Genomic DNA, 136646 nt, shown 5'->3' with positions numbered 1-136646 from the left:
GGCTTTCATGCTGTGGTGGAAAACAAAATACAATGCTACTGCATTTTTCCAGGAGCTGAACAACTTCAGGAACAGCTTTAATTCCATCTTTTACCACCATGTTTAAGGTGTGGGCGAAACAGGGGTAGTGCTTCCACCCAGCCTTGTGCACTGCAGAAACCATATTTGCACCATTGTCTGTAACAACTGATACCACCTTCTGAGTTATGCCCCATTCATCTGTTATTCTTTTTAGCTCTAAACTAATGTTGTCAGCTGTATGCTGTCCACAGAAACTACAGGTTTCTAAAACAAACTCCTGCATTTGCCAGTTGTCAATGAAATGACAGGACACAGTCAAATATGCCTCTGTGGACCTTGAAGTCCGCATGTCTGTTGTGAGAACCACACTGTGTGCACGTTGACAATTTGCCCTTACTTTGTCTTGACAGTCTTTATACATGTCAGCAATTGTATCCTCCATCAAGCGTTTGCGGTTTGGGATTTTATAGCTCGGATCAAGGGTCTTGACAAATGCATTAAAACCTCTATCCTCAACAATTGAGATTGGCTTAACATTTAAAGTGTGTAATTTAATTAATGTATGAAGAGTTTCATTCCAAAATGCATTATCCACCATTTGTTAAAAATGACACCTTTGTGATAAAATGATGGCTGGCATAAGAGTTATATTCCCCAGATCATTCCTGAAGGTATTAGCAACCTGAGATCTTTACTTACATTTTATAAGATATCATCTATGTTTTAGAAATCCTGAGCAATGCATATCAGTTTTTCCACAAAATTGATATAATGCATTCAGATATTGTTTGAAATCTAGCAGCCTATTGAGTGCATTTACATGCACAACAAAACACAGAGTGGAAAAAATCAGGTTGTGGCAATAATTCGACTGAAGTGTTTACATGCACAGCAATACCGCGATTACACAAAAACCTTGTTTCCATGGGATCGGTGAAATAGTGGGGTTTCTCTTTATAAAGGACCTGGCGCCGGTTACGTAGTCAGACATGAACGCATTTAAAAAACAGATAGAAATCTGACAAAGCTGATAACATGTCCAGATTAATCAAAGTGTTGGGCACAAATCTTGATGTGTTACTGCTATTAAGACCCCGATTAAAGATATCAGATAAAGGTGTTTACATTACTTTTTACATGCCGGATATTAACCTTAGTTGCGGTATCGGAGTATTAGTGTATATGTACATGCACCCACTGTAATATTATACTCCTCAAGAAATAAAAAGTATTAACTGATTTCTGTTCAAGTTATTAAAATAACCTAATATTATCACTTAGATACGTGGATAATGCCTGCCTCTCTGAAAGGCTTCTGTCAGAGAACTCTGCCTCACTCTGTCACTAGACGTGGCGGTATTTGTCTGTGGTCTCTCCGCCTCCTCTAATCGCCTCCGCTGCAACTCGTCATGCTCTCGTTTGTGACTGATTTTTATGTGTTTTAGAAGGTTTGTGGTATTGCCACAATATCTTACACACTTTTGACATATGTCACATTTTGCTGCATTGCTGTTTATTGGAGTGAAATGACTCCAAACTATACTTCGTTTTCTTTCGGCCATGAAAGCAGAGCAGCACCGGTAATCGCACTCACCCTCGTTTATCTGACTGACTGTGACTGAGTGGCTGCGTGTGTCTCGGTGTGCCTGTGCAGAGGCCATATGAGGAGCGGAGGGAGAGGGCGGAAGGAGAAGTAGTTCCTATCCTAAACAACAATGTGCTACATTTCATTTTATTTTATTTTCACTTTTCAATATCTGATACACATTTAGTTTCATTAAAAAAAAAAAAAAAATCACTTGCTAAAGAAAGCACCTGGTATCGATATTTTTATGTGAGGATCGATTCTCAAAAATAAAACGTCAGGATCGGAAGTATCGATACATTGGATCGATCTGCCCATCCCTAGTACAAAGGGGCAGCTTGCACGCTACTATGGGCTGTGTTGTTGTTCGCTGACCCTTGCTGAATAATGTGTGCTGCTTAACGAACGAACGAACGAACGATCTCTAATAGTGTTAAGTCTTTGTTGTTTGTTTAAAAAAAAAAAAAAAAAAAAAAAAAAAAAAAAGCGCCGATATGGCGTATAGTTCGGGGGAGGGGGGGTATTGTCTCGCCGGCATGGCTGCCGCTGTGTGCCTGATATCGGGGTGTCGGTGGAGGATTGCCTGGTGGCAGTAGGAGAGGTTGTGGGCTTTGACAAAATAAAGTCAGCTTCAAGGATGAATAAAGCTCTAGTTATTTTTTTAAGTGATGCGGATTTGGTCAATAAACTGGTGGAGGAGGGGTTTAGTGTGCAGGGGTCATTTATTGAAGTTTCACCTTTATTAACACCCGTAAACAAAGTAATACTGTCTAATGTCCCTCCCTTCTTAAGAAACGAGTTACTGGAAAGAGAGTTATCAAGATATGGAAAATTAATGTATCCCATTAAGACAATCCCTCTAGGTTGTAGAAATTCCAATGTGAAACATGTTTTGTCTTTTAGAAGGCAAGCGTTTATTTTACTAAATGACCCTAATTTAGTTATTGAGTAGCGTGGAATTTTAACATAGAGGGGACGAATTGCGTTGTTTTCGCCAGCTCTGATACAATGAGGTGTTTTAAACGTGGAGCTCAGGGACATCAAAGAAAACAGTGCCCGAGAAACAGAGATCGAGCTGAAGCAGAGCAGGATAAGGGAGCTGCTGGCGGGTAGGAGGTTGGGGGTGATCGGGGTGAGCGGGAGGACGAGCAGCCCCCGGAACCAGCGCAGCCCGAGTCAGCTGTGCCTGAAGTCGAGCCAACATCGCAACAAAAGAGACACAGCCACAGCCAAGCGCCAGCAGCCTCAGGAGAAGAGGCTGGACAAAACGAGGAGTTTGAAATGGCAGCGAAAAAAAAGAAAAATAAAAGCAAACGGCCTGAAGAAGGAGAAATAAAGCGGGACTCTGAGTTAGTGTCTGTGGGCAGCGGAGAGAAGACTCAGTCTCCCGGCGTGAAAGTTGCGGAGAGCGGAGGCGAACCCCAACTGATGCCAGAAGAGGAGCTGACGTCTTTCCCGGCGGCTGTGCCATCTTGACCGGAGGAACAAAGCAGTACAGAACTGCCCCAGTCTGACTACGAGACCGGTAGTAAGACAGGGGACAATGAGGCTGAGGCTGAAGCTGTGGCTGTGGAGAGCGGCGAGGCCGCTGAAAAAGACGGAGCAGACGGCGAGGAAATTGACGCCATGTACGAGTCGGATGACGAGGGGCTCACTGATTCCTCGTTAATCTCGGACGTCCCTGATAGCCAACCCGTCAGGAAAAAACTATATACATTACAGTATATTAATAACTTTCTTGACAGTACCAAAGGTAAGAGGGGAGTGGACATTAAAAGTTTTTTCCCTGATTTTAAATTGTTTTTACATTCTGCGCATGTAGTCTCCAGGAAGTCCATGCTCGAGGCGCTAGATCAGCAGAAGAGATACCGTTTAAAAAAAGTTGTACAGACAGTAAAGAAGTTGCTACGATCGAAAACATCATTTTAAAATGGATTTTTATAATACGACATTTTTATTTTTTAGTGTTTGTTTTAACTTGATGGTCTTAAATATTTTAGTTGCCATGGAGAAGTCTATTTTTATTTCTTTTAACGTTAATGGTTGTAGACAGTCTTTTAAAAGAGCACAGTTATTTTATTTTTTTAAAGCAGAAAAGGGCTGGGGTTGCGATGCTGCAGGAGACGCACGTTGAGCAGGAGAATGAGGCGGTCTGGCTGTCAGAGTCGGGAGGGCAGGGTGTGTTCAGTCACGGCTTCAGCACCAGCGCGGGAGTAGCGGTGCTTTTTAAACCAGACCTGGGTGTCAGTATAAAGCAAGTTGAAGAGATTGAGAAAGGGCGGCTTTTAAAATTAAAGACACAAATAGCTGGTTTTAACTTTACTTTTATAAATATTTATGCACCAAATACAGGAAGAGAAAGAACTGTATTGTTTAACAAGTTGAAGCAAACCATTTTAAAATGTAATAATAATGACGTATTAGTGGTTGCGGGTGATTTTAATTGCACTGTAGATTTTACAAAGGATAGGAATACTGAGGAGCCACATCCTCAATCCTCCAGAGAGCTGACTGCAGTGTTACAGTCCAGTGATCTGATTGACGTATGGAGATGTCTGCACCCTTATGCCCGACAGTACACCTGGTCCCAGTCTCGTAATAATTACACTTCTAGAGCACGACTGGACCAGTTTTATTCATTCCGTTGTCACCTCAGTTCTTTTGTAGGGGCAAGTATCATTCCCAATAGTCTGTCGGACCACCACTGCCTGATAGTCAATGTACTTATTCCATCCGAAGGACACAAATCATCTTACTGGCATTTTAACATTCAATTATTAAAAGACTGCAAATTTGGAAAAGGTTTTAAACAGTTTTGGAAAGTCTGGCAAAAACAAAAGATTTAAGGCAGTGGTGGGACATTGGGGGAAAAAACAAATTCGAATTTTTTGTCAGCAGTACACTCTGGAGGCAACCAGGTCACTGGACAAAGTAGTCAAGGAGTTAGAGAGAGACATTCTAAATTTAGAAAATAATGATCACTCTAATGAGCAAACCTTACAAAAAATAAAAGAAAAAAGAAATGTGTTGGTCAGCTTTGCTGGAGGAGAAGGAGTTGGTGCGTTCTCGCTTCATTGAGCTAAGGGATATGGACGCTCCTACTTCCTTCTTCTTTGGCCTGGAGAAGAAGAGAGCGTGCAGCCAGCAGCTGAGGTGTGTGCGGACGCCCTGCGGCAGAGAACTACACAGCAGAGAGGAGATCAGTGAGGCGGCGGTGCAGTTCTACAAGCAGCTATTCACAAAAGAACAGTGTGATCCTGATGACACAGAGACCCTGCTCCAGGATCTACCCAGCCTGAGTGAGGAGGAGCAGAGTGGACTGAATACAGAGCTCTCCTTCAAAGAACTGACTACTGCAGTGACACAACTCTCCAGAGGGAAGGCGCCTGGGATAGATGGCCTCCTCGCTGAGTTTTTCAAACATTTCTGGCCGGTGATCGGGGAGGACTTCTTCCAGGTGCTAAAGGAGAGTCTGGAGAAAAAAGAACTGCCTCTCAGCTGCCGCAGGGCAGTGATCACACTGCTGCCCAAGAAAGGAGACCTCTGCCTTTTAAAGAACTGGAGACCTGTTTCACTGTTATGTGTCGATTCGAAAATAATTTCCAAGTGTCTCGCAAATAGACTTAAAAAATGTATAAGTACAGTAATACACAAAGATCAAAGTTATTGTATCCCTGGAAGATCTATTTTTGATACCCTGTTTTTAATTAGGGATTTTTTAACTCTGAACGAAACGTGTCATTTTAATGTGGGATTGGTCTCCCTTGATCAAGAGAAGGCTTTTGATAGGGTCGACCACACCTACTTTGTGAAAGTCCTGGAAGCCTTCGGGTTTGGCCCTGTTTTTATCTCTACGTAGAGCTTTTATATTCTTAAAACACTTTTTAGTGTTTTAAAGATTAATAATGGATTGAGCAAACCTTTCTCGGTGAGCAGGGGCATTAGACAGGGCTCTTCTCTGTCTGGCATGCTGTACTCGTTGTCTATAGAGCCACTGTTGCATCTTTTGAGGGGCAGGTTGTCTGGCTGGGCTGTGCCTGCCTCACCCGTCCCTGTCTCTGTGAAAGTATCAGCTTACGCTGATGATGTGAACGTGTTTGTGTGCAGTAATGGGGACGTCCAGGCCCTGAAGGAGAGCTTGGCAGTGTTTCAGAGAGCATCGTCAGCACAGATAAACTGGGCAAAATGCAACACCTTCCTGTCAGGTGGTTGGCAGGAGAGGGGCCCCCCCACGGTGCCTCAGGCCCTGCAGTGGGACAGGACTGGGATTAAGGTGTTGGGGGTGTTCTTTGGGACAGAGCTGTTCATGCAGAGGAACTGGGAGGGCCTGGTGGATAAGGTGAGGGGGCGGCTGCACAGCTGGCAGGGGCTGTTGGCTCAGCTGTTGTTCAAAGGGAGAGTCCTGGTCATCAATAATTTGGTGGCCTCCATGTTATGGCACAAGCTGGCATGTCTGGACCCTCCACGGGGAATGGTAGAGGAGATCCAGAAAATACTGCTGGATTTCTTCTGGAGCGGGAGACACTGGCTGAGGCCAGCAGTTCTGTACCTCCCCACTGATGAAGGGGGGCAAGGCCTGGTCAGCATTGCCAGCAGAGTGGCAGCCTTCAGACTGCAGGCAGTGAAAAGGCTCCTGTACGCTGAGGAAGGTGCTCACTGGAGAGAGATAGCCTTTTATTTTTTAAGAAGAGTAGGAGGAATGGGGCTAGATCGGAACTTGTTTTTAATTGATTTTGTCAGGCTAGACAAGACAGGTCTCCCCTCTTTTTATGTTAATATCTTTAAAATGTGGCAAATAGTAAGAATGGAGAGGGAGGAAGGGTCAGTGACAGGGCAGTCATTACTAGAGGAGCCCCTATTCTTTAATCCCCTTTTTCCCATTCAGTTTATTCAGTCGGGGGTGCTGTGTGCCAGTTTTATTAAGGCTGGAGTAACCCGACTGGTTCATTTGACTGAGTTCGGCCACCCCAGTTGGATCTCGGCGGCTCAGCTGACCAGACGGCTGGGCTGGCGCTCGGAGAGGCTGGCTGAGAGAATGATAAATGAGCTGAAGAACTCTCTCACCCCGAAGCTCAAGGAGGCTTTGGGGGAGGGGCTAGCTGAGGGGTCGGATCAGGGAGGGGACCCCTTTTTCCCTACAGTTTTTTTTATCCCCAGGTTTAGATGAGGAGGAGGAGGACGGGGTTGGAGTGAGAATAGGGAAAGTGGAGAGAGTTAGAAATACAGCTCTCCACACAGCAGAGGGGAAAAAACTGTATGAGCTGCACGTTAAAACAGTCCATTCCAAACACCTAAGAGGGACTGTGGACACAAAATGGAGAAGCCATTTACAGGTAGCAGAAGAGAGTGAGCCGGTATGGAGGGTGTTGTACAAACAGCCCCTCACTAAGAGAGCAGGGGACCTGCAGTGGAGGATCCTGCACTGTGCTGTGTCTACGGGCAGGTTCCTCCACAGAGTGGACCCCAGCATCAGTGCTGAGTGCTGTTTCTGTGGGGAGGAGGAGACAGTGTTCCACACGTTCAGTGACTGTGTCAGGCTGGGGTCATTCTTTCACCTCCTGCAGGGGCTCCTGCAAGCTCTTGGAGTGACTTTCAGCAAGGAGATTTTTATTTTTGGGTTCCCTTATAGTTTTAAAACAAGGAGTAGGAGTGTTTTAATTAACTTTATTTTAGGGCAGGCAAAATTGGTCATTTTAAAATCCAGGAAAAATAAAATTTTAGAGGCAGGACTAACAGATGTTGTCAGACTTTTTGGTATTTTAGTAGTTAGCCGGATAATGGTGGATTTTAATTATTTTAAAATAGTCAGTGACCTGGAGGGCTTTCAGGAGAGGTGGTGTGTGGGAGACGCCTTGTGCTCATTGAGTGAGGAGGGAGAGCTGCTGTTTAACTAGTTTTAATTTTATTTGGTTTTATTGTTTTACAGTGTTTTTACTTTGGGTTTAATCTGTTTTTACAGGAAAAGCACTGTTTAGATTTTTTTGATATAGGGTTGTTTGTTTTTATTTACATTTATTTGGTTCAAATCTGTTTTTAAAGGAGAACATGATGTTTTTTAGGATTTTATGCTCTTGCCTGGGGAGGTTTCCCTGGAGCCAGCATGTATCTTAATTGTGTTGTGTTTTACCTTATTGTTATTTAATGGATTTTAATTGCAATGATTTAATAAAGGATCTTAAAAGTAAAAAAAAAGTCTCTCTCTCTCTCTCTCTCTCTCTCTCTCTCTCTCTCTCTCTCTCTCTCTCTCTCTCTCTCTGTGTATTTAGGGTGCCTTTGGCATGGTAAGGCGATAAATGTAAGTTGTTGTTTTCTTAAAAGACTGAACTGGCTGAAACTAGTTACCAGATTATAAAGGTGGATAATTATACTTTCCCTTTAACTGGTAGAAATGTGTTAGTGTTTAGTTAATAGGAGATATTTCACCATATTTTTGGTAGTCGCTCTTGAACCACGACTCCTATTAACTCGAGTAGACGTCGAGGCGCAGTACTGTTGTCTTTTGACACCGTAACTACTCATTTAACTAGTTTATTTGTTTATTTCTGTATTGGTAATATTTGTTAACCTATACAAAAAGGACTATGTATTGTTCTGTAGGCTTTCTTTAATAAACAGAATATCTGAGCCCTGCACAAACTGTTTGGATGAGGCTTTTTTCATGTTCTGGGCTGAGGTACGATGGGAAAGCTGCATTTGACAAGATTATACATTATAACAACGAGAAGTGACTGGGAAGGAAAAGAGCATTTTTGTGAGTCGACTGTTTATCATTTAATAAAGAATTTAGGATCACAGAACAGCAGAGTAGAGGGACACACAAGGGCTGCATTTGTTCTAAACATTTTTCCTGTTTTAAACAGTATAACTGAAACAATCCCTTGAGCCTTTGCAAAGAGCTGGTTTCACAGTATAATTGCGATTCTCCCTTGAGCTGTTGTATTAAGCCGTTTCGCAGTGTTTAAAAAGTGGCGTCTCCAGCAATCACAGGGTTAATCTCATAAGCCACCCAACCTCTTTGCTGCCGATTCATTTTTTCCACAAACACACACAATGATGATGATGTCTTTATTTGCGCATTTTCTTTTGCATGTAACGTGTAAAGAAATGATAAATCAGAGTTATTAAGCAAAGTACTGCACTGGAAAATGTAATTGCCGACACTTGGGATGTTTCCAGGGAATTCTTTTACAACCGGTTCTTTGACAGTTGCATCTGTTTGAAGAAAAGCAAACAAATCGCACAGAGCAGAGCTTTGTTGACATGGCAAAAAAAAGAAAAAAAAAAACTACCACCTTCTTTGTGTCGATGGAGGTGAGCTGAGGGAGCAGCCAGCCCCAGCTCCAGGTGCACTGTGCACACAGCAAGTCTGCTCCCAGCCCTGGTTTCAGTAAGCACAGGGCTGTAACTAGGCCTGTTCTGTTTCAATGTTTGATTTTCTGGGGCGCCGAAAGGTAGAGCAAGGTATTTCTTTTTGAACCATTTAAACACCATGAAACCCTTTAATGGGCATGTGAGACAAAATCTACTTGGGTAGCAGAGTCGACACCCGCCCGCCCCCCGCTGGGAATCTTGTTAGAGGAACCTGAGAATACTGTGGCTGTTGACAAGTGATTGCTTAACATGCTGTTGTAGTCAGAAATCAGAGAAAGTAATTCCACATAATTACTTCTATTTGAGGAATTGGTGCCTTCATCGTGCCCTCTGAATGCAAGTTCTTGCTTGCCAAGGTAAACAACAGAATCAATGACGCGTTTAATAACCTCAAGATTTTTTCTTACTTGCTCATTGTGATGTATTGTATCCCTATGCTTCTGCTCATCCAGTTGAACATCAGTCCAGGTTTGTCCAAAATTTTGGAGTGTAACAGTGACTCGCTCATGTTTTTGTGCTGACTTCGTTAGACATCCTAGATAGCCAGTGCTGTTCCATATCACCTTTTCTGTACTGAACAAAAGCAGTATAATTTTTTTAATTGACAGCTACTGCTAAGCCACGAATACCTTTCATAATTTAAATGTTGCTCCAATTTTTAGGAGAAAGTTCTTGAAAATTGATTCGTAACCTTTGACAAAAAAAATTCTATAAAAAGCAATTCAAAATATTACTTCAGAGTTCTCAATATCATTTTAAATAACGGTCTCTATAATAAGCAATATTGTGCGAAATTCAGCTGTTCTTACACCGTTTACACTATCATTTTTACGGCCCACCTCTGCTCACTAATGATTGGACAGCTGCAAAATAAGGGGGCAGATCTATGACTCCCATTGGTTAAACTTACTCAAGACCTTCAACCGAGGCAGAGAATACCTTCAACTGTTTATGTCCCGCCTCCGCTCACTTATGATTGGACTACCATGGAGAAAATGCAGATCTTCTGTTGGTTGATTGCATATCAGGCCCTTCTGGAAAACATTAGGGTACGTTCCGTAGCATATAAGTCAGCACTGTAAAACTGACTGCTATAGGCGGGTTAGTTGGTGTCTGATCAACAGACAATGCCTCGAAGCCCCTGACGGCACACCCCTACCTGTGAAAGGAGCACCAGGTTGCATGGACTTTGCTACTCAATGTGATCTTTTTCAATTTGTTCTTTGCTTCAGACCAGCAGCGGGACAGAGATTTCGAAGCTAAAAAAGTAAATCGTACTTTCGTTCTGTTCACTTTAGCTAGGTCTGCCCTACTCAATCGCAGCCCAGCTAATCAGAAACAACTGCAAAACTGAAGGTGACAAGCCCTGTTGTATAAGAGGCTTCATTATGTTCTACTGCATACTCTAAAAGGTGACAGTAATTTGTGAGCCCCAGTTATAACACCTCTACAGTGCCAACACTTCTTGCTCAATACCCTCCCATAGCTGTAGGTCTGTTTGTCTTTTATTACATCTGCAATCATTCTTATTGACATTGCTCAAATGCTGTGCTTTTTGATATGTTCTGTTCTAGTCTCCTGCCATAGACATATAATATACCCTGTTGCTGATGCGATAAAGCCAAACTATTTGTATCAGATAGTTTGCATCAGATTTAAATTGTCTAATTATTCTCATTTAACTATATATCCCAAAAAAGTAGTGTACGGTGGTGTGTAAGAGTCAAGCTGAGTTTCAGTAGATACTAGCTGGATACAGCAACTTATACAATGTTGTATGAAGAGTAATGTTTATAATGCTGAATGTATGCAAAAACAAACTGAAGTCCAGAGGAGTTCTACAGCCTTCACCCTCCCTGCTCTCTCCAGCTCTATTCCACTCACTGGCTCCACAAGATGCTGCTTTCATTTATTTCTGCATTTCATGAAAATCCTCAACCCAGAATACAATTCCATTAATTTAACTTCTACTCTATTTCTGTATTATAATTGCACGTCCCCTGTACTCTCTCTGATTTAATCCTGTTACAGAGTAAAAGGACGTCCCAATTTAGTTGTATTATTTATTAAGCCCCGCCGCCTAAGGTCACCTTCTGTCCTGAAAATCAATTCAAGAGCACCCTGAAGTGTCCTGACTCCAGGATGCTGGGATTGTCTGTACTGTGGCTTCTTTTGATTCTCTCAGACTTGCAGCAATCAACCCAACCATTGCACTAACCTGGGATTTGTATGGATTAAACATTGCAGAAATTAATAGCATTTCTGTGTTTTTTCTTCTTCACACTTACTAAACATGATTTCCACCTTCTAATCAATTCCAGATATAAATGGCACACCTGCCCTGGTTGGATTAGTTCTTGTTTCCTGTTTTGATTATTAATACATTGCACAAACGAGACCCCTGCAGTTCAGCCACAGGACTGGGAGTCAGTGTGCAGATCTATTCACAGCTGTCTCTGAACACTACCTGCGTACCTTTCAAATACCCCTTGTGCACCAATGCAGGGTCCTGTCAGGCTTCCAAGAGTTACCTGGTGTGCCATGACCTCACCTGCGTGGCCACAAACAGTATCTGTGTGAGTAACGTCACCTGGAGTCCACTCACTTCATCTAAACATGTAGCATCAAGATGCTGTGGAAATCAGATGATTTGAAAAAAAAAACAAAACAAAAAAAAACAGTACAATCTTTGGTTATGCAATTTGTAAGTTAATATGTGTGTGTACAGTGTCTCTTATAACATTTTTCAGTTTGAGCAGCTTTGCTTCCTAGTCTTCTTGTTCCCAAACTGCATCAGGTGATCTCTCTTACAAGAACTGATGTTTTACAGAAGTTTGTTTTTCATAACTTTAGTGCCTAGATTGGGTAGTATTCTTTGAGGCAGGATAGCCATGTGGGTATGCTGAATGGAATGCTAGTAAAATAGATCCGTGCCAGCAGGATTCTAGCGTGCTGCGTGCGAGAAACTTCTTCCAGCCTGTTGTTAACTAAACCAGCAGCACTCTACAACAGAGGCATAGATATCAAATGGTATGCAATCCATCACAGCATTCTCCTGAGAATAATGTTCTAGGTCTGTTACCACCTTACATGTTACACTTATTGTTATCATCTGTGACACTTGACACGATTGAACAGAAAGTGCACTGTGTGTTTGTTTCCTTAGACTCGTTATGTACACAAACATTCAATATGATAGATTGACGTGATCAAATACTCAACATCATAAGAGGGTTAAATCCTGAGATGAAGGGACCAATGTCTGAATCTGTGTGTCCACTGCCACAAGATCCATTCTGAACACCATTCTCCACAAGTGCCATACTGCTCCAGTGACTGCCCTCCTCTCCCTCTGCAAGCAGGATCGTTCAGATCTCAGTGTGGAGAATGGGTAGTGAAGCACTGTGCTGTTCCAGTGACTGCCCTCCCCTCCCCTCCCTCTGCAAGCAGGTTCATTCAGATCTCAGTGTGGAGAATGGGTAGTGAAGCACTGTGCTGTTCCAGTGACTGCCCTCCCCTCCCCTCCCTCTGCAAGCAGGTCCATTCAGATCTCAGTGTGGAGAATGGGTAGTGAAGCACTGTGCTGTTCCAGTGACTGCCCTCCCCTCCCTCTGCAAGCAGGTTCATTCAGCTCTCAGTGTCGAGAATGGGTAGAAAAGCACTGAGCTGTTCCAATGACCGCCCTCCCCTCCCTCTGCAAGCAGGTTCATTCAGATCTTGGTGTGAAGAATTGGTAAGAAGGCATTCTCAGGGCAGATTGAGAGCACACAGACAAAAAAAAAAAATACAAAAAGCTTAATTACTTAGGATCAGGTTTTGTAATTTTAAGTATGTTTTATAAATATACTTTTACCTTGTATTTGTATTTGATAATGTTTTAAACTCACACCCAAGTTTTTTTTTTTAACCTTTTTTAATTCCACCAATTCCAGTGATGTCAAAACAGACCAGCTCCCAAAATAATACACTTCAGTGATGTAAAAAAAATATATATATATTTATAAAATAAAAGCATTTTCCGGACACATCAAAGCAGACAAGTCATTTCATAGCCACAGGGTGGAAAAATAGAACTGCATTTACATCATATCGCCAGGCAACCAAGGAATCCACATCTGTTGCTATGGTGACAACACTTCAGCCCTGTCCCCACACAGGTTCGGCCCTGTTTATCTGCACCAGCAGATGCGCAAATACCAAAACAGGTTAAGATTTTAAATAGGAGCAGCACAAAAATACAATGAAAAGATGCTGTAAAATTGTACAGAGGGGACTTTCTTTAGTGAGACTCATTGAGACACAGCATTTTTAAAAAGCGGTATGTGTGACAATACCCATGCTGGTCCACACACAAGATGGATAAACAAGTTTCGGCTGTCACTTGATTAAACATTTATGGTTAAATTTATGGGTATTAGTTGATTAAAAATCGGTAGATTCGTCTGTGCACATTTTTAATAAAAGGTAACTAACTATCTTATAGCGGCTGTCCTGCACAGTAATACCGAAAAATCAAAAGAATCAAAAAAAGAAAAAAACTAAAACAAAACAATCCCAATAGGAATTTGGTCTTTTTAAAGTATTATTATTATTATTATTATTATTATTATTATTATTATTATTATTATTATTATTATTATTATTCTAGTAAATGTAACACATTTTCTCACAGAACAATGCCACTGTCAGTCACAATCTGAAAACAGAAGACAGCTGAGCTGCGTTTCCATCGTCGGTTGTTTAATCTACCACTGCCACTATGTACTTGGCTTCCTGCACTTCTGCTTTTCTTCGTTCTGAATCTTGTCAGAGGTACCTGAGAATACTGTGGCTATTGACAAATGACTGCTAACATGCTGTTGTAGTCAGAAATCATAGAAAGTAATTGCACATAATTACCTCTATTTTTTGGAATTGGTAAACAGAATTAATCAAGCGTTTAAGAACCTCACGCTTCTGCTCATCCAGCTGAACATCAATCCGGGTTTGTCCAAAAGTTTTGAGTGTAACAGTGGCTCTGGGAACACTCATGTTTTTGTGCTGAAGAAGCCAGTACTGTTCCATATAGCCCTTTTTTTTTTTTTTTTTTTTTTTTTTAATTTAGTGGCTGCCAATTATTTTTATTGTTTTCTCCTCAATTTAGTAATGACCAATTATTGTTAGGCTCAGCCCACCACCCCTACGCTGACTTGGGAGGCGCGAAGGCGAGCACACGCTGTCACCCGAAGCATGTGCTGTCAGCCGCCCGCTTCTTTACACACTGCAGACTCACCATGCAGCCACCCAGAGCTACAGTGTTGGAGGACAATGCAGCCCTGGGCAGCTTACAGGGAAGCCCACAGGTGCCTGGCCAGACTCCAGGGGTTGCTGGTGCGCGGTGAGCCGAGGACACCCTGGCCAACCTAGCCCTCCCTCCAAATTGAGCGCTGAACTCTGGGAGCTCCCGTCCTCAGTCAGCAAAGGAATAGCCTGGACTCGAACTGGCAACGTCCAGACTATAGGGCACATCCTGCACACCACGCGGAGCGCCTTTACTGGATGCGCCACTGGGGGAGCACCTTATATCATTTTTTCTGTACTGAACAAAATAGAGTTCCAGCAGTATAATTTTTTTAATTGACACCTTCCATTAAGTCAATGATACCTTTAATAATTTGAGTGTTGGAAGTATCCCTTTCTGTGTCAGTTTGGGCATTTGTGGTGAATTCCTCTCTTTTTTAACAATTGTTTCTGCGAAAGTTCTTCTTGAAAACCAAATCGACTACGACGTCTCTGTTGTCTGATGGCATTTTTATTTTTAATTTGTAAAAAGCAATTCTAAATATTACTTCGAAGTTCTCAATATTATTCTCAATAATGGTCTCTATAATATTAGCAATATTGCATGAAATTCAGCTATTCTTACACCACGCACCCTAGCATATTTATGTCCCACCTCTGCTCACTAATGATTGGACACCTGCATAACAAGGGGCAGATCTTTGACTCTCCCATTGGTTAAACATATTCAAGCCCGTCAACTGTTATGTCAGGCCTCCGCTCACTTATGATTGGACTGCTGTGAAGAAAATGCAGATCTTCTATTGTTTGATTTTATTTTATAAAAAAAGTTCTGCACGGTTAAATTATGAAAAAAAAAAAAAACATGTAATCAACTCTTTAGTAGTTTACTCTGTTGTATATAAAAGTAATCCAGAGCTGGCAATGGAGCGTGAAACAAACAAGGTTCCAGCTGTCCGTATATCAGGTGGATACGGACAGTTGGACCCTTGTCACATATTCTAAATCACAGCGCTGCCTCACAGAATTAAAAGTACCAGTTGCCATTTTGTTTATAGTTACAGATGTACAATGACTATAAAACTGATTGACCAATTACCAGATAAATTCAGTGCTGCGTAAACTTGGAGTAACTTCTAGAACTTTCTAGAACTTTCCAGTAATATAAATAGTAGTATAAATACAGGGGCCTTAAGCCCACCAGTTCAGTTTAGTTCCAGCTGCCTAATTGGATACATATCTGCATTTTTCTGAGATGGCATCAAGAGGCTGCAATGGTGGCATTCGTGATGGGTCTCCAAGGCGGTTTTACCAAGTTTCCCTGCTATCTTTGCCTTTGGGACAGCAGGGACACCAAGGTGCACTACCACAGGCGGGACTGGAAGGTGAGCGCTTCCACCAGGATATATTGAACTTTGAACGTCGCTACCAAGGACAGTATAACGAGAACATGATGGGAGACTACATTTGGGGGCTGATTCGTGAAAGTGATTTACACTATAATCGTAAATCTCGAAAAACTACTCACTTCTAAATCTTTTGTATTACTTTAGTATAAATACATGTTAATTTGGATTCATATGTTGTTTTTTTCTGACTTTATGTGAACGAAAAGACACAAATTCGCCTGTTTTCTCATTGGAAATAAAGTCCATTTCAAAATATCACTGTCCTGGTCACAAAAGCAAAGTTTGTGGGGAATAATCACCATTTCCTATACTTTTGAGGCATAAGCAATTAGGAAATAACACTTACTACCCAGGAACAAAAATTGTGTTACATAGTGTATTTAATAAAAACATTTTTTTGCCCTAAAAATTGCTGCTGCTTTTTCTTTTTTTTTAAATCCACTGTTTGATCATAAATGCAATAAGGCCCTTCAGGGTCGAATATACAGACTTCTTGTCTCTTACCTCACAATGCCCTGACTGCTAACGGGCCACGTTGGCACCAAAGCGAGCGAGCATAGGTGGGTCAAATGGTCTTTTCTTGTTCTTGAATTTCTTATCTCTTGTCTAATAAGTTTCGAGACCACTACCTTCTTGACATGAGAAGTGGAAATTGACTCCAAAGTCAGTGTTTCCCTGTGTAGGTGTTGGAATGGCTGTGTTGGGTTAGCTCAAGAGACACACCAGTTGTTGTATTATCATTGTAGTTCCTGGGCCCACTCTTCTCCAGGTACGTTAAGAACATCCACTTATCACACACACAGGCCCGCTCAACTCTTTAGACACTCCCACATCGACAAGTGATTCTGAATGTTTCTGTTGTCATTTTTTGGTTTCAGGATACCTGGGCTTCACTTGTGTGAAAGTGAAATCTGAGAAAACTAAAAGTAAAAACAATGTGGCCTGTGATGAAGCTGAGCGAAGGTGTTTGCAGATGTTTTTAAAATCCTGGCTATTCCACTATTGACTTGCCACTTGTCTGGCCCAGGTATAATATTGAATCATTAGGGCTTGGGCTTTCAATACTAACTCAAAACGCAGTTTCAAATGCTTGATGATCCAGGTGTAGTAGATAAGCTGGTAAGCTGGGAGAAATGCATATTTGAACACAAAACAGAATGTCATGCAAAATGATTTTTCTCCAAACCCATTATAATAAAGCATCACTGTATGTCAGTGTTTATTGTGGTGCAGACAGCACACAGTCTATAAAGTATAGTGTCTAATGTCTCTCAGCAGAACAGCACACAGAGCTCCAGGTACAGGGTTCTTTTGTGCACCACCCCCTACTGCCAGCACATACAGTTCTGCGTATCCCATAACTATCTCAAGAGTACTAGAGGGGGAGCTGTATAACAGGAGATTCTGCTCCACGTTAAGGTGTGTTAATTACTTTGGGGAAGAGTTCAAATGAGGAAACCAGCCACCCGAAGACTCCCACAACCCAAGACTGGATGACTGCATCGAGTGATGCACAACTGTACACAAGTTAGGTGTTGTGTGCTTTACATGTTAGGGATTCTGCTTCTTCTCAAAGATTGAAAGGTGCTGGAAAACATGGATCGAGAATTGATTAGCAGTTTGCTACGCATGTGGACTGGCAGAGCTATACTGGTGTTCTTTTCTGAAAAGAGGCTAATATTGCAGATAGCAGACTGTTTGGTTCAAATTGCATGTACTGCTAACCATTGATAGAGACATTGCGTCTACAAGCTCTTGCCCAGCATTGACTGCAAGCTAACGAGATAACAATGCTGTGGACTAGAAGGGGACAGGCTCTAAAGACTTCAGAGAGATCGAAAGAGATAATGCCACTAGGATCAAAGGGGGTCGCAAGAAGATAACAAAAGGCAGATGTATGGACCTTTTGTCTCCAGGAGTGTGAAGAATGCACTGAATTCAGAGGTTGTCACACTAGACTACACACACAGACACACACACACACACACACACTCACACAATAAATTAAATTACCTTGACCATTGGTTAAGTGTCAGAGAAAGGGAAGGTGGACCATCTATATAGAAGGGTATTTAATGACATGCAAACATTGTAATGATGAGTATTCTGTTTGTCCTGTACCTGGGACCAGACTCCCTGTATATTTCAATAAACCTGGCAACTGATTGAAGAAAAGGACTCTGTGCATTTTCTTGAATCTACTTAATCACCATCATTTTCTTTAAGTTACTTCAAAAGGTTAGAGAACACACCACAGATTAAATCTGCAAATATCTCTAGTTTGCAACCTAGACACTGTGTGGCAACACCCTTCTTACCAGAGTTATATTTGATACAGAAAAGAGTTAGGTAGTTGAGAGGGACGTTGAGTGGGTTTCCAAAGACAGCACAAGAGGTGGGCAGAGACATTACTCTGGTAGCAATACCCTAGTTTATTTAACTATCCAAGATGTACACATCACATACATGCTCAGAAGAAATCAAACTGCATTAGTAACAGAGCAAGGAGGCAGTTGCTGTAAGTAGATGGGTGTCAGCCAGGGAATTGTTAAGCCAGGCTATTGTTTCTGGGAGTAAGTTTTCAACAATGACCACAAAATAGCTAAAATCAAGATTGTTCAGATAGTGCAGCTTGAACTATTCTTAAGTTGAACATTTCTTAGAAATGTCAGCTATACCAAGTTCCTTCATGCCAGAAGGTTACATGGAATTTTAGAGGCTTTGGACTAAAGACTGGACTCCAGGGTAAAAGTGCGTTCAAAGTAATCAATCCCACCTCAAAGGGCTGCAGAATGTTCTGAGAATCCAGGAATTGTCAGAACCAGAATCTGAGGACGGCAGTAAATTACAGATTTAAAAAACTAAAACAAACGTGAATACCGGGGCCAAGCCTGGCCTGGTACACACTGGAATGGTTGTAGTGTAAGACCTGGTTCTGGCGGTAGGTCAGGGGGTTTTAGAATTCATTGAGTTTTTCAATATTCACTATCTAAAGAAGACAAACCAGAGGACAGCTCCGGGTCATAAGTATTGGAATATTGCCACCAGAAGAAGGTAGCAGACACCCAGCAAAGCTTCATGCCAGGTATTCCTGAATTGAGTTTGAAAGTAAAAAAAAAAAAAATGAAGCAGATTGACTCCGCTCTTGAAGAAATCTCAAGAGCGGAGAGGGTTTTGATTTGTCGGTTTTATTTTAATCAATGTATTTGTTGAGGCCATTTTGACTGTACATTGTAGAAGTTCTATGCATTGTCTCCTTTAGAAGGGCCCTTCACTTTTTTAAAATAAATTATAAAAATGAAACCAGACTCTAGACTCACCTGCTTCTGCTCACGATAATGCAGCTGGCCTGATTTTTCACTGTGGGTAAACTGTCCTACTGTAATGCATCTACAGTGCCGAGAAAAAGTTAATGATATTTATGGAAATTCCATTGTTTTACCATGATTGCCTTCTTGAATCAAAACATTTTCTTAAATATCCAATAGGGTTTATATTAACCAATTCCATGTCTTTTGAAACAAAATGATGTATGAATTAGGCAAACAATCAGTGATTAAGATTCAGGGTATGTGAAAAAGTAAGTGAACCCCCGTTTTTTTCAGCTCAATAAGGTGATAATCAGAATCAGGTGTTTAAATAATCAGGTAGATCTTCAGGGGCGAGTTTGGGAGGCCGCATCCTTTATAAAGATCAGAAACTTTGCAAGTTTGGTCTTCACCATACAGGTGTGTGAAAACACGTCATGCCACGATCAAAAGACATCTCTGAGGAACTCAGAAAAACAGTTATTGATGCTCATCAGTCTAGAAAGGGTTACAAAACCATTTCTAAGGATTTGGGGCTCCACCAATCCACTGTCAGACGGATAGTCTACAAATGGAGAAAGTTCAAGACGACAGTCACTCTACCCAGGAGCGGTCATCCTACCAAAATCTCTCCAAGAACAAACCAGAAAATCACCAAGGAAGTCATTAAGAACCCCAGAGTAACATCCAAGGATCTGCAGGCCACTCGCCTTGGCTAATGTGAGTGTTCATGACTCAACTATCAGAAAAAGACTGAACAAGAATGGTGTTCATGGAAGGATAGCCAGGAGGTAACCACTGCTCTCTAAAATGAACATTGCTGCCCGTCTGAAGCTTGCCAAAGAGCACATAGATAATCCACAAAACAATGTTCTCTGGACAGATGAGTCAAAGGTAGAACTTTTTGGCCTCACTGAGAAACGTTATGTTTGGCGAAAACCAAACAGTGCATTCGAACAGAAGAACCTCATCCCAACCGTAAAGAATGATGGTGGGAGTGTGATGGTTTGGGGCTGCTTTACTGCCTCAGGACCTGGGCGGCTTGCCATCATTGACACAATCATGAATTCTGCATTGTGTCAGAAGATTCTAGAGGAGAATGTCAGGCCATCCGTCCATGAGCTGAAGCTGAACCGAAAGTTTGTCATGCAGCAAGACAATGATCCTAAATATACAAGAAGATCTACAAAAGAATGGCTGCAGAAGAAGAAATTCCACGTTTTAGAATAGCCTAGTCAAAGACCGGACCTAAACCCCATTGAAATGTTGTGGCAGGACCTGAAGTAAGCTGTCCATGCAAGGAAGCCCTCAAATGTCACCAAGTTGCAGCAGTTCTGTAAGGAGGAATGGGCCAAAAGGAGTGGGCAATTTGCCTGTGATTTGCCACTGGGAAATACAGGCCAGTGTGTCTGCAAGCAGCATCCTGTACAAATGACACATGACACTTTTTTTTTTTTTTTTTTTTTAATCACAACCCCCACCCTCCACATTCTGAAAATTAAAACATTATGGGTCATATTTTAGAAGTGTTTTTTCAATCCTTCTTTGTTGAAAACTAGAATCAATATAACCCAGGCACTCTCAGTTAATCGGATTTTGTTTTTCATTTTTAACATTAACATTGATTTTTTTTTTCTTTAAGACAGGCTTTGAAAATACACCCCTATAAAACTTGCAAGAAACTAAGCATCATTTTAAATGCACCTGTTTCTTTCTATTTTTTTTTTTTTTTATTATTATTATTTTTAATATTGATGATGCCGGCGCCTATCAGGTTTTGCAGCTCCAGTCTGGCAGAAGGGTGATTGGCAACTTTTGTATGCAGAATTGGCACCCATCTCCTGGGCTGTAAACTGGAACAGGTGCTTGAACTGAGATCTGGTTGTTGTTTAACTCAACGGCTGCTAAGAGACCAGCAATGGCATATTTACACTTTAAATTGGCACAGTTTAAAACAATTAAGTTTAATCTCAGAGATTCAGCAGTGGTTTACATAAGCAGACAGTTTGCAACTTAATTGACACACACAGACTGTACAGTACAAACAAGCATGTTTAAAACAGCTTTATTTGGAGCCGGTTCTCCACCCAGCAATTGTTTTTTTCCTGAGGTTTTAAAATCTAATGCAAACAGGACTATTCGTAGCTCAAGGCTGCCAATAACGTTACGATTTTCAGTCTTGATTCTACGAAGGTAAAAGAAACATTTCAGAAACTTCATGCAATAAAAACTTTGAAGGTGGACCACCATGTGTTTGAACTGAAACAATATGTCACATGCAACAAACACAAACGTGGGTGCTTCGGAGAAGCAACACCTGAACCCCTGTTTATTATTATTATTACATTCTGCAGTGCATTTACATTGAATTTTTTACACAACTAGTTTTTTTTCTTCCACAGAATAATGCATACAATATGATCCGAAACTTTGCCATGAACCCCAGATTCACTGATACCAGCAAATCAACGCAGAGACACAAACATGTTTAACACGTCACAAATCGGAAGAACACAAGAACAACCACAAGCTGAGTGACTTGTCGCATTTAAAACATGCGATTCTAAAACAGAAGCTGCTAAAAAAATAAAATGCATTTTGCACTATTTAAAATAATGCCTTTAAAAATTCACAGCATTTCCAAAGGAGCTCCTTGGTTTTCTACAACATTCCCTCTGACTTCATAATAACATCTGTGTGCATTGTTTTAATGTGTGTTACATATTTAATATGGTGTTAGGTGATGTATGACACATGTCGATATGCACTCCAGTGGCTTTGCCACATGTGGGCTTACTGGCCTGTCTGACCTTGAGTGGGTGACAAATAGCTTGTATCTGCAATACCCCACTGTATAACATATCGTTAAATAAGAAAAACAGTACAGCTACTTCTAATGCAACACCATTTCAATCTGATACAATTACATTTCAGATGGCTGTATCACATCAATAATCACGGTCTACTATATACTACAATAATATTGTAATACACAGTAAGCCTGGCTGTTGTGGGTGTCTTCACTTTTTTGCACAGCTCTTCCAATTCATTTCAGTTCATATCATCTGTACTTTTACATGTTGGCGACATCTTTAGAGGGTTACAAAACACCAGCATATATCGCTGCCCTTTACACGGTGAACTGTACATTTCTACTTTGATTGCAATGGGATCTTAAATTAAAATCTGATGGGACAAATTAGTACAATACTGCCGCTCTACCCACCATTTCCTTTTAAACTTGGCATCCATCTATTGATCCACCTAACATACTTAAATACAGCAATGTTTAGATATAACGGCTGGTTTTCAGAGGCATGATTAATACGAGCACTTAAATGAGGGAGGTTATACTTGCTATAAAGAAAAATCACCTACTTAGTAGAAGACAGGTAAACAGGGCCATTTAAAGGAAGGAGAGGGCTGGTCAGATTCTAACTGATCTCGCTGCATTTTTCAACAACATTCAATTCTTTCTTGTGTAACCAGCATAAGACCCCATTAAGGTCTACAGCTCTGGAGGCAGGATGGCAGCAGTGTTTTTCAGAGGGAGTCTTACTGTGTGGTGGAGGATGTACAGCGAGGTCAGGACTGTGACACAGAGGGTTCCAGGGCAGAGGATTAAAGGTAGCCAAAGAGTCCTGAGACTTTAGCTTGGATATCTCCACCCTGGAAGCAATTGGTCAGCTGCTGGTCAGAAGCAAAGAAGAAACTGAAAAGTACTAAAACCTCCACACCTGTTGCAGAATTAATCATTTCCACCTGGCTGCCTAACTTATGTTTAACAGCACGCGCGAAAGCAGAACATTGAAAATGTATGCGTGCATGCATGTGTGTGTGTGCGTGTGTATGTGTATGTAAGTATGGATCGATTCCTTGTCTCCACAACACAAACCTACCACTAGCACGTTTTAAACAAAAAAAACAGAAATCTAAAAAAAAAAAAAAAAAACTAACAAAAAAACATGACAGGAAATAAACAAGCTCAGTCTGGGTCCTGCTAAACTCATGGATGGCAGCACGGGAGATGCATTCCTATTTTCACTCCTCATTCTCCTCGGAGTGCCCGGTGTAATTCTAAGCGTGGTGGAGGAGTTAACGATCTAGCAGCTGCCTCACTGCTCACCTGCGGGTACCTTTGACTAAATTGCTGTTCCCGGGAATGTCCGTTTGTCTGTTTCTGTTACGACTCCTTCTCCTCCTCCTCCTCACTTGCACTTCTTTGTCTCATTTGCTGCCGTTTCTCTGGTACTCTTCCTCCAACGGTGGCATGCCAGCTCCAGCACCTCCAGGCCCCCGACCACTCTCTCCTGAGCCAGAAAGAAGATTGTAATGAACAGGAGGTAGTAGCGCAGCAGGCTGGAGCAGTAGAGGGCCGTGAAGGAGAGCGCGATGAAGCCGGTCCAGTACACCAGCGAGACCATCTTGATGAGCATCACCCGAAACTCAGACTTGCAGGGGGGAATGCGGCTGCAGCCGGAGGTGTCGAAACAGTGCCCTCCGGTGTAGAAATCCCGCAGGCGCTGCTCCTTCTCCCGCCAGCGCTCCTGGCACCAGTCCTGCAGCTCCGCTGTGCCCTCGGGCAGAGCCTTTACCGGGTAGCGCTGCACGTGGAAGTGGATCTCGCGGGGGAAGTGCCCTGTCACCAGGTGCCGCTCTGTCTGGGGGATGTTCTGGGGGTAAGCCACTGTGATATCGTGGACAGCGTCTAGATTATCACCTGCAGGGAGGAGACATATATGTTAAACAAATACGATCAGGGGTGCCATGCCCCTTGTGTTTGAAAGGGGAAGTTTAATGGATTTAGATTGACCGTTTAAGTTACAGCAGAACCTACTGTAAGGTTTTACATAAATTCTAAATATTTATATGTGTCCTTTTAAAAGGTAAATAACAGGGGGATTATTAAAACTCTGTTTGTGTTTAAATGTGTTTGGAGTTCCAGCTAAGAATACTCTATTAGCAATACACAGTTTTCTCCGTCTTCTTTAGCTTTGACTATATATATATTTGCACCCTGATCAAATAAACATAAAGTATGTAAGCTTTGAATTAAAAGTTTATTAAACTCTTAGACAAGGTTTGCATATAACTACATGAATTCAGCATGTGCAAGAATTCAGCATGAATTCAGGACATGCCCTGGTCATCACTGGTCAAAAAATTGGGTTGTGCAGGGTTAGAAACATACACTCGCCAAAGGAGAATTAAATCTGATGAGGACTAGTTGATGTCAGTGTCTCAGTAGTCCTCTGGGCGAGTGCTTAAAACAAACGTACACACATACTCTCACGTTCACAGTTTTGCATTAAAAAAATGCTGGGTGTAGCAGTAGTGAATAAACATTCATAATGCTTACAAAACAGTCACTCATCTCCCCTGCAATGCAAAGTATTACCAACCCCACTTAATATGATGTTTACGTTTGTGTTCTCCCTCTACGTGGGATGCAAAGTTTATTGGGTTTGATTTTACTGAAACACGTTGCATCACTGAAGTAAGTGTAAAGTCATTTTACAAAAATATGGAGACTTATACCGGGTTAGTTATTAACAAAGCATTCACTGGCAACACTGACAAACCTGAAGGGGATCCTTCATATATTCAAATCCATGATACAAAGTCACCCAGCTTTCTTGAAAAAAAATCAGCGTTTCCTTCGTTTGTCTTTTGTATTTTTTATGCTCTCATTAATATCCATCCTAGTAAATTTCTACTATTTTTCTACAGATTCTACTGTACTTGCTGAAGCAGTTTTCTCTCACTGCTACTAAAAAAACCTTGCCATCTAGCTAACAACAGAGGGCTTCAGTGAAACGTACTGTCTTTAAAGTTATGTAATCACTCACAGGCTGTAAATCCCAACTCCACAAACCAGACAGCATTTTGGTAAATAGCAACACTTGTCATCCCGTCTGGTGCTGTCAGTGTCAGTGTCTCAGCACACAGTACAGTAGTCGCTTAGTAACAAGGTGCAAACAGGTGATTGATCGATCTGTAGGAGCGCTTACTGAGGCGCCTTTGTTGAAAAAAGATAAAATGATAAAATCTAAAATTTATAAGAGTGTTTATTTTTTTAGGAAAATCAAATTTAAGCCTACTATTTTTAGGGACCCCAACTGCTAGCAAGTTTCAAAAGCTACTAGGTCTGAATTTTGTTAGTTTCTAACCCTTTTTGTGTGTCTGCATCTAGACTTTACGTGCAGTTACGCTGGTATATATATATATATATATATATATATATATATATATATATATATATATATATATATATATATATATGGAGTCGCTCAGCGAAATGGTATGTCGACCACTGTGACATGTAAATTTAGTTTTCTTTGCACCAACTCACAGTGTCGTACAATGTTTTTTTTATATATATATATATTATATATATTATATATATATATATATATATATATATATATATATATATATAGATATACCAGTGACATACCATTTCGCTGAGGTCAATACATCTCTGTGCGATTGTGTCCTGTACTATCTTTGGATTTGCTTTGTTCCTGAATAAAAAACTCTTTTATTAAAACGAAGAAGACTTTTTTACCGTTTGATTATTCGAACACTCCCTCGTCCCATTAAGGTCAGAGGTTTTACTGTACGGACAGATCATGAACAGTGCAGACATCAGCAACCAATCCTTTATACTGGAGACCAATCATGATGCAGCATGATTGAGCCTCCTGGTACCCTATAAGGCCATTTCACAAGCTCATCTGTAGCTTTCTTATTAGAAAGCAGAACACATACAGCAGTCTTTTCAGTGTTGCGTTCCAGCAGGGGCGCGCAGAAACTGATACAAATGACGCAATTGTTAGTCATCAAGCAACTGGAATGCATAAGAACTGCTGGTAGCTTATATTCTGCCGTCAGCAAGCTCACCACAAACCACATTCTACTGATTGTAACATTAATCAGGAATGACAATGCAGTCAAGCCTGAGCCTGGATCCACATAAGGAATTAAGTATTCATTGCTATATAACCGCAACGCGCCTGTCAAATAACTTCTGTCTGACTGCATGTCAGTGCTTGACTCAGTTATTTGTCCTTATGAAATATAGCAAAGGCACCTTATTCAATGCAGTCACATATTCTGTCATAGGTTGCTTATCCTACGCAAAATTGTAATCAGTGTTACATAAAAGTTACTGTTGTCTGTACTAGTAAATCATACTAGGACAGTAACTTGGTAAGATACAAGGTCCCTAACACACTTGCTGAAGTAATAATGTACTGTAAATTATGTAATGATGGAGAGACAAATGGTCCTGCACATCTCTTTACATCCCTAGGTATGCTCTGACATCACTTGCTAAAGTATTTCTTTGTGATTGTGATCGTAATAAATATATCACCTAACCCACTCCTAACTCGGCATTATCCCCACAGCCTGGACTGGATGCATATTTGAGGTTCTCTTCAATACTCAGCATGAACCAAGATGCCTCATTATTATCCTAATAAAAATGGTTGCATTCTTTTAAATAAGTATTTAAAGTAGAAATCCAGATGTGCTTCACTGATCCAGAATACTTATAAAATAGTGGACATTCAATTAAACTGAAAGCTATGTTGTATTGTTTAATGAAAAAGGTGGGCAATGCTCTCTTGCTCGGCCCAGCAGAGCAACGGCACTTCTTGGGCTCAGACCATTGCAGACCGGCTTGGACAGTCCATTCTGGACCCAGTTGTGTTACTAGATCGCTTCTTTGAATTGGATCAGTTATTGGTGGAGGATGTAAATATACTACAAGCCGGTTGACAAACAAAGCCTTTTATCAACGTATTCATTAAGTTTTTTTTTTATTATTTTTTTAGTATTGCTACAGATCTTATGATTGCATGCTCTATAGATAAGGATGTGTTGGGGTTTAATAAACATTGTGAGACCGAGTGAAAAAGCAACTTACATTTTACTGTACATTCACACATAGCACCAGATATTATCAATCTTATCATTTTTTTTTAAAGTGGTGACTAGTCAGGCCTACTCAACTATTTGTACCTCAATTATTGAAATTATCAGTTGTTGGTCCCCTAGCTGCAGACCCTTTTGGATGTGAACTGCAGATAATTACATCTGAGTGATTGCCATTCACAATAATCAACCAAGCAGCACCCCCCGCAATGGAGGTTAGGAGGAAACAAACTGTAGCACTGAAAATATATCTTGATATGGGTGTAACCATACAGTAATGTCACAATACATATCATGATAAGCAGGCTGTGGTACAATATGTATCACGATACACGTGATGATCTTGATGGTTTTTTTTTTAATGATGGACTGCTTTGATAAAGGAGAAACATTAAATTACATTATGTATTCGTACCAACTATAAAATGCTCTTCATTCAGGAACCGTTTAGTGAATTATAATGATCTCGGTTGTGCTGTTGGTTATCACAACACAAACGATACACGCCTCTGCTACGATACGATTTAGCTTGTCAAGAACGCATCACGATTCATCGATACACAATCAATCATTACATATCTACATCTGCTGAACAGGAGTCTTTTAAAACCTCCTTGCGCTGCTCTGCACAGACCCGGACGGAGAAAACAGCTGTGAATGATGTTTTATGAATGTTAGATTCCTCAGATACAGTCATATGTAAGTGCTGCAGTTCACACACAAAGGACTCAGTAGCACGCAATTACAGCATGAGGTGGTGTTATTATTCACCTAGATCCACATCTGCTATAAATAGAGGTGTGAGGAGGGGGGAAGGAGGATTGTAGGAGACTGTGAATCAGACTTATGAAAGCCTACACATGCCCACCCTAGAAGATTATTGAGGAGTTAGGAAGCTGAACAGCAACACTTGAGATACTTGTGTGTGTGTGTGTGTGCGTGTGTCTGCGTATGCAAGCGTCTGTATGTGCGTCTGTGTATGCGTGCATGTGTTTTTGGAGAGGGAGGGGGGTGCAGGAATACATGATCACACGGTCCGCTGATGTTGTTTTCTTGCAGTCAGCTTGATAACCTGCTCTACTACCGTGACAGATACTGACTTGAGACGCAGCTGTTACATATTACAGAATACTTGTCAGTGATGCTAAAATTCAAATCAGCCATATGAGGGACTCACACTTACACAAAGTGTGTGTGTGTGTGTGTGTGTGTGTGACAGATGGCAGGTATTTCTACATTTATCCCGAAACCAGGGAGTTAAATATCTTTACTGTAAAAAGTGCAGAGCTAAGGACTTTGAAGTCTATTCAAAAACAGGTTTTAGAGGTTATCAATTCAATAATTAATGAACACCTGAATAGGGGTGCAATTGGTTCAATTACAGGGACGGAAATAAGACTCCTGTGGCATAGCAGTTTTAGCCATTCCTCTTTAATAAGACACACCTGAGCTTGTTACCTATACACTACAGCTAACCACTAAGTATTACTGTAGTAATACTTCATAGAATGGGTGAAACTGCTATGTAGTAGCAGTCTTATTTCCATCCTTGAATTAGGGAATTAAAGGGAATTATATCATTATAACAGGGCTAGCTGTAAGCAGTACTGTAGCTCTCAGAGCTGCCTGGCAGTAAGGTGAGGAGAGGGTTAATGTCTAGAAATCAAGTAGCCGTTCTTCTACATTGCTTCAGTCCATGTGACGCAGAAAGCAGGATCCAATCCCCCAGAGAAGCGAATACATCACCTCAAATTAAATCAGCCTTTCTCACCTAACAAAGATTCTGTGAGTCATCACCTCAGATCTATTTCCGACAGCTCGTATTGAGCGGTTTAAAAACGGTCCCTCTGCTCCAGCTGTCAGCAGGCAGGGCCTTGTCAAGTGAGCGGTGGCTTCCGAACAGAGCACTGGGAGGGATGGAGGGAAGGAAGGAGTAATCCTGCTTTGATTCAGCCTCTTGACTAATCAGAGAGATAGCAAACAGATTGACTCACACTGAGGGGGGGGTGAAGAGAGAAGGAGGGAGAGAGAGAACAAGGGGGAGAGGGGAACGGGAATAGGGAAAGGGGAGGGGGAAAGAGGATGAGAAGGAAATGGTACAATTTTAGGAGATATCGAAGAGAGAAGGGGAGAAAAAAGAAGAGGCAGAAAAGAGAGGGAAGAGGAACAAGGAGGACAGAGAGGTGTACACATCTTGGAAAAAAGAGGCAGCAGAGAGTGTTCATTTGCATAACAACACCTGAGAGAATGAATAAATTAATGAATGAATTGAGTTATTTTCACAGCGTTTTTTCGAAGCATCCTTCACAAGATCTTTGTTTTTTACTCAAATAAAATAAATGAAACTGTCCCTGTCGTTGGGTTTTTATTATAATCAATTCCGGTTAAACGGAACTCATTAGACACATTTCATGAAACAATTAAATTTTCCACATGGTCCCGTACAAATTTAGCAGTTGCTTATTGAAAATGACTTCTTATTGTACAAATTCACTTAACACCAATTTCCTATTAGAAACAATTTATTTGAGGACCCTCCTCCCAGCCCCGAGTGGGATGACTGATTCAAGCATCAATGCCATTTCAAATGTAGCAGCGCAGAAACGTGCACTATCCTTGCAGACATAAACAGAAGTGCTGAAAGCAGTGGATGATGCACCACCACACATGAAAAAGAAAGATGTTATTGCACATTTTCCCCACAAACACTTTGTCAACCAATTTGAAAAACTGTGAAACAACAATACAGGTTTATGAACAGCCAACTGGATGTAAGTCGCTGGCGTGTCCTGATGTTTGCTTTGTGGTTTAAAAATGCCAGTGATCAGAATGGGACATGCAGGCTTCAAGTGGTTCATTTGCTATGTATACTTTTAAAAATGTCACTTACAACTGTGTTTTCAATAAAATGCACAGTGCTTTTAAAATGTACAATAATTTTCATTGCTCAATAATTTAAATTTGATTTCAGTGCAACTTTAATAAAAACGGACAATGTGCATTTGTCTTAGACTCCTTATAATATGAATTACTGATAATAAAAAATTTTTTTGCTGGTTCCATGAAATTCATATTAACGAAAATTGTATATAGAAAGATAGAGGGGGAGACAGAGGGAGGAGAGAGAGGCTATTCCAATCACTTTGTTGAAGCCTCTTATCCCATCTGGGATTAGTGTATAAAAAGTACTTTTAGACATGAGAAAGAAATAGCTTGCCTACAATAAAGATGTGACACTGTACATGAGAGGGGGAGAGGGAAATAAATGGGAGAGGTGAATGAAGGGGAGAAGAGTGAACTTCGATACATTCTACAACTGAGCAACAATAAAACAAGTACAGTAACAGAATGAAAATCGGTTCCTCAGCCCAGCAGACCCAAGGGGTTGAACTGATCAGTCTGCTGCTGTACCTGTTAGGAGCTATAACACACTTTGCTATACTTCTGCAAGGGCTACAGAAAATGCGACGTGGGGTCGCCGACAAGAACACTGTTGCTATAGTGGCTTGGCGTCTCAGCATATTTAATTTTAAGGCGAGGCGAGGACTGGAGGAGAACCACAAACCATGCAATTCAAAGACGAATGCCTTACCATTCAGCTAAAGAGCAAGCTCTGTAGATTAGAGGTAAGCACGTGTCTTATGCGGACGTCAGTATTATTAACTCACCAGCCGCTAGGAGGAGATCCATTACACTATAATTCAAATCAGCATCGTGCTGCAAGCTCTGCAAAAAACAGTTCACTCCTTTGCCCAGGACAGCTGGACGGAGGAAAGTTGCTGTTGCTGCTGCATAGCAATACATGTCCACATTGTGCCTGGCTGGGGAAGCCAGTATGTCCAAAGTGCTGTGTCTTTATCAAACCTGTTTGAAGATTTCCAGCTGTTTGACTGTTTGAAGCATTTTAGTGGCTCAAGGTCTAGGATGTGCCACAGACAACCTGAACACTAAACACAAGCATTTCTGTTTGGAACTCATCCCAAGAAGACAGAGGCATTATCTGAACAGAACTGAGTATGTCTAAACAGAACTGAGTATGTTTCTATCGTTTCAAGAACAATTGGCTCACATTTCTACAGCACCTTGTGACAGGGTGAAGGAAGATAGAAGGTGGAAAAACTGGCCTCCAAACAGACATGACCTCAACGAGATAGCGCATACAATAGGTATACAATCCGGATACAGTGGCCATCTTGGGTAGGTTGGCAATACAGGTGTACTGAGTTTCTTGCTAGTTAAGACAGAGGTTTCAGCAACAGTTTTATCAAGTAGCGATTGGCTGTAGTGGATTAATGGGGTGGGGCTTGGTACATATAAGGGATGAGTCAGGAGGTTGAGCTGGAGAGGTTTTGGTGCAGGAGTGAATGCTACCAGGACAAAACAACAACAAACCACAGAGGTCTTACAATTGCCGCTTTCTTTTCCCCAAGACAACTATCAATGCCAAGGACACGGGAAGCAAGGGGGTTCGGTGTTAGGCCGAGGAGCACTACCTGGACTGGGACAGCAAAGAGAAGACAGCAAAAGACCCTGGAGTGATTGTACAAATACTTGTGGGCAAGGAGAGAAGTGATGGTTTGTGAGCACTGAATACCACGTTGTGGTGTCACCAAGTAAACATTTATGTTGCACTAAAAACCTGGTTTCAGTCTCCTCTCATTATACACCCCTCACCCCACCACAAAATGTGTCAGAAGCAGGAGCATGGATCCTGCATAGTTGTTGAAGTTTCTGCAAGAATGCTGAGGGGATGCTCAGGAGAGCCAATGCCAGATGCATTGCGCCAAGCTATTCAACCAGTTAGCTGCAAAAATGGCCTGTCTATGCAGTTACTCCCAAATTGAACAGAATGACTCTGGAGAATGAACAAGAGGCATTTTTATCACTTTCTAAAGCAGCTCAATGGCCCAAGGCATTCTAGGTTGTTAAAATAGCCCCATGCCTGACTGGGGAAGCCCTAGTGGCTTATCGGGAGATGGAAGCTGTGGAGGCCCCGGATTATGACCTAGTCAAGCAGACCATCCTCTCAGGATTAACCCCAAAACCAACCGTTTCTAATTTCGAAAAATTTCAAATGGAGGACACGATACGCCCTCCAATGGCTGCGCAAAAACTCTGTCATCTTTGCCATTGATGGCTGTAATCGGAGGTTAAGCCTGGACCCCAAGTGAAGGAGCACATCACAGAACAACTGCTGGAGGTGACGCCACTGAAGGTCAGCGCTTGGGTCAGACGGCTGCAACCTAAGACCACCGCAGAGACAACAGAACTAGCAGAGCCGTACCAGGATGTGAAGGCTGACGATCATGCCCCTGCTTCCAGGTCTTTGAGAGACAGTGCAGGGAACACCAGTACTGCTACCGAAAGGTCAGTTCAGGACCCCCTTGGGTTGCCCCCAGAAGGAGTAGAGAAAACCTCCCTAACCCACCCCTGGCTGGGGGACTGGTCAGTCATAAACCTCTCTCCCCAGTATCATCGTCTGTTCCCCTGTTTCAGATGCCATGAGCTGGGTCATAAGATTGCCATCTGCCCTCTGATGGAGTGTGACCTCGGGTGATCAGGACCCATGGTGTTGGCAAGTATTGGGGGAACTAAAGGTTAGGGGTCTTCCTATCTAGTGTCAGTACAGGTGGGACAACACAGCACCCATGCGTTACTGGACTCTGGGTGCGAGCACATTTTAATTTGACTTCTGCTTCTGGGGAGCAAGACCTGCCAGTCCAAACAGCCAGTGGCAATCTCCTGCATTCATGGAGGTCTTACCCTACCACTAAAATTAGGATGACTGCGGGTCATCATACTGCTGACTTAATCGTCGCAGTCTCCAAAAGGTTGCCACACTCTATAATTTTGGGACAAGATTGGACATTTTTCAATGAACTGGCGAGTGAGAATACAGTAAGTGTGGCCACTCGGACATAAACAGCAAGGGAGCAACTGATTAGTGAGATTTTTCCCTTACAGTCTGACCTGTTTAATCCTTGAATCGTGTGAGAAAAGCAAGAAAGAAGCGTCGGGCAGAAAGATTAGAGGGTATCAGACCTCGAATGCAAGAAGTTCAAAGGTCAGACCAACCCCAAATGTGGAAAGGGGTGGGAGTTCAGTGTGACTTTCAAGGTGTACCCAACCGAGACCTCACCGAGTGGATAACATTACCTGCCAGCCATGCATTTTGGAACCGGGATGTTGATGTGGCCATGGAGCAGGACGCGGACTGCTCCCTTGAAAGGCACAGGTGCAATGTATCGAGAGCAGGGTGGTGAATGATTTAGCCCCAATCTGTTAAGGGGTTTGCTGTAAACAACCAGTTGTGGTGTCTAGAGTGTCGGAGATAGGACAAGCGGAGCACAGTTTCTGGTTCCCTGGCCTTTTTGTTCCGAGTTGATCAGGCTTGCCCATGATATTACATTTGCGGGGCACCTTGGACGCGAAAAGACGGAGGAGAAAGTCCACTGGTTTCCTCTCCGTTTGATCGGATTGGGGTGGATATCGTGGGCCCCTTGGATGGCATAAACTTTGGGTATCAGTTCATTTTAGTAATAGTGGACTATGTGACTCTATATCCTGAAGCTGTCACGATGCGCAGCACCAACACACAGTCAGTGGCAAATGAACTGGTAACTGTGTTCTTGGGTAGGTATACCTAGGGAGATCCTGACTGACCAGGGGACAGCGTTTATGTCTCAATGCATTCAGCAACTCTGTGGGTCCCTGAAAATACGTTCCCTCAAAAGATTGACATATCATCCTTAAATGGATGGACTGGTGAAACGATTTAATAAGACACAAAAACAGATGCTGTGCCGGTTTGCAATAAAGGCATAAAGAACTGAGTAAAAATGCTTCCTTATCTTTTCTTTGCTATTCAAGAAGTACCTCGGGTCTTTAACAGGCTTTTCACCATTTCAGCTCCTCTATGGGAGACAGCCCAGGGGTATTATCGATTTAGTAAAGGAGGGCTGGGAAGCAGATCAAAGTAGAGCACAGAATATAGAAAGCATGTGCTCGAACTGAGAGATCGTCTAGCCCTTTGTAGTCCGGCCAGGTCCGACATTACACTTTTCCCTTTCCAGTTCATTGTTGGACCCTGTCTGACATCATCAAAAAGATAAAGCACAGGTCTCCAGTCTAGTTTTTTCTCCAAAAAAATCAGAGAAAAGCTTTCAATGGCCGAGTGAGACCGACAGGAGCTGAATGAAGCCAAAAAAAAGGGCGTATCTCATAGCCCCATGCACTACAGAGATAACACAGACATAAACAAAGGAGAGAGATAGTAATAAAATTATGACTTGGATCGCATTATTGAGGAGTGTGGTGATAAAACAAGTGATAAGGAGAGGATTTATAAGTATGCAAGTCTATAAAGAGGTATGTGAAAAATACAGCGAACAAGGTGTGGGGCTTGGCTGGAGATACAGTACTGAGTGTCCTTGTGACTCAATGCCTTTTAAACCTGTTTTACTCTGAAAAAAATGTATTTTAAACAACGTGTTTGTAAAATAAACAGCGCGTGTGAAAATAAACTGGACCTGACGTGCCTGACATGCGCTGAATAAATGGACTGCAATGGGCTAGAATTGGTTGGTCGATTGGTCAAGGAAAACCTGGGAGTGGCACAACATACACAGCAGCAGCATCATAATCAAAACGCTTGCATTAGAACCTTCCAACCTGGGAACCAAGTGCAATTATTCCTCCCCTTGTCAGAATGCAAACTGTTTGCAAAAAAGCAGGGGCCATTTGAAGTCATCTGAAAAAATGGGGCCATAAATTATGAAATTCAATGGCCAAGGCGGCGACATTTATCACATAAATGCGTTAAAACGCTTGAGAGAGAGGCATCATGTTTGTCTCCCTTCTACCATTGGAAGAAGACTGGGGTCCCTGTGTGTCCACTCAGCAAACAATGGACAGCAAACAATGGACATTGGGGGATAAGTCTGGAGCTGAAAAAGGATCTAACAATTGTAATAACTCAACTTGTTAACATTTCCCATCCAAACCAGGTAGCACACATTTCAGAGAGTATGCCACAATCACGAAGCCAGAGGTGAGGGTGAGAGAACGAGCAAACCGGGTACCAGAGAGAAGAAGGGAGACTGTCCGTGCCGAGGTGGAGGCAATGTTAGAGCTTGGAGTGACTGAGCCGTCAAGGAGCGAGTGGTGCAGTCCGGTAGTGTTGGTCACTATGTAGGACAGAACCAAATCGCTTGTGTCGACTTTAGAAAATTGAACCCCCATTCCAAGTTTGACACATAACCCATGAGGAAGGAAGATAACCTGTTGGATCAGCATGGCTTGGCTCGGTATCCACCCTCGATATCACCAAGGGCTAGTGGCAATTCCGGCTTACCCCAAGTTCACGTGAGAAAACAGACTTTTCCACGCCTCAAGGGATTTTCCAGTTTTGCACTATGCCATTTGGTTTGCATGGGACACCAGCAACATTCTAACGCCTCATGGACCAACTATTACAGCATCATAGGGAGTATGCGTCAGCATACGTAGATGACGTAGTCATCTATAATTCATCATGGGCAGAACACCTGTAGAGACTGGCAGCAGTCATGACGTTCATTAGGAGGGCGGGGCTTACCTCAAAATATTTGGGTTATGTGTTGGTGTGGCAAAGTGGTTTATTGTAGACAGGTGCAGGGGTGATGCAGTGCGTGAAAGAAGCAGACAGAGATAATTGTAATCCAGTTTAGAAATGTTTATTTTATTTGCAGGTCTGGTGACCAAACAATAGTTCCCCGGCAGTACATACCAATGTGTACAGTACAGGCTATATAATAAGAAGAGACAGTCCCAAACAATAAACAAATATCCATCCCACAATAATATAAACATGGTCACCAGTCCTGGGTGCATGCAGTAGTGCTCGTGGTGGGTGATACAGTTTATTTTTGTGACAAAGATGCAGTGTTGTCCAGTTTCGTGCTGGCCCCTGGCGATAGGTCGGGAACTGTGTTAACTGCCTGGTAACGTACAAGACAAGATGAGACAATTATAAGCAAACAAATCTGCAGCCGCTACACTGTTTACCTTCCGGGTCAATACATTCTTGCAACGGAGTCTCGCCTTCTTCCAGACTAACCGACTTTCCGACCAGGGGAAAGAAGTGTCAGGCCAGGCTGTCCAAAGAACTCTGTCCTTGCTTAGCGCCCTCACAGGTCGGGAGGGAGATTTAAAACCAAGATTCACTGTATTTCTGTCACAGTTGGGTAATGGCAAAACAAAACCTATTGTAACCAAGATCCTGGCGCTATTCGATGCGCCAGTACCCAAAAGAATGCACCAGATGAGGTCAGTGTTGGGACTAGCCAGTTATTATAGATGGTTCATTCCAGACTTCGCCTCTACAACAGTTCCCCTTACTGATGTAACTAAGAATAATGCCCCAGAAAAAGTAAAATGGACCACCGAATGCCAAGGGGCCTTTGATGGGTAAAAAAAAATGTCTCTGCCAATCCCCTGCAACAATAAGTCCAGTGTTTTCTGAGCCATTCAACTTACACACGGACACTTCGGACGGTGGCCTGGGGGTGGCGCTGTCCAAGGAGATAGAGGGGGCAGAGAATCCAATCATCTACATCAAAAGGAAACTACTTAACCAGGAAAGAAATTACTCGGCAATAGAGAAGGAGTGCCTGGTGGACAAGTGGGCGATGGATGCTCTTCGCTACTATCTCATGGGACGAACCTTCACCCTGGTGACAGACAACACCCTGCTCCAATGGTTAAACACAATGAAGGACACCAATGCCCAAGTGGCTCTCTGGTGACTCGGGTTCAGCATTGGCACGGTAAGCTGCACGGCAACGATGATTTCTTCTCAAGGGGAGGGTGCAGGGGAAGGACGAGTGTCTATGGGCCACTCTGGGGGGGAGGTGGCGACAGGGTAAAAGAAGATGGAGGGTGGAAAAACTGGCCTCCTAACAGATCATGGTACTAGACTGACTGACAGACATGACCTCAACAAGAAGGCACATACAGTATGCAGAGTCTGGTTTTGGCAGCCATCTTGGGGAGAACAGCTATATAGGTGTACTGAATTTCCTGCTAGTTAAGACTGAGGTTTCCGCGATTGGTGCAGCGGATTAACGGAACAGGGCTTGGTACATATAACAAAAATATGTAGCTCAGTCACTAGGTTGAGTTGGAGAGGTTTTGGTACAGGAGTGAACGCTACCAGGACAAAACAACAGCAAAGCACGGTTTTGCAATTGCTGCTTGCTTTTCCCGAGAGGACTATCACTGCCAAGGACACGGGGTTCGGCATGAGGCCAAGTAAAACTACCTGGGCTAGGCCAGCACAAAGAAGATGGCAAAAGACACCAGGGATTATATAAATACTTGTGGGCAAGGGGGCAAATGTGATTATTTGTGAGCACTGAATTATTGTAAATACAAACGTGTCACCAAGTAAACATTTGTGTTGCACTAAAAACCTGGTTTCAGTCTCCTCTCAAGATACACCCCTCACCCCACCACACACCTCTATAGTTCAAAACTTCCACTGCAATAAGTCAAACAGGAAAGTCACAGGGCTGTCTCTTAGTGTTTTAAAGTGTGCCGTCTCACATGTTCTTTGAGGCTAAGGACAGTGACGTTGAAGTATAAACATAACTTAGGAAAACATTTAAAAAACAGGCAACATGACCTACAGAATTTCGATTGAGAACTTTACGATAACTGTGTACAATCTACTGCTCCCCTTTCATCGTCTTTCATCTGCTGCTTTCATCTGTTCTTGACTGCATTTGCTAGAAGTGCAGATATCACAAGAATTACTGTAACTCAATTTCGTTTGTTTTTTTTCCCATTTAGAGTGAGGGTTTATGTACCATTTAGGAATAGTGTATTACAAATTCTGTTTACGTCTTTGTTCATGAGAAGACACTCTTAAAGAGATTTTAATTGCTACTAATAGGATATAATGGGGGTGCGACTAAAAATATCCCTTTGAAGTAGGAGAAAAATAACCCACAGAGCATGCAACAAGAGTGGCAGTACAGGCTGAAGGGGCACAGCTAGGAACTGCATCAGAGTATTACAGCACTGGAACACCACTTATAACAGTACACCACACTACATTTGCACAGTAACTCTGCAGTTTTACCCATGCTTTTCCTGTGATTATATAATGCATTAACCATCGTTTACAATGGTTTGACATCCTTTTTTGAAATATGCATTACTATACCTCTCTGTCTTTTACAGTGTTTACCTACGCTTTATCATGGTTTCATTGTGCTTTACTACACTTTGCTATGTTTTTACCACTGAAAACTAATAAGGGAGAGCGCTGCACCAGAATAGTGAGACTGGCCATGGAGAGATGACTGCAATTAAACACATGATTAGCATTCAAAAGCAGTGATTTACTGTGCTGTACTGTACATCACACAGTTTATTATGTAAAATATCAAGTCACTATATCAAGAATATCTAGTTAGATTCAGTTTAATCTCCTACATTTTAAAACATTAAACATCTTAAAATGTCTAAAGTTTAACATATCAGGAACTTTTGTGTTGTTACTTTATGATGTACTACAACACGTAGACAAGACTACTTGTATACAATATGTAATTGATACTGAAAAAACCTAGTAAATATCGAGTAAATAACCTCCCACTGCGTAAACATTAAAGATTACGTTGATATACTTCACATCGTTAAATGTTTAGGAACAACACTTGGAAAGCTCCAAGGTGTTAACATTCCTAGTCTGGGTGGCTGCACGGTACTCTTAATGATCACAAGGTTCTGTGTAATATATTATTGTATCAAGTACCAGTAGCGGCCAGTGAATTTGAAAATAGGTGGGGAGATAATCTAAAGACTAAAAATAAGTATTTTAAGAAGGAACAGTTTTGGCAGGTTACGCACAAACATCTTTCGGATTCTGCCGTTGTCATTGGTGTTGTAATAAGTAAACACGACAATGTCGCAGTCTCAGAAAATGTGTCCTGCTGGTTTTTTCGCTAAATAAACTGAAGAGTGTCACAGCCACACTAGCTGAAAGAAATTCTGGTTTTTCACAAATGACAGAACCTTTTGTTTTCTACTCTCCTCTGTCCAGCATTCGATATGCCTGTATTGTGTTGGCCAATGCTTCCACTGGAAAACATTTACAGCGCGCTTTTCAAATAATTCACTTTGCAGCAACTTGGCACTCACAAGATGTTTCATGAAAGCAAATCGTTCCCTGGCATTGACGATTATTATGTCACACACTTAGAGCTATTTTCTCAATTCCAGACATTTTTTTTGCTCGTTATCCGTCAACAACCATCGCCTTCTCAGATTGGATACTCAGTTTCCTAGGTAACGGCTAATATACCCGCGAAACCTTTCGGTTGGGCGAGAGATAATACCCGCCATTAGGCACTGAACACATGAGCATTGTTGTTCAACAAGAAGCTCAGAAACCACTGCTGAGCATGTGCTACAATCTTGCATATAATCAAGATGTGTGTAATCCAGTATCTAAATAGAACAGTTTGCAGCTATGAATGGAGGCGATTTGTTCACAAAGCTGGACCTCTCCCAGGAAATGTAGCTTAGAGCAGATTCTAGAAGATACACCACCATTAGCACACACCGTGCGTTGTACCAATACAAAAGACTGCCTTTCGGAATTGCATCATCACCAGCTTTGTTTCAGCAGACCATGGACAAAATCTCGCAGGGCCTTCCAGGTGTAATCTGTTTCCAAGAAGGCATGCTCATCACTGGAAAAGACCTCACAAGCCATCTAGACAACCTGAGCAGAGTTCTGGGGCGACTAAAACAGTGTGGCATTTTCTGCAAGCAATCAAAATGCTCATTCTTGAATCCCTCAATGGAATATCTAGGACAGGTGATTGTTAAAACTGGCCTCTCAACATGACCCAGTAAGGTGGAAGCAGTAGTCGAAGCACCACAGCCTAGAAATGTAAAAGAGCTCTGTTCATTTTTGGGACTTGTGAATTACTACAGCAAGTTTAATTCAAGATTGTCCACCCTGGCAGTGCCACTGAACAGTCCTCTGAGGAAAGAAGCAACATGGAACTGGTCTCCAGCCTGTCAGGAGAGTTTCAAGAATCTGGAAGGGACACACTGACCAGATTAGAGAAGCAAAAAATGAGAAACCAAATTTCCAGGAATCTTCAAATATTGAAGACGACTTCTGGGAAATGTCATCTACTCCAGTTGCAAGCGAGTCCCATTCTGATTCTACCCCAGAACCAGAAAAGCAACTTGAAAATCAGAACCTTCAAAAGCCAGCACTCCTTCAAAAGGCCAAGACGAAACCACAAACCTCCTGAACGATTTGTTCCTGACAAAGGGGGAGGAGATGTAATACATTGTTGAATTTAGTACTGAATTTAAATTGCTAACTATAGTTTAGTTCCAATTCAGTAAGCAGGAACAATACCTAAATTTGGCCAGTGGGTGGTGCTAAACCAGATACTTACCTGTTCTGTGGCTTAGTGAAAATAAAACAGTTGTAAATTTCCAGCTGAATTGTGCCAGTGGGTTTGCTGTGTGGTTATTGTAAAATAACAGTAAATAAATAATTAAAAGATTTAAAGAAACACTTCATTCTGTTTCATAGAAAAATTGCCCAGGGCAGGATTGAAGGATGTGGGGGCCATACACTAACCCATATTTTGGGGGTCCAATGCATATTATGGCGAATGTTGTTATTGTCATAGTGGTTAATCTGGCCCTGCATTTGGGACACAGAGTGTGAGCAAAGCGGGGAACGGGGAGTGGGGAGCGAGCCAATTGTATATGGAGCGGGGGAGCAGACATTTCCAGCCTGCTCTTTCACAGCACTGAGAAGAACTGAGCACAGTTTTAATTTTCTTAAATACATGTTCGGCCATGGTGTTTGCACATTTGTTTCCCACATAATTCATTATGGGGGGGACAAAATATATATTTTCCCCATTGTGGAGCTGCATTTGTGCCATATAAAAATGTAAGAAAAGTCATCAGTGTGTCCATTTGTCTGTGGTTATTACATTGCCCCAATACAGCGCTGTGAACACGCTTTATATTCTCTGCACTCTTAAGGATAGTTCATACACTACAGGGTGGTCCATAGCCCCATTCAGACTCACTCATATGTGTTCATGGGTTGCTTTGAGCTCCCTATGAGATATTCGGATACAAACAAGCCCAGTATAAAGCTAATTTGACAGAAATCATATGTAAAGTTTGAAATCGGTGAGTACACTGTACACGGCATTGTAGGAACCTTTTAAAAACCTGTTCATTGCAAGTTGCTATTTCCTAACTTTTACTTTATTTTCAATTTACGCATTTTTTCAGTATCAATCAATCCAACGACAATGCGTCTTCAAACTGAATTAGATAACTTATCTGAGCACTCTATGTAGGTTTTTTCTTTGCTGATCATAGCATTTTTTTTTTGTTTTACTTGGGTAAAGTTACGCGGTTAATCATAAAAAAGATTAAATTGTATTCTTTTCTGGATGTACATGCTTTTCATCTGCAATCGACAACACAGTGGGGGGAAAAACGGCTTGTTTATTTATGAGGAGGATATTAAAGCGGTGAGCGGAATTTTGTCACTGACTGCTCACATTCTCTGATTGGGGACTGTGACAGAGAGAAAAGAAATTTGACCTGTAAATCTCCCTTCCAACCAGAAAGGGCGTTATGTAAGGTGGGTGGTAAGCTTTCCCCTAGACGGGGAGGAAAAAACCGGAAGTCTGCCTTCTTGGGGGAAGCATGTAACTGCAAGTGCCCTGAGCAACTCCACTGCAATCAGCTGCCAGGCAAACATCGATTGGCGTTACCATGGTGACGGCGATTGCGAGGAGGAGTTTGGGTAGTACAAAGGGGACGCAGCCACGTGAGTACGGTCCCTTACTGCTGATGAAATAACCAAGCTGGAGTCGTTTTGCTTGTTTTGTCATTGTATGTGCAGAGGATTGAGAGTGAGGGAGCTGCAGCCACGGAGCCAGCAAAAACACCCACAGCACTAACGCACTGCACTGCACAGCATGAAAACACAGAGAGATACACTGCATAGTTTTCCGTGCATACTGTGAATCGTACAATTGCATTGCATTATTATTTGGGGACTGAAACCCGCCGTGTTGTACCCGATACCATAGTTGGTAGAGGGCTGCTTTATGATTTCATTTTTGCAAATAAACACAGATTATTTTTGGGAAGAAATATACATTCGGCCCATCTTGCTTGTTTGGTTGTTAGTAGCTTATTTATCAAGCAGCTTCTTGAAGAATGCCAGGGTGTCAGCTTGAACAACATTACTGGGGAGTTGGTTCCAGACTCCCACAATTCTCTGTGTAAAAAGTACATCCTATTTTCTGTTCTGATTTCCCTTTATCTAATCTCCATTTGTGACATATCGACATTGTCAATACCTTTTAGAATTCTGAATGCTTGAATCAGATTGCCGAATAGTCTTCTTTATTGAAGACTGAATAGATTCAATTATTTTAGCCTGTCTGCATATGACATGCTTTTTAAACCCAGAATATTTCTGGTTGCTCTTCTTTGCACTCTTTCCAGAGCAGCAATAACATTTTTGTAAGGTGACCACAACTGAACAAAATATTCTAGATGAGGTCTTATTGATGCATTGTAAAGTGTTAGCATTATTATTATATTAATTCAACACTGGTCACAATATATCCAAGTATTTTATTGGCCTTTTTTATAGCTTCCCCACATTGTGTAGATGAAGACATTTCTGCATCAACATAAACTCCTGTATGTTATTTCATAGATTCCTTCTTCAACTTCAGTATCTCCCAACTGTATTTATAATGCACATTTTTAGTACGTTACACTTTTCTATATTAAATATAATTTGCCATGTGTCTTCCCAGTTCTCAATGCTGTCTAGACCATTTTGAATGACCTTTGCTGCTCCAACGGTATTTGCCACTCCTATTTTTGTGTCGTCTTCAAATTTAACAAGTTTGCATTTTCCATTTTGGATCATCCCTCAGTTTCCATAAGTTTACATATAACAGAAGTCAGCCTTATTGGTCTGTAGTTACCTGGTTCAATTTTGTCTCCCTTTTTGTGGATAGGTATTACGTTTGCAATTCTCCAGTCTGTCGGTAAACCCTGTCAAGAGCCTGCTGCATGATCTTGGTTATCAGTTTGTAAATAACTTCTTTAATTTCTTTGAGTTCTACTGCAAAGCCTAGGGGATTTGTTTATTTTAGGAGCTCCTAGTCCCTTTAACACTTCTGCCTCTGTTATGCTAAAGTTATTTAAAACTGGATAGGAACAGTTCAACATGTAAGGCATGTTGTCCATAGCTTCCTAAGTAAAAACTTGTGAAAAGTAATAATTTCATATATTTGCTATTTTTTTTCTCTTCATCTATGATTTTGCCATTTGTATCTCTTAGACATTTTATTTCCTTCATGAGTGTTCTTTTGCTGTTATAATATTGGAAACTTTTTAGAATTGGTTTTAGCCTCCTTGGCAATGTTCATTTCTATCCTCTGTTGGGCTTTCTAACTTCCGTTTTGACTTGCGTTTGCAGTTCCAAGTGGTCTTTCTGTGTATTTTGTTCTTGGTCCCTTTTAAACACTTTGTACAGTGCCTTTTTTCTCTGAACATTTTGGCCATTTTGTTTTAGATTTAGACTACTTTTGAAATGTAATTGTTTTGGACCTCTAGTACTACATTTTTTTTTTTAAATAGCCATCCTTTTCTGTAGATATTTTCTCTATTTTACTCCAGTCTACTTCTGATAGTCTCTGTTTCATTCCTTCATAGTTTGCCTTTTTAAAATGGTAAATCTTGGCTTTAGTCTTTACTTTTGGGGTTTTAAAAAGCACTTCAAATGAGACCATGTTGTGATCTGAGTTTGCCAATAGTTCTCTGACCTTTATAGTTATTCCGTCTTTGAAAAGACGGAATCAAGGCATGCCTCCCCTCTAGCCGATGCATTGCCAAATTGCATTAGGAAGCAGTCATTTGTCATTTCTACCATTTAAATTTCAGCTGTTGTGCTCCCCACTGGGTTTTCCCATTTTATATGGGGGATGTACAAATCCCCCATTAGTATGGCTTCTCTTTTGCTACATGCATTTCGATTGTCATTGTATAACAGATTATTTTGTCCAGTATCTGAATTTTGTAGTCTATCGCATGCCCCTATTATTATGCCCTTTGAATTTGTGTTCATTATTCTGACCCATATTGATTCTGCATTTTTTTTCTTCCAAATTTAACACCTGGGCTTCAAGACTTTTTTTGATGTATGCCGCTACCCCTCTGTCTCTTCTGTCCTGCCTGTCTTTCCTATACAGTGCATACCCGCTAATATTATATTTGTCTCCGTCACTCTCAGAAAACCAAGTTTCTGTAATCACATTGTAGTTATTTGTTAGTGCAGTAGCTTCAATTTGACCCCAATATGGTACCCATAATACAGTAGGTAAAAGTTTGTTAAGATTTTTTCGGAGAAGTTTCCATAACACTGGAAATTCAAAGATGCAGCTGAAATGGTTCATGAGACATTAGCAGTAGTAAAAGCAGCAAGTTTGTACAAGCTCTCCTCAAGGGGATGAGTGAATAATGAATGAATACATAACCATAATGGTCCTGTTTCTTTGCTCAATGTTTAATCCTATTAGTCATTTGCTCTTGCCCGCCAACTAAACCCAGAGCCTACGATTGTGTTTCCTGCTCTCAAGGTAACTCTAGAAGGGCTAATTAAAGGTTTAGTTTCCATGCAGTGCAGTACAGCCAAGGGAAAAGTCAGCAGATAAATCTGTCTGAACACTTTCACTGATCTCTTCACCTCAGCAAGAGGACAAGGACTCTGTGTAGGGTAACAGATAGCGCGCACTGCTCAAACGAACATCGTAAACAAGTAATACCATAACCAATTAAATTTAACTGTAAATGTGGTTGCATTACCTATCACTGTTCACTAGGATTGGTGACCACTTTCTACTACTCAGAAAGAGGATATGTTTCTAATGGGCAGCAGGTGTCACCGGTGCCTGCACTGCACTGAGTTACATTTAGCGTTCCCTGTTTCCGGTTTTATCTTTAAATTTTTTTTTTGTTTATTTTACATATATTAAAATAGGGATCAGTTTTTTTTTTTTTTTTTTTTTTTAATTGAAACTTGGGTAAAAATCGGGGGTGGGGGGGGGATCTCAGAAAATACACTTTACATGTGGAATATGATGCGTAGCAGTTCTGGTTTCTGATTAATAATGTCTCTGCCTCATTTTCTCAAGTTAGCTGGTACTTTGCGAACGTCTGGGCATTCGCTGTGCTGACAGAAATAGTATCTACAGGAGGTATGAACGTGACATCAGCACAAAACAAGCCAGGTTTATTTGCCTTCAAATCATAAAAAGAAAAGAAAATTGCCACCGGGAAACAAGTCAAAAATCACACTGGACATTTACATCAACGTATTACATAAGTTTACCAACTAAAGAATCACCATTTTCTGTCAAATATTTACGATTAAGATTGTCAGCGTTAGACAGTGTTTTAGCTGATGGACAGACAGTACTGTCGCACAAAGTCACCAATGAATACCGGTCCCGCAAAGAACAGCGCTCTGACAAACTCATTAACACAGTCACTCTGCTTTCTTTTTATTAAAGTGTGTGTAAAAGAGGCATAAATGGAATGCTTGCCTCTCAGTTCACTTTATTTTTTTAGTTTAATGTATAGTTTGTTTTTCAGTATGTTCTTTTACTGTCAGTGTGAACATGTACCTCAATGCAGCAGTATTTGCAACGCTGTGCACCCTCTGCCTCACCTGACCCACTTCTGCTATTTTTGCTTTTTGTATACTTCAAAACATTCATTTTCTTTTAAAAATCCACAAACTGATTTATGTTTTCTCCTCATACCTCATCCACTAAAAATATGACATTTTTGTGCAAGAATTTCAATTTAGCTTTTGATCAAGCTAGAAGTTACTACAAGCAGCAATTGCCACAATAAATCAGGCTTTGGTTGGCCAACATAATCAGGTGATAATGTATTTATGAAGTGGCAGAGAACCACGTTTAACGTTATTTGATCCTCTGACGTCTAAACGTCTGCTGTATCCTAGGATACAGTGTAGGTCTGCTTATTACAATGTCAGAGTCAAAATAAAACAGCATTTTAATCAAAACACTGTATTTCCTAGAAAATAGTAGCGGGGAAATATTGAATGACAGACAAAAATTGGGTATAAATCAGTAAAAAAAACAAAGTCCTGTTAAAAAAAAAAATCTGTAATTTTTCAGTAAAATTCAGAATAAACCACAAAATGTGGAATGCTAGTTATACTGTATAAGCAACCATTTAGAAATTCAACTCCCTAACCTAGTTACTGATGCTGTGGACTTTACAGTACTGTGGGCTCAACACTGAATACAGTCCCTCTATCATCTTACTGAAGAGTTCTTCAGTCTGTTCCATACTTTGAAGCACAGGCCAAATACATTTTGCTGAAAGGAATAAAACAATTCCAACGGCCTGGTTGTCGGTTGCCATGAGAACACTGTGTTGGAGATGATGATGTATTGCAGCTGCACCTCACCTTTGCGAAGACTCTCTACGATGAAGGTGAAGCCGGTGGTCCGGGGGTGCAGCACATACTTGTACTTCTGCAGCCCATTCTTCTCTGCAAAGACATCGCTGCGCGCCCGAGTGTTAGCTGAGAGAGCCAGAGACAAAAGCATAGAAAATATTTACAAACATGAGGTGGGCATTCGGCACTTCAATATATATATATATATATATATATATATATATATATATATATATATATATATATATATATATATATAATATAACACACACCACACACACACACACACACACACACACACACACACACAGTACCAGTCAAAAGTTTGAGTACACCTGCTTGAAACAAGATTTTTCATGATTATCTATGCTTTTAACTGTATAAACTTGTCTATAAACACTTAATATTTCATTAGATGATACGTGTACTTATATAAGCTGATAATCATAAGTGAATTGCATTCAAAAATTACATTTTTAAATGAAAATGTAAATCTTGTCAATTTCAATGAAATGGTCACCCAAAGCAAGGGGATTTCAGTCTGAAGCCCAAGTCAGTTAAAAGTCTGAAATGTGTATAACACGGTGTTAGAACACTGGCCTAAGTATAAAAGTGTCTTTGTTAGATGTTCTCTGAGTTAACTAGCATGTTACCTAATTAACCTTTTGTCACCAATTATTGTTAACTATAAATATAGGTAGCATAGGCACAAGTTTGATCTTTACCAAGTCCATGGCAAGCTCAACCAGCATGGCTATCATAGCAGACTTCACAGACAAGCCATTACATCATTACGGCTAGTTGGGCAGTCCTTCATTCTTCAGCAAGATAATGACCCGAAACACACCTCAAAGTTGTACAAGAACTATCTGGCGAAGAAGAAAAGTGAAGGACAACTCAATCTAATGACCTGGCCTGCTCAGTCTCCAGACTTCAATCCCATATAACTTGTATGGGACGAACTGGACAGAAGTCAAAGCAAAGCTACCCACAAGTGCCCTACATCTCTGGGAACCGCTGCAGAAGAGCTGGGAAGACATGTTGTTAACCGAATGCCTCGTGTTTGTGAGGCTGTTATTAAGGCAAAGGGTGACTATTTTGAGGAATCCAAGATTTAGAGACAATTTTCAATTTTCTTGAACATTGCTTTGATACTCCTTATGTTTTGTTTTGTATATTGTAACATGTGTTTTCATTTTCAGGTATTTACAGAAATGTATACGACGTAAAACATTATCAATTATGAAAAAAATCTAGTTTCCAGCAAGTGTATTCAAACTTTTGACATGACCAATGATAATATATATATATATATATATATATATATTATATATATACTATATATATAATATATATATATATATATAATGTTCTCCGAGATACAAGGTGGTGTCTGAATTTCACCCACCAATGCTGAATTTATTTGAAGCACAGACCTATTGAGGATGGAAACTAAACACTATCACAGTTGCAAACCTCAGTGAATATGGCAATTAGTTTCTTATATTTTAACATTGTAATTTAAAACTCACACACGCCTACACATGTTTTTTAGCATCAACTTCTGGCCACCCTTTACTCCAGGTGACTATGAAAGAAGCATTTAAACTAGAAAGGAAGGGGGGAGAAATCAACAAAAAAACAGAAGGGAGACCGCATCAAAACAAGAACAACAACTCAGGTAAGACAACCATTAAATGTATTTATCTAAATGCTAGAAGTATCAGAAACAAAATTCTAGAACTTGAAGCTACTGCACTAACAAGTAACTATGATGTGATAGGTGTTACAGAAACTTGGTTGTCTGAGAGTGATGGGGACGAATATAATATTTGTGGGTATACACTGTATAGGAAAGACAGGCAGGACAGAAGAGGAGGAGGGGTAGCGCTATACATAAGAAACAGAAAAATAAAGAAAATAAAGCCGAATCAATATGGGTCAGAATAATGGACAAAAATTCAAAGGGCATAATAGTAGGAGCATGCTATAGACCGCCAGATTCAGACGGTGAGCAAAATAATCTGTTATACAATGACATTAGAAATGCGTGTAGCAAAGGAGAAGGAGAATGTTAAAACTGTACAATGCACTAGTAAGACCTCATCTTGAATATTGTGTGCAGTTCTGGTCACCTCGCTATAAAAAAGATATTGCTGCTCTAGAAAGAGTGCAAAGAACAGCGACCAGAATTATTCCGGGCTTAAAAGGCATGTCATATGCAGACAGGCTAAAAGAATTGAATCTGTTCAGTCTTGAACAAAGAAGACTACGTGGCGACCTAATTCAAGCATTCCAAATTCTAAAAGGTATTGACAGTGTCGACCCAAGGGACTTTTTCAGCCTGAAAAAAGAAACAAGGACCAGGAGTCACAAATGGAGATTAGACAAAGGGGCATTCAGAACAGAAAATAGGAGGCACTTTTTTACACAGAGAATTGTGAGGGTCTGGAATCAACTCCCCAGTAATGTTGTTGAAGCTGACACCCTGGGATCCTTCAAGAAGCTGCTTGATGAGATTCTGGGATCAATAAGCTACTAACAACCAAACGAGCAAGATGGGCCGAATGGCCTCCTCTCGTTTGTAAACTTTCTTATGTTCTTATGTTCTTATATTAGAATTCTGTGCCTCAGATGTTTTGGAAAATGAAAATGTGGCAGTGGTTTTGTTACACAGGGGAGGCTTAATAATAAGCACCCCACATCAGGTCCTGTGCATGCCTAATTATATTTTGATGCTTTGTCTTGACTCTTCTTATGCACAAAAATAAACTTTCATTTGTTTAAATTATATTCCTCGAGAACTGCAATACCCAATCAAGCAAAGGCTGTGAATTATATAATTGTTTTAAGAAAACCAGAATTTAAATAAATGACAAGAATCTAAAATCGAAATAGGGTCAAATTGAAACCTGAAAACCCACAGCACATCCCTAGACAGGAGCCTAAGATTCATTCTCTCCCTGTCACACATCCCACCCCTCAGAGTGGAGCAGTAGGGAAAAAAATTATCTGCATTTTGATGTTCCTTATCCACACAATGTTTCATCAGAAATATTAATAATTTATTCTGCTAGTGAATCACTCCTTGTTGTCTCGCTGTGTTTAATTTCTTCCGTTTTCCACCTGCTGCGGCAAACATAGCCAACATTTCCCTTTAACTCATGTCGATAACATTATATTATTATAGAAATAATAATAGCCCCTTGCAATGCAATCACTGGAGAACGATCAACTATCAATCAAAAAGGAATGAATGCTGCAGATGTCTTCAGACTCTGAACGCAAGCAGTTACATCACATAGCAACCCTCGCTGACTTCATTCCGGATCTGAGTTAGATTAGAATAGAATGATGGCTGAAAAACTTATTTTATTTGTTTTTGAAGAAAACTTCGCCCATCTTATATCTTATTATATTATTTGTCGGGGGGGGGGGGGGGGGGGGGGGGGGGGGGGTCAAAAAGTGTAAGGGGTAATGCCATATAGATAATCTGGTAGCGCTGTTTTTTTTTTGTTTTTTTTTTTAAAACAGCAAGTTCATTGTAATTTGTTAATTTTAAAATGTTATTATATTTGTATTTTTTTCCTCATGCAATTTAATAGTAGTTTTAACTCCTTTCCCAATCACTGTGTAGTTGATGTCTCTGAGTTCCTTCCTACCTGGCTCAAGGAGAAATGCACCTGTACTGTCATCAATAAATTATTATTTGATTTTATTATCCATCGCACAAGCAGTCCATCAGGACCACTGCATTAATTGTGATGCACATCACATCCTGATTTGCATACTGAGATACACATCGTATTACTAACCACAGCACTGTTGTTTGAAATTATTTTATTGTTATTTCACTGGAGTATGGTCTACTTAGGTCTCTCTTTGTATTAGTGGGAACACAAAGTGAATGAAATAAACCAAACAGCGCCCCCTGCTGGACCCGTGAGGTCAGTACTGCCATAGTGCCCCCGGCTCTACCTGTCAGGTCGGTGCCCTCGGGGAAGATGAGCAGTTGCAGGGGTTCTCGGATGGCACAGAAGTATTCCAGCATGGCCTCTACGTGGCGCTGGTCGTCCTCCCATTTCCTGTGAATGAAGATGAAGGAGGCGACCTGCATGGCCCAGCCTGCAAAATACAAAACACCACAACACTGTAAAACACACCTGCAACACAACACAACTAATCTCCAATTTAGACACTGAGTAAAATGTATTTTGGGTGAGTGAAATGCAACATTACCTTGAAGTCATGAGTACTTTCAATAAATACTGTACATACTTTAATGCTAACTTATGGGGTATGCATTAACTACAGACTTAGGCCTACACCTTAACTGTAATGTTAGTATGAACTACTGTACAAAAAACTTGGTCTTACAATAAGAACTTCTCTCCCAATTTTCCACCTAAAAAATTCAGCAAATGTCTTTTTCGCAGTCATTTAGACCTGTCTTAATATTAATAATATTATAATCCAGGGAGTTGCTACTCTCAATGTAGTTAGCTACCGTGTTGACCGAATCTGCTCCCACTAGTACTAGGCTGGAACAGTTTTTATAGTTGCTTTCTGTACATCTTTCTTTTTCAGTCTCTTATGCTCTCCCTTTCCAAGTAAAAAATGTTAAACAAAAGAAATTCCAAAAATATACTTTATTTTTTTATTTTTTTTATCTCATTGCAATCACAGGTAGTGATTTTGATTTATAGGACAGTAAAAACTGCAGGTAAAATTTGCAGATGATGCACATCTCTACTTTAAATACATGAGCATGCTAACCCAGCTTGACATTCAGAGTGCATTAGTGCTGCCGGTGGAGAACGTGCTCATCCTGTCCCCTGTACCTGGGTAAGAAATCCCTTCTGTTTGGGAGAAAATGCTTCTCGTCAGAATGTTGGACTGTTTCTGATGCATTCAGCTTACAACTGTTTATAAACTGAGGCTTAAATTTATAAAGGGGGAAAAACAGACCACAAAAAGCCACGTAATGTGCATGTTCAGTATGGCCGCACTCAGTATTGAAAATTGGAGTTTGCAAAACGATACGGTATTATAAACCCTAATTTACAAACTGACTTGATCAGGAGGGTTAGAAAATGTGCTCTTTTCAAAATGTTATTAAATGTTTCTTTGTCCTTGAAAACGATGTCTCCTTCTTGCTGCAGACAACTCTCCCACATCACCTTGCCTTGTATATAGCCTACTGTCTGACTGCAGGTATACAAGGTATACAAGGCAAGGTCTATCACTACTTTACCGCAGAGTTCTTAAAATAATCATGCAAATACAAGGCACGCAATTACCGACAGCTTTAATAAATTAAACAGAATATTTAATAGACCTCATTTGCAAAATCCCCTCCCAATTTTAGCGCCCCTAGAATTACATATTCATATACAGAATTACATATGCATCAAGGGCTAAAGCGCAGAGACATTGCCTTCAAATCGAGCCTTAATTGCGTATTTATGCCACTGCGTGTGTTTTAGAAATCCCATCCAAGAATTCAGAACCCTCCCCGCCTGTTTTGGGGTCATAAAACATGCACAATCCTTTTATAAATCTGGGCCTGAGTATTTCAAAGTCAAGGATGAGCATAATGAACTTCTAGTAAAGTCTGTAAATTCAAAGTTAGAGTCATTAGTATGATAAACAAGTTGATGCCAGTGATGTATATCAACAGTATGTGTACAGAACAGAATAAATGAGAAATGGCACTGAACAGTTTAATGAAAATTGCTTAAGTGGTATTTAAGACCTAGATCTCATTAGATAAGCAATTGGTAAAGTATATTAAAATGACTGATTGGGAAAACCTTGTAAATGTGACTTAAAGATTGATAAGTAGACAGACTGACAGAGCCTCATATATGCCCTAATCTAACACTCCCAATCATGTATGCTAAATAATGTTAATATCAAGTTCCATCACATTTTAGTAAGCAGTTTTCGAGATAAGAAAAAATGTAAAGTGTGTCATATGTACTTAGATATGGACGTACAACCGCATCCACTATTTCCCCTGCGGGGGTGATAATAAGAAAATGATTTATTGCCTGCAGAGCCAAACGGTGGATCCTATTCAGATAAACACAGCAAGAAAAATCTCCACTGCGATATGAGATGCCGATTGCATAGCACAGGAACACAGACAGGGTGCTACAGCCAGAAAACCGATTCACAACATTGTACCTGACAAAAACAAAAGAAACTGGAAAGGACACCACAGCAAGAGCTCCAAATAGTTTTCAATTGTGTGCCAAGTGCTAAATGATTAGAATTTTGCCAATCTAGGCGTTAGCCTTATTGTTTACATAACACAGGGAAGGCCAGTTAATTTAAAATACATGCCCTTCACGGGTCACCCGTGTAAAGGAGGTGGTTCAAATCTCACTCCCATCTGCAAGACCATCTGTTCCCAACACTGGTGATTGCAAATCTGAAAACATTAGGTTATTATCATAACCCTGGTTCCCTGAAACTGAAATGTAGCCATTACCAAACTGGCCTTTACCTTCTAAAGACCCAAATCCTGAATATTGAATACCAAAACTGCTCACCGAGCCTGTGACACCGTCATGGCCCTCTCTCAAGGGCACAAAAGGGCTGTGATCACAGATCTCTGCGTCATTCTTCCTTCAAGTCTGCTGCAATCATGGACGCAGTGACCTTAAAGGTTAACCCTTTGCAGTCCTATGTCTAACATGTAGAACATGCAGCCGAGCCCTCCTTCTAAACAGAGCAGGAACTTCTGGACTCTCTTCCGGAGCAGAGCTTGGATGAGGTTATTCCCGGGAGATCCAACCAGGATGATATCGAAGTATCAAGCCACCAACATAAAAAATACTGTACATATGAACAATACTGTATAACCCTTTCTATGACCATAATAAGACCTTTAGCTAGCAACCTGGAGGAAGGGTCCATTTAGCCATTGATTCCCAGAGGTTTCCTTTCCCCTACTATCTTGTTTAGGGTTTTTTTTTGTTTGTTTGTTTTTCCTCTCCTGACTGCTAACGGACCATGCTGGCATCAAAGCAAATGGCTTGTTGAATGGTCTTTTCTCATTCTAGATTTTCTTATGTTCTTATAACAAAGGGAATTGACATTTGGGAAAAACAGCTTTAGGTTTTGGTTTGTGAATGGCGTGCAAGTTTTCACCAGACAGCTTGATAAATCTTTACAGTGACTTGAATGCCAACGTCAACACACTGTACACGATAGGAGTACTGATTGTAGGAATTCTATTAGAGACAGTCAAGATCAATCACTGAGAATCCTTGGAGCTGTGCATACACTGTGGAAGAGGACAACAAATACTCTGGGTTGTTGTGCCTTTCTCTGAAAAATGTGGATTTATGACAGGATCTGACAGGGGTCTTTGCTACAGACTTGACTATACACCCTTCTTCACTATAAATATCAGAGGGGCCCTTGGTTAGCTGTGGCTGATCTCAAAGTGAACTGAACTTCTCTCTCAAAGTACATTTCAAGATGCAGTGCCCTATGCACAAAGGAATATGTACAGGACTGTTATGTTTTTTTAAAAGATAACTGATTTATTAAAATCAAGTTTTCAGTTCATGAAACATTTTTCTAACTTGAGAGAGGGTTTAAAAGTTCATTTTCACTTTTCAAAGCACTGTTTAATTTTTTTAAAAATCTATTTTAAAATGTACAAATAAAAAATACAGTACCTTCTCATTATAAGGCCCTTTATACTTCAGAACCAGTTAAAAAGCAGCATGGTCTTGGCTCCCATTTGCCCCATAATGCCAGCAGGATCTCTTTACTATGGCTCCCGACTACAGCTATAGCTTTCTATATTTAGCTTTCTTACTCTGGTTGCTGTTTCCAAAGGCTTTGTTAAATTTCCTCAGACAGGTCCACAGCAGAGGGGTGCCATGAGCAGTTGTTTTTGCATGTGGCAGCATGTGGTTTTCCTGCACGCTCTGCTGATTGCCAGAAAGGTAGATACCATGAGACTGGATTACTGAGACAGGCAGCAGCACTGCCATGCAAAGACATTTCACATGCCCAGTGTTAGACTGATCAGAGCATATTCCCGAGGAGAGGATTCAGGCTGGTTGTGTCACAAAGACCTGCGCCAACAGACCTGCTGATGAGGTTTTGTAAGAGGTGTTGAGGAAAGCTGTATTCAGGAGGTGAAGGAAAGCAGTTGTGCAAGTTGACCGGATGTGATAAAATATCAAATTGTGCGTGTCAGTGCTTGTGTGTGTGTGTGTGTCAGAGCGTGCTTGTGTGTGTGTGTGTGTGTGTGTGTGTGTATGTGTGTGTGTCAGTGGATATTGTGAGACCTAGCTCTGAATAACCATTCATTTCATATTTCGGTGCTGCATTTTTGTTTTTAAATTGGACCTCATTTTGGAATCTATCTTGTATTCATTTAAATCCAATGACAGAATGCACTTTTCCAAACTGTTAAGCAGATGCAGAGCTTGATCAAAAGAAAATAAATCACTTGATTTCAGCTGTAGCATACTATAGGTTGTTTTCCCTAAATTACACTTGCTAGATAAACAGAATACTGCATGAATGTTCATAGAAACCAATGGTTATTTCACTCACAAGGATAGGTGTACTATTGTACTCTGTGAATGGTATGGTAGCTTTTTCTAATGGTCTGCAAACACTGTAATATATTAAATATCACTACTTTACTATACAATACCTGTCTCTTCCTTTCGTGCCACCAGTTGAAAGGGAGCTGCACCTGTGCTTTCACAGAGGTGATGTACCAGTTTTGTGGCTGTTTTTGGTGATTAAAATTATGACCCAAAAAAAAAAAATTGACCCGCACCCGAACCGCAAACCGCGAAAAAGCACATATTCCGACCCGAACCCGACCCACAGGGAGCTGACCCGGTGCAGTACTCTATACCAAACAGTAATTTTTAGAACTTTTAATTGTCCAGAATCAAAAGACAGTATTTGGGAATCACTTTGAAGTACCACGAGTGATATGCGTACTCTAGTCGAAAACCCCAGCTTTACAGCTATGGCCAAAAGTTTCGCATCACCCTATGGAATTAACTAATTTTGCTTCACAAAGTCGAAAGAAACCTCCTGAATAATGTTCAATTAAGATATTGAATTACATACAGCTTTGTAGTTTTCAATATCACTTAATGCAGAATGTGGCATTTCAATAGCTAACATGAAATACTTCACTGCTATTATTAACTCCTGTAGATTTTTGCAATATCATTCTGTGGTTTATTTGATTACATGTTAAATAAAAATATCCAAATTATGTTCATATAGTTGTTTTTTTTTTGTTTAGTTTTTTAAATAAAAGTATGCTTCAACCTTTAAATTCTAGGTGATGCAAAATTTTTGGCCATAACTGTATATATTCCAGTGAGGATAGCTGAATGGAGTGAATGTGGTGTACTGACCAAATCCAGGGACTGCCTTGAGCGTGGCCTTGAGGCAGATCTTCTCCAGCCTCAGGTAGCTGTAGCGCAGGAGGCAGTTCCACAGGAACATCCAGTCGAGGCGCGTGCGGTGATTCATGATGATCACACTGCGCTCGCCAGGGATAAATCCATCGCCCGTGATCACCACCTTCGCACCAAACACCATCTCCAAGAGAGCCTGCGGTGAGAGGAGAGCGTCAGGGATGGAATACACTGCACACACCATGCAGAGGGAGGGAATACACTATACACACCATACACCATGCAGAGAGAGGGAATACACTGCACACACCATGCAGAGGGAGGGAATACACTATACACACCATACACCATGCAGAGAGAGGGAATACACTGCACACACCATACGCCATACAGAGAGAGGGAATTGTACACACCTTAAAGAGAGAGGGAATACACCATACACACCATACAGAGAGAGAAATACACTGCACACATCATACACCACACAGAGAGAGGGAATACACTGCACACATCATACAGAGGAAGAGAGGGAATACACTGTACACACCATACAGAGAGAGGGAATATGCTCTACACATATTACACCATACAGAGAGAGGGAATACATTGTACACATTATACAGAGAGAGGGAACACACTGCACACATCATACAGAGGAAGAGAGGGAATACACTGTACACACCATACACCATACAGAGAGAGGGAATATGCTCTACACATATTACACCATACAGAGAGAGGGAATACATTGTACACATTATACAGAGAGAGGGAATACACTGCACACATTATACAGAGAGAGGGAATACACTGCACACATCATATACCATATAGAGAGAGTGAATACACTCTACACATATTACACCATACAGAGAGAGAGAATACACTCTACACATATTACACCATACAGACAGAGGGATAGACAGAGGGGAAGAGAAAGCGAGAGACAGAGTCTTTGTGAGAGTGGATCAGCCTGGAGGGATGCTCACCACAGGGAGAGTGAGCCAGGTGGCCACGATGCGGTCTGTCAGCCAGCGGTACCAGGCAGGAGAGACCAGCATGAGAGGCAGGAAGGGGGCGAGCATGAAGACACTGCCGAAGAAACTACCCAGGAACAGGGTGGTCAGGAAGTAGATCCCCCTCAGTGATGCCATGGCAACCTGCGGGAGGGAGACAGGGTTAGTGTGAGAGGGAAAAATAAAGTGTGAGAGGGGAGTGTGAGAGAAAAGGGACGGAGGGGAAGTACCCCTCTATACATCACTGTGTCATGTCAATTCTCTGGGCTCAGGAAACAGAGCCACATGGTCAACGGACCAGATTTCTCCAAGAAAGCTCAAAGCTAGTACAGAAAAATGAATTTCAATATTGAAGTAACAGATTTCAAAACCACTGGAAATTGCAGGAGTAAACATGACAAGAATAATAACAATGATTCCAATTTAAATTTTAGCTACTGTATTTACCCCTTAAAATAGAACTTCAGAATTTTAACTGAATGCTGAGGAAGTTGAAAATGCTGGATGATTGGAAGTGCTATTCAAGGATATTTTCACACAAAAATCTAACTACAGTATAATATGCATTATTTCTGGAAGCATAGTGCTATGTAGCATAGAGTATGTATTATGAAGTCAAGAGAAGTTTACTCAGTATTGTAGCAAGGTTAAATCCCCATCCCAAAAAAGCCAGTGGGAATGTGGCTGGAGCCTTAATAAGGGAACTGTTTAACTAGGTAACTAAGGCTCCAGCCGCAGTATAAAAGACCCACTCAGGCTCAGAGCGAGAGAGGGTGTTAGAAAAATTAAGGAGAATAAGAGCAAATGCTACCAGCCAGCGAACAAGGTACTTGTGTGGTTAAAATAAGTTGAATTGTTAGTGTTTGTTTTACTTTGGCCAGAGTGCCTTTTCTTTATTTTGTTTGTTTTTTTTTTATTTTGGTGCAAACTGTTTATTTTGTTAATTATTAAATACAAGCGCAGCAGGGCCGTTTTTGTTTATGTGTTGTTGCTGTGCTTACGTTTCATTTCCTGGTCTGACACCACCCACACATCACACAAAGCCACCTGTGACAAGCATTCATACAGTACAGTTCAATTCTAATTGACTCCTCATGCCAAGGCATTGGACACTTCAAATATAAATGATCCCGAACAAGCCTATATGTAGTTCCAGTGATGAAAAAGCACCCACAAACAGATAGGTCTTGTGAAAGATTTGATTGTGCTGGCTATACTCCCTGCTGGAGTTTGTCCATTTTCTCTTTAAGTGTGGAGCTTTACTATACAGCTGCAGCCCTGTAAGTGGAACGCATTGTCTCCTGTGAAAAAGGACCTCTCCATTAGACACACACTAGTAACATGAACAACACTCAAATACTGTAAACCTCAATCAATCAGGCTCCCAGCAGAGCAGTCCCCATCCTGAGATAGAAACCTTCCGAGCAATCCAGCAAAAAAATAAATATACAGTATACTTAAAAAAATGTTCATACACACACATTGTAACCCTATGTTTACATTATTGCTCTAACCTGCTTACATAGGTATTCAATTAACATTCCGCTGGGGAAAAAGTGTTTTAGGAATACACAGTACGAATTCATGCAAAAAGAACAGGAAGATTAATATGTAGTTTTTGTTTCATTATCGATTACGTATTAAACAAGTCAAAACAAATATTGCTGTCATTTTTTTTATTGCATAGATTCCAGTTTTTTTTTTTTTTTTTTTTTTTTTTTTTTTTATTTTTTCCCCAGCTATAATTTAACTAAGCCTTTGTCAGGCAGCCCAGGTCTCTGTACGAGTGGTGTGGTCAATTATCAAACAGGTATTGCCAAGGATATTGACGCTTAATGATAACACTGTGTAACAAATATTATTTTTTTTTTTTTGTTCCTGGGTAGTAAGTGTTATTTCCTAATTGCTTATGCCTCCAAAGTATAGAAAATCGCTATTAATCCCCACAAACTTTGCTTTTGTGACCAGGACAGTGATACTTCAAAATATCACTATTTCCAATGGGGAAACGGGCAAAGCAATTAGGAAATAACACTTACTACCCAGGAACAAAACTTGTGTTACATAGTGTAATTTTCCTTGAAGGAAAGCAAATGTTGGGCATTGAGAAATACTACCATAAAAAAACATAACAATTCAAAGACAAATGTTTTGACAAGCAGTCTTTTTCAAGGTCTACAAATGTTGAAATGAGTTGAAATTTTAATAACTGCAAGATGTACACATGAAGTAACCTTGAAGAACTGTGAATGGTGCTAGATACAGCAAAAATATAAATTGGACCATTAAGAGATCCTACGCTCCACATCAGCCAGTGATTTTGTCATTGAATTACTGGGTTTCTTTTAAGATTTCTAAATGTAACACTGTTGGAGTGTTTAATAGTTACAGTGCTGGGTTAATGGACAATGAAAGCACTTTGTGCTCACCTCACCCTGACTCTTAAGATATAAAAATAAACAGGACAGAGAATAGATACAGTACACAGTGTACAATGAAGGGTGAAGCTCTGGTCTCCTGTCCTGTGTTTCTCCTCTGCTGTCTCTCTGGCACTGACCCAGCCTGGACCGGATGATTCCATAGCAGGAATAGAACCATTTCCACGGTTACAGCAAAGTGCTAACAGCTAAAAATACCAATTTCAGTTTTTGCCACAGTTTTTTTTTTTTTTTTAAAGCATTCTTGGCAAGCATAAGGAATTTAGAAAAAAAAGTAGAAAAGGAGAGAAAAATGAGTCGCTAGACAGACAGAGAGAGAGAACATGTGGTACTGTAATAACAACTGTGGAATTGTCCAGAAAGGTCATTCTGAGGGTAGTATGAATCTCGTCTCCTTATTAGGTATCATTCTGCACCGGGCCATAACCAGCAATCAGAGTCTGGTGTGGCGCGCAGAACACCTGCAGGCCAACAGCGCTTACCGTCTCTTTACTACCTGTAATGTGTAATCGCACAAACAGGCACATGAGCTTATTTATTTGGCTACATGCTGTTTTCTGTTAAGCCCACGCGCTTGTCTCTGAGTATAAGCGCCCCCCTGGTTGAAGATGAGTGTAATGCAAGGCGTGGGGGCCGAGATGTCTATAAAAACCTACAATACTTCACATGAGCACGGTATGCTGGCTAGTAAAACTGATAATTAAACCCTTGTAGATGAATTTCTAATTTTTGTTTCTGTTCTATGTATAATCTTATGAAAAAGCCCCAAAACACTCACATGCACCTATTTGGCGGTTATACAGCACCATTTACAAAACACCCGCCATAACACTGTCAAAAAGGGGGAGGCCCACCACGGGCAGCCAGAGGCAACGAGTCGGACTGGTCTGTGTGACCTCTGTTAGCAGAGAGTTTCCACTCTTGGTTGGGGGCTCGCAGGGGGGTTGCATTGGTCTTTGCACTCCCGCTGGGCTACAAATGTAAATCAGTGGAGGTGTGTTCAACTCGCCACTGTGGTTCAGACAGCGACCCCTACTGGTCAGGTGCCCTGAGAGTCCAGGCAGAAAGTTAACGAAGAATGCTCAGAACGGAGGCTACCCATCGATCTTCAGGCCTCTTGATCGGTAAGCAGGCTCAATTTGAATCTACACATTTTTGTTGTTTTATCTTTATTAAATGTTTTTTTGTTTTTTTATCCCCTGCAGTGCACAGTGCTTCCCCGGTACAACTATGTTCCCCACAGCACACGTGGTGCAGAAGTGGTTTAAAAATGTTACTCTTCTTGTTTCAGTGTTGTACCATGCAACACTTTCACAAACGTAAACCGCATTGCATCTGTAACATTGCAGCAATGCAAATTGCTTTCATCTAACTTCCAGGTATTAAAGAAACTGGCTCACTCTGCCTCCATCTTATAATACCGCATCACAGTTCTTCGTATGATGTTGTAAACCACCTGTCACTGGAAACAGGAAATGTCTTGACAGTGCCAAGAGAGCTCTGTCCTGATAATGTACACAGGTACTGCAGGAGCGGAAACAGCAGCCGAGAATAATATCCAGATACCTAGATGAGGCAAGACCGGGGGCCAGCCCAGCTCTCACTGCACTACACATTTAACCCTCTATTTCCAGCACTGTACTGCACTTCGAGCTGCCCCTTCCTGCATCAATACTAACAGTCATTATAAATCACAAATGAGAAATCTAGCAATCTCTGTTAAGGATTGGTGAAAATTCCAGTACATCTTATCCTGTGTGCAGCTACCACTGAACACACAGCATAGTTCTATAGTTAAAAACATAATTAATAAAATTTCCAGAGTGCAATCTTCATTTTTGTTAATAAGCCGGGTGTCACTTAAAATAACAGAAATCATCTCAAAAAGTTTGAGCAGTCAGAACCCCAAACTGCATGACACGACGTCTTAAAACAAAAATAGCCACTCTACCCACCTCTGTAGTTACCGGGGACAGCAGTGCTAGCTTCTCGGCTGGACAGTAAACAGGGAAGGTACAAGTACACAGGGCTCCACTCAAGTGATGCTATTTTGTATTTGGGGATTTATTGGTTAGTGTTTGTTTTCCAAAACGAAAAAGAAGGCTGTTCAATGTGTTGTTTTTTTTTTTTATGAAAAACTACAGCATTAAAAAAAAAAAAAGCACACACACACAAAAAAATGTAATTGGTATTTTCAGAAAGTCCTTATTCTTGTACTATATGAATTCCTGATAAAATCAGAAAGTTCTCTAAAGAGTGATAAGTAACAGCGCATGACAAGGCTAGTTTACAGCTACCGAGAGGTGAGAAAGGAAACGCACTTAAGAAGTAATAAAAGCGCTGTAATGCATTTCGTGTGTCATTATGAAAAGTTAGATTTTCGTTTGCACTGTAAATTGCACCTCTGCATTAAGACCTTGCTATCAAACAGAGGGGCTGTGTACGAGGTGCCTGCGTCCACACGGGCAGTGTTGTGTGATGCACTGCCATTACGGATTCTGTCTCGTCGGGGAGATTAGACAAGGTTAAAAACTCTATATTCACGAATGCAGACGAGCCCAGCTCTTTTGCATAGTGGTTCAGACACTCTCTTGCTTTGATCTGCTTAGTTACAGTAGTAAAGGCTAGTCCTACATTATTGTAAAGAATATTAAGACAAAAAATATACAGGTATGGTAACTTTTTGTCCTATAAACCAATAAGGTTTTTAAAATATGTAAAACACACATGGTAAACTAGAGGGAGGTAGAGTCAACACATTCACAGTAGAACACGATGTTAAAAAAAAAAAAAATCTAGACCATTCAGATTTATTGCAAAAACCATAAAGAGGTAGCCTTAGCAAAGACAACGATGATTTAAATGATAGGAAATGTCTTTCGTGTGACCTCTCTTTGCACTCAGAGCCATGAAGACTAAGTCATCAAGAACAGAGCAATCATCCATCACTATTAAACACCCATTAGTGCTAAATGTATACTGAACCAACAACGAAGACGATGAAATGTCTACCAATGAATTTAACTGGTTTCTTTTAATATATCTAAATAGCAGAGGAATGACAGGCCAGTCTACTCGCTGGAGCAGAGCCCATGCTTTTATGTCTCAGTGTTGTGTCTTGGTTTTTGCAGTACAGAAACTCAACAGCTGACTTCTGTAAAACATCACTGTGCTGCGTCTCTCTCTCTCTCTCTCTCTCTCATGTTAATACATTTCAGCAGGTTCAAATTCTGGGCCATTTCTGTTTCCTGACCTCTGGTCTAGATTGAGGTGTATCAAGTTGTTTCACTAGTATGCTATGAAATGAGGCAGCTGGCTAAGTATTGTGAAGGCAGCCAAATACTGTATGAACTTACTTTTTAGTGCTTTTACATACATACATACATGCATACATACATAGTACAGTTATATATTTACAATCATTTAAATATGTACTAGTAGTCTATAAGTGCTGGGACAAATATTTGAAAATTCAAATTTATGACCATCTTTATAGGACTTTATCTATTTATACTTTAAGATAATGCAACAGTAACCAATGAATAAAATGGGTCTGAAATCAATAACACATTCTACTGAACAGAAGACCATGTCTCTCCTTTCTTATGAGGTATCAGGTTTATTTTACTACCAAGAGATTTTTTGCAGTTTCTTTTTGTGTAGCTGTGTGAAGAGGGTGGCTGGTGGTGATGATGTCAGACCAGGAAGAGCTGTGTAGTGACTTGCGCTGTTGCACCGGTTTATTACAAATAAATACAAAACACACACAGGGGCACCCCGCCACAAGCTGTCATTTCATGCAGTTTGTGCAGTTTTGGGCAAGAGGACAGCGAAGCAAAACTGATAAAAGTGTGCAAAATGATGTATCCAATTACAAGAGGCACCCAACACAATACATTAGCTTATAATTCACAAAAACAAAGACTGTACTAGTAAACAAACAAGTGGTGTTGTTTTGTAGATGTTCCAGGCATCTGTCACAGGATAAACTGTGATAGGATTCTGGCAAATCCATATTGGCAATTACTCAGGCACCGTAAAAGCCACCAATCTGGTTTGGCTTGTTTAAAAGTACAGACTCTGGTCTTTCCAAAGACTTATTCAGAGTGTGTATGCAGTACTCATTTTGAGTCTATTGCTCTGTTAATGTTCATTTCATACTGAGGTTCAATGGTGCAGTGTTTTATTTTTTTTTTAGTCATCTATGATTACAATATGTAGCAGTGACCAAACATGATTAGTTTGGAAAAACATGTTTTTTTTTTGTTTGTTTTTTTAATTTTAGTCGTTGCAAATTTTTTACCCCAGTTTTTCTTTCCAGTTTTGTATGCATAATTATTATCTTTAACTGCTCACCGCTCGCAACCAGCCCGCCACCAGCCCGCCGTTTCCTGAGTTTGAAACGGCGGCTGGAGCGCGTGTCCTCCGAAACGCGCTCCTGCCAATCCATCATTTTACAAGCTGCGGATCCACAGCGAGGCCGGAAGACCTATAGTGCCGGAGGACAACACAGATCTGGCAGCTCCACTGCAGAACCACAGACGCCCTATCCGGTCATGCCGAGGGACGGGGTGTCCCCAGTCACAAGGCTATACAAATAAAAAACCTGTACAGTATTGTAATACGCATCAAAATGGCGCGTCTGCCGGTTCTAGGTAGAAGAGTTATTTTTGCAAATCTGCCACTCAGACGGCGTCAGGATATCTAATACATATACTTAGTGAAAAAAAAATATATATATATACAGTGGCTCTCAAAAGTATTCACCCCCCCCCCCCCCCCTTGGACTTTTCCACATTTTATTGTGTTACAACATGGAATCAAAATGGATTTAATTAGCTTTTGCCACTGATCAAAACAAAAAAAGTCCATAATGTCAAAGTGAAAAATAAAATCTACAAATTGTTCTAAATTAATTACAAATACAAAAAATAATTGATTGCATAAGTATTCAACCCCTTGAGTCAATATTTGGTAGAGGCACCTTTGGCAGCAATTACAGCCATGAGTCTATTTGGAGAAGACTCTACCAGAAGTCTCTGCCCATTCTTCTTTGCAAAATTGCTCAAGCTCCGTCAAGTTAGATGGGGACCTTTGGTGAACAGCAATTTTCAACTCTTTCCACATATTATCAATTGGATTGAGGTCCAGGCTTTGACTGGGCCACTCCAGGACATTGACCTTTTTGTTTTTAAGCCACTCCAGTGTGGTTTTGGCTGCATGTTTGGGGTCATTGTCCTGCTGGAAGATGAATTTTCTCCCAAGTCCCAAGTCTCTTGCAGACTTCAGCAGGTTTTCCTCCAGGATTTCTCTGTACTTGGCTGCATGCCCTCTATCTTCCCAAGCTTTCTAGGCCCTGACGCAGAGAAGCATCCCCATAGCATGATGCTGCCACCACCATGCTTCATGGTAGGGGCAGTGTTCTCAGGATGATGTGCGGTGTTAGGCTTGCACCAAACATAGCGCTTAGCATTGAGGCCAAAAAGCTCTATTTTGGTCTCATCAGACCATAGAAACTTCTTCTACTTGGTCTCAGAGTCTCCCACATGCCTTCTGGTAAACTCTAGCCGAGATTTGATGCAGTTTTTTTCAACAATGGCTTTCTTTTTGCCACTCTCCCATAAAGGCCAGTTTTGTGAAGCAACCGGGCTATTGTTGCCGTATGCAGCGTCTCCCAGCTCAGCCGTGGAAGACTGTAACTCCTTTAGAGTTGCCATAGGTCTCTTGATGGCCTCCCTCACTAGTACCCTTCCCGCCCGGATACTCAGTTTTTGAGGATGACCTGTTCTAGACAGATTCACAGTTGTGTCATATTCTCTCCATTTCTTAATAATGGGCTTTACTGTGCTCTGTGGGATATTCAATGCCTTGGAAATGTTCTTATATTCTACCCCTGACTGGTGTTTTTGAAGAACCTTATTCCGGATTTGCTCTGAATCCTTCATCTTCATAATGTAGTTTTTGTTAGGAAATATACTAACCAACTGTGAGACCTCCCAGAGACAGGTGTATTTAACCTGAAATCATGTGAAACACCTTAATTGCACACAGGTGGACTCCATTCAACTAATTATGTGTCTTCTAAAGAAAACTGGTTGCACCAGAGCTTATTTAGGTGTGTCATAGCAAAGGGGATGAATAATTTTCTGTTTTATATTGGTAATTAGTTTAGAACAATTTGTAGATTTTATTTTTCACTTTGACATTATGGACTTTTTTTGTGTTGCTCTGTGGCAAAAACTCTTAATTAAATCCATTTTGATTCCATGTTGTAACACAATAAAATGTGGAAAAGTCCACGGGGGGTGAATACTTTTGAGAGCCACCGTATACCCGAACCTCTGGTGTTTGTAGTTGTTGGTTATTATGCATGTATGCCATGTATGTAACATGTACTTCCTTATATATTTATTAAGCTTTTAAAATTATGATAGAACTCCCTAACCCTAAACAATTTGTTTATAATGAACTGTTCGGTGAATTCCTCTAATCATGCATTTTCTGTTACTTTTTGGCTCCTGCGATAAAGTCATGATTAGCCAATGAACAGTATAATAATTAAATTGTATATGCATACAAACGTGTGAAGGTGAAAGTGTACATTGTACATAAAGTGAGGGGGAGTCTGACAACGTTACAAACACGTCTAGGCAAAACCCATGTCAATGATCTCGATCACAATCCCAGTGCATCACTGTGTTCTTGATGCCTGTTCTTTGTTCTTGTGTGGAAAAGACACAGGTGTTAAAAGCAAATCTGCAATCACTTAAGGAAACTTTATTGTAATATCTAATATGCCATTTTCTATACCAAGATTCCAGTTGTATAATTAAAATAAAATCTACAGTAGATGTCAGCTGTCATATAATGTATGCAGAATGGTAGTCACTTTGGTAGTCATTGGGTGTATATAACAGTATATCATTTTAGCAATACAACAAACATTCACTTAAAAACAAGTGAAAGAATGTAATTCATAACCACAAGTATAGAAAAGGCTAAAATATTTTCATAACTACAAATATTGAATTATCAAGGTAGTCTAAGAAATTAAACCTGGTCCTGTACACACACTCTCTCTCCCTCTCTCTCTGTATCATCGGTGTCACAGAATCGGTCTGTTAAATGTCTTTTTCAAGGCAAGTTATATTCTTTTGTTAAGTAACACCCTCCTTTTCCATGTGCAAATTAACTCCTGATAAATTATGACAATTAACACGGATTTGCTAACAAATGCAAACAAAAGAAGGCCTGCTCGTTAAGATATTAACATTATTTTATAAAAAGCAACATAATTTCGCAAATCACATTAGAACGATTATTTAATAATGAAATAGGCATAATGAACACTTGAAAATGCCAAAATCAATACTACATACCAATTTCTTGATTTACACTGGAGTTACCATTTACGACTTTTTGAAAATCCTGCCCGCCGTGTGTCTTATTAAACACAGTAAATGGGAGTCTCACTTCCATCCCTGTACTGGGTTTGTTCTTTGCACTGTTAGACTGGTTGGCCTCCCAGTAACTTTAACCCTCTTGGGACTTAGAGCCACCATCCTTGGGACACTCTGTAGAACCCAGCACTACCTTATGTTCATAGGGTATTCTTTTAAAAAAGAAAATTATTTTTTAATTAACTGAATAAGATATACAATAGCCATATTACAGCAAAACATCCCAGTGCCAAATATGTTACTGGATTATAGACGAGAGAGAAACTATGTAGTTTATTTTAGACATTCTTTGAAGACTATCCTTTAATGTATAAAAATGACAATATGATTATAAACATGACCCTTATTGCCTTGAAAAACATTCACAGCATTGTTTGTTTCAGAGTGTCCCAGGACTATACTAAAGTAGGTTTCCATCAGCAGTTTGACAGCAAACTCAATCTGTTTAATACAAAGGTCATGAATGAATAAATTATATTTAGCAAAATGGTCTATGGGCCCTATTAGTAACAGTGGGGTTGCACTGTTACTCTCGGAAAACATGGGCGTCACATAGACACACAGAGCAATTATTTTTGTCCACTGCACACAGGCAAGGCCAAAATGGTCTTCAATTCAATTCACGTATAGAGGGCACCAAGGACACTGAACTTAAATCCAAAGTGTAGGATGTTGTGTAATTTTGCTAAGGATTCATATAAAAAAGATAATTATTAGCCACAGAAATAAACAGTTTAAAACTTTATAACTATTTATTTTGTTCAGAAAATTTGTTTTATTTTGGTAAAAGCTGGCTCTGTACATTTTATGAACTGTCCTGAGTGGCTACTGGCTTGCTGGTATAAGGAAGGGTGCCTTTTGTCCCCACAAGGACAGAAAATAAGTTTTTTGGCAAACTGCTTCACTGTGGAGAGGAACACAGCGGTCATCACCGAGAACACACAAAGAGCAATTCAATGCTTTAATGAGAGGGGGTAGCTGTGCACCGACAGGTGGCAACATCCCAGACTGGACAATTAAACACCCCACCCCACCACCACCCCCACCCCCCACTGGCAAGTTGCCAATTGTAATTGCGATCCTGGCTCTTTAAATGGCATGTAGTCCTAGGAACAGAGGATTCATGAGGCAGAAAAAAAATACAGTACAAAAGGAGTGCAGAGCTGTGGAGTTATCAAAAGAGCTGGCAAAGGTGAACATTTAGGGTTAAATTTAGAAATATAAAAAAAGTCTTGGAGGCTCTTACACAGAACCCAGTAGAGCTGCAACAGAAATAAACAACAATAAGCAATGCACTGAGCACTTGACTATTCAGAAAAGCCTTGGAAAAACGATTGAAAACAGCTGAGCAAACGCCATGTGTGCAAGACGGGTGTGAGACATGCCGTCAGGGGTGGTTACGAAGAATAAGACCAGAATATGTACCGACAGCACGATTTTTCAAACGCACGTGAACTGTAATAACAGCTGACGAGTGGAACATGTGAAGTGTGGGTGTTCTGAACCTGATAAAGGATAAACAACACACACAACTCTCTCCAAACACTCTGTATTGTTACAGCTACAGTAGAACATACAGTAATGCTTGGCCAAATACTGTATTTGAATAATTCAACACTGCCTGAAATGCATTCAGTGGAAAAAAGGAGCTGTTCTTATTTGTTAGAACAAAATGTATAAATGACTGTATAAATGATACAGTATGACGCAAAACAAAGAATAAGAAATACTATTCTGTAAAGAGGAGTGTTTGTCTCCCTTCTTTAATAGGTAATTTGATGGGGTGTCAACAGGGTTACTTTACTCCCTAGAGATTTTGTGGTACAAATAATTGTTTTCACTCTAATTCAAAAATGAAAAATAGTCTAACATGAAAAATCCATGTTCATCCAGGCACAAGTAGAAAGTGGAAGTTATTTTCTTACTGGATATGCTTTAGTATGGACAACAAACCCACACACATATGAAAGATCTCAAAAACCTCAGAATAATCTGCATAAAATCAACAGTTCAAGGGATTATATGCAAATGCAATGAAAAAGGTCTATCAGCTGACAGAATAAGCTTATTGGCATTATAGCTTTGTATGTATTTCTTTAAGCTCTTGCAACTCCACTGCTTGGCTAAACTCAGGATCTTGATCATAACATTTTTAAATGTCTTCCTAGCTTCTATAAAATGGAGCATGAAAACATGAAATGAAGGTTTGAGGTTTGGTTTATTTGAAGGCCTCTAAAATGCAGGTGTGCTCCAAAGTCTTTGGAAAAAATAAAAACTGTTTTTTTCACACCTGGAAAACATCAAACAGGGACAACTCAAGCACTCCGAAGAACACAGCTCAAAAACATCAGCACCACGGCACGAGCATGTTTCAAACAAAAACAGAGTCTCAAAGCGCTGGCTTTGATTTCAGTTAAAAATATATTATGGAGAATGAGTATGGAAATTTCCAGTCTCACCCTCCGCACACACACATACACCTTACTCCTTCGCCTGCGACCACAGAAACAAACACACCACACTCACATTCATGCACACATCTCGAAGCAGCAGCAGCAATACTCCCTGCCAGTGGAAAGCCAGCTGCTGAACCCTCAGACCCATAAGAGCTCCTCTACTGTACCTCTGTCTGTCTGTTCCCATCCGTTCCCTGGTCAGTAGACCAAACACCAGCTGGCAGCACCGCATCACAGCGGTCTAGCCACAGATTCCTTTCTTCTTTTTTAATTTTTTTTAAATTTTTTTACAAATATTGCACAAGGAAAATAGAGAAGTAAACACATTTCACAAATCATGCATATTTTACAATTATTAAATTGTATCATGAATCAAATTTTGCATACATGAACCCTAAGGTACAGTAACAAATTCACAATTAAATGTTGCAGAAGCCCAGTTTGGCCAGAGCTTTTGAAAGCTTATTATGAAAAGCTTGTTCAGCTTTGTACGTGTAAGCTTTTCATGTTGCAGTCCTTGCTTGCTGCACTGGACTGACAGAGTACAAGTAAGGTGCCAAACTGACAATCTACAGGAGTGAAGGTGGCAACATAACAAGGGTCACCGAAAATCCAACAAACTACAAAAAGGGCACGTTAGCAAGCAAATTATTTTGTTTTTTCAGAACAACGATGCCAGTGTGTAACTTCTGCACAGTACAGGAAACTACCAGGAGGACAACACAGGGATGCAAATAAGAAACATATTGCATAGCAGTGTAATCCATTCCTGGTTTTAATACAGCTTGATTAGCCACAGTATAAGGGTAACAAGCTCAAATGTGTCAATAAACCAGGACTGGATCAATCTTTCACGCAATGGGAGTCTTATTTCTTTCCCTGCAACATGTCAAAGATTAAGCAGTCTGCATCTGAATTTCTTATGAAAATGCTTCTGTAGTTATAATGTAAAGAGAGGGAGACATTTGCTTGGCTAGGTACACTGGGTAGCAGTGGCAGATGGCGGATCACGTGAGTAGCGGTATAACAGAGGCAAATAACACGGGTTAATAATACTGGTGCAATGTGTTTAGAGAGAACAGCATGTAGAATGCGAGGGTGGCATTATAACTTGGAGTAGGGCCTGGGTAGACTGTAGATTTTTTAATGTATTTAACTTTGTATGCATTCAAGCTATTGTAACTCCAGTACCTGACTATATTGAGGATCTGTCACTAAACGCAGGCACATCTTCTTGATACAAACAGCTTGCTGTTTGTATTCTTAGATCCAATTTTAAAATTCAAGTGCTACCCAGCTCCAAAGTCTTTGTAAAAATGAAAACTGTTTTTTTGTTTTTTTCACTCCCATGTGAAAAGGTTCAACCTACTCTTGGAAAAATATAAAACACATACCAGAATGATAATAAAAAAAAAAAAAAAAAAAAGAACATAGCTAAAAAACACCAGCAGGTAACAGCAGCACCACGGCACACACCTGTTTAAGAAGCAGTGCAGGCTATACAGTCACCCCTACCCTGTGTTGTGCTATTACAACCTTACAGCTTACTCCATGCATCGGAAACAATCTCGACTGGGCTGGGGAGCAGTGCTCAGTTGTGTTGGGCATTTTAGCTCCAAGTGGTGAAAGGGTACAATGAATTATTTAAAAGCTTAATGAGTTTGGTCTTAGCCAGCTCATTCATTTGTTCTGTTATTCATTATTGATTATTTGTAGTTACTGTACACTAAAGGTAGCAATGAAAAGCCAACTAATCGAACAGAAACTGGTAGTCGACTAATTGCAGATGGAAGGAAGCGCAGTTGCAATCCATTAAAGTCTAACGGTTTGATGAAGAAATAGTTTTTAAAAACTCCAAGATGCTATAAAAATACAGTGCACAGCAAAGTGTCTCAAAACACTACGTTCACAAATAGTGCTTCTAGACCAAATATTCAACTGTCAAACTAGAAGTCATTTGTCCCATACTGTATACAGAAACAACATGAAGCATTACACACCTGAATTCAAACACACACATTAAAATAGAAAGAAAAAGGTGGGTGGGGGGGGGGGGGGGGGGGGGGGGGTGACAATATGTGCAATATTAATACAATACATCCTGGAAATAAGTAAGACACCAAGATGCTGTGCCATGAATTATGTAAGCCTACTGTGAAGCGAACAAGAGCACCACTGTGCACTACCTTATTACTTTCAGTTTCAGAGCTGTGTGTTTTAACTGCCAGCACATTATATTCCTGCGATGGGGAAAGAGGCTACCCTTAAAAACAAACAAACAAAAAAAAAAATGCAAGGATGACATATCAGGTGGGTTACAACAAACTTTTATGTCATTTCCAGTTTCCTCTCTACCTCCAAATTGAAGAACGTCTGACTAAAATAAAATTTGACAAAACTGCAATCCCAAAACGTAGAACCTTGATGTCAACGGAGCACACAGCGAGCAAAGTACAACACTTGAACCTCATATCTGAAAGCAGCCCCTTAACGCTTTCCAATGAAAAACAAAATCATGCAGTGCAGCCTATTCACAGACTAGAAAAGGGACTTTTACTGAACCAAAAATACAATTCCAAAACAGAAAGTGGAATGAAAGACTGAACTTTGATCTTTTAGATAACACAAAATAATTTTCCCCGTTAGAAAAATGAATCTGCAGCTCTGGTAGAACAGTTCCAGACAGGGTTCTGTATTGCTCGGCAAGCACAATAACATGTTACGATCACTGTCTGTACCACAGAAAACAAGATGCAAATCTCACAACCAGGTTAAATAATCTCTGAAAAATAAATCAACCTTCAAAGTTGTGGCAACACCTGCAATGGAAACTTCCACTGACCTTTCTGTCCCCGGGTAAGACCTGACTTTCCAAGATACTGAGAGCAGCAGCTTGGGCTCACTCTCTCACATCTGTGGGCTGCTGTTATGAAGAGGGCTTCCCCGAAACAGGGAGGGAACCTCCAGTTTCAGGAGCCTCCCTCCCACGTCGGAAGGCACCCAAGTGGGTAAAACTCCACAGCACAGCTTTCCATGCACTGGCCCACACACTCTCTCCATCAGCTACCAAATGCACCACCTGAACCACAACCACACACAACAATCATGTAGTTGTATCATCAAAAACCTGTAGCTTTAAAGATTATTTAGAGAAGAATTATATCCATCCTGCCCCCGTCTCCCAAGCACTGTGATCAGTGGAGTTAGGGGTGTCAAACCACTGGCCATATTGCAATTAATATTAGACTTGCACAGAGGTTTACAGTAGAGCAATACCCTCAGTAGCATGTCAAATAAAAACATGCACTATCCAACCTGATTTACCAGGGATGGAAACCATGTCCTATTGCATATTGGTTTGATCCATTATGAGCAAGGCTGTAAATCAAAGATTCACATATTAAACCTTCTGTGTATTTAAACTCTTGTGCAAATTGTTAATTTTAAATGCATAATCTTTTTTTTTTCTTTTGCATTTATTTCCCATTTTAAAATAGCTTTCACATACAGTGGTTTACAATGCAGCAAGAGGCTGCAATTGATTCAACTTTTTTGGAAAAAAAAAATCAGTGCAACATCCCCATTAAACAGAACATGTTAGGGTACACTTAGTAAAATGCTATGCTGTTTAGGATTTTTAATTCTTTGGTTTAAACTGATACAACCCAAGACTACCCTGTATAGGCTAAGCGCAACATAAGTCATAGGCCATACACAAACCAATTACTTGATTATTTGGAAAACGTTCCCCACAAGTGAGGGTCATTAGTGTTGACTGGGTGAACTTACCATTCAAAAATAAAAACGTGAAGAAACAGCTGCTAGATTTGTGTGACTTGCTGTTTTCCACAGAGTCTAAGGAATAAAGCAATCATCACAAACCCAAGCAGCTGGTTCTTCACTGGTTTCACTCTGAATGGTAAATTAACCCAAATAACCATCCAGATTGTCAGCACTCGATTTGTGTAGTCAATCCGAATACTCAGATAATCAGTTATTTCCGCACTACATACAGAATTACTACAGTATCTGAATAACTGTGAGCCCGAGAGCAATATCTGTGCATAGCATTACTACTTTTCCTTCTGGATAAGTCTATCAAGTAAAGATACTTTTGTACCTGGTAGATGCAACAGCAGCTTGCCACATATCCTGTAACACGCGCTGCCCACTGCACATAAAGAATACTTTATCTAGTTGTGCAACTCTTTCAACACTAACATACAGTCGTACCAGCTGACACCCAGGTTGTTTATCAAGAAGTGCAGGAGTTTGAATCAGGCGAAACGGAGACGCAGGCAGTGAAAGAAGATGTTGTGAAACCCAATGACTAGCCTATACTTGGCACATCTTTATCCATATGGGTTAATGAGTTCTATCCGATGCTGAAACAAACAGATGACTAGCCTGGTACTGATATTTTATGCCAGGTTTCCCACAATCCTCGGGTGCCTTAATTTTTTCTTTTTTTTTTTTTTTTTTTTTGGGGGGGGGGGGGGGGGGGGGGGTCTTTTTGAATTGGGGACCCCCCAACTGAAAACAGAGGAAAAGGTAAATCACAAAAAGAAAAACTGCCCTGCAGTGAAAGTAGATGTTTCCTTGATATTCTGTAATCGGTACAAGGTCAAGTGAAAGACCACTTTCTTTACATTAAATACATGTTGTTTTACAAAAGAGGTTTCCTGAATATCTTGGGGTAATCTTTGCAGGCCCCCAGGGGTCCCTGGACACCAGTAGAAGAATCAGTGGACTAGTTCACCTGTATGAGAATGTCCTCCGAGAACATCTTACAGGAGTGTGACGGACAGATGAAAAGCACCATTTCAGCCTATCACCTAGCCACTGTTCGCTGCGTATAAACAGGGCGGATTGCAGCTGGACACAGCAGCGCGCAGCAGCCTCTTCTTCCTCGATGACACTGTACGACAGACGAGTCTGAAGAGAAGGAAGCCTGATGCTTCTCTGGGAATGGATGAGTGAGGTGGAGTGTGTACTGCCTTAAGACAAAATTAGTTTTCACAGCGTATCAATGGAGTAGCGACTACAGAACAAAGACTGCATCAAAAAGCAAGGCAAAATGAACTACTTCAATCTGATTATTTTATATACAGAAATACTCTTCAAGCAGTTCTTTCTTGGTATTAAGAGTAACTTACTAATGAATTGCTGAATAATCTGCTGTGATCAGGACATGCTCCCCCAGCTTTTCATTTCATTCTCCTGCAGCACTGCTTCACAGCTCTGTACTCGTCCATACCCCTCCCCATCCGTGAGAAGACTTTTCTACAGGATCCTTGAGATTAAAGTGCTTAGACAATGTGCATTGTTGACCCCTTCTCTCTCAAATCATAGCAGACCTATGCTACTACCATACATATTCCAGTACAGACGTCTAGATGTTTGTTTGTTTCCATGACTCTTCTAACATGTGAATGACTTGCTGGCTTCATGTGAAAAGCTGTATGTGCTTTGCAAAAGTGGGGGAACTTACCAAGTACACAATTACAATGAAAAAAGTGTTACCATAAAATACAGAAAACAAAAAAGTAAATCACACATTATAGTGATACTTCCTTCTAATTTCATTCACAGCTTGCCTGTATAATGCTTGTGCTTTTAGTTGGGTTCAGGGTTGTGGGGAAAAGCTACAGCTAGATTTGCATTGGAGCATTTTACCAGTCCCAGCGAATCTACCTACAGTAGATTGTATCAACGACTTATTTGTAGCGGTACAATATACAGCTTTGTTTTATCCCGGTGATTAATAGGTTGTTCATGTTTATAGCTAGTGATTATAAACCAAAGTACACATCATCATCTTGTTGTTCACAGTCACTCTGTACGGTGACCAAGAAGTGCAAAGAAGTAGCAAATCTACACACAGACAAAGCTGCATCCAGGGCAAATACATGGAGTTCTGGTGAATGTCGATACTCACAAGTCAGCGACACTTACAATATTATCAGTGCAGCAACAGTTCTGTTTTACCTTAGCATTTAATCTATTTATATCTGGGAAATGGATTCTATAAGTAAACCAGCATAAAACAGAAACAAAGGCCTTTCTGTTTATATTTTCTTTGCAATTAAGTGTAGTGCTGGGACAAACACAGGAGTTTTATGTTTGGACATTTGTTCAATTTAAATATTCGCTTGTTTTCAAAAAGTAATAAAAGCCATTATTTTGCTCGGAACGCAGGCAGAGACAGCATAGCAGCAGCGGCAATGCGTGTGGCCGTGGCCCATGTGTGTGTGCCTTTATTTTACAGCAAAACCTTACAACACATTAAAATAGAAAAATATCCCAAGAGTAAAGAATAAAGTTGTGTAGAACTTACTTTACGCCATTGAATTAACTACAAAACAATGCATGCCCAAAAGAAGTTCAACTTAAACGTTGTTTTAATTATTTCACGAAATAAATAGTACATAAAGATGACAACGCATTTTATTTGTATTTTTTTTTCACTCCTTGCCATTGCCATTTCTTCAGTGGCCATCAACCCATTTTAAAAACAAGAGGTTTACTTGTGTCTTTTTGTAACTGAACAAGCAAACTAAAACTGAAATTTAACTTTAAACAACACTTCAAATAAAACAAAACGTGGAAATGGCGTTGTAATGTGAAGGGGAAAAAAACCCACCGTTTTGGTTTTCGTTTATTACATTCCACATGACAAAGTCACAACAAAACATATATAATATATACATTTAGTTAATATAAAAATCACTACACAACATTTTCAGGAAGTTTAGTACTGTTTAAGCAAGGTATTTCAGAATGATGTGCTTGCCTTTTTTTTCTGTCCCATGAGATTCTGGCTCTAAAGCAGCACCACATATTTTTGTCCCAGATGGCTTTCCATAGAGATCACTATGCATGCGTGCATAATCTAGTTTGTTTACTTTTTGCTGTCTAAGACTTTTAAATAGAGGCTTAAGAGCTGCTGTGTTGATTGTGTATTATATATATATATATATATATATATATATATATATATATATATATATATATATATATATATATATATATATATATATATATTACATTAAATAATTGCAAGGTATTTTTGTTATTTGTAGCGAATACGAACATCTGATTTTTGTATCCAAATACATGTCAAAAAATATTTGTTTGAATATTCGGATATTTGTCCCAGCACTAACTAAGCGTCACTGGGTGACATTCACCAGGACCTTGCTTTAACCAACAAACAAACAAATTATATTAATAGTAATTTCTGGTACGAAATGTAACTCCCAGCAGATGCTCTAAATGCCTGTTTTTTTTTGGTTGTTTTCTTTTTTTAAAGATGTTACCACCCCACTTCAGTCCCGGTTGCAGCTACATCTCTGTGTAGATTTGCTATCTCACTTCTCGACCACCTTAACTTTGATACATTATTTTGCACTTCAGTCAGAACATCAATGACTTTTTAAAATTCAGTTTAAAGCACACGTGGCATCAAAGCATATCTTACAGTAACTCTAAATTCAAATGGTACAGTGGAGTGTAACATTAATCTGCCGTCCCTCACCTCTGCCCCTAGTGGGTGTTAGAAATGCATCGGGAAGGAATGTAGTATTTCATACAAACACTGGGGGTAGATGGTTAATGCTTACGCTCTGCTGTACCATCTGAATGCGTGCCTGAGACCACAGGGATCATCAAACGTTTTAAAAAGGGACTAGGGTGCGATGACTAAAAGAACAAAGTGATTTACAAAGTAGATCTAAACTGGAAGGAGAACACACGACGACTGTGATATGTCACACCCCTATCAAGTTGCTCTTTAATCCACACCACAAAAACGCCAGTAAAATGTGCAATACCCTGGCCGAGTGCATGACTGCATGAGGAACGGTAGCGTTGCGGTCAAGGCTGCCAGTGGGAATAATGTAGCAGAGGCAGGAAGCAGGAGATTGCAGTTCAAAGCGTTTGGTACCACACTTTTATTAACAAACAATTAAAGAAACAAAAAAGGTTTAAACAAACAAAAATACAAATCAACAACCGCACCCAAACAAACGCTAGCTCAATGCTGGACAGTGTCTCCCAGCTCCTCTTTTACAGCATGTGGACAGGTGTAATTGATCATCAGTTAGCCAGTTATCACCTAGCCATATTCTACACATGTTTTAGCTGGGAGGGGATTCTAACCTCAACCCTGCCCTATTTAGAACATACTTTTTCTATGCAAAAACATACAATTTACAAATGACATATGCAGGACCCCTGCCCTGCCACACTGCGAAATAAAAAAAAAAAGTTGTGGAACTAACAAAAAATGTATGTATGCCTTTGACGATTCGTCTCCCACTGCTCAAAGTACTTGTGTCTGGTTCTCCAAGATCCTGGCAACCCTCACCACATGCACCATATCACCTACAGTAAGCATAGCACTGGCAACCAAAAGACTGTCAGGGGACTCGGGTGGAGCTGCCCTGATTTTAAACAGCACAATGGAAAACACTGGGCACAGTGGGAAAGGGAGACGCTGCAACTCAGCGGAGCCCTGCAGAGTCAGCACTGCAGGAGACGTGACAGTCAAACCTTGACCCAGAGTCAAAGTCACAACCATAACACTTTATGCTACTTTCCAAAACATTGTAATGTTGTGTAACTAAACAAATTTCCACGCCGGTGACCTGTAATCTGAGCACGTTTACTGTCATTGTGCTCACTGCAAACCTTCCAAGTCTCATCCTATAGAGGCCTCAGGGCAACAGTTCTCCAGACACACTTTCAGAGACGTCACCATTGTCTCTCTCCATTCTCCTGTACAGTACCAGAGGAGAGCAGCGGAATCAACGGCTGCCTGTCTACCCAGTTGTGTAGTCGAGGGTAAATGTCACTTCTCACTTTTTTGGTTCTTGTTTATTACATTCCCTATAACAGAAAGTCGCAATCGCAAATATATATATATCTACAATCTATATAAAAATCAATACACAACATTTCCAGCAAGTTGGGCACTGTTTAAGCCAGGCATTTCAGAATGACGTGCTTGCCTTTTTCTGTCCCATGAGATTCTGACTCACTCTAAAGCAATACAACGCTTTTTTAATCCAGATGGCATTCCCTGTAGATCACTACATGCGCGCACGCATAATCTGGTTTGTTTACTTTTTGCTGTCTAAAACGTTTAAATAGAGGCTCGAAAGCTGCTGTGTGTGGGTTAAAATATATATATATATATATATATATTAGTGCCGTGAAAGTATTTGCCCTGTCTGATTTTCTGCATTTTTGCATATTTCTGACACAATGTTATCAGATCTTCAACCAAAATCTAATATTAGATAAAAGGGATCCTGAGTAAACAAATAACCCCAAATTTTTATGCTTATTTCATTTATCTATTAAAGAAAGTTATGCAACACCCAATGCCCCCGTGTGAAAAGGTAATCACCCCCTTAGACTCAATAACTGGTTAAGCCACCTTTAGCAGCAATAACTGCAACCAAACACTTCCTGTAGTTATTGATCAGTCTCTTACAGCACCGTGGAGGAATTTTGGCCCACTCCTTCATGCAGAACTTCAACTCAGTGACATTTGTGGGTTTTCGAGCATAAACTGCTTGTTTCAGCTCCTGACACAACATCTCAATGAGGTTTACATCTGGACTTTGACTAGGCCATTCCAAAATTCAAAACTTTAAATTCCTTGTTCTTCAACCATTCTGATGTAGACTTGCTTGTTTGTTTCGGATCACTGTCTTGGTGCATGACCCAGCTGCGCTTCAGCTTCAGCTCATGGACGGATGACATTCTCCTGTAGAATTCTCTGACACATAGCAGAATTCACGGTTCCTTCAAAGATGCCAAGTCGTCCAGTTCGTGATGCAGCAAAGCATCCCCAAATCATGACACTACCACCACCATGCTTGACCGTTGGTATGAGGTTCTTATTGTAGAATGCAGTGTTTGGTTTTTGCCAGACATAACGGGGCCCATGTTGGCCAAAAAGTTCCACTTTTGGTTCATCTGTCCATAGAACATTGTTCCAGAACTCTTGAGGATGATCCAGGTGCTTTTTGGCAAACTTGAGACGAGGATTCATGTTCTTCTTAGTGAGCTGTGGTTTCTGCCTTGCTACTCTGCCATGAATCCCATTTTTGCCCATTGTCTTTCTGATGGTGGAGTCATGAACACTGACCTTAGCCAAGGTAAGAGAGGCCTGCAGATCCCTGGCTGTTGTTCTAGAGTTCTTTGTAACTTCCTGGACGATTTTACTACTTGCTCTTGGAAAGATTTTGGCAGGACGGCCACTCCTGGGAAGATTCACTACTGTCCCAAACGTTCTCCATTTGGACAATATGGCTGTGACTGTGGTTTGGTGGAGCCCTAGAGCCTTAGAAATGGCTTTGTAATCTTTCCAGACTGGTAGGCATCAATAACTTTTTTCCGGAAGTCTTCAGGAATTTCTATTGATCGTGGCATGATATGCCTCTAGGGCCTGTATGCTGCCATCTTCTCTCTGATGGTAAGGGCCAAAGTTAGTCAGATTTATATTGGGCAGGGCTGGCCCAAATCAGGCCTGATTGTTAACCAAAGTATTCAAACAGTTGACCCTAATTATCCCTTTAATTGGGTTGAGTTAACTAGGGGGGCAGTAACTTTTTCACACTTGAAGATTGCATGTTTGATTACCTTTCACAGCAAACAAATGAAAAAAGCACCAAACTTCGGTGTCATTCCCTCTATATACTACTACAACCCACAAAAAGATCTGACCAAGTTTAATATGAAAAATGTACAAAAATGTAGACAATCAGACAGGGGGCAAACACTTTTCATGGCACTGTGTGTGTGTGTGTGTGTATACATATATATCACATATCACACAGAGCTCTTTTTTATTTGTCATTCTTAAAACTGTCGCGCAACTTCTGGTGAGGCGGTAAATAATTCCACGCTATTTTTGTCATTTCTAGCGAATGCGTGCAACTGATTTTTGTATCCGAATACAAGTCAAAAATATTTGTTCGAATATTCTGACATTTCTCCCTGCACTAATTAATTATATGAAATGATTTGAGTGCATTAACCTTTAACCCTACATTTTGAACTACTCCCACAAATGACATGAATGTAATCTAAAGGGCATCTCTGAACACCCTTTGTGCCAAACATGAACACAGAAAAGGTTTGTTCACCACAACACAAATCCTATAGCCAACCACTGCCCTGGCCCCTGCGTTTATATGTACTGGAGAGAGACCCACTCGGGTAACAGGTACTGCAGGTCGGAAACTAGATTCTGTTCACAGCTGCAAGCACACCAATCAAAAACCTTGACTGCACATCATAGTAACAGTAAAGTGTATAAATATTTCATTTACAACCAACTAAAGAATACAGTTGACTCAAGCATAAGCACCCGAGAATACTTAAAATGAGTTATAATGAATATATTACGGCAAAATGTATTTTACTGTGTAATACAGTTGCAACAAATACAATAAAAAACACTAGTTGAACAAGAGGACGCCATCATTTTTCTTAGAATGACTGATCTCAAAACTCTGTCAAGTGGATCAATTTCGCATAAACACTATACAGGTAACCCATTCCACACCCTCGCCACCCTGCGAGAACAAGTGTTTCATTTCGCAAAGAGAATTGCTATGCCTTTTTTTTTTTTTGGTCCAAATTTGATGACACCCATCTATCTGTTATTTAAACATATTGCCAAAAAAAAAAAAACCCCAGTAAAGAAACACTTTGAAACGAGTCGTGCTTCTACTAGGCCCTAAGGCTGACAGCAGCGATGAAAGGAGGTATGTCTCAGCTGCTAGGAGGAGTGGCCGGATTCAAATGGAAGCTAACTCTTGAATGACTTGCACGTTTTCGGTTTATACATTCATAGCAATACAGTAATATAAACTAGAGAGCTGCAAAATACTATATACACAATATCTACAGCGCGAGTTACGTTAAGACGAGATACACATAACACACAGCAAGCAGTGACAACTGAACAACACATAAAAACAAGAAACGTAAAGCAATACAGTGTTATTAGCATCGTTATTAAAATTGAAAAAAAAAAAGATTTTTTTTTTTTTTTCTCACCTGCGTGAAAAAAAAACAGCTCTGTCCTGATAAACAGCAGCAACTGTTGTAGCAAATATTAGTCAGTGACGACAACGAAAGTGAAAACACGGGTGAGGGAATGGAATTACAAATAAAATAAAATAAAAACAAAAAAATACTTGACGAATAACCCACCCCTGGATTTGACAGCTACGACATTTTCCCGGAGTTTTAGTTTAGCAGAAACGTACATTATACAAATAAAACATGCATTAACTAGTTCGAGCTTCTACTAGTACCAGCAGCTGCCATTTTAGGGATGTCAGCCCTGAACTTTCAACTTTAACCCGCTTGCCAATTTACAGGCAGCGGCGTCAGGGATGCCTGTCTTTATGTGTCTTGTGCCAAACGATGAATGAAAAAGTTGACATTGTTAGCGTGTCACTGTGTATTTTTTTTTTTTTTTTGGTATACAAATGGTACAATGTATGAAATATTAATTCTAATTCTCGCTTTTCAGATTTATTTTACCGCTAGTACCGCTGATCCCTCGCACACAGCAGGATTTGACTGAAGCTCTCCGTTTCTTTCTTCTGGGGTTTCACATTTTTCTAAGCCGGATTTTTCCCTGGCTGAGCTCTTTACTGAACCCGCTCTGCCTGGCAGTCTTACGATCTGATTAAATCCTTGTCGAGTATCCACTCTTCAGTAACACGTCTGTGGATTGGGGTTGGGGCGAATTAGTGGAGGGACAAGTAATCGAATATTGAACCAAACTCTTGTAATGTACTCGGTGCTAAAAAGGACCATGTTCACATTTGTTCCTATAACATAATTTATAAACGGCTGTAACATAACGATAATGCAGAGGAACCTAGTGTATAAATTGCATCAATAATAATAATAACACACATTCTACTGTTCTACTGTACAGAAAGGCGTTTCACGGTCCTAGATAGATAATTTGATGGGTTACCAGTTTTAACGTAGGATTTTTTTACTGTATTATGGTAGAAATTATACTTTGATTTTCCAGCTAATTCGAAATGAAAGAATAATCGAATATGCATTTAAATGTTTAAAGAATATTCCAACATGAAACCCCCATGTTTGTCCATAAGACTAATTCAAATTTAAATCTGTTAAGTCACATAGATGTGTTTTATTCTCTGTCCTATTACAGGGATGGAAATAAAACTCCCATTGCTTAGCAGTTTGGCCCACTCCTGGTTTCACTATAGCCCTTTTCACACTGGCATGATCTACCTGGGTCAGAACCTACCCGGGCCAGGACGCTGTGTCAAGCAGGGTTGACCTGGGTGATAGACACAAGTACACAATGCGATATATCAATGCCCTGGAAGCAGCTTGTTATGGAGGTTCCATACAAGCGTCTCTGTATTGAACTGTCAGTCCAAATGTTGATTACAGCAAATGTTTCTTCATCCCTGCTGCAGTCTTGCTCATGGTGTGACTCAAGCAACAGAAATATGGATAAACAGAATAAACAAAAATATTCCTAGCGGAAGTGAAGCGTTCACACAGGCGTGACTGTTATTTCTTCGGCTTAAGAACGACTGTCATGCATTTTGTCTCGCGCTACCCAGGTCAAAGCATGTCGACCCACATCCTGAGGTGGGGTCAGACCAGGTACGTGGTTTCACACTACGCAACCTGGGTAGCCAGAACCAGGATCCAGTCCTGGGTAGGAGTGCCAGTGTGAAAGGAGCTTATCAGTTTAATAAGGCAAACCTTACCTTATTACATACACACTGCGGCTAATCAAGCTTGTATTAAAACCTGGAATGGGTGAAACTGCTATGTGATAGGAGTCTTATTTCCATCTCTGCAGCAAGTCAAAACGCCACTCGGGCGTCCAGGTTTTATTATTTACACGGGTTGCAGGCAGTTGCAGTGGTTGGTGGCCGCCACTAGGGTACTAAAAATGGTACACGTGAATACATTAATGCAAAACAAACACTGTACAAAAACAACCAGAAAATAAAAGGTGGCTAAGCTTCGAGCCTTGCGCTACTCCATCTATACAGGGAGTTCCACCCAGTCTGGGTCACCGAGGTGCAGGACCCATGCATCTTGGGATTGGACTTACTCCACTACATGGGAGGGCAATTAGACCTGCAGTCCGGGACATTGTATTTAAGGAGGGGTCCGAGCTTGCCCCTTTCGACTCCAGGGGAGGGACGCCCCTCCTCAACAGGTAACAGCCCCAGGGACCTCAGCCCTCCCCAGGGCTACCCCCTCACCTGAGCTGGAGTCAGCCAACGTGCCATGAGTGAAAGCCATTACTTGACGTCCCGCATCCTCAGCCGGGGCCACCGACACAGAGGAACCATGGAGCCCCTCCCCCCCTTTGCCCGGGGCTAAGCTGACCCTGTTTCTTCTTATTCTCTTCCAGGTTTCCTTCTCCCCCTCCAGGTCCTGATTCCGCTGACTGCAGAGGACCCTATCAGGGCCATGGTGTCCATAGTCTAGCACAACAACTGTGAGGGGCTGTTATTCAAGTTTTGACATGATTTCGAAACTACTTCAGAGGACGTAGGGAGGCCACACTTAGTGCAACACCAGATTGAGACCAGCAACGCCCGACCTGTCAAGCACCGCCCTACCGCATGCTGCTAGCTCGTCAGGGGGCTGCAGACCAGATTGAGATGGACATGAGAGCCGCAGGGACTGCGAGCCAACTGATAGCCCCTGGTCATCCCCTGTGGGCATGGTGATTAAGAAGGACGGCAAGTGATGATTACAGGCAACTGAAAGACATCACTGCAAAGGACTCCTACCTCTGCGACCAGGTCGAGTCACTAGACCTGATCGCAGGGTCGAGGTGGTTCCCCTCGCTGAATCTCTGTAGCGGATATTGCTGATTACTCTCTTCTTGTCAGCTTGTCCCAGGACCGGCTTCTCCATCGGTCAAGGGTTGTGGCAGTTCACTGTGATGCCCTTTGGGACTAGGGCTGTGTACTTGGACTAAGCCGCACCGCCGTCCAGGAATCCACCCCCTGCACACCTGCCCTCCTCTTGCTCGGTTGGGAGCTTCAAACCCCGACGGAGCTGACACTCAGACACCCAGACACCCCCACTGCACCCCCAATTCCGGAGTACACCCAATGACTGCAGGAACGCATGGAGACGACACACAATTTTGAGCGGGAGTAACAGCAGGCCGCTGGAGTCCAGCAGAGGAGAAATTACAACATCCAGGCAGAGGGGCGCCACTTCATCGTCGGAGAGCAAGTGTGGGTATGCAGCCCTGTGACAAAGTGCCCGCCCCTGTGTATATTATCTGTTATGTGTTGCGTGTGGTGTGTTTAAATGTTGGTGTATAGTCATTGGTACACGGGATATAAATGGTTCTGTGTAACATGAGTGTTTAAAATGTATATGTGTATTTAGGCACGAGGATTGCACAGCACTTCACGTGCAAGTAAAATGTAATAATATGTGAGCATGGGGAATTGCACTTTATTAATTCACATGCTGGGATTCAAGTGAATAATTAATTAGTAATTGAATCCCAGCACAACAGTATATATAGATGCACATTTTCACATACTCGTGGTTGGGTGTTCGGTGAGTGGAGAACGAGAGAGTAGGAGAATTACAATTGCTATTGCGTGCTGGTGGGACCAGCATGATACTTGTGTGTTCAAAACTCACCGTGTCTGTCCGTGCACCATTTTGTTAAGTTTAGTCCGTTTTTGTTTCTGTTTATTTTGGCTACCAGTGCCGTGTCCTGTGTTTTTGTAATTGTTCCAACCGTTTATTTTCTGTCTGTCTGTTAATTCATTAAATGCTGAGCGAGACCAAGATCCAAAATTGTTTGTTTTCCTGCTTCTGGTCTGACACCACCCACTCCGGCTGTCTTTGTGACAAGCCCTCAACGAAAAAGAGGCAGTTGCCCAAAGCTGGAGAGCCACTGGATCGCCTGGGGGAGGTGGTTTACCAGATCCATCTGCTGTCTGCACCGAGACTGGCTGGCTCTCTACTTAGGGCGCCATTCCAGCCAACCTACATCTGAGGTGCCAGCCAGTGGTCCTCTGTCACCCTTACCTGCCCACACCTCGTCCCAGCCTGCCAGCCCTGTCCCCTAATCCCAGCCCTCCAGCCCTGTCCCCTTGTCACAGCCCTCTAGCCCTGTCTCCTTGTCCCAGCCTGCCAGCCCTGTCTCCTTGTCCCAGATTGCCAGCCCTGTCCCCTCGTCCCAGCCTGCCAGCCCTGTCCCCCACATCCCAGCCTACCAGCCATGTCCCCTCGTCCAATCCTGCCAACACAGTCCCCTCGTGCCAGATTGCCAGCCCTGTCCCCCCGTCCCAGCCTGCCAGCCCCGTCCCCTCTTCCAGCCAACCAGCCCTGTGTCTCTGCCCATTCCTGAGGCCGGTGGGAGCCCTCCAGGCTTTCAGGGACAGTGGCATGGAAGACAACATAGGCCACCGGGTTGCTTCTGACACTTTGTGTTCCCTCAGGGACGAAGGAACTAGGTGGTGGGGGGGGTTGCTGTGTGGCGACCCAGCCAACTGCATTGCTATACATCTTGTGTAGAAATTCAGTTATAAAGACAATAAGGTTATTTATTCACAAAAAAAGCTTTTGAAAGTAAAATATTCCACTCGGAATATCACCATGAGTCTGCATTCACTTTCAATATGAAACTATATCAAACATTGCCTAAGTGAAAATAAAAACCCTAGAGCTCTTTGACGTGATGTACTGCATTAGTTTCCTTTTGTATTTATTTCTACATTAACTTTAAACACTTAATCATGAAATGCATTCTGCGCCTATCACTGCAGTCCTGTAAAAAATAATGCTGCGCTAATTGCATGTTTTATTCAAACATGCATCTGAAATGGAAATGTCCAAGCACATTTTCCTGTTCTTACGTCATTGCCTGTGGCTTTAAAAACCTGTATTATTTTAAAAGCTTTTTTGTGTAAGATGCAAATTTAACATTCAGTAACCTAGGCCGAGGACAGATGTTGCTGTCTGGCAGGGCAGGTGAGGCTGTGTCCTTGGCCTCGAGCTAAAGGCAGCAGGTTGCAAAGATATGCAAATCTGCACCTGTCTCCCTGTGTTGTCCAGTGAATGTGTGTGAGAGAGATAAAGCCTTTGGATTACAAGCAGCTATCTCTCAACTACAAGGGGTGGTATAAGGGGTACCCATACCCATTCCACTCGCCCACCCCACCCCGAATACTTTGAGGAACCGGATGATTAATTACGGCTTCCTCCTTCTTATGTTATTTTGACTTGTAATATCCTTTAGCCTTGGGATTAGATGTTCTTTTCTGAATTTTCTCCAAATATGGTTTTCCAGTCTGGCTCAATGCAGAGGCCAGCCAGATTGTAAATAAACTGGACAGTCAGACTTATTGAAGAAAGCAGTAAAATGTCAGCTAGGAATGGTGTTTTTTACACTGCTTTGGTGTATGGAGAACCTGCAATGGATGAGTTAATAATACTGACATAAGACCTGTACTTACCACAGCGCTTGCCTCTCCAATCAGTATGAACATTGAGGATTCAGTCTGCATTTATATCGTCCATTAGAGAGATGGGATTAATGACAACCTCACAAGCCCTCTTTTAAGAGATAAGGATCATTGTCCAAGAAGTGTCTCTGTGGTTATATTACTGTATCGGTTCATCTTATGTGAGGAGACAGTCTCAGTCACAACCAAACCAACACAAAACAAAACAAGGAAATGCAAACAAGTTTAAAAAAAAAGAACCAAAATGTTCCAATAACAATCCGCACCTTCATGTTAACCCCTTTGTTGTGATTATTGAAGGCAGTTGATTTTCAAAATGTGTGTGCATACAATACTGTGTATATGTCATTTACAGTAAATATTGAGCTGTCAGGGAACCTTATACACAACAAAGAGTGCAAAGATTTGACCTGTCATGCATTTCCATTTACTGTGTAGATCTAAATGATCACTTAACGATGGAGTATTCTGTTAGAAAACAAACTATACCAACTATAAAGCATACAAATTAGTTATTCAAGTTCCATCTGGTGAACTTCAATGAGCTCTTTTGTGCTTTTGTTCCTGTATCACTTTACAAACGATACATTCCTTTAGCACGATATGATATATCATGTAAAGAGGGTATCACAAATCATTAACACGCAATAAATCATTGCACCCTGTGACAGGGCAAAAGCCCTGCTTGTTAGAATAGTGTGTGTGGGAATGTAAGGTTGGCAGGGATGGGGTTAAATCTGCCCCTGCCAACAATCACAGGTGTGGCCATTCCCTAATTAGGCAATTGAGTGCAAATTGGGGCATGGCCACCTGTATTAACAGGAGGGGAACTCCTTTGTGTGGGGAGAGGGGGTTATCTGAGTGAAACGGAGCGGTGTTTGTATCTGGACAGTGAAACGAATGCCCAGACTCACAGTATGTTTGCTTGTTTATTTGTTGTTTTGTTTAATAAACGTGCACAGAAGTGCTTGGGCTTCCTTGTTTCATTCCTGCTGGTAACGGCTTGGGCCGTGACACTAACCTGGCAGGTTGGCTGTCCCTGCCAACCTTACATTCCCACACACACAATTCAAACAAGAAGGGCTTTTGCCCTGCCACACACACCTACTGCAACTTGCAAACTGCAATTTACTGTATACCATTTCAGTGCCAGCAGGGTTGCGGCACTAAATCTTTCCCAGTTGGGAGAATGACCCCTGTCCCTGGACACTGAGCTCACCAAATGCCTCAACCTGGCTTCCTGATTTTACCTTTACCAAAATTTGTGCGAATCAGGGCCTGTGAAATATTAATATTATATTATATTAAACTGACCCCAGGGGTTCAAATAATGTAGTCTATACCAATATTGAACTTTATGTTATTCACACACGTTAAGGACTGTTTCAGAGAATGTTTTGTTCTTTTTTTTAAATTCATGCAAACTTTTCCAGAAGTTTATTTTCACTTTTCAAAGCACAGTTTAGCCTGAAAGAATGTTTTTAAACACAAAAATAAGAAAAAATAAAATTAAATAAAACAATTTCTAAAAAAAAAACAATTCCTGTGAGCTGAAAATGCACAGGGCGTTCTGATTGGTTTGGGGACTGGTAGGAAAACAACAACATGCAAAGGTCAGGGGGCAATCACCGGGTGGGTGGTTTGCAGAAGAGTTGTGAAAGCACAACATGTCCTAAAAATATATATTTAAAATGTATTTAGAAGTATATTTAAAGCTGCTAAAATACTGCATATGCACTGAATATATATTTTTGAAAAGATGCGAAATAAATGTGACTATAAAAGAATAAATTGCATTTATATATTATGGAAAAGGAACACAATATATTGCAACATACCTAAAATATTCTTTGTGCTATAATGCAGTATATTTATCTTCCAGGTGGAGTGTAAGACTGTATTGTGACTGGGAAAATAAGGAATAAGGAAAATAAGCATTGTTGCATTTCTATACACTGCACACTTTTCAGCTTCCTTGCATTTTGACACAGCTGTGTGCCCAGAGGCAACATAGCAACATTTCAGAAAAACTCAGCATCAATGTTGGTACAGATCAATGATGGTATGTGCTTTTTAAGGGCTGGAGTGCACTATTGAAAACAGTTGCAGGGGTCGATCTAGAGTTAAGATGATTTCAGAGATGAAAAAGTTCTGCTAGACTAGAGAATGTGTGAGTGTGAGTGTGTGTGTGTGTGTGTGTGTCTGTGCTTGTACGTATGTTTGTGTGTGTGTGTGTGTGTGTGTGTGTGTGTGTGTGTGTGTGTGTGTGTGTGTGTGTGTGTGTGTGTGTTTGAGCTGTGGAAAGTGACTCTAAGAATAGAATTACAAAAATGGAAAGAATCCTGAGACACTTTTTATTTTCAAACAGTCCCTGGTGGCAATAAAAATTCCTTTCTCTCTCCAACTCTCCAACTTCCCCTCTCCCGAGGAGGGGCCCCTGACCACAGCAACACAATGCAGGCTAGGGGCCCCAAAGTTGCAAGGTTAACAGATCAAAGTAAGAGTTAAAAAAGAAAAGAAATAAAAAATTCCTTTAGGCAAATAATTTCTGGTGTGCTGATATTGTGAAGTGCAATCTTTCACTTTCTCTCCATCTCCCTTTCAATCCCCCCCCCCCCCCCCCCCCCATAAACAGACTGGATTGTTTCCACTGCAGGCTCCAATCTGAAGAGGAAGGATTACACAGAGATAAGGGCCTGTCAATGTGAATGGAGTGATGCAGCTGGATTTTACAGAAGTGTGCAGCAGCCAGGAGCCTGGCACGAAACCAGCCTGGGCACAAATAAATTAATGAATCCCTGTGGCAAAGTGGTTAACAGGGTGCAGGTGCAGGATTGATGCAGTTATCAATGAAAGGCAGACAACAAGAATACAAAGTACAAGGATGTTTGTTTTTATAATCCTAGTCTGGTGACTAAATAAAGGGTTTGCAGTCCCAAATAATAAACTCGGTCAATTGCACACACAATATACAAACACAGTCCTGGGTGCGTGCTGTAGTGCTCATGGTACAAATACAACTTATATCATGATACAGATGAAGTGATGTCCGGGTTAGTGATGGCCCCAGGTGACAGCTCCAGAATGTGTTAGCTGTCTACTAATAAATAACAGGTAACAAACAAAACACTCACAATACGATATATATAAACACTGGTCCTTCCGGGTCGTTCCTTAACCACGAAGGAACAGATCACATCGCTCCATCCCCTATTTGTACCATCACTCATGACCCATTGGTAAACGATTGCAACCGCTCCTCCAATCCACGGCTGCCACATAATTTCCATTCCAGGTTGATGAGTTAGTGCACCGAAGCTCCACCTCTTTTCTAGATGACTGACTACCTTTAACCCTGGGAATGAATTGTCAGGCCATCCAGTCCAGGGTACTCTGTTCCCTTTACTTAGCGCCTTCACAGGTCGGGAGGGAGATTTACCACCAAGAATCATTCTATTTCTGTCACAATCCCCCAACACACAGTGTGAAAGGCAATGGGTTTGAGTAGCTCAGTGATGCTGGGCTGCAGTGTGGAAGGCAGTAGGGTTTGAAAGAACTTGGATTGAAAAGAATGACAGACGAACCCTCCTATCCCAGTCTGAATTTGTATATCTTTCCTGTTTAACTGTAATGTTCTTTTTCTCACTGTGACAGGTTTATAATGTGAACATTTGCATATGGAAAGCTGGTCTCACACATACCAGTGAAGCACTAAAGAATGCTGTGTCCTTTTCAAAATAAACTAGTTTGCGACATTGCTGCCTCCCGTTGTCTTTCCATTCATTTTAATAATTAATTTAATAACAAGTTTCATCACAACTGGAAAAGTGGTTTTCCAGATATATGGAAAAAACATTTGAAGTATGACATATGATCGCCTCTATTTGTATCTCCTGCTGTTGGTATGAAAAGCAGCAATCAGCACGCTTCTACCCTACAAGAACTGTAGAAGTAGAGCCAGTTCAATTGAATCTCACACTGTAATTGTAAACCATGAAAGGGCGTTGAAAGGGTTCAAGCTTTCCAACCCTCCAGACACAGTTGCCTGCCCAAAGCACCAGCACTGCACACTGACATTGACAGTGACATTGACATTGGCAGTAATGTTACAAAAAGTAAAGAAAAAATGAAATGTCAAAACAACTGTGGTTTTATTTTACAATGAAAAATACACTGCAGGAGACTGCAGTGACTAGCATGTTTACTTGAAAGAGAACACAGGACTATGGAACACTAGACAGGACTGAATCAGGGTTCAGGGGATCAGAGGGGTGTTTTTTTCTGTTAGGATAGTAGAATGGGTTAACATCCTTATTCAGGCAGATTTTTTTTTTACTTGTGTTACCAAACTATACGATTTAACACAAGCGCACGTTTATTTGGGAACCCAGTGTTACTGCTATTCTTCCTCTCTTGGTTGTTTTGTAACAATAATATCTTCCTCCCTCAGCTCTTTGAAGCTGTTTTGTGGTTCCTTATAAAAGTTTATCAAATTTGTAACTATTGTGTATAGCTATGGGAAAAAGCTTGGGAGAGCTGCCAATTTACTGTGCAAATGTGCCAGGGCAAACCTTTTTAAGGGGTATGCTGGCATTTCAGCATAATGTTTATTTTTATTTTACTTTTCCTGTATTTTTGCCTTTCTACAGATGAATTATGTGAAAGACACTACAACAAAAACAATACAATATTTTTCTCTCCTTTCAGCAGTAGAGCAGATACCTTTGAAGGGAGAGTTAAATGTCAAAGAAACACTGGGGTTATTTTCTTTCTACATTTCCCTTACCTTATTAGAATATTTGCAATCCCCTGGGGTCGGTTTTTCAAAACTTGTAATCTGGATAAAAGTAATCTGGATTTTGTAATCCTATATTATGTGAATGAGATTACTTTTATCTGGATCGTTTTGATCTGTTTTGTTTTTTTTGTTTTTCTAAAAATGCCATTGCTGGATTACATTTATAAATTCTGAAAAACCGGTCCCTGGCAATAGCTGAGCTCACTGTTTTCAATACTTCTTCATTCCTTATCTGCTAGCCTCACCTGCTCTGGTGTGGTGTAGAACACCATTGAACATGATACACATCACAACAAAGAACAGGAAGGGGAAATGAATAAATAAATAAGATCATATTTGCAACAATTGTACTTTAATAGCTTTCCAGTAAGCTGTTATTTCTAATTTTGGGGTATTAACCTGGATATTTCTTTTTACAGTAAAGACTACAGCTCAGACAGTCACGCTCACTTGATCCCAGCATACTTTACAGCATTGGAATTATAGACTTGCAGCAATTTAGTACTAATCCAGAAAATAGCTGGAATTAGAGTTAAACACACTTCCTAGAACACGTCAAGCTGTCAAGAAGGTCGAGGAGCCACGACACTTTAACAAAGCCCCTCTTTAACTAGATTACAGGTTTCAAATTGTGACCTCTGTTCCAAACAGCTGTAACTAAAACTGAATGAACTTCACAAGCTTTTCTTTTAGAGGCTGTGCTTTCATTCCCTTCCAGTTATAAACCCTCCTGTGGTGTTTCGTATCTGTGTGGGTATGACTGGGGTAGGGAGATGACATAGCCCCCTCATTTTAGATCATTTCGTAAGGGATTCAGAGGGATTGTCACCTATCAAGGCAACAAAGTGATGCCCGAGGCCCAGATTCTAGATAATGTTTCCAGGACACCAACCAGGACATTATCAGACACTTTTAAACCTTTTCCACTTGCACATCCAGGCCCTCACTCTATGGGTGGTTTTCACCTGGATATTTGTTGGGCCAAGAGAAAACCAAACCATCAAACTCTGGTCTCACAACACATCTGAAAATCTGGCTCGGAAACTAGAACAGCCAGGGACAGGGTGAATGGTTTTTGTTATTGCATTGCGCCAGACCGTACACTCGTATCTTGCTCGTCAGATCCAAATTACTGCTCTCTCCAAGAAGCACTCTTCTCCAATTTGCGTAATCAACCCATCAGTTGTATTCAGTAGTATATGAAGTACAAAAACAAAGAAAAACACCAGCATCACCTTTGGATGTGCTATTCTCAACTCAAATACAATGCCTTTTCATACTGCATAATCTACATGTGACTCAACACGTTCATTCCACGGCTCGGGCACTGCAGTGGAAAAACAACGAGGCTCCTGCTAAGCTGTGCCGGGCTGGTTTTGTGCAGTCCCGGTGTAGTGTTATTTTTAGGTACAAGGTAAAAAGTGGTACGCAGCGCACTGCGCTTGCTCGCGCATGTCTAAAAAATGCCTCAGTCTTTCACATCTTTTTAAATTGAATTCATCATATAGTTCAGTCTTTTTGCATCGTTGTTAATGTAATTTATCATATTTTTCTTCCATTAAGAAAATAGTATGCAAATATTTATCATATGCAATACACTGGGTCTTGTACATTTTTTTACTGTACTGTACAACTGTGCAGTGGACTTCTTGTGATTTTTTTCTTTTTAGAGAAATTGTTTGTCTGTTTCCAGTGTAGGTTTGCAAACAAATAATGTATAATTAATGGTAAATGTACCTCTGTTTGACAATAGCAAAACACCCATCAGATTGCAATTAATTGCATATGTACCAAAATCTGGCTGCAGTTTATTCATAACTCATAAGGTGATTTGATAATTCCATTAATGAGATTGACTATATGCTAAGTCATAAAGAAAATGAGATTAACAGGCTTTAGCTGAAATGCCCAGATCAGAATATCCATTAATTAATCTATTAATCCATTGAATAGGAGTGGTATTTTGGAATACCCCATTAAAATGCATTAGTATAATTTTCATTCTTTTAGGAATGTTGCGATTATTGCGTTTTTGTCAGCTTCAGAATGATTTGACATGATAAAGTGTATATACTGAATTTTGACCATGGGGGGGGGGGGGGCATGTTGACCTACACTTTCACAAACTGGACTCCTTTTTAAGAAGCAATATCAATATTCAATACTGTGAAAATATGGGAGGAAATCTAAGGATGTTGCTTATTTATTTGTTTTCATTAATAAACAAACATAGCTTGATCCCTAAGAAGAGATTGTGGTAAAGCAATAAACATGTTAGCGATGAAGGCAAATCATGTCCTTAAAACACTCAATTGTATACAAAACGATGTTGTCCTTCCAGTTTGGGTACACTTCCAATAATAAATATTTTTAACACAGGCATTCAAACTAAACAAGTAAAACAGGTGCTTATGAATGTCCTAAGCAAACTTTCTTATGATGTTCATTGTGAAGCAAAAAAACTTTTTTTTTCCATATTCTTCTTGTTTTATGTACTGATCAAAATGTACATGTCAATCGTAAGTAGCCTACATGATAGTACTGAAATAATTTTTACAAACCAGATTATTGATTTAAGAGCTAACAAGTATGATTTCCTGACTTCTATTTAAATGATTAGGTACCTATTTACAAACGTCAACCTTTTCCATGCATGCCATTGTATCATATATAGCACACAGCTCAACCTTTGGTGAATGTACAAATGCTGAGACAAAAACAAAGCCGGCTTTCTAATAAACTGGAATAATGTGTATCTATACAAAATTGTGTAGCCCAAACAAGGTTTATAAAGTTGCTACCACTTGAAATCGGCAAGTGTTCACAAAACCCCAGATTACACGAGACAGGTTGAAGTTGGGGTGTAGTCTTGATCTCGCTAGTCCAGGAATTTACGCCAAAAAATAGTATATACCGTATTACTTCGATTTGGCGCCGCTGCGTTTATTTCAAATTGATCAAAATGAATGCGGCCCTTAAACGAGGGCGGCGATTATACAAGGGTGGCCTTTATTAATAATACTATGCTTTACAAACGCTGCAATGTTTTATTACGTGATGTAAGGCATTTTAGAAGCGACGCTGTTTGAGGCTCCGATCTGCAGCACTGTACTCCTGTGTGTTTTTGGGGCTTGAATGTTGTACATTTACTGACAGTTACCGAGACCCCATTAGGTGGGAGTTGGGAGGTCAGGGAGTACAGTACCAGCGAATCAGGAGTGTGTATTGGTTGGTAAGGGACGGGACAATCAATGCTGGTATCGCAGTTCTGTCCAAGAGTGTGACGTAATGTTTTTCTGCACCAAAAATTACCTCAGAATATCAGCTTGATTTCTTACTCGATTATTTTTTTTCTCACTATAACTTCCTTGTTTGTAGTTCCTCTACAATAGAAATCGAAACTTAATCTTATCATAGATAGTAAGCACATTGTTTTTATTTGTAGGGCATTGAGTACGGGAATTACAATTAGACTGAAAACAAAACCACCTATAACTTCAGAAAGACTGTTGTTCTGTATGTAGTTTATGTTGGATTTTCTTTCAGAACTGTACCATAAAATGAAATGTGCTTACTATGTGTGTGCGTTAGTTTGCAATGTATGTGCTAGATTGAGGCTCCCGTCTCATCGGGGGCGTTACATGTACATAGTTAGTGTTGCGCGCTTATTTGTTTACTGTATGTGTGTGTGTGTTTTTTTTTTTTTTTTTTTTTTAGGAGGGGGAGAACAAAATATCTGAATGTAAAACAAACGCAAACAATTAGCGCTTGGTAAAATAACTTTAAGTCACTTTTCAAAGAACTAGCACAAGAAGGATTATTAGTAAAGCATTTTTACAGATGATCTCTGAATTTGGACCCAAATCCCACCTTTGATTTTGACCCACCACAGAACAAGAGAAAATGCATCAGGGCACTGTCCTTCACACTTTTTGGTGCACTCAAAACAATTCGCAAGGGGATTTAAAACAGAAAGAATAGAAACACCGGTAACACTTTATATTAAGGTGTAATAAATATGTTATAGAGTGTTGATAAAGTATTATAGATGGTTTATAACCATGTACTAGCCATATACGGAATTACGTATAAACATCCTAAAGTACAATAGGTGGCTAAAAACTGCCCTCTTTATAAAAACATAATTCTGTCTATGACTATTTCATAGTTATAAACCAAATATAATGCTTCATTAATACTTTATAACATAATTATTAAGCATCTATTATATATTTATAAAACATTAATATGCAATACCTTAATATAAAGTGTTATCGAAATACTAAATAAAATGAACTGGCATGGACACATTCATATTTTATGAATAATATATATGTAGACAAAAATGATATTAAAATTGTCTAGTGGAACTGGTGTTTTTATGGAAGGCTGGTTTCTTAGAGCACAAATGACTCTAGCCCAGGCTTCACTGCCTGACCCAGGAGTTTGTGAAATAAGAAAGCTGCTCTCTCTGTAGCACAAAGTCTGAGAATAAACATAGAGTCCAGAATGATACCACAGAAATGCAGCACAAGGGTGAACTCCCTAATGCATGGGTATTGTATCAGTACCAGGTCAGCCCCATTAACCTGAGGAATAATAACAGACACACAGCAGATCTGTGTTTAACTGGTGACTTTCTCGCTTGTTCCAGTATCCAGGAACCCAGTTTCTGGTTTCAAATGGTGTGTCAGGTTAACTGTTCAGTTTGTATTGTAAGTGAGGTGTTCATAACTTTGATGTTGTGCTGTACAGAAGACAAGCAGAGACACACACTGAGACACACGCCCAGACAAGACAAATGATTCTAGATGTGCATCTAGCTGAAGCTCTACTGCTCAGAGTGAGCGTGGTTTGGACCCTGTCCATGGGCCCACAAAGATTGCAGCATTGGCCTTTGCACTTCTGCAGGGAAAAGTTCAACTCGCCACAACAACCTTTTAGCAACTCCTATTGGACGGGGTGCCCCACGTGACTGGGCAGAGAGGGCTGGTCACTATCCTGGACTGGGAGTGGGAAGAATCTTAAGAGAGTCAGAGGACCAGGGTCAGGGAGGGTTGTCTGTAATAGGACTTGCTTTAAATTAAAGCTACTGGGATTCAATTTGTCAAGCTTGATTAGCTGTGAGCGATTCAGTGCTGCTAGTCATGATGTAAGGGTCTTCTGGGGTAATCCCTCCCTTGCGTAGCTAGACCAAGAAACAGTCACTCAAACAAGCACACACACTCACACACACATACACTCACACACACGCAGACACAGACACACACACTTGACACGTGCGCACACACATACAGACAGACAGACATGAATCTCAATTCCCTGAAATCCTTCTTTGTGGAGTTGGTTTACTCTAACAGAGGCACATACAATGGTGCCTGTGATCCAAGCCCTATTTTGGTCTGGTTTGTTTCTCATGCTCACTTTTCCAGTTCCCAAACCACTTATCCTGCCCCCCCCTTCACACACCCACGCCCTGGCTTTGGGAACTGGCAAAGCCTCGGCCGGGTGAAGGAGATTGACATCAGGTTGGCATGCCAAGCCCCTCACAGCTGTGTCTCTCTGCGTCAGCAAGGGATAAGCGGAATGCAGTGCTAAAAATAACCTTTGCGAGGGGCAGCTGAAAGTACCCCACCACCACCACCACCAGGGATGTCACCCACAACTGTCTCAGCCCCCGACCCAGTCTAGTAGACCCCCAAGCAAGCAAATAAATAAAGCTCTGAACTTTCACTGCTCCCTTGTCTCGATGCAGGGATTGTGTCAATCCGTATAAAAGTTCAGCACATTAATTAAGCAGTTATTTTTCAGTCCCCCCCCACCCCCCATACCTTTCCCACTGTTATAGAGTGAGTAATTAGCCTTGGTTTGCCTTGTTTTTTAATGTGCTTTATCATTCCTCTCTGTGCTTTATCATTCTTGCTTGTTCCTTACCATGTTTTCACTGTGCTTTGATATACTTTGCTATGGTGTTACTATGGGGCACTTAAGTGTTGTTTGTCTGCTCTTGTAAGACGTTACCTCAAGCTGCATTGCAACTCATGATTAGTTTTAGAAGCTGTTAACTAGTCTCCCAAAGTTTTGCCTTCTACTGTAGAAAAAAAGTCCAATTTGTTTCCATTCCCCAAGTGCTAGAATTACTGTGGGGAGCTACCTTGCAAATATCTGCAGCAACAGGAGGTTATAAATTACGTTGTAATTGATAACTATCAAGGGTTCCTGCAAATACATTGGAATTACTGGAGGGTCAAGTACGCCTTCACCAGTGTCTCCCCTCTGACAAAAGCAGTTTAGAAATATTGCATCTGATGATTTTCCTTGCAGATTATTATTATTATTATTATTGTTATTGTTATTTATTTATTTATTTATTTATTTATTTATTAGCAGACGCCCTTATCCAGGGTGACTTACAGTTGTATAAAAAAAAAATAATAATACATATAAATAATTACAGTACAATTAAGAGCAGTACACAAAATATAATGGCTTCAGTCCTAATAAGAGCAAATACAAAACATGATTTGATATTGGGGCAGTTCAAGAGCAGATAACAGTGTTGATAGCTGCATCAGGGTTAGATACATGTGCAAGTGAAATGCAAAATACCACAGACTGGGTTAAGTGCAGGATTAAATACAATAAAATAGGAAGCAGTTAAGTGCAAGTTAAAGTGCATTAAAGGCAGAGTGCTATATTGTCCAGAAGGGAAGAGTTGAGTTTTACAGGTGTTGTCTGAAGAGATGTGTTTTGAGGCACTGGAAGGTGGTCAGGGACTGGGCAGTCCTGATATCCGAAGGAAAGTCGTTCCACCACTGCGGGGCAAGAGTGGAGAATGAATGGGCACTGGAGGTAGGGGGGCGTAGACAAGGTTCAGCCAGTACCTGGAGGTAGCTGGGTGCAGTCTGGTCAAGGCGTTGGTAGGCAAGTGCAAGAGTCTTGAACTGGATGCCAGCGGTGATCGGGAGCCAGTGGAGTGAGCGGAGTAGTGGAGTAGCATGGGAGAAGCGAGGCAGAGAGAACACTAGACATAAGTCCTCTTTTTTTGAAACCGAGACAACATTTATTTTCATTCAGAAAAACAAAAACAAAAAAAGCAAAATGTGCTGTAGCTTTTTGTTCATGTTGAAATTTCTAATAGGTCCACAGATTTCATTTTCCTTGTCTCTGCTCCTTCGTCATCCCTGCACTGTTAATAGAATCTGTCTGGTGGATCGATACACACATGGGCATTGCAAGGCCATTGTGATGTTTTATTTTGATAAAGAAAGTGTAAAAGGGCAGAATATGATTTGACCTTTCAGCTCTGCCAGCTCACCTGTCTCTCAGTGTAGTTACTGGGTAAGATTCTTCAGTGCACTCCAGATAAACTCAAAGCAAGCTGCTGGACAGATAAATGGAGATTTAGTGAAACATTATATGAATTCAATACTGAAGCAACAGAACTCCGAACCACTCAGAATGATTACAAACACTGTTAAAAGTATACAATTTAAAAAGCCATTCAAATTACATTTGGAGCTACTAGCTCTGTGACAAGTTATACATTTAAACAAACTACATGGAGAAATGTCAAGAGGAATAAAGAGTGTAGTTTTATATGAAAGCAAGTCATTTCAAGTTGGGGTTCATCTTTTATTGTTTGTCTGATTTCATGAGAGTATAAACAGAACTGAATGTGGTTTCTTATGGAGCAGGCAGCCATGAGCTTTGCAGGATATTAGTAACACAGCCAGCTGTTTCCCACTGCCTCCCTCTGCCTCGCAGAGTTCATTACAGAGCGCTTGCTCACCTGAGATAAACACTGCAAGCCACCTTTAGCAGTGAAGCTGTGTTAGCTCTGGGTCCTGTCACACTGCCTGCCAGATACAGTGAGGAGCAGGAGAGGAGTGAGACTCTGCTATTCTGTAAGGTAATAAAGTAATGCATGCAATTAACAGTTTAGAAGATGACATGCAGGAACCAGTAGCTGTGTAGGGGAGTGACACAGAACCACGACATGTTGATGTCACACATGGCTTCATTTTAAAATGATGCTTCCTATACTATGTCAGGTAGAATAGGTGGCACATACTCTTTCATTCCCTTGTGTGGAGAAATTGAAGCGTAGGAGCAGGTGATCACACAGGGATTACTTCCATACTGCCAGCACCAGTCTTCTTCCTCTCTCTGTCTCACTGCACCCCTGCCTCTCCCTCTCTCCCTCCTCCACCACTTCCTATTTTTCTCCTTTCCTCTGCCTATCCTCTCCCCCACCTCTCACCCCTCTCCCTCTCACTCCTTTATCCCATTGTCCCACTCTTTCTCTCTCCCTCCTCATCCTCACTCTCTCTCTCTCTCTCTTCGTTGCTCTCTCTTTGCCCCTCTGTTTCTTTGCCTTCTTTTAGCTCTTCTCAGTCCTGTGGCAGTAGTATGTTTATGACAGCCATTGTTATAAATAAGCCTGAGAATTTCCGTTGAGTCCCTGGGGGGCTCCATCTCACTACTAGACCTTGGGAACCAGCCCCTCAATCCAGCACATATAGGGATGGGGCTAAAGAAAGGATAATAATCAATGAGTGAGGAGAGACATGAACTTTGTTTCAAGATGTTTATGCCTTTACTCATGAATTTCATTTTTCATGAGTTGAAAAATGAAATATGAAAAATAAATACGATCTGGAACAGCCACATGCATTATATAAAGACGCTTAACTGTACTGCACAGTAACCCGTTTGGAAGAGTCATTGCAGATTCTAATTCCACCACAGTCTCACTTTCTTTCAGAAAATTCAAGTCGCTCCTTTCAGAAACGCCACCTCTATTGCAGGACCAATGTGTGCCTTCTAGTGTTGGAGCAATGGATAGTCTGTTAGTGTAGGACTGTGCAAGGATCCATTAACCAGGACCTGAACTCACAACATTCTAGTTCCAAAGGGATCATCTCACGTATTAGGGAGGATAGGTTAGATAGAGTCAGGTTAGATATCCAGTTCCATCCCCTGCATCAAGAACCCCCAGGAGTGCAAACCTCATGCGTTACTATGTTCGTGACCCCAGGATCTGAATTGGACATTAGCCATGTCTCTGCTTTTCCACCCTTACAAGAGTTCCACAGTAAATTTATGTGAATTGTCAACAAAATTACCATGGTGTGCTCTGTTTTTATAATAATGATGATTTATCAGTTGCAGCACTGAAGGGCTGACAGTCCTACATTACAAGAGCAAGCTGTACAGTAAATACTCCCAATAACTTTTAGCTGAGGGGACTGGGAGGGAGGAAGTGTGGTCTAGTGGTTAGAACAGAGGGCCTGGGAGAGAGGCAGTGTGGGCTAGTGGTTAGAGTTGAGAGACTGGGACAGAGGCAGTGTGGGCGGTTAGGACAGAGGAACTTGGAAGGCTGCAGTCTGGTCTAGTGGTTAGAGCTAAGGAACTAGGAGGGAGCATGTGTAGTCTAGTGGTTAGCACGTAGAGACTGTGAAGGAGGGTCTGGGAGAGAGGCAGTGTGGGTTAGTGGTTAGAGCTGAGGTACTGGGAGGGAGGCAGTGGTCTTGTGGTTAAATTGGAGGGTATGGGAGAGAGGCAGTGTGTGCTTGTGGTTAGAGCTGAGGGACCTGGGGGGGAGGGAGTGTGGCCTAGTTGAATACCACAATATAAGTTATGGCATTTCAGAGAAATCATTTCTAAATCATTTCTAAAAATAAAAGCCCTGTCAGACTGCAGGGCAGAGTGACAGGGTGTTATCTCCCCCACACTCCCTCGCGCTCTCTCTGCAATCCGCATCGTTGTTGCTGACAGTAAGCGACAGTCTCAGGACATTTTTTCCATCGGAAAGAATGTCAGGAATGTTAGCGGTTCACTTCATATATTTTCTTCTCTATTTACACTAACAATAAAAGCTCTGTGCTTTTCAGGTGTCAGGTTACATACAGGCTGACAGCCTTAGTTACACAAGTATGTGTCTGTGTGCGAGTGTGTGTGTGTGTGTATGTGTGTGTGTGTGTGTGTGTGTGAGTGTGTGTGTGTGTGTGTGTGTGTGTGTGTGTGTGTGTGTGTGTGTGTGTGTGTGTGTGTGTGTGTGTGTGTGTGTGTGTGTGTGTGTGTGTGTGTGTGTGTGTGTGTGTGTGTGTGTGTGTGTGTGTCAGTGTGTGTGTGTGTGTGTGTGTGTGTCAGTGTGTGTGTGTGTGTGTGTGTGTCTGTGTGAGTGTGTGTGTGTGTGTGTGTGTGTGTGTGTGTGTGTGTCAGTGTGTGTGTGTGTGTGTGTGTGTGTGTGTGTGTGTGTGTGTGTGTGTGTGTGTGTCAGTGTGTGTGTGTGTGTGTGTGTGTGTGTGTGTGTGTGTGTGTGTGTGTGTGTGTGTGTGTGTGTGTGTGTGTGTGTGTGTGTGTGTGTGTGTGTGTGTGTGTGTGTGTGTGTGTGTGTGTGTGTGTGTGTGTGTGTGTGTGTGTGTGTGTGTGTGTGTGTGTGTGTGTGTGTGTGTGTGTGTGTGTGTGTGTGTGTGTGTGTGTGTGTGTGTGTGTGTGTGTGTGTGTGTCAGTGTGTGTGTGTGTGTGTGTGTGTGTGTGTGTGTGTGTGTGTGTGTGTGTGTGTGTGTGTGTGTGTGTCAGTGTGTCAGTGTGTCAGTGTGTGTGTGTGTGTGTGTCAGTGTGTGTGTGTGTGTGTGTGTGTGTGTGTGTGTGTGTGTGTGTGTGTGTGTTATGGCAGATACTAAGAGGGACATTCCAGGAGCAGTAGTGAATAATTACTGGCAGTGCTGTTGATGTTATTGGTGTGTTTGTTTAGACAGTTAAATATAGCTGGGTTAATGCAGCGCTAGCAGGAATTACTTAAGAAAGTTCATTTTTTTTACTGTAATTGTTCCCTTCAGAGCCTGCACCAGTAACAAAAATGTCACGAATTCTACAACAGGAGTGCTTGTCTTAATTAACCTTTATATGGGCAAGGTGATTTAGTTCTGCTATACTGTAGATATTGATGACTATAGTTCTGCTATACTGTAGATATTGATTACTTAATAGTAGTCTGCTATGCTGTTAATATTGATTACATACTGCAGTTCTGCTATACTGACAATTCAAGAGGGGTCTGTTGTAGAAGGAGCAGCATCAAACAGACTTTGCTTTGTGACTGAAAGCCTTGTGGATAATTTCGACAGGAACCTTGTCTGACTGCAGTAGTTGTGAAAACAAGCTAGACGAGAGCAAAGAGGCGTGCACAGCGATCACTCCTTTAATAAGAAAGGGCTGTGGAGATTAGCCAGAGCGTTTACAGGAACACCCTACACCAAATGCACAGATAAGAATGGGCACAACACAAATCAACCCAGAGGATCTTCTGCTGGGAATAATTTAAAGAGATGCCAATTTGTCAGCTGGGGACTGTGTTACAGTATAGAGGGGTACAGATTGAGGGAGAGCTGGGGGCTGTGTTACAGTATAGAGGGTTACAGACTGAGAGAGAGTTGGGGGCTGTGTTACAGTATAGAGGGGTACAGATTGAGAGAGAGCTGGGGGCTGTGTTACAGTATAGAGGGGTACAGATTGAGGGAGAGCTGGGGGCTGTGTTACAGTATAGAGGGTTACAGATTGAGAGAGAGCTGGGGGCTGTGTTACAGTATAGAGGGGTACAGATTGAGGGAGAGCTGGGGGCTGTGTTACAGTATAGAGGGTTACAGATTGAGGGAGAGTTGGGGGGCTCTGTTATAGTATAGAGGGGTACAGATTGGAGGAGAGTTGGGGGCTCTGTTACAGTATAGAGGGGTACAGATTGGATGGGAGCAGGGGGCTGTGTTACAGTATAGAGGGGTACAGATTGAGGGAGAGCTGGGGGCTGTGTTACAGTATAGAGGGGTACAGATTGGAGGAGAGTTGGGGGCTCTTTTACAGTATAGAGGGGTACAGATTGAAGGAGTTGCTCAGGTTCATTCATTGCTGTTTGTTTTGTTATTAAAAGATGTTACAATGTCTCCTGTCACCCCCCTACTTGCCTTTACCATAGCAATGTATTATATAACTATGGGAAAAGCATGGGAGAACTGCACAATTAAGTCAATTGGGATGTCATTCTTAATTGCTTTGTATAATAAGAGTGTTTTTATTTGTATGGTAATATAAAGAGAATATGGCTACTTTGGCACAGTACAGACTGACAATACATTTGGTTCTGAAGTAGGGAGGGTTTAAAAACAACAGTGCTTTATGCAGAGACTTAGTTGGTTGCTCGCAGGCTCAAGGCTTGGCATTTCTGGATGACGTTCTGTGTTGGATCTAGAGCCCCTCAGTTATCTGTGTCTAGCGCAGTGATACTGTAGGGTTGCAATACCTGATAAATGAGGATCTTACAGTAAGTTTCCTTGTTCCGCTCACTGTATCTGTGTGCAATAAATACATTTTGGATTGATTTCATGCCTATTCCTGTCCTCCAATACATGGACACCGACCGCAGAAGTACATGACAGTTTAGAGAGCATGGCTCCTTCAGAGCAGCACACAGGCAGACAACACATTGGAATCTAAAGCAAAGTACAGAGGGTTTGATCCTCAGTCCCTCCCTTGGAACTGTGTTTAGGACACTGACCTACTTAACTAACGTATTTCTCTCCTTGTTCAGGTTCACTTTGTACAGCTATGGCTAAAAGTTTTGATTCACCGAGAGTTTTAGGATTGAGACGCAACAATACACAGCAAAATGAAAGAAAATACAAGTCCTTAGTTATCCTTGCAAAGCCCAAGGAGATAAATTGGCCCCGAGGACTGGTTATTGTGGTTATTCCGATCAAGAGGTTATGGAGTTTATTAAAGGAAACAGGATCCAGATATTAAGGGAAGTTTTCCAGCACTGAGAGCCAGCTATTGGAAGTCCTTTGTTGCAAAGATTATTATTCTTGATGTTATTATTTTTATTTTAGTTTATATGAGGCATTGTTGCTTCTTGATGAAATTATTAGTATGCAGATTTGAACTGCTTCAGAGTTGCTACAGTCTCAATGAATTGACAGGGAAGAAATCTGATGTTAGTGCTTTAATCCCTTGTGTCCAGGATACCTCTGCATGTACACTTACATTGCTCGAACCTCGTTTCTTTCCCTTTTGATTGCCCTTTCATTAATTATAAATCAGGAAGCCACACTCAAACATGTTGACTGTGTAATGTTGCCCTATCCTCAGTGTTCAGTTGGGGCTCCCTGTATAAAATCACTTTTGAAAAAGGGGGTAACCACCCATAAAACAAGATCTAGGATGTCTGCTCCAGTTGGCTCTTCTGGAAACAACTCAAAGCAGACTTTCTTTAATTTATAGTCAGTATAAAAATAAAAAGGAAGCAACTAGTAAAGCCCCTCAACCCACATCAGAATTGTATTTATACAAACACTGAGAAAAAAGGAAATGATTTCATGATTCTTCTCCAGTAGGTCCACAGTGTGGCTTCAAGGCTACGTGGTGAGACCCAAAATAAACTGACCGTCATTTCGAATAGTCAGCGGTGCTGGACAGCAGTCTCTGTGGGTTTTAGAGGCAAACACATTAGGCAGTCTTTAATGGTGTTGTTTGTTATTCCAATGTTTACTGTATGACTTATTACCCGTAACTATCAAAACACCTAATAGTGCTGAACGTAGAAAAACTAACGAAACTTAATACATTTAATGACACACATTTCAACTAGTCTTTCTCAATCTCTTCGATGAGATCTGATTGACACACTTATATCACTGGGTGAGGTAGACTCCTCCCCCCTATTGATACAGTGTGAATGTTCTCATAGTGGTCCTATTAAGAGGGATGTGCATGACATTAACCTCTTTGAACTCAGAGGTAGTGTTTTAGGGTCCTGGCTGTTGGGGGCCTGTGTGATACGAGGTCTTGGGGTCTCAGACTATTTCCTAGTGAACAGGTGTCTTCCTCCAATTTGCATTCAATGGGAAATCTAGTGGAAACTGTCAGCAGTTCCACGAAGTGAGTGCAATAAGGATTACTGGTATTATTCAGGACACTAAGTATAAAGCTCTCTCTCTCTCTTTCTCAGCTGGGCAGGCAGGCAGGCAGCTCTACATCAGTGCAGTTAGACATGGCTGCATGTAATGGAACATTGTCTCCTTATGATAAAACAAAAACTATTCCACCTCTATGCCACTAAACATAGGCCCTGCACACACCAGGCAGCTTGTTTACCTGTACGATGGAATTGAGACACTACATCCCCACAAGTATAATAACGGGTCTGCCTGCTAAAACACTTTACAGCTCCAAAATGTATTGATTTTTGTATCCCTTTCTCATAAGAACATAACAAAATGTACGAACAAGAGGAGGCCATTTAGCCCATCTAAGCTCATTCGGTTCCTAGAAGCTAATTGATCTCAGAATATTGTCAAGTCAGGTCTTAAAGGATCCAAGTGATTCTGCCTCAACAGCATGACTACATCCATACCCTCACCACTCAATGTGAAGAAGTGACTCCTTCGCTCTGTCCTAAGTCTATCTCCACTTCATTCTTATTGCCAAATCTGCTGTGCTGACCCTATAGATCAATGCAGTGTGAGGTGATGAGGACCTTCCCAATGGGCACTGGGTTTTGTTTTTAACCAAGACTCTAGAAGCAGCATGGCTAGGAGAACAACTACAGTATTGACTACCGGCTCCTGGAGGACTAGGGCCAGCCTTGTAGGTGTCCACTTGGGCTCACCAGGTGACTGGCCTCTACAGGGTAGGCTGCTGTACAGTGGTGAGGTGACCCTGCCACTTTTGCCTCTCTAACCAGTGGGAGCGCCACAGCCAATGCAAAATTACCTGTGGAATCCCCAGCTAAGATGCAAACCTTCACTCATTAATTACCTGTGGAATCCCCAGCAAAGATGCAAGCCTTCCCTCATTGACTGTAAGACTCGCCCTGCACACCACGTACCTTTGCCTGTTGAGCCCCACAACAAGATGTTTTAATTTTTTTTTTTTTTAACTTTATTGTAAATCTATACACTAGCCTTGCTATAGGAGGCGCTATAGGCAGTGAGTGTGTTTGCTTTTCTCATTCCAGGGCACTGGGGCAAGGCTTTACCTGCTGCATTGCACTCCACTGCTGCCCCCGCTGTACCCCAGTGAAGCCGTGTGTCTGCACTGTGACTCAGCACTTTCACGTTTGCATATCTCTTGTTGTCCAGGTCATACAGGGTTTAATGGAATTTCTGAGACACAGCAGGGCAAAGTCCCTTTTATCTCTTTTCCTCTCCTCACCTGCCACCCCAGACAAAGAAACAGACCCACAATCAACCAGCAGAGACAATCATACTGAGTCAGAGATTCCAGCACTTAACTACTGTGCTCATTTCTTTTTCCACTGATACCATTCAACTGTGGAGACAAAAACAGCAATTATCCAAGTAAACAGCAGTGCTGGAGAGTAGAGAGTGGCATGTTTAGACTAGTGCTCATTATTAAGGTGCAGAGTAATAAGCTGAGAATTAAGTGGTCAGTGTGCTTTGATCACAGTCTGGTCTGGTCTGTCCTAGCTGCAGTTTACTCACATGTTTTCCCCTCTGACTCTCCACTATATCTCCTGGGTGGCAGTCTGAAAGTTGAAAATGAAACTAATTACAGTCTGTAAATCTTGTAAAGGTATGAAAACAGTGCTGTAACATTTTTACCCCCCCCCCAATTTGCGGCTTCCTTTGCTATTTATATATGCTCAGGAGGCAGCTCTGCTGAGCTCCTTCCTCTGCTCCAACCTGCAAGATGCACAGAAACACAGAGAGAGAGAGCGAGAGAGAGACACACACAAACACAAAAAACTCTCACACAGACAGACCCATAGAAAAAATACTGTTCAAAAACACTATAGTTTTCTATGATGTATTTATTGTAATTTCTGACGGTATAGTAGAGTATTGTGAAAAGTATTTTTTTATATGGAGAGACATGTAGAAGACTGCAAATACACACACATACATTGACTAGCACATGGACCCACATTCACAAAGCCTTTTTCCTGTCTTTTCTTTTATAATTTAGTGTTCAAAGGCCTTTTCGAATTTTGAAAAAATTTACTGAAGTCTATTTTAACATAAAACAAAATATATGTCTGTTTCGCTAAGCAGAGTTATGCGGAATGAGTACATTTACAAAACAACGAATTCACGAAGATAATGTATGTTTATTTAAAATTCACTACAGTACAGTTTTATAAGAATAAGGACCAGAGGCACTTTTCTGCTACAGGGTGTTACATACAACTCAAACTAGCAAGAAATAACGGCTTCTGACATCTATCTGCCCAGTTGCTTTTATACAGTAATTTAATGAAACTTGTGTTTTTTTCCTTGTAAAGACAGAAGGGAGCAGACTTCGACCTGGCTCACACAGATTGAAGACTGGGCCCAATGACAATACAAGCTTCTTCCAGAAAAACACTGCAGAGTCTCGGAGCACAGTTTCGATTCTAATCAAACACACACGCTGCTTGGAACCACAGAGATTTGCACACTGAGCAAGCAGCACATTCTGCACGTTTTAAAAATATCTCAAAGTCATAGAGGCGCACACACAGGTGAAAGAGACACAAATAGAGCAGCGTGTTTGTTAAACACTGTAAGTGCAGCTGGGCTGAGCTCACCAGCAGCACACAGAGCTCAGGCCTTTCTAGGTCACAGAGGCAAGCAGGCAGACTCGCTCGCTCGCTGTCAGTGTCGGACTGCTGATGTACAGTACAGGCACATACTCAGGCTTCACCAGCTAAGTATTTTTATGGCTGGTTTCACAGACCTGATTATCACTAATAAGGTAGTCCGAAACTAGTTCTGATTGGTGTCTGGGTAACCAGTCAATTAAGTGTGTTATTACACAGATGGAAATAAGACTCCCATTGCATGGCAGTTTAATCTATTCCTGTTGGTTTTACAATGAGTTTAATAAGACTGTGGCTGTTACCTATACACTGTGGCTAATCAAGCCTGTATTAAAATCTAGAATGGATGACTTTCTATTCAATAGGAGGCTTATTTCCATTCCTGTATTAAAGAGGATAATCAACACTGTTCTTTGAGAGCTCATGTGACCACAGGTCCAGAGTAATAATAAGGAATGTGCTAGAGGTGGCACTTGAATATAGAACACCTAGTGATGGGAAGGGTCAACCAGATTAAATAATAAATGAAAGAAATTCAGAAGTGCTTTAGAACTATGTAAAGCTGGACTGTGTTTGTAATATTAAAGTGTAAGTGCTGATGTTTGATTTGCAGGTTTTGTACTGAGAATGTGTTTGTAAGGTTTTTAGTGAGAGAAATAGAACTGGATTGCGCGTAAAACCCCTTGTAAAATGAGACGGTGCCTCTCAGGATTTCTATCATTTGAAATGAATTAATTAATAAGACCTCCAGAGCTGTAACTGGCCGCACCCAATGCACGGTTTGAGAATGCAGCTGCTCAAGACACGAATAGTTAATGCTCTGTATATGTGCATTATGTACAGCGGTGGCTAAAGGTTTTGCATCACCTAGAATTTTAGAATTGATACAATAAAAAAAACTTTATGAACACAATTTAGAAACTTTCCAGCCATGAAAACCTTTTATTTAACATCATGAAATCAAAGAAACTACACAATGATATTGCAAAAGTCTACCAGAAGCCATAATAGTAGTACAGTATTTCATGTTGGATTTTGAAAGGTAACATTTCCAATTTTGTCATTTTTTCATTAGATATATGGGAAAACTACAAAACGTAATGTTGTTCGCTATGTTAAAGTAACATTATTCAGCAGGGTTCGTTCGATGACTTGGAGCAAAATAAGTTGATTTTCTAGGGTGATGCAACACTTTTGATCATAGCTGTAAAATCAAAGCTCACCACTGGGACCAGTCAAAAGAACCAACAAAACGTGGCCTTCGTGCAGATGGGTTCTCACTAATTCAAACCAGCTGGGACCCTGATCAGAGTCCTGACCGTACTAAAAATGCCTTCTCTAGTCTTTGTTTTTTCTATGTACTCATTTGTAAATCAATAATCTCTCGTGGTCCATTGAGAATAAAACAAAAAACTAATGTTGTGGAGATCACAAGATAGTTCAGGAGATAAAGTAAGTTACCATGACAATCAGCAATAACCATTTGAACAAAACACAGAAACTGCTGTAAATGCTTTACCTCTGTTTTGGCCTCTTTACACTGGCTCCCTGTGCAGTATAGACTTGAAAGATTTTGCTGTTAACCTACAAGGCCCTGAATGGATTAGAACCTAATTCATTTGCAGGAGTTACTGACCCAGATCTTCCAAACTGCTCTGAGATCACAGAATGCGGGCTATTCCTAGGGTCACCAAAAGCAACACAGTAGGCAGGGCTTTTTCTTGTAGAGATCCTAAATTATGGAGTGCTCTGCCTCAGCTTGTTAGAGAAGCGGGGACCATTAGTTTTCAAGTCAAGACTAAATGCACTTTCATCAAATGGCTCTTATCTTAGTGGGTTTTTATGTAACTTTTCTATTGTGGATACTGTTACTTAAATGGTCTGACTGTGGCAGTTGTATGCTTGACATGCGATACAAATGTATTGTGGTTCTTTTTTTCTGCTATGTACTGTACAGTGCTTTGCAATATTTGTATAAAAAGTGCTATATAAAATGCAATAAACAAATGACGCTCCTTTAAGTATTAAAAGGAACAGCTGTTCTCCACAGAAAATAAGAGACAAATATCTGGTGTTTGTATAAAACAGAATACAGAACATTTACCAGGTAGGTGCTTGAAGCAAGAATGAGCAGGATACATGAACATGGAAAGAGTAGGAAAGAGCCCAAACACAAAACTTGGAAAGCAGTTCCAAAACATTTATTTACAAACTGTCACCATGACAGAAAAGTGGTTTGAAAAAATGCCAGCTATCTCCCTGAGCATCAAAAAAAAAATCATATATAGTACAGGGAAATGTACAGTTATTTTTTGTTCAGATAACCATCAAGATACACTGAGAACAGCAAGATCATATGATTTACATACACATTTATAGAAATAAAAAAAGAAGAAGACTGGTCACAGGAATGTGCAGGAGGATGGGTGGGACAGTGGTGATCTGGTCCTGCTTATACTGGCTGCACTCCACAGGAGAGAGGAGTACTTTGTGTGGTATCACAGAATAATAGCTACCAACTTGGGAGAACTCCATTCGCTCACTTTAGCAAGTTCAGGACAGGTACTATTCCTAATGCAATATAAAAAATATTTTAAAAAATCACCCATCTGCTCTGTCAGACTGGTAAGTTACGTTTACCAGGATAAGAGTTTTACTACATGGGATATTACCGAATTGGCCACACTGAGAACTACTGCACATTCCACCAACACATTGCTGTCCAATAAGACCCAAGCCTGCCCTCTGCAGATGCGTTTAAATACCTGAACCCCCTGATCTGCAGCAAATTTAACATTGTCTGGAGTTGAGCAAGAATCATTCAGAGCAAAATCGGTAAACCTCCTGCATCTGTCAAATCAGAGGGGCGGTAAATGTAACAGTGGTTTTAAAAGGAATGCTAGTGCAGTATTGGAAACAGACTAGTCGGGATGCAGGTTACAGTCTACCTTGACAACCTCCCACACTCCTTTCAATACTCTGATGCAAGGAGCCAGAGTGAGCAAACAGGCTCAATGACCACAATCTTATTTGCCCGTTACAGTTCTGAATGAGAAGAGGTGGAAAAAATATATATATATATATAATTTACATAGCTTCCTCTGTGTCATTGCTGAATAAAGAGAGAGAAGTTATTGCTGTTTTGGAGGTGTGAAACAAAACTCTCCACAAGGCTGCCCAGCGTACATAAAAAATAAAAAAGGTGAACAGGTTCAAGTCAGCAATGTGCTGGCTGTGCCAGGCACACTCCTTCCTGATCGAGTACATCTCAGGTCAAAGGGTTGTCAAACCTGCTTAAAACAGTTAAAGGGGCCATAGGAGAGTATGACTAAAAGGACTCCACACACACACACGACGCAAAATTGGTGAATTCATTCAGGGTACTGCGATAGTCACTGTAGAAAAGTTTAAAAAAAAAAAAAAAAAAAAAGGATTGTATAGCACTGATAGAAGAAACTTCCCAGCCATTAAAACCAGGCTGCACTAACACTACAGGAAGGTTGAACACCCGCTTTCATGGGCTTGTACAGTACTGAGCGCCCTCACAAAAGTTCTGGGTTTCCAGAATCTGCACAGCTGTGGAAGGAGGAAGGAGAGAGAGAGAGAAAAGAGCAAGCTCTCTGTAGCCCTCTAGTATTGGGGGTTCCCCATTACAGACAGCTTCTGTGTTTAACAGAGCTGATGGTAAGGCAGGCTGAAGACTAAGATGAATATAACCAGTGCATGAAAAAGCATTAAAAAAAAAAAGTGAACAGTACTCCACTCAAAAGGAGAGACTGAAAGCAATTTCTGCTGAGAAAAAAAACAAAAAAACAAATACTGCAGTGAATAGGTTCTGGGCAAGGGCATGTAACTGCCCCATCTGAATCATGGCTACACAGCAAGTATCTTTACAACAATCCCCAATCCTAGAGGTTCAACATTTTGTCTTTGCTTACCCTTCACCACCCCTACCCTTGTCTCCAAAAAAAAAAAAAAAAAAAAACCACACAACACACACACTATACCACCCACCGCTGCAGCAGCACTCAAAATACACACAAAAAAACCGACCACACAGAACGAACAAGTCCGAAAAAAGATCTCAAAACAGCAGAAAGCAACTTCCTACAACAGGAAGCGCTTCAGCTCTGGCTCGTTCACGTGTCTCGTGAGAACTGCAGTCAACAGAAGCACACTCCAACCCAGCAGGTGTGCACAGACACACGCAGCCACCAGGACGTAGCAGAGAGTGTGCAAGTGAAAAGGGGTTTATAAAAAGGTGTGTGAGCCCTCACAGAGGAGGGGAGTGGTGAAGGTAGGCAGGCAGATGTGTAGGGGTCACTGTGCAGGCTGGTTCCCTCTCCTGCCCTCTATGTCCTTTGTTCTGGTGCATCGAGGGAGCTCTAGGACTGCCTGTCCTTGCCAGGCACCTCCTCGCACATCTTCTCTTCTTCATGCTCCTCCTCTTCTCCTACCAAGTACTCTTCGGGGGGCCAGCGCAACTCCCCGCTCTCCACGTCCCCCTCTGTGGGCTCCACCACAATGGAGGGCAGGCGATCCTTCAGCTTGCAGCAGCGTTCAAAGTCAGATGGGTCTGGGAAGATCTGCACACACAAGAGAGAGAGTTTTTTAAAAAGTGGGCACAATGGCAATCCAACACACACAGGATAGAGCCTTTCATTGACATCCGATCAAGCACTGATGGGTTCTTTGATGTAAACCCCTTTATAGCCACACTCTAATTCTGAGTTTCTTTAAAGAATTAGCAGTCAAGTTAGTCCTAAATTGAGTAAGCTCGAAAACTTGCTATGGCACACGATTAAATGGGTTTGCAGTAGTTAAAGGGCCTCCTGTTCTTGAGGGCAGTTGAGGATAGTGCTAGAAAAAGGCAAGATATTCAAGTTAAATTACACATACAGCACAACATTTCCAGCAGTGGAAGGCATGGGGGGGAAAGAGGTTTGTTCTGCCCAACCACTGTCCACTACACTCGATGGAATAAATGCACAGCGCTGGGCTAGCCCTCAGTCCACACGGCTTCACTTCCTAATCATTTGAGGTTTCATATGGCAGCATTCCATCAACAATGGGTTAATGACGCCCACATGGAGTTGCAAGAACCTTGAACTAGTATGCTATTCCCCTATTACAACTGACGCACTGAAAGCCAGGATGCGAACAGTCTGCAACCGGCAAGAAAAGTTAATCAGGATAAACACTCGGATATAAAAGCTTTAAGTTTTCAGTAGAGCAGGTTACCAGTTGGAAACAAAGCAGCAGACTGGCATCAAAATGTTTCATACTGTAACAGTCAGCATTAAACTTCTTTATAAGATATGTATTGTGATGATTTCAGTGTCTGTGTGTGGCATGAAGAGAACAGGCATTGCTATTATTAGAGGTTAACTCAGATAATGTGCAAATTAAATTCTGGCACGCAGGTTAGAACGGTTTTTGCCCGTGAAATACTGGCATTACTGAAAATGCAGGTGTATGCCAATGGAAACAGTTGATCAAGGCAGCCCTTGTTCCAGTGCCAAGTTGTACCAAACAGGCTGCAGATCCTGGTTAACTGTTCACTAGCTTAGATCTGTCTCCTGTAGCCACATACAAGACAGTTACATGCTGTAGCTTTTATCACCTGTTACCAAACAAAACATTATGCCCAAATGCAAACACCACATTTCACCATCTGATGCAAGGGGACAAGGTCTGAGGAGGCAGCAGCACAAACCACTTCCTCCATACCCCAGCGACCTTAAAAAAAAAAAAAGAGAAAACAAACCTGACCTGCCCAGAATAATGGGTGCAGTCATTGACAAAACACCATATAGAAAATCGCATCTGATGTACGCTGTCCCAAACAAATCCGTGTTATCCAGAGATATGCATATTAAAATCCGACAATACAGCCCAAAGAGAAGGGACCTACCACCCGCAGCAGTACAACGTGGCAGAGTGGCTTCACAAGCAGCAATGTGTTTTATTGGCTTATGAACAGCAGAGGATATTAAGGGATCTGAGATTGTGAGCAGCACTCCAGGAATGGTTGTCCTCCCACAGTGTGAATGGTTATCGGGCACCAATTCATATCTTATCGGCAATCAGTTGTTTGCTAGCTACTGTAAGTGATTGTGAAAGGTTATCCTTTAGTAGAAGGTTTGCTGTCCACAGAGCCTAAACCCAGTATTTCTCAATCTATTTTTAGGAATAAAAATACATTTTGGACATCCATTCAATTTTGCTAGACTGTTTATTTACAAGTTTCACAGATACTAATTCGAAATCCTTCACCAGTATATAAAAAGCACAGTAAAGAATATCATCAAGAGCTAGTGTGTTCTCCCACGTATCACAGCACAAGTGCTGAAGGGACAGAATACAGCTCAGGAACAGCTAATGTCTGAAAGAATTATAAACACTAATCTCCTGCTCTTGTAGTACAATTAGGATGGATAATAAAATAAGCGCTCTACACAATGGATTTCTTAAAGTAACACAGTCAATAGATCATAAAAGACTTACTCTCACAAAACTGCAGAGATTGCTGGCCAGGCGACGCATGCCGTGCAGCCCTCCTCAAGAGAGCTTTGTATTTGGCAATCAAATCTGCTCAATTTAGCAACTACTTTCATCAGCAGGGTGAAAAAATACAAAAATCTGACTCCCAGCCACCCCCCCCTTTCTGTTTTGTACTGCACTGGGAGGGCAAGGGCACCCATCTGATGAAGCAAGATAGCTGTGAAGCACAAAGAAACCATGTCACTCTGTCATTATGAAGCGTCTCTACTGTACCATGCAGACAGGCAGCTTAAACATTAGCCCATCAACTAACAAAAAATACATTTAAAAAAGACAACACACAGTGTACGTAAAAGATTACATGTATAATACATTCTGTACTATATAAACTATACCCAGCCCTGCAGAAAGGAGCTCTGCACATACAAAACTCTAGACAGCTGGGCACAGATCTGAACTTGCAAACATACCACATAATAGGGTTTTGTGTCAGCTTTGTATTTTGTAATTAATGTTTTGATTAAGGCTGTAAATCTACTAGGATTAATGACTGGTTTCACAGACCCCTGAAGGCACTAATCACGGACTAACTAATATTAACTTTACAGCAGGCAAGGTAGTCCGACTGGTGCTAACTATCACATACACAATGGAACTTCAGTTTAAGACGCAAGATTCCTTTCATTAGATTTCATGCTAAATTAGTGTTTTGCGAAAATTGTTTTGGGCTACTACGCATTTAGGATTTCAGTTCAACATTTGAACCTTTCCAGCCTAGTTTCGCTGCAAGGATGCCAGTTACTTCAGGACAGACATGTTTTTAACACTCCCAAAGCTCTTTCAAAGAGGGGATTTCCTCTGCATCTCTGTCGTTTACTTCTTGCCATCTGTTAATCTGCTATCAGAAGAGGTTACCTGAAAAAGCCCCTCCATCTAAAACAAGAACAAGCCCTCTGGCAGATCAAAGGTCTGTGCTTTGTGCCGGAGGTACAGAAAAAGCAAGTATTTAAAAATGAAATAAAAACCCACCACAAAATGGAACATTGCATCCTTGTAGAATTACACCCAACATATTGGGGCTTTCAATACATGGCCTTAAGGTTATGGGTTTAAAATGTCACAACATTTACTTGTGTGAGGAGGGTACACTGAACTAGTGTTTGGGTTGATGTGATGAATTAAAATGGAACAAAAGAGAATTTCAGCAAACACCATTGGTTAGGTTCACACAATTTAGTGAGATGTATTGTAATATTTGTAATACGTGTAATTATACACTCATGCAACACTGTGTTCCCTCTGGTCTGCAGTGGTTAACCTCCAGATCAGTGTTGAGATGAGTGCCTTCATTAAACCATCTAAAACAATTCTATTTTACCTTTCCACCCCCAAAAACAAAGATGGATCATCATCTGACTAATCTGAGGAATTCAAGCCATTCAGTCTGTTCAAACAAACTTTGCAGGATGTGTGCACTCTGTGCTAAAGGGTGGTTGAGTCAGCATGGTGCCTCTGCTCCATTGTGAATGGCTTTCCACAGCAGAAGAAGCATAATCAGAACAGGCCAAGCAGATTTCAGGGCTGGAGCAGTCCTATATCCAACATCAATGACTTGATATGGGGTTGCTACCCAAATAAAACAGAAAACGAACTGGCTAATCCACACACTCCTCAAAAGAGCACAATTACTGTTGTGTGCACATGAAACCAAGGACTTTGGCAGACATCACCACGTTTAGCTAAAGAGCAAGCACCTTCAAATGTCATTCCGGTTTCTTCTTTACCTCCACTTACTCCTTCAGTGTTGTTCAGGGTTCTGTTGCTCCAATTTTGAGTTACCATTTCTCTAAATCTGCTTTCACCTGGTCTTAAACTTGCCTTGAGAATCCAAAGTGCTGGGACCAACAGTCTTCATTCCAAAAACGTAAACTTTTGCTAGCCCAACCTGCTCTATGTCCATATATAGTGTAGAACCAAAAGAACCACCAAGCATGATCCATAAAACAAATGGAGAGTAATAGCAAGATACTAACTCTTTAAACATTTAGTAAATGGCTTATCATTTAGTAGTACTAGTAGGAAATGAAACTGTGAATCATGGACTTGCCTACTTCCTTCATGATCTCATTCTGGATGCTGAATATTAAAGACACAGGGGATCTGTTGTAGGATGGAGTCGAACATAGTCCAAAGAGAATGTGTGAGATTTAAAAGCAATGTGCAAAAACTAGAGCACTTTTAATTAGGGAGATAAAGACTCAAGCTTAACTGAGCTTCTCCCAGAGGCTTAATAAGAACTTGAACATGAGGGTTAGCCATTCTACATCTTAAATGAACTAGCGCACTCGCTACAACACTAATATGCTTTTACTTTGTGTAAATTCAGCAGAACATTTAAAGTTATGAAAATTGAAATGTAAGCTATCCCTTTTAACTGCACATTATGTCCATTACAATCCTAAGGTAACATACTGTAGAAAACCTTTTGTGCATGCCAAGACAGTACTGGAATTCTGACGGACGGCTTTGTCTGGGATAAGGATCCCATTTAAGACTGGGTAAAGTGGGCTGCAGGGGCTTACCTGGTAGGAGAGGCGGTCCTTGCTTGGACTGAGCCTGATGTCATCCATGGTGGCGTTGCTCATCATTACTTCAGTCATGTCAGCAGAGCGCAGGTACACAGGGCTGCAGACAGACAATGTGTCACATATAGAAAAATGAATTCAATAAACATTTCAATTCTGTCAAGAATTACAACGCATTGCACACACGTGGAAAACGACTGCAGGATTAGTAGTTATATTTCGTTATAAAAATACAGATCGGGCTGTACGCGGGATGAGCTACACAGTCACAAATAACTTGTTTTACTGTCTTAGGACACTTCTGCACAATTTATTGGTTATCCATTAAAGGAGATCTTCAAGCGTGACCTTATGTTTAAACAGTTCAGGGTTCATCAAGATTTCCATTACATTGTTGTTTGAGCCTTAATTGCATGTCACTGCAACAAACAAATGCAACACAAATAGAAGGCTATAAATAACCTGCTGTGTGAGAAGCGAGGAATCTAACCAGTGAGTGGAATAGCCATCAGTGGAGAAGCTTATTTATTTTGCAGGGCCTAACTCTAGCTTTCCAACTATGCAGTTGTTACTTTAGATGACTGCAAATACCACCATTTAAGCAGATGAACAAAATGCAATGAACTTTGAGAGCTTTAATAGCAGAGGTTTACTAAATTTAGGTCGACAAGCTTTGAAAAGGACTCCCTTAGATGACTGACGAGGACACAGTCTCAATCCAGATCCTACTGCACATTAGGAACTGTTTGAATGCAGCCCTTATGCTCAGCTGATGAGCTTTAAATGGTACACAGTCACTGCAAAGACCCCACTGTTCTCTAAAACACAGTACCATGATGCATGTGCAAAATAATTCTGAAACTTTACTGCTTTACTGTGGGCGTGCAAAACAACTTTACAAGGCTTTGAGAATTACAAACTAAAAACACACTCTGCCCACTGTGTTACTCTTAATACACTGCAGTCCAAAGCACAGAAACAAAAGCATAAACAGTTTGAGAAGAGACTAGAATACTTTACACCATTGCTTGCTTTACTAGCCCTTCACACGCATACAGGGTTTTATTATTACCTGGTTTAGACTAGACTCGGACGTTCAATATTATTAAAAAAGGTAATCACCAGCCCCGTTCTGGCCATTATATTACTTTCACCCCAACTGTGTCTACAGATCTTTTACAATAGTAAGAAAAAAACCTTCACACTATTTTTAAAATAGAGTGAAGGTCTCAAGAAAGAATGAGCAGCACCCAAGACTAAATAGGCAGCTCTTCTATAAAACTCAACATTTTTAGCAATACCAAAGATGCCTAGGAATATTAGACAAGCAAGGTTTCGACACTATCTGATACTGATCAGATCTATCGCAAGACAGGGACACTATCAAAAACTAAACATTGACCACTGATTGAAACAGTGCATATTGGGGGAAATAATAAAACATACAAAGTAAACAATTTGAAGAACCTAGGCTATATGTATTTAGTGTCATTGAGGATCATTCTTCTATTGTCACCAATAGAACATTCGTTCCTCAAAGCTAAAGCACACGCACTGGATCTAACTGATCTAGCATACAAGACTCTTCGTGTGTGTGCCCTTCCCTTCAGCTTGACCGTAGCGGTACCGCACAGCAGAACGGGATCACACACACCAGGGCACTGCGCCCGTGTGGCGAGACAGACAGCAAGCATGTTGACTCACAGAATCCTTGCATCCTAGTAATGCAGCTTTACACCTTACGTTGTAGCTATGACACAGTAAGCTACATTTACATCACCGTGCTTTTATTAGAAGAAAGCTGCTGCAATGACGCAGTACTGAAGGCACCAGAAGAGGGTTAATGACAGGAAACACAGTAAATAAGTAGTCACTGCATGGCTCGTTTAGGAAATTACACAAATACAGCTTACTCGCTGCAATCTTAACAAGACTTGAAAAACATGATACTTTCTTTAGGCTACATGATAAATCATATCGTCCTGAACGTACAGTTTGTGTCGTGATACAAGACCAAAAGCATCACAAGTGTCGTGATCCATATTGTAGTGTGACCTTTATACTAGGATACATATTGTATCGGGATTCGTGACATTAGTGTGTTGTTACACCACTACCAATTACATAGCATTTTGCTTTACGGGTAGTTGAACAGCCTTTTAAAAATTTCTCACCTGCTACTTTATATTATAGCGGGTTTAATAATCTAGTTACTGTGCTGTATGCAAATGAATGTCAAGCAAAAGTGCACTTCGTCCACATCCTAGCAATGCGCTCTCTACATTCGCTCTACCGGCTACAACTGCATCCGTCTGCATTATTGATCCTGAAAACCGCTCATCTGGTACCGTAGCGGAAAGAGGGCTGTTTTAATACAAGGCTAGCGGACTGCGCTGTACAGGAAAGGTTATAATCACAGTAAAGATAAACTGCGGTTTTGAATAGATCCATTCGCTGCATAAGGCTCGTTAAATTGCCACCCATCAGATTACCAGGGCAAGGTTGAGTGCTGTACAGATCTATCCAGGACAAGTGTTTATACCTGCCCGTTGTGATCAGGAGAACTAAACGACCATTCTAGGAGTAGAAACTCAAAACAGACTGATATACAGGACAGACATAAATATATCTATATGAATAGATGTGAAGGTAAAAATTTTAAATAAATCACCCACACAACCCCATAACTACACTTAACTTACGAAAAACCGGTTGTTTCAAAACGCATCCCACATTTTGTTGAAATAGTCTAATACCACCGCTTTTTTTTGCATTAAACAAAAATGTCTACTTTTTCCATGCACATAACATACGGTTGTGATGATGGTACAGGTTGTAGGGTATATGTACATTCGATTTTTCCACTTTCTATGGAATCTGACCTTTATATTCTCTGAAACATGCGCTAATAATAATACTGTACTTCTAGTCCGTTTTCCACTTTTATAAAAACAAATACCAAAAACTTTTGCATAAGGTAAATCACAATGTGGGGACAAATGTGTCAGTAATATATATTTTTAAAAATCCCTCTAAAAACAACGGAGGTTTACAATACAATATGTAACTTCCCCACTGATACAAGCGTTTGCATCAAATCAGCATTAGCGTTATACATTAGTCACCAACGACATCATAAATGGCAATATAACAAAATGTTGTTTTTTTTTTTTCAGAAAGGAAATGTCAGTCAACCCCAAAGCACTTTCATCGCGTAGTTACAACTGTAGCTGAATGCAACCGAGTGTAAACTACAATCGAACCTTGATAGAAAATGTCTTTATTCTCAATTCACATTTTAATTTCTACTAAGAATTTATAGTAGCTTAAAAAATCCATTCCCTACTATATAAACGATTACATTAAAAAATAACAATAATAAATTTCCTACTATATAAACGATTACATTTTGTGACCAACGATGCTCATTAGGAAGAAAAAAACATGAAAATCAAACACCTTGGATTGTATCGTGTTAAAAAAAAAAAAAAAAAAAAGAAGAAGTTTAGCAGGTACTAAAAAAAAGAAACGGGGCTTGTTGCCAAATCTTGCTACACTAGTACACTGTAAAATAGATGTGTAACAGGAGAAAATTAAGACCATAATCATTGATAAATCTAATGCAAATTAAACAGGTTTAATTTCAGCTATCCGTCTACAGACTAGTACAATGGCAGTGCCAGCGACTGTGTCCTCTGAAGACAGTTACAATTCAGTTAACTATTTAAACTTCCTCGGACAGAACCTGCTATCGTTCACTGTCCACCTCGCAGAGGTGAGACAGCGAGGGAGCAAGTCGAAAGGCAGGCAGGAACTCACCAGTGAAGCGGAGAAAAATAAACAGACATGAATTCTGAACTTCTGTTGAAGTGAAAAGCAAGAAAATAAAAGATGCACAGTTGTCCTTTTCCTCCTGCTTTCCTTCTTTCTATGCCGTCCAAGGTAAGAAATAATAATAATAATAATAATAATAATAATAATAATAATAATAATAATAAACTTTACAAGTCGCGGGTTGAGATCACAGAATAAGCTGGTAAAAAAAAAACTGAAATGTTATCGGTGTGCAAGGTGCGGTGCCATTCAATGCAGCCTCTCCACTCCTTTAATGGACTGGCTCAACTCTAGCTTTCAGCGGACCAGTATCTGGTTTTTATACTTGAAGGGGCGTGTCCATCTATTGAAGCTCCTCCTCCCTCGCTCAGTGCACAATATTATTCAATGGCAACAGGAGCAGAGAATGACAGCACAACTTGTGTCCAGCCAATTAGATTGGAGCAGATTAACGATTCACAGAAAACAGACACACTCATGCACAGAATGCGAAACACACGCAGAATCACACAAGCATACTCATAGTGTTCAGAAAACATTTGAGTTCAAGTAAATGCACAAAACTGCAATGTGTATATAATCAGCGCCACAGTTCTATGGGTAAATATTATAATACAGTACAGTACAGTGTCTCTGACAGTACTGTGCAATAGTACATACACATACAATATTACATACATACTGTACATACACACATACATACATAAACACATACATGACACAAACACACAAGAAATGGCACACAGATGCATGACATAGACAATGCTACTTTGTTGATGCATATGACACCGTGTGCCTTGCTTAAAGCACAATCAAACAATGGAGCCTTCACAGAAAGACTCTTATTAACAATAACCTTCTTTGAAGAGGTGCCAGCACTCAGTCTCCCTATTGCTTACAAAAGCATCACTGTCTTGAATGGTACAGTCTCTCCCCCTCTACCTCTCTTATGTCGCCTGTATCTCTTGTATAACTGAAAAGGTTTACTTTAGTGGATTTCCCCCACAGCCTTTGAACGTTTATCAAGGTAAATTTGTGTGGTTATGTTTGCAGTTTACCCATGTTTTTTTTTTCCCTGGTTATACTATGCATTTACCTTTTTATTTATTCATTTATTTATTTTTAATATGCTTTACCAAACTTTGGGCTTTACAATGCTTAGCTCACTATGCTTTATTAGAATTTGATATGCTTTTACTACTTTTTTGTGAGTGAGTCTGAAGATGTCTCTTATTACTTATATGGCTGGTTTCATAGTCCCCAATTAGCACTGATACTGGACTATCTCATCTTAGGTTAGGGTACACTAGGTAGTCCAAGATTAGTGCTAATCACGTCTTTGAAACCAGCCATAAGATTTGTAAATGGTGTTTTTTTGTTTTTGTTTTTCCAGACAAAAACAACTCTAATGACAGTCTGGAGTAAAGAGCTTTGAGAATTTAGCCAATTTTTTCCAAAAATCAGATGGAGCCACTTCCACCCCCAGGTCTTTCTGAAGAACAGTCCCCAGCTGGGTCTCTTAACCCAGGAGAGGCAAGCTTCAGCTGTTCCAGCATTACAAAATTTGACACTAATATATTTGCAGTTATTTTGCAGTTATGTTTCCTCCCCATGCATTTGCCATAGTTTTCTATAGTTTGCATTTTTTTATTTATATACTTTGCCATGCCTCTCAGTGCTTTACTTTATAATGCTTGCCTATACGTTAGCATGCTTTCACTGTGTTACTTTATTACACTTTGCTACGTGTGTCAGTTTACTATCGCACAGCAGACTGGAAACAACTGAGCTGGGGCCTCCTTGTCCCAGGGATCTTATTCCTCCATCTCGTCGACTTTAAAGATCCATTAAACTTGTGAACCCAGGCCGCTTTCCTCTGTACAGTATTGTTATTGCAGTCGCTGATATGGAGCTCATAAGTAACCCTGGCTGTGGTAAACATCCGCAGGGTCTGTATACAGTTAAATATAATATAGTACTAACAGTTAGCTCTGTAATGTATTGTCTTGTGTCATATTATTATTACGATGCCAAGTTGGCTGCACTTTGAAAAGCTGTTGCTGTTTCAAATACAGAAATAGACAGTTCAGAGTGCTTTCAGGTTTTGTAAAATAAGTATTTTTTATTCCACTCCTCTTTTAAAATAGTTGGAGCAAGCTATCCACCAAAGCACAAGCTTAGTGAACTAACCCCTTGCAGACAAGCTGTGATCAATTAGTTTTCCAGTTTAGAACTTAGTTTCACTTTGACTTAAGTGAAGCCCCTTAATCTTCACAACTAATTATAGTGTGGATTCACTTCCTGTGCACCAGGTATAAAAATCCCCAGAAAAACACATGTTCATACACAAACACATATGAATCCACTGTAATATGCATAAACACACATGTATGCATTGTGATATACACATAAACATATATACATGGTGACATACCCAAACATGTATACAGTACATAGGTGTACTCACACTGACAAGTAATTCCCATTTTTAGGTGTCCCAGACAATATAAACTCCTGAAACGCGCACTGCAAACTGTTTATCAGCCCATTAAAGACAGGAGTCAGTGTTTCAGTAATAACCAGCGAAATGAAAAGAAACTTAAGAATATAAGCAAGGTTTTGAACGAGAGGAGGCCATTCGGCCCATCAGTACTTGACTGGTTCCTTGTAGCTAATTGATCTCAACACTGTCAAGTTGGGTCTTAAAGTATCCTAATGAATCAGCATCAACAAAGTGTCTGTGTGTGAAGTCTCCTTCCCTCTGTGCTAAATCTGTGTTTCCTCTGGTCCTGGTTTTAAAGTTTATACTGTAGGCTATGATTATCTTTGTCAACTCCTTCTAGGATTTTAATACATTTGTCACATTACTATGCTACTTCCTCTCAAGTGTAATTTATTTAATCCCTACCAATAAGTACTTCCTTAAGATAATTACAAGTACTGTACAAGTATCAGCACACTGCTACCCTAAACACTCTCTATCTTTGTAAAAAAAAAAAAAAAAACTCTCTCTTCCCTCTGCCTCTGTCTATCCATAGTTAATTTCCAACTGGTAATGGTTTTTGTGCTGGGCTTTACAATATTGGACGTATTGGGCAGGTATGAAAAAGAGAGTGGTTAAATCAGTAAAACAATGTTTTTACTCTGCATATTTGTGGATTTGAGAATCATGCTATTTAATATAACCTGAGTACAGATGCACTGAAGCACATTGTGTTCCCTGCTGAGAAGAACAGCCAGGCTCTAGAAATCTACAGCAATTCTGGAGCAATTTCTCCCTCTACTGGTAAGAAATGGGTATATACAAAAATCCACACGTGCACATAATAATAATTTTTAAAAAACCACGGTATTATCATCTACACAGGTGCAATCTATACATTATAGGATGTCACAAATAGAGGTATCCATCTTATTGGCTAACAAGCGTTCTAACTTGTGCAGATATGTCACCATACCAGCACAGCTTGGAACTTTCATACCCACTGTAAGATTAATTTGACAACCAATTCACTTCAGGGTGGTGTAAGATGGGAGCGTTTTGCTATAACGCACGACAGGATGTGGGATATACTGTAATAAGTAACGAAGCGAAGCCGAGTAGTTTTAACTGCCCGAGGCGTGTGCATATTAGAGTATATCCCACACCCTGTAATGCCTTATTGCACTTATAAAATGGATCAGCCAACATTACAAAACAAAACAAAAAAAAACATGTAAAAACGTGTTTTTAACAAAAAATTTGTTTTTTTTAATCAAATATCCTTCCACCTTTGCCTGACCTTAGAAAATAGTCCCTTAAAATATAAAAAAAATAAAACCAAAAATGCATTCATTAAAAAATAATTTCAGATATTGAATTGAACATTGCCATTGAAAGTACAGTTGGGATTTGTTACACTTCTTGTCATTCTTGGTTTATTCATTACATTTTAAAGTAAACTAGTACTGCCCATTTTCATCATGACACAGCACAAGTAAGACTGCCTTTATTTTAAATCACGCAGACCCTTAAGAACATAAGAACATAAGAAAGTTTACAAACGAGAGGAGGCCATTCGGCCCACCTTGCTCATTTGGTTGTTAGTAGCTTATTGATCCCAGAATCTCATCAAGCAACTTCTTGGAGGACCCCAGGGTGTCAGCTTCAACAACATTATGGGGAGTTGATTCCAGACCCTCACAATTCTCTGTGTAAAAAAGTGCCTCCTATTTTCTGTTCTGAATGCCCCTTTGTCTAATCTCCATTTGTGGCCCCTGGTCCTTGTTTCTTTTTTCAGGCAGAAAAAGTCCCTTGGGTCGACACTGTCAATACCTTTTAGAATTTTGAATGCTTGAATTAGGTCGCCACGTAGTCTTCTTTGTTCAAGACTGAACAGATTCAATTCTTTTAGCCTGTCTGCATATGACATGCCTTTTAAGCCCGGAATAATTCTGGTCGCTCTTCTTTGCACTCTTTCTAGAGCAGCAATATCTTTTTTATAGCGAGGTGACCAGAACTGCACACAATATTCAAGATGAGGTCTTACTAGTGCATTGTACAGTTTTAACATTACTTCCCTTGATTTAAATTCAACACTTTTCACAATGTATCCGAGCATCTTGTTAGCCTTTTTTATAGCTTCCCCACATTGCCTAGATGAAGACATTTCTGAGTCAACAAAAACTCCTAGGTCTTTTTCATAGATTCCTTCTCCAATTTCAATATCTCCCATATGATATTTATAATGTACATTTTTATTTCCTGCGTGCAGTACCTTACACTTTTCTCTATTAAATGTCATTTGCCATGTGTCTGCCCAGTTCTGAATCTTGTCTAGATCATTTTGAATGACCTTTGCTGCTACAACAGTGTTTGCCACTCCTCCTACTTTTGTGTTGTCTGCAAATTTAACAAGTTTGCTTACTATACCAGAATCTAAATCATTAATGTAGATTAGGAATAGCAGAGGACCTAATACTGATCCCTGTGGTACACCGCTGGTTACCACACTCCATTCTGAGGTTTTTCCTCTAATCAGTACTTTCTGTTTTCTACATGTTAACCACTCCCTAATCCATGTACATGTGTTTCCTTGAATCCCTACTGCGTTCAGTTTGAGAATTAATCTTTTGTGCGGGATTTTGTCAAAAGCTTTTTGGAAATCCAAATAAACCATGTCATATGCTTTGCAATTATCCATTATCGATGTTGCATCCTCAAAAAAATCAAGCAAGTTAGTTAGACACGATCTCCCTTTCCTAAAACCATGTTGACTGTCTCCCAGGACCCTGTTACCATAAAGGTAATTTTCCATTTTGGACCAAGACCTGCAATAATATCAGGTGAGAGTGTGTTTTTTTTTAATCTTCCTTTGTTATCCGGGGTAGTAACAGGAGGTATCCATACCAGATTTGTGCTACAGCTTCACAGTGGCGGGAAAGACGTTATTCGCATGGAATACCCTGTTATTTATCAAACTGACTTTGCAATTTACAGCTTGGTAACGTGGAGTACTGGGCAAGTGTGAAAAACAATTTCAAACAACGCAGAGCACAGCAGAAGACATTATACCATCGTACCTGGACACATTTAAAAGGTATGGCAGGAACTGGCGAGATTAATTTATAAATGTTCAGCCTCCCATCACACAGCTGCGCAGGGGGTGGGTCCAGTGGCAGAGGAAGGCAGACCAAAGAACGGACAGCGGGAGCAACGGAAACAAAACATCTTTTAACCTCAAAGTCTATTTCAAGAGGGACCCAAATCTTTTGTGAAAAGCTGAAAGTTTATGAGATATTTTTTAACTATTTATTTTCAGAATGGAATAGGGAAACGCCGTAGTCCAGGGAGAAGGCACAGAGCGACCAGAATGACGAGTTTTGAATTTATTTGAATACTTTTGCTTTTTTTCACTACTTTAACTAATCATTGGTGTCCGATTCAGATTCATTCAATATCTCATGTACACTTCGGTTTCCCAAAAGTTCAACATTTACATAAATCTCGTCGGTCATGTTTATTGCGGTAAATTTCAATATGAATGCCGTTTTTGTTCTTAATTTCTATCTGCCCGTTTTTGAATAAAAAGTGCCGAGCAATGGCGATATGCTGGAATATCAACACCCCCATGTGACTTGTTTTGACCAAACAGGATAGAGTATTTAAAATACCAATTTTATAAAAGTCCAATAACACACTTCAGGGTTTTCAAATATGGTACATATTTGGACACCCTGCGCATGCTATTGCTTTCATACATTGTGTGTAGGGCATATAGTTGTATAATTTTCGTCATTTCATTCATTTTGCAAAATGATCTCTCTTAACAAGACACCCTATCTAGGAAACATACCTTATAAATCGCAAAAACTGACATTCTAGCTAGAAACTACATTAAAACATACACAGCTTGTTTTTTTAACTTTATAACTACACTGTATGCTCTGTGCATGAGATGACATCTGCTGGAATTTATACAGATCCTTGAGTGATTTCTCATTAGTGATTTATACCCAGTAAAACAGTTCACATCTCAGCATCACCCACATCTACTTTACATCAATGTGTAATTACAGTACAGTAAAGTCCAGTGTGATGAGTAATGACAGCTTGCACACATTGTGGGTGTCTTGTCTTCAGATAACATTGGTTGTTCCAAGATTACTGCCAATAGGGGGCTATAAACCAGTCAGAGTATTTAAACTTTAGCCTTGCCATACGTTTTCTAAATGTGTTAACAGCAACAGCAGTTGTGACAAGTTATAGGAAACACTCAACGCTGCTGAAAATAGGAACACTAAAAGAAACCTGAATTCAACACAGTCCGACTGGTCCTAATCTTGGATTGCTTTACCTAAAATAACATTAAGTAGTTTTAGTGCTAATCCGGGTCTGTGAAACCAGCCATTAGTCTTTTTCAATATCTGTTTCGACTAAAAGTATTTTTCAATGACATCTAGACTGTAAAAACATTGGTAATTTAATACACATTTATGTTAGTATTTTTGAAATAATTGTAACCACATTTCTTCTATAGATTTTTAAAAACTCCACCTCTGCTTTTTTAAAAAAAAAAAAAAAAAGTAGAGTGCAGACTTTTTCTTGGTGTTCTAAAGTGGTGATGCCAAGTCAATAGGAAAATAAACTGTGCAATCATATTTGGCACGACATTTTACAATTAAAAAAAAATTAATCCAGACAGCACGTTTCAGCAAGACCAAATCACTTTATTGATAACTCAGCACTACAGAAGAAACAGAAAATGAGAAAAAACTCTTTCTTGCTTTCAAGTTATTAGGTCAATGGGAAAAAGTAGGGGGGGGGGGCGAGGGGGGAGGGGGGGAGGGGTTCTTTTATCCTCTACTAGGAGATGATGAGGGTTTGCCTCCCATGTCCAGTGTGAAAATGACTCTACAGGTCCACACTTTTCTGAGACCAAGTGTGTGGACACCTATTCTGTTCCCGTGTGGATAATAAAAGGGCATGAGGGGGGAGGCCCCAGCATGGAAAAGGCACAAGCAGGCCCAGCATTAGTCTCAACAGCACCCGACCTTGCACAACCAGGCAATACAAACAAGACCTCTGCATCTAAATACATAAGACAGTTAAACAGAGGGACTGACTGACAGACAAATATCCACTGGGTGTTAGCTTGAATAGGTACTTGGTATGTGTGAATGTTAGTGCAAAGAAAACAGAAATACAAAATAAAAAATAAATAGCAACACTGAAATAGAGGAAGAAACTAATCTGTTGTTCCTCCGTGTCTTTGTTTACCAATTTTGTAAAGCACACAAAACCAAACCCCTTTCACTCCCACCATCCCAATTATAACTTTCTTTAAATCTTCAATTTTCTGTATGCCAAAAGGATGAATATCACAGCAAACAGAAAAATATCATTAATAACTTAAATGATTATTTCTATTAGCATTGCTATCTCTTCACTTGCAGCTGATTTTTGTTTTGTACAATCACAAACTGTATATAACATCACAACATTACAGCGATTTTCAAATCAAAGAGCACAATCTTTAAAACGATGGTCGTCACGTTTTTCAGAGATTGTGAAACGGGTGCAACTCTGCATTGTGTTGCATTACACTGAAATGAACTCCCACCCCAATTAGTCGACCCAGTAAAACCTAGGACTAGTTCAACAAATGTGGCCTGGCCGTGTTGGTCTAAGCACCAACTCCCTGATCTCAGTTTTTGATATGAGAGTGGACTTGGCTAACTTATTTAAAAGATCTGTGCTCCTCGAGTTACTCCTTTTGTCTCACTAGGGTAGAAGCACAAGGCAGCAGACTCTGGGCACTAAGGTGACAGTGTACAGCATATACACAGAGTGACTGCTGTTGGTGAGTGATCTCTTTGTCAATTTCTTGCTTAGTGATGGAAATGTTACAGACCACAGTATGAACAGAGAAAGCATTGCTTGCTTGTTTGTTGTTTTTGTGGGGTTGTGTGTTTCTGGCAGGCTCCCCTCCCCTGAGGGATGTGTGTGTATGTAGGAAAGGCCCCTCAGGAGCTGTCAGAAGGAACATGCTCTTCGAATCCCTCGCTCTCCCTCACTAGCGCCCTCTCCAGGATCACACGCCCCTCCTTGTAGCGCTGGCTGTCTTCCGTCGCAAACTCATATATCCAGCCCAGCTTGCTGTTGCAGTTCTTGCAGCTGACGTCCCGCACCATGTGTCTCCCGGTGAGCATGACTCGATCCTGCACCTCGCTGTACTGCAGATTCACCACCTGAGAAAGGAGAAAAAGTGAGAGAGAGTGTGAGTGGGAGGCATCCCACACCATGTTTCTGCCCATCATGACCCGACATTAACAGCTGGTTTCAGAATTTTTACCGACATCTGTGAAATTTAATCCCGTGAGAACCGTCCATTTCATTTTATCCCAGATAATTCTCTGAGGTTCTCTGATTTTTTTACAGGACATCATGACCTTCTGTAAAATTTCAAACTCAGGTGTCCTGTGTCTTTTTACTCCTGTGCGAATTGTTTGCTATGTTACAATTGAGCCAGCATTTCATGGGTATTCGCCGCAAAGCAACACCAGCCTTTACATTAAACCCTAATCTAATACTCTGAAGACACCTGATTTTCAGTCCTGTGCAAATCATGCCTGCATGTGTACAGCATTTAACTGTATATGGAAAAGACAGTGAAGAAATAATGAATATGAAATAAATCTGCCCACACTGTACACTGTGTAAACACTAAGGCCAACACTTAGATTTGGCCTGCATGTTTTTGAAAATGTCTTAAGAGTTTAAGCAAAATTCTGAATGCTTTATACTTGGCCAATATCTAACATGAAACTGTAAACTATTAAACACCCCAAACCGATACCTTGTGCGTGTTGGCACTGCTCAGCGTGCTCCGGAGGTCTCACCTTGTTGAAGAGGAAGGCTCTGCCTGTGGCCCCAGTGAAGCGCGTGGAGATCAGCTCGGATCGGTTCGTCAGGATGGTGTCACAGTTCGCACAGGAGAACAGGCGTGTCCCGCCAATGTGGTCCAGGAAAATCCGTCCCATCACTCCAAGTCAAGAGTCAGCACTGGAACAAATCTGACCACAAGTATGAATATTTGATTGATATTTAGGTTTACTGGATCATTTAACTTCTAGAAAATGCAGAAAAACTGGGATTCACTGATTAGTATTCAATTTTAAAACAAGTTGAAAACGGAAAAGTCCATGATCTGAACAGAGCTCTCCACAGCAGAATCGCCAGAAACCTGCTTCACCCATCCTAATATCAGAGTGATAAGAGCAGGCATACGGGGTGGGTGATCATTTTGAAACTATACTAACCTTTGGGCTGCTAAACAAAAATGAAATATTTATGCACAGTGGTTTAGAGATAATCTATAATATTTTCTTTTACTTTCTTTTTTTTATTTTTGCATTTCTGAAACTCTAACATAAATTAGTTGTAAATCAGGAGAAATAACAGTTATACGAAAATTCAATCTCAGTCTATATAGGTATATAATAGGCCCATATGTATGCATGTATATGTTTATGGGCTACTGTTGGCGTGAAACCTAATGCAACGACCTGCCCCAACCAGAAATTATACAATAATTTACTTCTTGCAGTCCCATGTCTCGTCATACTGGTTTTGCTCTATTCAACATGACACTTATTTCAAACAAAATTCAACACTACTAAGCGCTATAACATCAATAACAAGACCTTCACATTTTACTTACAGTATGAAAAAAATGAAAAAACGTTCTAACCCAAAGAGATGCAATTATAGAATAGTGGACTTCCGCACAACTAAATCACACAGCTTGGTGTTAGTATCAATCAATAAATAAATAATTCGACATGGTTACGGACATGCGGTTAATCTTTGGTACCCAGCAGAGAAGGCCTCGATGATCATTTGTAGCTGCGTATTTTATTGCCTTTCATTCACTTTTGTTGAAAATAAATAAGATCAGTTCCTGGTTTGCCCTGCTAAAAAATCAGGTGACCGCTTCAACTAGCTTTTATGTACTATTATTAATCCTGTTTTGCAGCAGCACAAAAAATTGCGCAGTCCAGCGTCATACAGATTTGGTACTGCCAAGTCGTTTAAGCTTACTCTGCAGCAACTGTTTTCTGTGGACAATGTTTCTTGTTATTATGATTGTCTATCGTTAGCGAGTACGGACACGTCTGTAACCTATTGTCGCTTCGTTCAGATACACGTTGTTACATACTCTATCGCGTCTTGGTCAGCAGAACTGCACAGCTGTAGCTCCGACTCTCTGAATTCCTCTTGTGTGTGTGTGTTTGGGAATTAATACCTATTTTCGATTTCCTAGGTGTGTCAGTTTAGTCTCCGTCTGCATGTTTCAATTGTCTCTCCGGTCTCCAAACATAATTCACAATTTATGCAGATAAATCCCTATCTAATATGCAGATGCATACCCCCTAGCTTTATGCAGATAAATCCCTATCTAACATATATAACTGTAATATATAATTAATAAAATAGTATTAACCTCGGGGGTTAGGTGGTTTTATCATTTAATGCCCAACACATGAACCGATTTTTTTTCCCAGTGTCATGTTATTTATAATAACAACACCACAACCCAGGGAAGTAACACAAAGCGACACGCAAAACTTAGATACACAAAGAAACAAAAAAAACAAGCTAGCTTTCTGTAATTAAATAAACGCATTAAGGACGTGTGGATCTTAATTCTATCGTAACTGTCACAGTATTAAAAACTAGAAACTAATCAAAAGTAAAACAAACAACAAAAAAACAGTCGACACAGAAAACTACAAAACTAGTTCAGACAGGAACCAGATTTTTGCCCTCCCCCAATGTACCAGCAAAGAATTGACACGCAATCTGAAAACACTGCTACTGGAAAACCGCCAGGCGAACTTCTTCGTGTGGTGTACTATGAAAGACAACGCTTGTGACTTACCTCTAACGTGTCTGTTTTGTGTTGTTGTCTCGAATACTATACTCCTGTCTGGTTGGCTTGTTGTGTTTTCTCTCTCGTCTTGTTGTCCTCCTTTCTCTCAGCTGTTCCTGCCGCAACGATAACAACATCCGGTATTGCTCGCAGACGCCACCCCTCCCTGCTGCCCAGCTGATCCTCCTCCTCTTTCTGGTTAATGACCACCAAGCTTCCGCTGAAGCTTATTGTCGCCACCTACTGTTTGTCTTGATTATCGTTATTGTGAGCCCAACATTTACTGATTACTGTTTTTTTTTTTTTTTTTTTTTTTTTTTTTTATTTATGACTGGTTAAATCTCCGTTGTCCTAATGAATTTCCCTATATACCTGACAATACCCCTATATATTGTATTACCATCCCAAAAAAAGATATATTCTGAATATTCAAAGCCCTCAGCTCTTCCCCTACCTCTAATCTCACTTCCCTATATCTAGCACAGGGCTTCTCGAACTCGGTCCTGGAGACCCCCTGTGTCTGCAGCCGAGCTCTCAATTACTTAACAAGACCCTTAATTGTACGAATAATGTACTTAATTAGACATTTTTACTTGTTTTCAGCTTATAAACAGTTGCATTTCAAGTAACTTATCAAATGTTATAGCTACCTTGAAATATGCAATGTTCTGTAGCTGAAAACAAAACAAGTAAAAGATCTAATTAAGCAAATTATCAGCTACAGCAGTTATTGTAAGGTGTGTGTATTGTTTTAAATTGATGATATGTCTATCTCTCTTTATTTCACCTTAATTTTAGTCAGTGACGGAGAGTGCCACTCACTGGTTTTGTATTTCTGTAAAATGCCGCTTCTGTTTTAATAATGTTGACCAATAATAATGATCAAATTCACACACTAACTGGAGATTTTATTAAAATTGAAAATCAACTTTAAAAAGTATATTAAATTCTCAGTATTTACAAAGAAATGTGTAGATGTATTCTTTTTGAATGATTTACATGTTAAACCAGATCACATATAAACATTGACTGTTAAATGTCTTTTTTTTAGTGTGTGGTGTACCCAGACTATTTCTTTGTTTTTATTTATTTTTATTTCCTCTCCACAAAAGGGCAAAAGCTGACAGTATTTTCTTTTCATGCTAGCTACAGTTGTTTTTTTTTATATGTACTCGTGCTGTATTTGTGTCCTTTTTTTTGCTCCCAGTGTGCAAAAATCTTGATCTGTCACCAGCACACGCTCCCCAAAAAACAAAATCAATAGGTCTCACTGGTATGAACACTTAGGGGTTGACATGTCTGCATACATTTGTTATGGCACATCATTATTGAAAAGCTCACCTCAACATTTCAGATTATATACATATGAACAACTATCTCAAGCAAGTATTACAAACAGGCTGAATGGTTCCATTTGAGGGTCATTGAGATTTTAATATTGTAGCAGTATAAACTAGGACGCAAGACAAGGTTTCAAGGCTAAACTTTTTATTTGTTTTAGCCTAAATAATCACTTTAACATAGCTGCTTTCTCTTCACTCTGTTCTCCTTTTCTCAGTCTGACCCCAGGATCCGGGTCTTAGCTCCTTTTATTGGAGAGTTGGAGGGAGGCGGTGCCCATTCCAGCCTATCCAGAATGGACACCTCACCCTGCTGGAAGGTTCCAGAATGACAGCTGTATGGAAATCCCCCAGCCCAGGTGCCTCAGTTTGATGATCGGAATACTCTAGATGAAAGAGGGCGGGGCCCCAGCCTGGCCTGGATGGTAAAGTACAGTTCTCTCGTTCACTCCAGCACCCTGGCCACGCCCCCGGCCCACAGGGTTCGTTCTTCCGGGATGTTAACAAGCAATCAGCATTCTGGCCCCACCCCTCTCTCCAGCCTGCATCGGGACCCACCTTACACAGCCCCCCCTAAATCCTCATCACCCCGAGAGGCTCTTTTAATCCAGGAATCAGTGGGGTCTCCGTCTTGGCCTCTGTGGCCTTGATCCGATTGCTCCAGGTGAGGTAGCTGGTGGACTAACTGGTCCCGCTGATGGCGTTGCTCCATGGGGTGATCTGTGAGGCTGCTCCACTGGTGTCTCTGCGGGCAGGGGCGATTCCCTGGCCAGCCCTCGGTAGGGGGCAAGTCGATCCTGGTGCAGCACCACTTTCCGGCCGTGGTTACGAAACTGCACCCAGTCTATGAATTCCCCTAGTGGCTCCAGCACCCGGCATGGCCCCACCCATGCACTGTCCAGCTTGGGGCAGCGACCGCGCTTGTGCTGCGGGTTGTACACCCAGACCGGCTCGAAACACCCTTCCTTTTGCCCGAGTGTCATAGTTGCACTTCTGGCGGCAGCCTGCCTCCTGAAGCTGATCCCAGGCAAACTTGTTGGAGAGGTCAAGCTGGTCTTCGGGACGCCGAGCACAACCCTCTCCAAATTTAATATTGGGAGAGATATTGTGGGTGGGTGTTTTTAGAGTTCCGTGTACATGTTTTAGAAGGGTGGATTTTTTTTGCATTGATTACAGTTTATATGGTATAGTGTATTTTATTTTTACATGATTTTGTTGTTGGTTTTATTGAGTTCACTTTGTCATTATTAGCACATTTTTAGCATTTTATTCATCCCCGTCCCCTTTTATAAGTTCTACAGAGGCTATATTCCTGCACCTAGGATCTCTTCCCCATCCCTACTGCTGTTATATCCATTCTAGCATTTTTACAACTGCCAAGCCTGTGTATTTTTTAGGGATATTTGGAATTGTGTGTTTAATAAACTTTGGTTTTTGTGACTTCTGCTCCCCCCCTCCCCCCCTTATTTTTTATTCCTGCACAAGCGTACTAAAATTTAACACTGGTACCTCCCAAGTTATCAAAGGTGGTGGCAGCAACTAAGCTACCTGAACCAAACTCTTGTTATACCTTGTTCCAACTCTTGTCCTGACATTTTTCCACAAAATCTTGATAAACTCCCAGTTTTCAGGCGCTGCCTTTGCTGAGAAGTGCAGTGTGTGACAGGTTATGCCTATTTTCTAGATATTTAAAATGATCTACAATACTCCAATTTAACCCTTGATCTCCAATTTTCCACTTTAACCACTGGGTACAGTAAACATGTAGTTTGTGTAATATTATTCTTTTGCAGCAGGGGGCAGTATAGTAAAGCATTTATAATAGTGGAAGCAATGGAGAGATTCAGGGCTGCCGACCTTTTCATCTAAGAGCCATACAGATGATCAGGAAGATTCACACTGCACATCTTTTCAGTGTTGTTGCGCTCATTAAACATTTTTCAAGTTTATACAAACAAGAAATCAACTGTTTATGCAACCTAAAGATTCTACAGATAGTTGAGCCTTCACCTCTAAATCAGAGAGGCATTGCCCCACGGTGAAGTTCAGAAAGTGTTTTCAATATGAAATTGCAGAATATTTTTAACAACCTATTTTACTGTCAAGGGTCGGCTACAACCGACTCCCTAGAAGAGTTAAGGCCCATGTCGTTCAAGTTGTGGAATTCTTGTGTCAGTCTTTACTGTACTTTCTGATTCAGCGACAGAGAACAGAAAGATGCATGAGCAGTCAAGCAGTAATAATCCTGTGTGTCTGCCCTGAAGTATTACTGAAGGTCCTGTGACTGAGTGTTCAAAAAGAAAGAGAAGAAAAGTAGCCAGCAGTGGTCATGGTAATGTTATGATACTCGATTCCATTTCTTAGAGGCCACCTTTCAAAATGACATGTGGACTGGGATTGACATGAATTAGTGTTTTCATGGAAATTCAACTGTAGCGATACAGGCAATAGGTTTAATAACCCCTTTAAAAACAGAAAACACACAAAGACATTGGTATGTATCTTACAAGCGAGCCACATGCTCTGTTAATACTCTTACAGGAATTTGTGTTCTAGTGAGGTAATTCATTTCAAATTATTCTCCAGTAGGCATCACAATTGGAAATCCATTTTAAAACATATATAGAAACATTATGTTCAAATTTTCAAAAATGTACATATACAGCTATGGTCAGAAGTTTTGCATCAGAACTGAGACCCAATTAAAACAAACTATATAAACATAACTTATTTAACATCATGCAATCAAAGAAA

The 136646-nt window shown here is 40.7% G+C and overlaps 3 protein-coding genes across 6 annotated transcripts; all 3 read right to left on the bottom strand.

Annotated features, from left to right (window-relative positions):
* Positions 1–20429: 20429 nt before the first annotated feature.
* On the bottom strand, positions 20430–87005 carry LOC121316203 (lysocardiolipin acyltransferase 1-like). 4 transcript variants are annotated; one of them, XM_041251093.1, is made up of 6 exons: positions 86812–87005; positions 56891–57061; positions 55899–56097; positions 50461–50607; positions 46492–46608; positions 20430–23694 (listed from the first exon to the last, which is right to left on the bottom strand). In XM_041251093.1, exons 1-6 carry the CDS (start codon positions 86860–86862, stop codon positions 23183–23185), a joined length of 1197 nt encoding a protein of 398 aa, XP_041107027.1. In that variant the 5' UTR covers positions 86863–87005; the 3' UTR covers positions 20430–23182. The 4 variants fall into 4 exon arrangements, with proteins under 4 accessions (XP_041107027.1, XP_041107028.1, XP_041107031.1 ...); XM_041251094.1 differs by lacking the exon at positions 86812–87005 and adding an exon at positions 81506–81628; XM_041251097.1 differs by lacking the exon at positions 86812–87005 and adding an exon at positions 81350–81511.
* Positions 87006–110394: 23389 nt separating this feature from the next.
* Positions 110395–121416, bottom strand: LOC121316202 (protein LBH-like). Its single transcript, XM_041251092.1, has 3 exons — positions 121124–121416; positions 117302–117404; positions 110395–112801 (listed from the first exon to the last, which is right to left on the bottom strand). Exons 1-3 carry the CDS (start codon positions 121150–121152, stop codon positions 112601–112603), a joined length of 333 nt encoding a protein of 110 aa, XP_041107026.1. The 5' UTR covers positions 121153–121416; the 3' UTR covers positions 110395–112600.
* A 7918-nt stretch (positions 121417–129334) lies between these two features.
* Positions 129335–132705, bottom strand: LOC121316201 (protein yippee-like 5). The gene is made up of 3 exons (XM_041251091.1): positions 132562–132705; positions 130520–130693; positions 129335–129868 (listed from the first exon to the last, which is right to left on the bottom strand). The coding sequence occupies exons 2-3, from the start codon at positions 130658–130660 to the stop codon at positions 129644–129646; spliced, it is 366 nt and encodes a 121-aa protein (XP_041107025.1). The 5' UTR covers positions 130661–130693; positions 132562–132705; the 3' UTR covers positions 129335–129643.
* Between the last annotated feature and the right edge of the window lie 3941 nt (positions 132706–136646).

This window comes from Polyodon spathula, chromosome 5 (genome assembly GCF_017654505.1).
Source record: "Polyodon spathula isolate WHYD16114869_AA chromosome 5, ASM1765450v1, whole genome shotgun sequence".
Taxonomy (NCBI): domain Eukaryota; kingdom Metazoa; phylum Chordata; class Actinopteri; order Acipenseriformes; family Polyodontidae; genus Polyodon; species Polyodon spathula.
Note: the sequence above shows the minus strand (reverse complement) of the source record. Positions and strands in the feature narration are given on the sequence as shown.

What these genes read in the sequence shown, in the direction of transcription:
- LOC121316203 (XM_041251093.1), bottom strand. Translation starts at nt 86,862, where the DNA reads ATGCAGACTGAATCCTCAATGTTCATACTGATTGGAGAGGCAAGCGCT. An exon ending in CAAGGCAGTCCCTGGATTTG is followed by an intron (nt 50,608 to 55,898) that starts GTCAGTACACCA and finishes TGTATTTTGCAG; the next exon opens with GCTGGGCCATGCAGGTCGCC. An exon ending in CGTAGAGAGTCTTCGCAAAG is followed by an intron (nt 23,695 to 46,491) that starts GTGAGGTGCAGC and finishes TCCTCCCTGCAG; the next exon opens with GTGATAATCTAGACGCTGTC.
- LOC121316202 (XM_041251092.1), bottom strand. Translation starts at nt 121,152, where the DNA reads ATGTCTGTTTATTTTTCTCCGCTTCACTG. An exon ending in TATTTTTCTCCGCTTCACTG is followed by an intron (nt 117,405 to 121,123) that starts GTGAGTTCCTGC and finishes GTCTGTCTGCAG; the next exon opens with CCCTGTGTACCTGCGCTCTG. An exon ending in AGGACCGCCTCTCCTACCAG is followed by an intron (nt 112,802 to 117,301) that starts GTAAGCCCCTGC and finishes TTGTGTGTGCAG; the next exon opens with ATCTTCCCAGACCCATCTGA.
- LOC121316201 (XM_041251091.1), bottom strand. Translation starts at nt 130,660, where the DNA reads ATGGGACGGATTTTCCTGGACCACATTGGCGGGACACGCCTGTTCTCC. An exon ending in GAGCCTTCCTCTTCAACAAG is followed by an intron (nt 129,869 to 130,519) that starts GTGAGACCTCCG and finishes CTCCTTTCTCAG; the next exon opens with GTGGTGAATCTGCAGTACAG.